Below are 144,179 nucleotides of genomic sequence, written 5' to 3'. Positions count from 1 at the left end.
ACATATTCAGATTAACTTTAATTTTAATGGTGCGATTACATGGCAATGGATCCAAGACATATACGGTTTTTGAGCGTATGCAAATCACCAAAAGTAACCAATGATATCTACATTTACAAAACACATATACATATTAAAAGTTTAATATCTAATACTTCAAATAATGTTATTAAGTTATATTAGTAAACTAAGAACAATTTTCTTACTCTTGATGATATGGTGCTAAAATAAATTGTTTATCTTTGTGTCGCGTCATGACGTGAATGAAATATGACGTAACAGCGGGAGCATTCTGTATAACCATATCTTTTGAAATCTGAGTCGGACAGACAAACCCGATTGACGTGACTTGAATATGATTGCACAACCAATTAAGATATCTAAAAATTAACAAATAATAAGAAATTTCAAAAAACATAAAAACACAAATACATATAAAACACAAGAATACTTTTTTTTTAAAAAAAAAAAACTTACAATATAAACACTTGTATGATTGAGACGTCAAGGCAATTCATCGTCATCAAATCCATTATATCATCTATCATCACAAAAATAGAACGCGTGTTTGTATGATGAAAGATTGTCTGATCTATCTCCAACTCAATGTAGTCTTTAACAAGTGTAAATGATGTCAACAAACTGACTAAGTACTTGCACTCGTCCCCCAAGTGTTGTAAGACATCATCGGCAACAATTGGAGATCGTGTACCAGTATGAGATAGTTCATCACTTTGATCTTTTGTTTTCTTATTTTGTTTTTGTGAACTCTACAAATATAAAATTGTAATTATACTAACATTTTAAATATAAACAACAAAAATTAACTTAATAACTAAATATAAGAATGTATACCTCATCCAGAATCACTAAATGCATAGGCGGTTGTGCAAAATTGCCAATGGTTGATGGTTGATGATGCACCACAGTTTCGTCTGTACTTGGGTGAGCGATACCCTTTGCAACAACAGTCGGTGTGCCACCAGGACATACTGCTAGTGTACACTTTTTTGGACTCTATATTAAAAAATTGTGTTAATCTTAATCTAACAAGAAATGATATTTTGATTATGAAATAACTTTTAATATTACCTTAATTGTTATAACTGGATATGTGTCAACTGAATGATAGCTGCTATGGGTAGGAGGTGGATCATAAAGCGGCGGATCAAAAGGGGTATAGACACTTAGAGGAGTTCCAGCCGAGACCTCTTGTGGAAATAGTTGTGTCGCCGACATGTTCTTCATCTGAAACTGGAGTTGTTGGTTGAAGCTATCAATCTTGGATTGCATCTTTGCTTCCATCTCTGTTATTGTATCTTGCCTGCATTTGTCCATCATTTCTTTGACAGCATCAATTGTGAAAACCCTACTCGATGTGCTCCGTTTCTGATCTGTTCTACTTAACATTCCTTGGATGGTAGAGTATGAACCAACTCCTCTTACAGAATCCATATGATCATTCTTTCCAAGAACCGCTGACAATGTGTCATGATGTTTCTTCGGTTCAAATGTCCCTTGATTAATTTCTTCACATTTTTCTTCCTATTCCAACAAATAAGATAAGCCAAGTATTAATGTTTTTATAAATATTATGTATTATTATGATATTTTTAAAAATATATATATAGTTGTTACAATTTTATTATCAACTAGTCAAACCCACTAACAAAATCAGCTAACAGCTACTCCAACTTCCTCATCTTGATAGAAAAAATTTATAGTAATAATTTGAACTTTGTTTCCAATTGCTCCTCCAAATATTTGATTGTTTAGGAGGATGAGAGCGAAAACCTCATGGTATCATTTTTATAGGTTACCTTGACAAACATTGTGCTGTTACATTGGTTTGTATTTGTGGCTTGTAGAGGAGGCATAGCAGGAGATGATTGAATTCCTTTATGTTTCTTAACAGCTTGTACATGTTGTTTTTGGTTGAGAGGGCAATTGGACATTTTTCCCTTGTGATTTGGCCATCTAGTGATGCCAAAGTCCCGACATGCTCGCTTGAATGTAGATATGCTAACTGCACAATATAATATAATGGGAGATTAAAGAAAATCAAATGTGTCTATGAGAATATATGATAAAACTGTAGTGTTAGCTCACTTTTAAGAGTTTCAGCAGCAGCATCGCGACGTTTACCAAACTGTTGTTGAAGAACTTGGCGGGTAATTCCATGATCTTTCTCCCACCTGCTGATAGTGTTGGTTTTCTCCGAACTATTGTTTCCACCTTTGGCATCAATTGTATTATTTGTTCCCTCATTTGTTGCACTGGATTTGGGAATATGGCTTTCACATTGTAAGTCCAGTTGCATCACCCTGCATGCTGCTTCAAGTAGTGTTGGCAAAATGCAAACATTATTACTCTTTTCTAACTCTGCAGCAAGCCCCTCATTGTTGTCACCCTTTTCTAACTTTGTAGCAAGCCTTGCAAGGTTGTCTAGCAACTGCCTTTTCAAACTATTCCGATGTTGAAGTTCTAGGGACGCCACTTGGAAGTGTGCTATAATTGGTTGCACACTGTTGGAAGTATCCCCAAACTCCCTTTTCAAAAATTCAAGCACCGCGCTACTGTACATACCACATTGACCACTTCTTGGTGGATGAGTAACTGATTTTTGTTCAATCAACGCTCCCCTCATCCCTACTTCAATTTCTATTAAACTGAAGGTAGTATAATTAAATTTCCAGAAAAGATTAACATCTGAATGTGCCACCGGCAATCCTTTTTCCATTGCCTGTACACTAATATTCAACCAAAACTCCTTGTGGGAGAGAAGTTCAAATTCCACAGCATTCCGTGAAACCGTAATCGTCATTATTCTTTCCCTATTAAGAAACTCATGACCCACAGGATACGCTCCATCATCCCAAAATCTATATGGGTCAAAACTTCCTCCTAGGCCTAGGGGAAGGGAATCATTGGACGGCAATGAATAGTTCATCATCATTGGCGAACTTGGCATCATTCCTCCCGCCAATTGGAACCACTCACCTACATTATTAACAGAGTGATCATCAGTTCTTTGTGGTTGCACCGTCCCTCCCATGTTTTCTGCTTCAAGTGCTGCGGCCCAAATGCCAAGGCTTTGATTCTTCTGTCCCAAGCCACTGATACTGGCGCTGCCAGCATCAACTTCTTCTACACACGGCTGCTGCTTCCAAGTTGGCTGCATCATCATTCCCTCCCTATTCTCTAACTCTTCAACCTCACTATGATCTGCAAAATTCAACAATCTAAATGGATAGAAATTTGAGATGGAATCACCGGACGGCAGGGAAAAGTAGTTTATCCTTGGGGGACTCATGCTCATCATCGTTCCTCCCCCCATCCCCATGTAGACGTGGAAATTGGGGCTTTGGAACAACGCTTCTTCACCAGAAAAGTTCATCCTTGGCCTTGGGGGGCTCATCATCATTCCTCCCGCCATGTCGCCCAGAAAATCCGGCGTAAGGAACAATGCTTCTTCACCAGAAAAGTTCATCCCTGGCCTTGGGGGACTCATCATCATTCCTCCCGCCATATCCAACAGCAAATCGCAGTCTGTATTAACAGAGTGATTATCACAATCTGTTTGTAGATGATGGACAACACTAGTCGTCTCAGCTTCTTCACTTATTTCCGACTCCGTAACAGGGTTGCAGGTGAGAGCGCCATGGTTGAACAACGACCTCGTGGGAGAGGGAGATGCAGCATTTGGTGGCGGTTGAGCCAGTCCCGGAGATGGCAAATATTCAGCAGAGGGGTCAATGAATGATGATGCATCAACAAGTCTCATTGCTGAATTTGAGTAGCTGTAGGTGCTGCGAGAGATTGATTGCTGGAAAATGTAATAATGTTCAATTTCGGCTTTGCTTGGGATCTTTGTTGACTTGTAGTTGTGGATTAGATTAGCGTCGGGTCGGCCATCTATATATAATAAGGAATTATTAACGATGGCGTCATTGCCGGAATGCCGGCTGCCCCTTTGAACCTATTTGTGTGTGTTTTTTTTTTTTTTTTTTTGACAAACCCCTTTGAACCTTTTGAAAACCTTTGGGTCCTTGGCTCCTTGCATACCAACAAGGCAACAACTCAACCTCAATTACCATCATCCACCATAATATTAACTGTATTTTTCCACTCTTTCCAACACCACCCAAACTTCTGTCCAGAATTGCATAGTTAAATGGTAGTCACCTTAATACAACACTATTTCAGGGCGGTCCACGATATAATGCTTGCTTATATGTTGTTCCAAAGTTAGGACAATCATTTCAAAACTTCTACACTTTTTCCCCTTTTTTAACTTGATAGCCTTCATAATATTTCTTGAAAAAAAAGTTAAATAAGTCGTCGAAAATATATATATATATATGATCGCGTTCACGTGCGAATTGCTCGTCCAGGAAAGAACTGAGAACCATTCAACGTCGTCCACGTGTCTACATGGGCGGATCCACAGTGGGGGTAGCTGCCCCCACCCCCTCATCCAATATATATAGTATATATATTAAATATAGGGAAAACGGCGCTTTTGGCCCTTCAATTGTTTTACTTTTTGAAATTTAGCCCTTGTCAATTGATTTGAACAAATCTAGTCATTTAATTGTTAATAATGTGTCACATTTGGTCACTCATATTATATAATTAGATACTATTGTTTTATAAGTATTTTCATGAGGTTATAATTGCCTATTCTTCAAGTATTTTCTTCTCTTTCTTCTCCTCATCCTAAATGTATGCCTTTACAATTCAATAGATGAGATTGCATTATACTAAAATTGGAGATTTCATAGAAATAATAAAAAAAATAAAATAAAAAGCACAAATCTATATATATATATATAAATAAAATCCTCCTAATCAAATATATAATCTAATAATAATAGTAATAATAATAATAATAATAATAATAATAATTTATATAATGTTATTACCTTAATTAAATATTTTATTAGTTAAATAATTGATAAATCTTATTTGGTAAGTAAATGTTTAATGGAAATTAATTTTTATTACGTGATTATGGTATTGTTATGTATGGTATTTTATTGATGATAAAATTATCACCAACCGGTCATTCTCTCCTCTGTCCGATCAGTCTCACCATGGTTTTGTCGAAGACAGCTTCCGAGTCTGATGTCTCCATTTGCTCAACATTTGCTTCCAGATACGTTTGAGCTCCCCTTCCTCGGTAAATATATACTCCTTACTCTATTTATTCCGTTCCATTTTATGTTCTTCGATTAGGTTACTTCAAAAAAAAGTGAGAAAATGAACGCTGGCGAATGATCGCATGTTTAAAATGCCAGAGAACTCGATCCCCAAGGAAACCGCGTTCCAGATCATAAATGATGAGCTGATGATTCTGGACAGGAATCCGAGGTTGAACTTGGCGTCGTTTGTGACCACTTGGATGGAGCCTGAGTGCGAAAAGCTTATCATGGCCGCCATTAACAAGAACTACGGACATGGATGAGTATCCTGTCACCACTGAGCTTCAGGCAAGTCTTGGCCAAAGTTTTTTGTGAAATTACGTCGAAGGCGGAAGAAAAACGCAGCTTTTGTATTGTTAATGATAAACATTTTAATGTCGTATCTTTAGAAATCTTAGTTTTCTCGGGATTTTCTTTACAAATTTTTGAGTTGGGTTCGTTGAAAATTTCTGTGCAGTGGGTGTTTCTTGGAATTGGTTAATGCCCAAAAACATATCACATTTGATTTTTAGGTTGTAGTGTGCGTGTCAAATGAAATTATATGGGCATGGCAATGCTGCGCTCCGTCGTGATTTCTGTAGTTTTTCTTACAGTTTTGGCAGACATTGATTCAGATTGGAAGCTTCCGAGCAGCCATTTGGGCAATGGTGGTCTTTTCTATCTTCAAAAGACCGACAAACATAACGTATGTGATTTATTTTTTTTAAAAAATTTTTGAAAGCATAAGGTATGTGATGATATCTGATTTTTGAGGACTAGCTCTACATTACTACAAATGAAAACATGTCTGGTAGTAGAAGCTTAGCTAAATCTCTTTGTTGTGAACTCCAGATTGTGTTTACAATTTTGTTAAAAAAACACAATCTTTTTCTTTACATCTTTTTTTTTTTTTTTTTTTTTTTTTGATGAGAAACTCATAATTCTATATATGAGTTCAATGTATTAAAAAAAATATTGACAGAGAATAAAAATTGATCTCAAATTGACTTAAATGAAAAATAAAATGGTCAGACTGCCCAAACAATAGTATAGGTAAATTAACTAATTAATGTATCAAAAAGAATCATTGACCGAGGATAAAAATTACATGAAAAGTAGGTAAATTTGAATAGAAAATGATAATTAATACTTGATTAAAAATGGCACAGAATATATTACTGGAAATATATATAAAAAATATGTTATTAATAAATAATTAATTGATATGTATTAAAAAATCATTGACTGTGAATAAAAATGACATGCAAATTAGGCGAATTGGAAAATGAAATGATAATTAATATTTGATTAAAAATGACAAGGAATATATAGAATTTGTATTTTCAATCAATTAATTGAGTAACTCAAATGGCAATGAAAAATGCTTCCAAACTGACTCAGTATATAGAAAGAATATTAATCTGGGGTATATATTTTATAAAATATAAAGTTACTAGAAATATATATAAAAAAATTGTATATATACGTTGCTGAAATATGGTTATGTAAAGATATATATTTAAAAATGAAAAATGGAATAGAATCGTTTAGTATCCACAATTTATAAGGGAAATTTTGTAATTAAAGATGGAAAGAATATTAATCGAGATGGAAATTAATAATTTTTACATCAAATGTTATTTTGTACTAAGAATATAAGGATTATGTAATTATAAGGTTTAGCCGAGTATGTCAAAAAAAAAAAAAAAAAGGTTTAGCCGGGATGAAAAGAATATTAATCTCAGTTATATATTTTATAAAATAAAATGTAAAATTACTAGAAATATTTAAAAAAAAAAATCCGTATATATATATATATATATATATATATATATATATATATATATTACTAGAAATATAGTTATGTAAAGATATATATTTACAAATGAAAAATTGAATAGAACCGTTTAGTATCCACAATTTATAAGGAAAATTGTGTAATTAAAGATGGACATGTTCTTGCAATACGTATGAATGATTCAAAAGAAATTAGTTATGATTGATTTTGTAGTACATCTTTATCAAAAATTATGGAACCTAGCTCATTACAATGCGTATATATAAAGATGTGTAATTATGTATAGAATGTGTAAGGAAGATCATCTTTGCTTAAAGATAGAAAACAAATTTGACCAATTGGAAAAGGTAATGAATATTAATAATTTACTCAAAATTAAATATGAACCGCAGATATAATTCATTGAACATTGATATTTAAAAATCTCTAAAGTTTCAGTACCAGATGCGTACATCTACACATTGACTATTAATTGGACAATTATTTGATCGAATTCAAACAATGATAACATCAAAAAAATACAATTGATCCAACTCAATTCTTTAATTGTATTATATAATATTTGATGTAATAATTTATTTATATAATTATATATCGATCCAAATATTCTTAAAATATTTTAACAAATCTATTCCGTGTATCGCAAGGGCGAAAATATATATAAAAAAAAATCCTCCTATTTCATTTTTCCGCCCAAACTTTTTTACCAAATTAATTAAATATTTTATTTGTCAAATAATTAATAAATCTTATTTGGTAAGCAAATGTATAATGGGAATTAATTAAAACCTATTAATTGATAATATTTCATAATATGGTATTTCTATTGATTACCTATATTTATTTATATTGAGTAATGAGTAATATGGTATTTTGACAATCCTCATATGGTTACCCTATTTTAGTCTCCAACAAATATTTACCGTGATGTCATTACCTTAATAATAATAATAATAATAATAATAATAATAATAATAATAATAATAATAATAATAATAATAATAATAATAATGTTTTCATTACTTTACTTTATATCCAACCCATTTTATTACTATTGGATACAAATATTATTTACAATTAATATTTAATATGTATATAATAATAATAATAATAATAATAATAATAATAATAATAATGTTAATACTAATTATTTATGTAATTTATAATTAAAATTTAAATCTATCTATACTATTAATAAATAAATAAAATCCTATTTTGTAAAATTCCCGCTCAAACAATAGTAAATATAAATTGAAAAAGAAAACTTATATTATTAATTAATTGAAAATATAAAAGGGTCTTAATTGAAAAGGAAACCCATGAAAATTAGACAAATTGAAAAAGAAAACGGATATTATTTATTAATTAAATAAAAATTATAAACATTTCTAATTGACTTAAAATAGAAAAGGAGATTGTTGGATCAAGGCGAAATAATATTTGATTAAGAATGTAAATTGGAAAAAGAAATTGATATTATTAATTTATAATTCTCTACCTATAAATACAATGGATTGGTGACTAAAAAAATTGTAATTCTTCATTTTGCACTGCCTCCATCCCCTTCTCGTGTTGGTCACTCTCTCATTACCTTCTATATACCACAGCCCAGTAAGAAATCATATTACAATTTTATAAATTAACATGTAATATGCATTATTATATAATAGTTGACACTATATTTACGGAAATTAAAAATGAAACAAAAATATTTCAATAATAATATTCTACATCATCAAGTAAAGGAAAATTAAAAATCGAAAGGAAATATTTCAATAATAATATTCTACATCATCAATAGTAAAAACATATCTTTAAAAATAGTAAAGGTAAATTAAAAATGGAAAGAAAATTAAAAATAAAACGAAAATATTTGAACAATAATATTCTACATCATCAAATAAAAATAGAACGAAAATTGAGTAAAAATATCACTACATCTATATTCTAATTGACTAATTGACTGAAAATATAAAAGGAAATTGATATTAATGATCCATAATTGACTAAAATAAAAAAATAAATGACCAGATCATTGCATTATAATTAAAAATGAAACAAAAATTAAAAATTAGACGAAAATATTTTAATAATAGTATTCTACATCATCAATAGTAAATGTAAATTAAAAATTGGACGAAAATTAGGTAAAGATATCACTGGATTTGATATTCTAATTGACTGAAAATAAAAAAGAATAATTAGCTGAAAATGAATCTGATATTCTAATTGACTGAAAATAAAAAAGAATAATGGGTTGAAAATGAATATGATATTACTAATTGACTAAAAATATAAAAGGATCACTAATTGAGTGATATTCTACCATTATATATTTTCACCTGAGTAACCTGTCCTGATGGACGGAAGGTGTTAGCTCTAGACGAGGATAAACAAAATTGTGTTGGCACTACTAATGTCGTCTTCAAAGAGGTTTCGATAATGTGTGAATACAATCGATGATATTATGTTTTTTTAAATGACAAAATTGCTATATATCTAGCAAAAAATATATATTTTTCATATATACAAATGAATTAAAATAGCAATTCATTGCTATAATTGAGTTGCTAGAGAAAAAGCACATTTGCCTAATTTATAAAAAAAAAATATTAAATAATGATAAATAAAATCTCCAAAATTACAGCACCGGATGCGTACATCTACATATTAGCTATTAATTTGAGCAATTATTTGCTCAAATCCAAGCAATGATAACATCAAAATTCAAATGATTCAAATCACATCTTCAATTGCATTATATAATATTTGATATTCTAATTTAAATAATTATATATCAATCCAAATATTCTTAATATATTACAACAAATCTATTCCGTGCATCGCACGGGCGCAAATACTAGTAAGTTGTAAAAATAAGTTGCTAAGCATCTTGTGCTCAGATGACATATAGTGATTTCTCTCATGTGAGAGGTTATGAGATCGAACCTCAGTGTGGGCATTGTTGACTCTTTGTGCTTTATTAGGTTGAGAAAGTATGTTTGCATAGATACTGCAATGTAATAGAGTTATTAGCATTCAAAAAATAATAAACAAATAAGCTACTAAGATTGCGATGGGCAAATTTTGCAATTCATAGCTTATTTGTGCTTTTTATTTTATTTTCAATTGTTTTTATGAAATCTCCGATCTTAGTATAATGCAATCTCATCTATTGAATAGCAAAGGCATACATTTAGAAGAAGGAGAAGAAAATGAGTTAATACCCAAAATTGTCCTCGACTATAGTGATTTTTCTTAATTTCGTCCTAAACGACTTTGGTGACCTAATATCGTCCCAGACTTTTGAGTTTCGCTCAATTTAGTCCTTCATTTGTTATTTCGTCAAATTGGCGTTAAATAAAGGGACAATTCAGTAATGTTAATATTGATCTCTCTTTACTTTCAACTTGTGAAGTGCGAAATTCCTCTTTCTTGTACGAATTACACCCAGAATTACTCCCGGACCTGCAAATCAAATTTTATATTCGCAGTTTTATGAGTAATTCTGGGAGTAATTCGTAAAAAAAAAAGGATTTCGCAGTTCACATGTCTATGAGTAAAGAGATGTCAATATTAAAATTACTGAATTGTCTATTTATTTAACACCAAATGGACAGAATTACAAATGTGGAACTAAATTGAGCAAAATCACAAAAGTCTGGGACTAAATTGAGCGAAACACAAAAGTCTGGGACGATATTAGGTCACCAAAGTCGTTTAGGACGAAATTGAGAAAAACCACTATAGTCGAGGACGATTTTGGGTATTAACTCAGAAGAAAATAGTTGAAAGGAATGGACAATTATAACCTCATGAAAACAATTATAAAATAAAAATGTCTAATTATATAACATCAGGGACCAAATGTGGTACATTATTAACAATTAAAGGACTAGATTTATTCAAATCAATTAAGAGGGACTAAATTTCTAAAAGTAAAATAATTGAGGGGCTAAAAGTGTCGTTTTCCCTTTTTTGAAGGTCAACCAATGTGGTTGTACTTATAGATAAACTGAAATAGAATCTGGTGGGACATCGTCCTAGTACATAGCTGTAGCCGAATGTAAAGCTAAAGTAGCTAAAGTATGTGCTAATAAATTCTGTAGCCTAGGAATAAAATTGACTGAGCAAAAACTTAAAGTAGACATAAAATTCCTACAACTATCGATAGCATATCCAACATATGACCTGGACGGGGTATTCGGTGCGCACAGGTAGCGTTGTAGCGTTTGGCAGTCAGTATGTAGCCGTATTGAATCTTCGCCACGTCCTCTTAACCATGATAAAGCCTCTTTACATGTGTATGCCTCAGCCATGAATGGGGAAAAACAATTTAGTAGTGGGACGCTGAAAGCCGAAACGTAGTGATTGTCGGCATCTAGTAGTACCGCCCCCACCGCTGCTGAGCTGGTATCCTGGTGATAGCTTGCATCCATGAAGCATCTCCTGGGTCTTGGTGTTCCTGCGGGGTGGCCGGATCGTGGCAGCGGTGGTTGATGCATGCTTTCGGCCACAACGGAGACCCGGCTGGAAGCCAAACTGCTGTGCGGCGTAACCGGCTCCATCGGTCGTGTGGTGGCCCCTTGCGGATGATGTGGACGTTCGGTGGTGGAGCGTGTTCCACGCTTGCATAGTGGCCAAAGCTGTCACAAGCACCTTCTTTGGCAATGGTAGGCAAGCATCCCAAACAGCTCTGTTTCTTGCTCTCCATATATGATATAAAATAAAAGCTGCATACAATATCCCATTAGTGTCTAGAACATTTAAGAGTGCACTAAACCATTCATAGAAAACATTTGTCACAATGTTGGGGAGTGGGAGGCTAGATTGGCTCCAAATGGATCTTGCATAATCACACGATACTAATAAATGCAAAATATTTTCATGAGCAATCCCACACATGGCACACATCGGGTCCACCTCTACTCTCTTTATAATCAAATTGCTCTTAGTGGGGAGGATATCACTTAGAACTCTCCATAGAAATGTTTTCCATTTGGGAGATGCTTTGATTTTCCATAAGACTAACCATCCATCAAAAACCCCATTGTTAGCGTTAGGATAGTCTCCAACTATGCGTCTATACCCGTTTTTGACTGAGTAACAACCATTAGGATCCCCGTGCCAATACCATACATCATCATAATCTGGGGATACTGGAATCTTGAGGATTTTTGGGATATCATCTGGTTGGAAAATATCAGTGAGCAGGTGTTGGTCCCATGAACCAGTACTTGGATCCAGGAGACCCACGACTCTAGTTCCAGCTAACTGTGGTGGCATTTCAGTTTGAATCATTGGGTCTAAATCATCTTGTAACCAGGGGTGCTCCCATACTAAGGTAGTTTTTCCATTCCCAATTCGTCGTCTTACCCCACCACAAACTAGCTCCTTTGCTGCCATAATACTGCGCCAACAATAGCTAGGATTATTCCCCATGCCTGCCTCGTAAAAAGACTCCTTAGGATAATACCTGGCTTTATAAACACGAGCCACTAATGAGTCAGGTTCAGTAAGTAACCTCCATGCCTGTTTACCCAACATTGCCAAATTAAATGCTCTCAGATCCTTAAAACCCAGACCTCCATATTTCTTGGGGATGCATAACTTATCACATGCTTTCCAGTGTATTCCCCTGTCTGTGCCTGAACCCCACCAGTAGTGATTCATTGTTCTCTCAATAGCTGTACAGGTAGAACTGGGTAATAGAAAGACACCCATAGAAAAGGTAGGCATTGCCTGAGCCACACTTTTCAATAGTACCTCCTTTCCAGCCGGTGACAGTAGCTTCTTGCTCCATGATCCAATCCTTTGCCTGATTTTATCCTCAATATAGGCAAAGGCCACCCTTTTATTCCTTCCCACAAACGGTGGTAAACCCAGATATTTCCCAAAATTAGGTGCCTAGAGAACTCCCAAAATCTGCGCCACATCATCTCTGTCCCCATCACCCGTATTCCTGCTATAGCAAATATTGGACTTATGATAATTTACCATTTGTCCGGATAAACTCTCATATACAGAATAATACAGATAAACAATTCTTAATCTGAGTTGCCTCCTGTTGGTTTTCCCTAAAGAAAAGCAAGCTATCATCAGTAAAAAATAAATGCGATATTGGTGGGGCACCCCGTGCTATTCTACAACCATGAATCAAACCATTAGTTTGCGCTTGTTGCAGCACCAAGGACCGACCTTCAGCACAAATAATAAACAGATATGGGGATAAAGGATTTCCTTGTCTGAGACCCCGGGTGAGTATGATTGGCTGGGTACTCATACCATTTATCAAAAATTTATATGACACCGTGGTCACACACATCATAATAAGATTCACCCACTTGTCATTAAAACCCAGAGCCTTAAGCATTCCTTCTAGGAAAGGCCATTCCATACTATCATAGGCTTTTGCCATATCCAACTTGAGAACCCCCAACCAACAGCCCCACACTGCTTCCTGTTCAGATAATGTCCCACTTCTGCTGCTATCAAAATATTATCAGTAAGAAGCCTATTTGGAATAAACTCACATTGTGAATCTGAAATGATACCCTCCATCAGGGGTTTCATTCTTAGTGTCATCATCTTCGCCATCACTCTATAAATGACATTGCTTAGGGATATGGGTCTCAGATCTGTTACCTTCTCAGGCGTATTTTTCTTTGGTATTAACACCACATTTGTCTCATTCAATGCAGGTGGCACTATTCTTGTATCAAGACATTCAATAACAAAACTCGAGAAATTTTGACCTACCACATCCCAGAAATGGTGATAAAAGCCCGAGTTCATACCATCGGGCCCAGGTGCCTTATCAAGGAACATTGAGAAAAGGGCCTGTTTGACTTCCTCCACAGTAAAGGGTTGAAGGAGCAAATCATTCTGTGCTTGTGAGACTTTTGGTATAACATTTCAAAAAATACTATGACCATCAGGGGGATTACTAGAGCAGAAAATATCAGCAAAATATTCCAGGATAACATTTTTCATTGCCTCTCCCTCCACCCAGTCCCTATTATCATTGGAAATTCTTAAAGAGAGTTTTCTTTTTACGATGAGAGGCATACCTGTGGTAGTACTTTGTATCTTTGTATTGGCATCCGCACCTTGCAGCCAGTGCTGCTTAGCTCTCTGTCTCCAGTATGCATCCTCCTGGTTCTCAATGCATTGTAACTCTTCCTCTAAACGCTGAAATTCAGCCAAAGATGCTGAATCCGTACGGCCTCTTAACCGCAATTGATCATTCTTTAATTGCAGTATTCGCTCACCAAACTTATGGTACTGGTCACCCCCCCCCCCAACGAGATAATCTTTCTCCACATCGCATAATACGTTCCTGTAAATCACCACCCATGCCTTCGTTCCATGAATTTTCCACAATAGACCTGTACCCCTGATCATATAACCAGGCCATCTCAAACCGAAAACGTTTCTTATATAGTCCCCTTGTACCCATTGGATCATGAATACCAAGGAACAAAGCTGAATTATCCGATTTTCGCGTTAAAATATTAGTGACTCTTGCTCCTGGAACAATACTACTCCAGGTGCTCGTGGTCAACACCTTATCCAGCCTCTCCTCTATCCACCGAGCCGTGCCCTTCCCCTTCTCCCATGTATACTGATATCCATCCATTGGCAATTGGGACAGCCCACAGTGCTCAATAGCTTCCCCAAATCCCTGCAACAGCCTATTCAGGTGTGGATTTCCCCATTTCTTCTCATGCAGATATAAAAGATAATTGAAATCACCAAGCATTACCCATGGTAGAACAGACTTGGGCGCAAGAGACTTAATGAAATCCCACGCTTCAGTGCGTCGGTGACGCTCGGGGTAGCCATAATAACAGGTGAGCCTCCACTTTGGAAAGCCTGTCATACTAACTTCTATGTTAATGTGATTAGCGGAATAACATTTATGTCTTGCCGTATTATTCCTTCTCCATAACAATGCCAGTCCACCACTCAAGCCATCATTATCAACAAAAAAACAAGCCTTCGAAACCAATCATAACACATACACGTTCTGCATGATCTCGACCTATCTTAGTTTCCATGAGGTAGACAAAATCGGGCTGTAACACCCCGAAATTTTGAAACTTTTAAAGCTTACATAATAAAGGTGAATTCTCATTAAATCCCAAAATCAACATAAGAGTGCGGGGTGCTATGCCACATCTGAGCCGGAAAACTCAGATGCACAGGCTAAACTAACTAAACAACCTCAAAGCAATGTCAATACATAATCATGGAACGCATGCCGAAAGGGAAACTAACTAATCTACGCTCCGGATCTCTAGCGCGCTCCGGTGTCTACTCATCTGTGCCTGAAAGCCAAATATATCTGTTCAGCGAATGATGCTGGTAACCCACTCCAACGCGTTGAAATACAATATAGGTATATATATATATATATATATATATATATATATATATATACGAAAACCATTTTGAAGCAGAAAGAGATATACTTAGGGGACTCTAGCTTTAAAATCAGGGATAGACTCGGCAAGTAGGGATAAGCGTATTCAACCATGATAGATAGTTATATAGACACAACATCATAAAGAACATGTATCTACGGTCACAGTTTACTTTCAAATCATCCACATCATCATTCAAATCACACAAGCACACCTTGGTGGCGCCACGGGACCAATCACATGCCCCGAACATGAGGGTTAGTGCATATAGCACTAACATGGCCCCGCAGCACCCTACCTCATACCGCAGCATGAAGGGGTTGATCGCAATTAACAGTACAAACCGCCGATAGCTCGACGGCGGATCACAGCCTTACACACCGCTGACGCGCTCAGTCGGTGGACTGCGATCCTCTTTTGGGGACTACGACCCTACACACCGTTGATGAGCACAGTCGGTGGATCGTAGCGAATCAAGCCCTACACACCGCTGAGGGACTCAGTCGGTGAGCGAAGATCCTCGGAGACTACGACCCTACACACCGCTGGCCCTTCCCTTGGTGGATCGTAGCCGACCATAGCCCTACACACTGCCTGATCACTCATTCGGTGGGCTATGGCCTTCCTCAGGCTGGTGGCTCTACACACCGCTGGCGCGTCCAGTCGGTGGACCATCCGCACACGAGACCCGCGGGCTGTAGCCCAAGAAGTGAATCACTGACCGCAGCCAGGAAAATGAACCGCAGCTCATAAACATCCAATTTGACCGCAGCCAACTTCTGAACCGCAGCTCAGGAATAACAAATTTGACCGCAGCCAACTTCTGAACCGCAGCTCAGGAACAATCAATTTGATCGCAACCAAATTGGGGAATCATGCATCACGTAACACATTGTAGCACATAATAGCACATTGCGAAGGGGGAGACGTATAAATAAAATTACCTGTGATCATTCACATACTAGGAGTAGTCCTAAGGGGTTCATGCATTCTTCTCCTAGGGCGACGGGTTACCAATTCACTAGCATGCAATTCCTAAGACTCTTTTATCCTACGAATGGCACCCGAAACATCAAACTAGACTCAAGCACGATAAACGGGGTCCGTTGGGACACCATGGGGAATGGGGAACATCAAACGGGGAAGCCAAGGACCCAGGGTGGGAAACAGACCAGCGGGTAGCTGGTGGGTGGGGGTCACCCACCGGCTGCCCGCCGGCGATGATCTTCCGGGCAGCGGGTGGCCGGCGGTCAGGCGTCTACCCGTCGACTGCCCGCTGCCTGGCGGAGATTCTCGGGCAGCAGGTAGGTGGTGGGTACCCCTATCCCTACCTACCCCCCACTGACTCTTTCATCAAATATGCGTCCCGGGATCCTTTGTGGAACCCGAAACCATGCTTAGACACTTTTAAACGTAAATAACGACACCACGTAGGCAATTAATGGATCAAAAGAAAGAGTTATATCGAACACATCCTAACATGACTTCTAAACATAACTAACGCCCGAACATGCGAATTCCCGCCCAAGTATAAATCAAGAACATCATAATACAATTTCCAAACCCAACCTAGGGCTCTAATCCCATCCAAATCATCAAAATCATATTTTACCTTTATCATCAAGAATTATCAAGATTCATCAAGGATCATCACACAAATATCAAGAACCTCCTTTTAATATCAAGATCATCAAGATCACACATAAAATCATAACATCAATCACAAGATCATATCACGATTATAATAAAAAATTCATCAAGGCACAAGCATATAGAGGGAGCCAAAGAAGGAGAATATAGCAAGGAAAATAGGTTTTGTTGAGACATGGGTTACCTCTTAGCCTTAATTAAATTCCTTGGCTATGAAGAGTCTTTCTTTAAGATCTCTTCTTTCTTGATTTCTCCTATGGGAATTCTTGGGAATTCTTGTGTGGTGAAAGTTATTGTGGTGTGAGTTCTAGGTGCCTCCCATGTCCCTATTTATATATCTAAGAGTCCCAATTAGGGTCTAAATGGTATGGGCTTGCTAATTCTATTCCTTATAGGACTAAGGGGTTGGTTTTAGGGATAAGGGTCCATGGACTATGGTGGACCCTTCTTAGTTAATTAATGGACTTTAATTCCCTTTTTAGGGTGAGTAATTAATTAATTAATTTGGTTTTAGGGGTCGTAACACGGGGTGTTCCACTCTCCCCCCCTTACAAGAGGCTTCGTCCCCGAAGCCGGTGCGTGGATCCATTCTTTCACCCTTGGACGTCACGTATTTTGGCCTCCTAATTAGGAACATGGCCCCATGCGTTGTCTTTGCTGGGATAGATTGGATTTCGGGTGAAGTGGTGATTGGAAAGTTCGGGTCTACCTTGGTTTCCTGCTCCTGAACTGGATGCCCCGCGAGTGCCCAATATGGTCTCGATTGCTGTCACCCTCTGATCTAAAGCGCGTGTTGCGTGGATTAGGGATGAAAACCCTTCGTCCATGATTTGGTTCTGCCGGGTGAGCTGTGCGAGGATGCGCTTGTTGATGGATTCTTCATTTTGGTTCCTTGAGTTTCCCCTTGCTTGTGAGGGCGCCGGTGGGTTAGGTTCGCTATCCTCCTCTTGTTCCTCCTTTCCCTCCAGTCCCCCACATTCTTGCATTGCCCGTTTAAACTTTTTGTTGGAGATATCCAGTTGATCAACCAATTCCCTTCGTTCCTCCTCGGGTTTAAGGCAAATCTCCTCGAGGGTGATGTACCATCCCCCTTTGGTGTAGTAGATGCCGTTGCGGCGGAGGTTCTGGGCATTGAAAATCATGCCGCTTACGGGTTTGATTTCTGTGTGGCTTAGGTCTACTCCCTTTTTCTTCATGATCCAACTTAGGATCATTCCGTAAGGTAGACTAAGCCGGTTGCTAGTCTTGCAAAACTCCATGTGTTTCAACATAAGGGCCGGTAGATTGAACTTGATCTTGTGCTTTAGGAAGTAGGCAAAAGTGCACTCCAAACTTCCCACATCCTTGCTTTTGTTGTTTGTGAGCAACAAGCTATCGGTCACAATCATGACTAGTATCTTTTGTTCGGCGGTTAGCCATTTCCTGTTTGGCCGGGTGGCCGAGGTGAAGCCTTCTTCCTTTCCTAGTAGGTACCCGAGGTAATCCATATACCCCGTGTCTTGAGTACCAATCCATCCCTTTCGGTCGTAATCCGACACACCTGTGGTGGTCAGTTTTAGGAGTTTGGCCAAGCGGCCATCGGAGAGTACTATCTCCTTGCCTCGGACTTTAGCGGTGATTTCCACTTTATCACCCCGCTTGACGGCCACTATGTGGTGATAGAACTCTTTCACCAATTCGGGGTATGTGTCCCCTTTAATGGTGAGATACGTATCCAAGAGTCCTTGAAACTTAAGCATATCGACCAACTCCGGAGAGAATTGGTCGGGTTCGAGGGCTTTACCTCCGATTATCGTGTAATCGGCGTCGTTCCGTTCCGGGGTTCGGGTACCAACGGACTTTTTCGGCATTGTGCGGATTTTTCCAAGGTGGCATCTTTTCCGATGTTGTTTTTTCGGCAGGACTCCGACGAGGATTTTTCGGCGATGAGGCGGCGACCTGCTTGGTTTCGGACAGCGAGGATGCGGCTGACCTGGGCGGTGTAGGTGGCTGCGTCGTTGGTGGGGATCTTGGCCGGTGTGAGCTACGGTGTTGCGTGGCAGTGGGTGGTCGACGGGCGTCCTCCGGGCGGTGGTGGCAGCGGGTCCGTCGCAGGCAGCTTCTGGGCGGTGGCGGCGGGTTGTGCGGGTGGTCGCCGTTGGTGTTGCTGGGCGGTGGCTGTTGGCGGGGCGGTTGGGGTGTGTTTGGGTGGTGCCGGCGGCGTGTTCTGGAGGTGAGGAGAGAGAGAGAGAGTTTGTTTGTTTGGAGGAAGAAGAAGGGTTTTTGATTTGGGGGTTTCGTGGGTTTTAGGGATTTTAGGTGGGTTTAAGAAGGGAGTGTTCCCTTAAGGTTTTAAGAGACACTCATAGTTTAGTTGTTAAGGACTTGGTTTTATAAGTAGAAGGTCAAGGGTTCAATTCCCATTGGTAACATTAGCTTCTTTTGTTGTATCCCCTTTTGGGATTCCTTTGTCTTTTCCCTTCTTTCGTCTTTTAGTGGTAGAAGGTGGGTTTCCTTTGTCTTTTCCCTTCTTTCGTCTTTTAGTGGTAGAAGGTTTGACCGGTCTACTTTGTTGGACTTTGGTGGCGTGTGAGTTCCTGGGGTAGTCTAGTCCCTCTCTTTATGCTGAATTATTTTGATTTTATTCATAACAATTCCGAAGTAGCTAAACTAAACAAGTAACTTTACTATGAGGGTGGTTACAAGGGGTTCATTAGTCTATCCTAAACAGAACTCGCCTTCTTGGTTTTGTTCTGTTTGGTTAGTGGGATTTTCGTCTCCTGGGGCTGTGTTTTCTTCATCGAGGATGTCCTCGTTTTCGAGTTCGGCTTGGGTGCGGCTCATGACAAATACTTTTCCGGGGGCACCGTAATTTCCCTGATTGTTCGTGCCTCCGCGTTGGCCCATGGCTGTAGGGCGTGGGTTTGAGGGTTGAGTGCAGTGGAAGGACTTGTGTCCTTCTTTTCCACAGTTGAAGCATCGCAAGGGATGTCCCATGCAGTCCTTGCCTCTGTGGTCCTTGTTGCACCTTGGGCATGAGAAGCCCCTTGTACTGGTTTCGTTGTTTCCCTGGGGCGGCCTTTGGCTGGCCGGATTGCTTGGTTTGGTGTTAGCGTCGTTCCTTAGTCTTTTCATAGGAGGTGCCCCACCTCCTGTGTTCCTTTTTCGAATCTGCTCCTGAACCCCTCGTTGTAGTAGTTGGATTCGGTAGAGGTTGGCGGCACTGGAGTAAGCCTCGTTGAGGGTCCGGGGTCCGCTTATCACCAGTGCTTTTCGGGCTTCGAAGTTGAGGCCCGATATGAATCGTTCTATCTTGGTTGCCTCTGTGGGGACCAATGTAACACCCCAGATTTTCAAGACTTTTAGAACTTATGAAATAAAGGTGAAATCTCATTAAATCCCAAAACATAATACAAGAGTACGGGGTGCTATGCCACACTTGAGCTAGAGAACTCAGGTGCACAGGCTGACTAACTAATCTCCTCAATAATGTAAATGCATAAACATGGCACGCAGGCCGAAAGGGAAACTATCTACTTCTACGTTCCAAGTTCTAGCGCGCTCCGGTGACTTATTTTTCTGTGCCTGAAAGCCAAATATATCTGTTCAGCGAGAGATGCTGGTAACCCACTCCAACGCGTTGAAATACAATACATATACATATATACATAGATATACGAAAAGTCATTTCGAAGCATGAAGATATATCCTACGAGACTCTAGCTTTGAAATCAGGGAACCGACTCGACAAATAGGGGTACACACCGTCTATAGTCATAACCAAGCATATGCAATTCTCACACAGGAAACAGTCATAGATAAGCACAACCAATAATCACAATTAAGCATTACTAGCAAGAGTCCTATAACAGTCACAACGTCAACCCTTCTTATCTCATCATATAGCACACTTTGTTGGCGCCACAGGACCAATCGCATGCCCATACATGAGGGTCAGCGCATATAGCTCTGACACGGCCCCGCAGCACCCTGCCCCGTCTCACACTACGGAGGGGTCGATAGCAACCGACCGATGAGCCGCAGCTCTATGTAATATTTATATACCTGACCGGTCTTTACCAGCCTGGTTAACAGTTGGGATGGTTCTCAACCCATTCAACTGCCCGTATAGTGGACCTTTGTCCTATATAATATTTATATACCTGACCGGTCTCTACCAGCCTGGTTAACAGTTGGGATGGTTCTCAACCCATTCAACTGCCCGTATAGTGGACCTTAGTCCTATATAATATTTATATACCTGACCGGTCTCTACCAGCCTGGTTAACAGCCGGTATGGTTCTCAGCCCACCCGACTGCCCGTATAGCCCGATTGATCTCAACCAAATCGGGGTAACATGCACACATAACACATAGCAAGTACATGCAACCCACATCAACACATTGGGAAGGGGGAGAAAACGTATAACAAAACCTATGCGTGATCCTTCACATTCTAAGGATAGTCCTAAGGGGTTCATACTTCTTTCACCTAGGTCAACGGGATACCAATTCAACTAGCATGCAATATATAAGACTCATACGACCTACGAACGATACCCGAAAATCAAACTAGACATAGGCACGATAGACGGAGTCCGTTGGGACACCACGGGGATCGGGGGAACATCAAACGGGGAAGCCGGGATCCCGATGTGGGGTACAAACCAGCGGGTAGCCGGTGGGTGGGGGTCACCCGTCGGCGTTCTACTGTTCCGGGCAGCGGGTGCCCGGCGGGCAGCTGCCCGCCCGCCGGCTGCCCGCTGCCGGCGTTGCCCAACTTGGCCGCGGGTAGGTGGCGGGTCCCCTACCCCCACCTACCCCCCACTGACTCTTTTTCATCAAAAACGCCCCGGGAACCTTTGTGGAACCCGAAACCATGCTTAGACACTTTCAAACGCAATTGATAACACACGTAGACAATTAACGGATCAAAATCAGGAATCAAACGGCACATAACCTATCATGCTTTTCTAAACATAATAAACACCCAATCATGTGAATTCCCACCCAATATACCAAGAAAAATTCCATACGATACAACCTAGGGTTCTAATCATTTTTAAATCAACAAGGACACAATTCATCTTCTAATATCAAGATTCGGTAAGAATATCACATAAACATCAAGAACATCCTACAATCATCAAGAACATCATATAATCATCAAGAACGTTATATAATCATCAAGAACACCATAATTATCAAGAACCTTTCATCATCAAGATCACCCATGGAATCATCCCACCAATCATCAATAATAATATCACGAATCATCAATACACAATAATATGGGGAAATCCTAAGAGGGGAATCATAGCTATGAAAATAGGTTTTGTTGAGACATGAGTTACCTCTTAGCCTTAATTAATTCCTTGGCTATGAAGGGTCTTTCTTTAAGCTTTCTTGCTTTCTTGATTTCTTCTAAGGGAATTCTTGGAGTTCTTTGGGTGGTGAGACGTTTATTGTGGTGGGGGGTTCTAGGTGCCTCTTAAGTCCCCTATTTATATATTTAGGAGTCCTAGTTAGGAACTAATATTATAGGCTTGCTAATTCTATTCCTTTTGGGACTAAGGATTGGGTTTAGGGATAAGGGCCCGTGGACTATGGTGGGCCTTTCCTAATTAATTATTGTGATTTAATTCTTTCTTTTGGGTAATTGATTAAATGATTTAATTGATTTTAGGGATCGTAACACAGGGTGTTACACTCTCCACCCCTTACGCGGGGCTTCGTCCCCGAAGCCCGGTGTGTTAATCCATTCTTTCACCCCTAGGCATCCCGCATCTTGGCCTCCCGGTTAGGAATGTGGCCCCACGTTTTGCCTTAGCTGGGGTAGACTGGATTTCTGGTGGTGTTGTGACAGAAGGGTTTTAGGTCTACCTCGGTCTCCTGCTCCTGAGCTGGACGCCCCGCGAGTGCCCAAGGTGGCCTCGATTGCTGCCACCCTCTGCGCGTGTCGTACAAATCAAGGATGAGAATCCTTCCTCCATGATTTGGTTTTGCCGGTTGAGCGGTGCGAGTATGCGTTCATTGATTGAGCCCTCGTTTTGCTCCCTTGGGTTCCCTCCTGATTGTGGTTGCACCGACGGGTTGGGTTCGTCATCCTCCTCCCGGTCCTCATTTCCCTCCAGAATTCCGCAATCTTGCATTGCCCGTTTGAGTTTCTGGTTGGAGATGTCTAATTGGTCGACCAATTCTCTTTGTTTATCCTCGGGTTTTTGGCAAATTTCTTCGAGGGTGAGGTAATGTCCTCCCTCGGTGTAGTAGATGTCATTGCGGCGTAGGTTCTGGGCGTTAAAGACCATGCCATTTGTGGTCTTGACCTTGGTGTGGCTTAGGTCCACCCCCTTTTTCTCCATGATCCAACTTAGGATCATCCCTTAGGGTAGGCTAAGTCGGTTGTTTGTCTTGCAAAACTCCATGTGTTTTAGCATGAGTGCCAGCAGGTTGAACTTGATTTTATGTTTCAGGAGATAGGCAAAGGTGCACTCTAAGCTCCCTACGTCCTTGCTCTTATTATTGGTGGGCAAGAGGCTATCGGTCACAATCATAACCAATATCTTATGCTCCGCCGATAGCCACTTTCGGTTCGGTCGCGTGGCCGAGGTGAACCCGTCCTCTCTCCCGAGTAGGTACCCGAGATAGTCCTTGTACCCCGTGTTTTGGGTATCTATCCATTCCTTTCGGTCGTAGTGAGACACACCCGTGGTGGTCAATTTCAAGAGCTTGGCCAGTCGGCCTTCGGAAAGCACAATTTCCTTGCCGCAGACCTTGGTGGTGATTTCTAGTTTGTCACCCCATTTGGTGGCTACAAGATGTTGATAGAATTCTTTCACCAATTCGGGGTACGTTTCCCCCTTGATGGTGAGATATGTATCCAGGAGACCTTGGTGTTTAAGCATATCAACCAATTCTGGAGAAAATTGGTCGGGTTCAAGGGCTTTACCTCCGATTACGGTGTAATCGGCGTTGCTCCATTCCGAGGTGCGGGTTCCGAGGGGCTTTTTCCGCATTTTCTTTTTTCTTTCAAGTGGCGTTTTTCGGCGAGTGCTCCGGTGGTGTGACTTTTACGGCGGCTTTTCCTGCGGGGCTCTGACGTATTTTCCGGCGGCGCGTTTTTCCTTGCGAGCAAGGTGGGCGGCGGTGAGCTGCACTCCGACGGTGGCCTGGCGAGGGGGGGTGGTGGCTCGGCGAGGGGCGGTGATGGGTGTTGGGCGATGCGTGCCAGCGGGCGGCGGCTGGGCGTTCGCCGGGCGAAGGTGGCGGGGTGCTGGTGTGGCGGCGTGGGACCGGCGGGAAGTGGTTGGGGGGTTTCTTCGGTTGGGTGCGGCGAGGAGCATGAGGGAGAGTAGGGAAGGGAGTGGGGAAGAAGAAGGAGAAAGGGAAGAAGAAGAAGGGTTTTTGATTTGGGGATTTTGTGGGTTTTAAGGATTTGTAGGAGCTTTAACAAGGGAGTGTTTCCTTGAAGTTTCAAGAAACACTCATGGGTTAGTGGTTAGAATTTTGGTCACTTAAGTGGAAGGCCAAGAGTTCAATTCTTATTGGTAACACTAGGCCCTATGATGATGGGGCCCTTGTCTTTTTCCTTCTTTTGTCTTCTAGTGGTGAGACTTGACTAGTTTGTACAGTTCTAGTTCTACCCCTGTAAATAGGACCGAATTTTGAACCGATCTTTTATTTATAATATCTCCGAAGTAATTAAGCTAAATAAGTAGTTCTACCACGAAGGTGATTACAAGAAATTGCCAACCTAACCTAGACAGAATTCGTCTTCTTGGTTTTCTCCCACAGGGTTTGCGTGGTCCTCGTCTTCTGGGCTTAGGTTTCCTTCCTCGAGATTGCTCTCGTTCCCGAGGTCGGCTTGAGTGCGGCTCATGACGAATATTTTTCCGGGAGCGTCGTAGTTTCCTCGATGAGCGGTGCCCCTATGTTGTCCCATGGTGGTAGTGCGTGGTCTTTGGGGTTGGGTGCAAAGGAAGGCCGTGTGTCCTTCCTCTCCGCAGTTGAAGCATCGCAAGGGATTGCCCATGCAATCCTTGCCTCTATGGTTCTTGTTGCATTTCGGGCAAGGAAAGCTTCTGGCGCTAGCGTCGTTGTTCCCCAGAGGTGGCCTTTGGTTGGTCAAGTTACTTGGTCTTGTGTTGGCGTCGCTCCTTGTCCTCTTCACTGGTGGTGCCCCTCCTCCGGGCCTCTTTCGTATTTGCTCCTGAACCCCGCGTTGGAGTAGTTGGATTCGGTAGAGATTAGCGGCACTGGAGTAAGCCTCGTTGAGAGTCCGAGGTCTGCTTACCACTAGTGCTTTTCAGGCTTCAAAGTTGAGGCCCGACACGAATCTCTCTATTTTAGTTACCTCGGTGGGGACTAGTTCTGGTGCGAAGCGTGCTAGTTCAAGGAATCATTTGTGGTATTCCATGACGGTAGCTGTCCCTTGTTTCAGATGGAGAAACTCTTCGTACATGGATGCTCTTACGTGTATTGGATAGAATCGCTCTCGTAGTCGTGTTTTGAGTTGTTCCCAGTTGAACCCCGGTTCTTGTTGGTGAGTGGGACCCTCGTGGATCCACCAAAGATCGGCCTCGTGTCCGAAGTAGAATGAGGCTATCTCCACGCGGCGTTCTTCTGGGCATTCTACCAACCCGAGAATTTTGTCGAGGGTCCGGATCCATTCCTCCAGGATTACGGGATCCTCTTCTCCTGAGAACGTGGGTGGTCGATGGTTAGAGACTTGTCGGGCGAAGTCTGCGTTTGCGTTGGATGGAGGTGGTGGGGGCCTGTCGTTGCGGAGAGCCACGTCGCTTAGTGTTTGGGCGACTTGTGTTAGTTGTTGTAGTGTTTGGGTTAGGGCGTCATGTGCGGCGGGTTCTGGAGTCCTTGATTGTCTTCTGTTGGGTGCCATGCTGCCGTCTTCCTGGGTCAATGTTTATAAGAATGTTAAATTGGGGCTTTGGTGTCCTTCTTTGACGTGATAAGCGGGGGAAAGTTTCCTTTAGGTAAGGGAGGAGAGGTTATGTGTAGGTTTCACAACCTCACCGCGCGTCCTAAGATTCTTGGGTCCTATGTTCCTAAATATCTAGAGTTCAAGCTTAATGTCTTAAAGTCCGGTCTTAAGAGTCTTATCCTAGGGTCAACTTAGGCTCTGATACCAACTGTAACACCCCAGATTTTCAAGACTTTTAGAACTTATGAAATAAAGGTGAAATCTCATTAAATCCCAAAACACAATACAAGAGTACGGGGTGCTATGCCACACCTGAGCTAGAGAACTCAGGTGCACAGGCTGACTAACTAATCTCCTCAATAATGTAAATGCATAAACATGGCACGCAGGCCGAAAGGGAAACTATCTACTTCTACGTTCCAAGTTCTAGCGCGCTCCGGTGACTTATTCTTCTGTGCCTGAAAGCCAAATATATCTGTTCAGCGAGAGATGCTAGTAACCCACTCCAACGCGTTGAAATACAATACATATACATATATACATAGATATACGGAAAGTCATTTCGAAGCATGAAGATATATCCTACGAGACTCTAGCTTTGAAATCAGGGAACCGACTCGACAAATAGGGGTACACACCGTCTATAGTCATAACCAAGCATATGCAATTCTCACACAGGAAACAGTCATAGATAAGCACAACCAATAATCACAATTAAGCATTACTAGCAAGAGTCCTATAATAGTCACAACGTCAACCCTTCTTATCTCATCATATAGCACACTTTGTTGGCGCCACAGGACCAATCGCATGCCCATACATGAGGGTCAGCGCATATAGCTCTGACACGGCCCGCAGCACCCTGCCCCGTCTCACACTACGGAGGGGTCGATAGCAACCGACCGATGAGCCGCAGCTCTATGTAATATTTATATACCTGACCGGTCTTTACCAGCCTGGTTAACAGTTGGGATGGTTCTCAACCCATTCAACTGCCCGTATAGTGGACCTTTGTCCTATATAATATTTATATACCTGACCGGTCTCTACCAGCCTGGTTAACAGTTGGGATGGTTCTCAACCCATTCAACTGCCCGTATAGTGGACCTTAGTCCTATATAATATTTATATACCTGACCGGTCTCTACCAGCCTGGTTAACAGCCGGTATGGTTCTCAGCCCACCCGACTACCCGTATAGCCCGATTGATCTCAACCAAATCGGGGTAACATGCACACATAACACATAGCAAGTACATGCAACCCACATTAACACATTGGGAAGGGGGAGAAAACGTATAACAAAACCTATGCGTGATCCTTCACATTCTAAGGATAGTCCTAAGGGTTCATACTTCTTTCACCTAGGTCAACGGGATACCAATTCAACTAGCATGCAATATATAAGACTCATACGACCTACGAACGATACCCGAAAATGAAACTAGACATAGGCACGATAGACGGAGTCCGTTGGGACACCACGGGGATCGGGGGAACATCACACGGGGAAGCCGGGATCTCGATGTGGGGTACAAACCAGCGGGTAGCCGGTGGGTGGGGGTCACCCGCCGGCTGCCCGCTGCCGGCGTTGCCCAACTTGGTCGCGGGTAGGTGGCGGGTCCCCTACCCCCACCTACCCCCCACTGACTCTTTTTCATCAAAAACGCCCCGGGAACCTTTGTGGAACCCGAAACCATGCTTAGACACTTTCAAACGCAATTGATAACACACGTAGACAATTAACGGATCAAAATCAGGAATCAAACGGCACATAACCTATCATGTTTTTCTAAACATAATAAACACCCAATCATGCGAATTCCCACCCAATATACCAAGAATAATTCCATACGATACAACCTAGGGTTCTAATCATTTTTAAATCAACAAGGACACAATTCATCTTCTAATATCAAGATTCGGTAAGAATATCACATAAACATCAAGAACATCCTACAATCATCAAGAACATCATATAATCATCAAGAACGTTATATAATCATCAAGAACACCATAATTATCAAGAACCTTTCATCATCAAGATCACCCATGGAATCATCCCACCAATCATCAATAATAATATCACGAATCATCAATACACAATAATATGGGGAAATCCTAAGAGGGGAATCATAGCTATGAAAATAGGTTTTGTTGAGACATGGTTTACCTCTTAGCCTTAATTAATTCCATGGCTATGAAGGGTCCTTCTTTAAGCTTTCTTGCTTTCTTGATTTCTTCTAAGGGAATTCTTGGAACTCTTTGGGTGGTGAGACGTTTATTGTGGTGGGGGGGTTCTAGGTGCCTCTTAAGTCCCCTATTTATATATTTAGGAGTCCTAGTTAGGAACTAATATTATAGGCTTGCTAATTCTATTCCTTTTGGGACTAAGGATTGGGTTTAGGGATAAGGGCCCGTGGACTATGGTGGGCCTTTCCTAATTAATTATTGTGATTTAATTCTTTCTTTTGGGTAATTGATTAAATGATTTAATTGATTTTAGGGATCGTAACACGGGGTGTTACAACCAATTCTGGTGCGAAGCGTGCTAGTTCGAGGAACCGTTTATGGTATTCCATAACGGTAGTTGTTCCTTGCTTTAGGTGAAGGAACTCTTCGTGCATGGATGCCCTTATGTGTGCTGGGTAGAATCTTTCTCGTAGTCGTGTTTTTAAGTTTTCCCAGTTGAATCCTGGTTCCTGTCTGTAAGTGGGTCCCTCGTGGATCTAACAGAGGTCCGCCTCGTGTCCGAAGTAGAATGAGGCTATCTCTACCCGACGCACTTCTGGGCATTCTACCAACCCCAGGATTTTGTCGAAGGTCCGGATCCATTCCTCAAGGATGGCGGGGTCTTCTTTTCCCGAGAAAGTGGGTGGTCGATGATTTGAAACTTGTCGGGCGACTTCTGAGTTTGTGTTTGGTGGAGGTGGTGGTGGTCGGTTGTTGCGGAGAGCTACGTTGCTCAGTGTTTGGGCGACTTGGGTTAGTTGCTGTAGGGTTTGAGTCAGGGGGTCGTGTGTGGCGGGTTCCGGAGTCCTTGATTGTCTTCTGTTTGGTGCCATAATGCTGATCTATAGAGCCAATGTTTACAGTAAGTGTCGAGTTAGAGTGTTGTACCATTATCTTGATGTGATAAGCGAAGGGGAGTTCTTTAAATTAGGTGTGGATTAGTTTAGAAGTCTCACAATCTCACCGCGCGTCCTATGATTCCTAAATCTTATGTTCCTGAACTCCTAGAGTTTAAGCCTAATGTCCTAAAATCTAGTCTTAAGAGTCTTATCTTAGGGTCAAACTTAGGCTCTGATACCAACTGTAACACCCCGAAATTTTGAAACTTTTAAAGCTTACATAATAAAGGTGAATTCTCATTAAATCCCAAAATCAATATAAGAGTGCGGGGAGCTATGCCACATCTGAGCTGTAAAACTCAGATGCACAGGCTAAACTAACTAAACAACCTCAAAGCAATGTTAATACATAATCATGGCACGCAAGCCGAAAGGGAAACTAACTAATCTACGCTCCGGATCTCTAGCGCGCTCCCGTGTCTACTCATCTGTGCCTGAAAGCCAAATATATCTGTTCAGCGAATGATGCTGGTAACCCACTCCAACGCGTTAAAATACAATATAGGTATATATATATATATATATATATATATATATATATATATATATATATATATATGTATGTATATATAGATATACGAAAACCATTTTGAAGCAGGAAGAGATATACTTAGGGGACTCTAGCTTTAAAATCAGGGATAGATTCGGCAAGTAGGGATAAGCATATTCAACCATGATAGACAGTTATATAGAGACAACATCATAAAGAACATGTATCTACGGTCACAGTTTACTTTCAAATCATCCACATCATCCTTCAATCATCATTCAAATCACACAAGCACACCTTGGTGGCGCCACGGGACCAATCACATGCCCCGAACATGACGATTAGTGCATATAGCACTAACATGGCCCCGCAACACCCTACCTCATACTGCAGCATGAAGGGGTTGATCGCAACCAACCGTACAGACCGCCGATAGCTCGACGGCGGATCACAGCCCTACACACCGCTGACGCGCTCAGTCGGTGGACTGCGATCCTCTTTTGGGGACTACGACCCTACACACCGTTGATGAGCACAGTCGGTGGATCGTAGCGAATCAAGCCCTACACACCGCTGAGGGACTCAGTCGGTGGGCGAAGATCCGCGGAGACTACGACCCTACACACCGCTGGCCCTTCACTCGGTGGATCGTAGCCGACCATAGCCCTACACACCGCCTGATCACTCATTCGGTGGGCTATGGCTTTCCTCAGGCTGGTGGCCCTACACACCGCTGGCGCGTCCAGTCGGTGGACCATCTGCACATGAGGCCCGCGGGCTGTAGCCCAAGAAGTGAATCACTGACCGCAGCCAAGAAAATGAACCGCAGCTCATAAACAACCAATTTGACCGCAGCCAACTTCTGAACCGCAGCTCAAGAACAACCAATTTGACCGCAGCCAACTTCTGAACCGCAGCTCAAGAACAACCAATTTGATCGCAACCAAATTGGGGAATCATGCATCACATAACACATTGTAGAACATAATAGCACATTGGGAAGGTGGAGACGTATAAATAAACTTACGTGTGATCATTCACATACTAGGAGTAGTCTTAAGGGGTTCATGCGTTCTTCTCCTAAGCCGACGGGTTACCGATTCACTAGCATGCAATTCCTAAGACTCTTTTATCCTACGATTGGCACCCGAAACATCAAACTAGACTCAAGCACGATAAACGGGGTCCGTTGGGACACCACGGGGAATGGGGAACATCAAGCGGGGAAACCGAGGACCCGGGGTGAGTAACAGACCAGCGGGTAGCCGGTGGGTGGGGGTCACCCGCCGGCGATGATCTTCCGGGCAGCGGGTGGCCGGCGGTCAAGCGTCTGCCCGCTGCCTGGCGGTGATTCTCGGGCAGCGGGTAGGTGGCGGGTACCCCTACCCCCCATTGACTCTTTCATCAAATATGCGTCCCGGGATCCTTTGTGGAACCCGAAACCATGCTTAGACACTTTTAAACGTAAATAACGACACCACGTAGGCAATTAATGGATCAAAAGCAAGAGTTATATCGAACACATCCTAACATGACTTCTAAACATAACTAACGCCCGAACATGCGAATTCCCGCCCAAGTATAAATCAAGAACATCATAATACAATTTCCCAACCCAACCTAGGGCTCTAATCTCATCCAAATCATCAAAATCATATTTTATCTTTATCATCAAGAATTATCAAGATTGATCAAGGATCATCACACAAATATCAAGAACCTCCTTTTAACATCAAGATCATCAAGATTACACATAAAATCATCACATCAATCACAAGATCATATCACGATTATCATAAAGAAATTCATCAAGGCACAAGCATATAGAGGGTGCCAAAGAAGGAGAATATAGCAAGGAAAATAGGTTTTGTTGAGACATGGGTTACCTCTTAGCCTTAATTAAATTCCTTGGCTATGAAGGGTCTTTCTTTAAGATCTCTTCTTTCTTGATTTCTCCTATGGGAATTCTTGGGAATTCTTGTGTGGTGAAAGTTATTGTGGTGTGAGTTCTAGGTGCCTCCCATGTCCCTATTTATATATCTAAGAGTCCCAATTAGGGTCTAAATGGTATGGGCTTGCTAATTCTATTCCTTATAGGACTAAGGGGTTGGTTTTAGGGATAAGGGTCCATGGACTATGGTGGACTCTTCTTAGTTAATTAATGGATTTTAATTCCCTTTTTAGGGTGAGTAATTAATTAATTAATTTGGTTTTAGGGGTTGTAACACGGGGTGTTACACGGGCTTTTTCCGGGACACCATGTCCACCAACTCACAAACTGTGCGTGGGTTGCCCAAACCACGACAGTTCCAGCTAAGGGTACTCATTGGGACGGGCGGGTCTGGGAACCAAGACCCGCCATGTACAAGTTTTTTGAACTGTTGTTGCCCTCCACTCCACCATCCATCGTCGGGGCCGACTCACTCATCCCCCCAACTACCGCCCTTCGTCTCTTAGATGAGGCCGTGATACCTATCTCCGCCCCCTCCCTTATAGATGCCATAACTAGGTCTGCGCCATCGTCATTATCTGGTGCCGGACCCGGGGTCCTATTCTGCCGTAAGGCTTCATTAGCGGCCCCCAACGATGGAAGCAACCAAGACTCCCCCACCGATCTCGGACCCCTAGTCTGTCCCGCTCTCATCCATGCCCCGTACGGGTATGACTCCGGTTTGATATTAGAAACCCGTACCTTTGCACAGAAACTGTCAAGATGTCCTAGCAAGCCACAACAAAAACAGAAGTTATGTAACCGTTCATACTTCAGATTCACCGAACCCCAAGACTTATCCCGACGTATTAGTTTCATTCGGCGTTTTAGCGGTTTGTCCACCGGTACCAAAACACGCACTATGTAGAACGTCTTCCATGGGCCACCCACATGTCGATCATCACACCAGATAAACAACCCTACAAAATTCCCAACCTGCTCAAGAACCGCATTAGAAGTATAACCCATAGGTAGGTCATAGACTTGTATCTACATATCAACAGTATCAAGTTTGACCTCCCCCGGCAGGTATCCATCACATACTCGCCTACATACCAGTGTATGGTTCTCAAAGGACCACGGACCCTCCTCCAACACTCGCACCATATCTGTTTCATGATAGAAAGCAAAAAGAAACAATCTATTATGCAACTCCGTCACACGCATCCCGAATACAGGCTGCCATGCAGAAGCCATTACCTGACGCATATATTCAACCTTGATTAGCTTCTGCGTCAAGAAACGCCCAACAACACAATACATAGGCGCCTCCATATCGTCCGGAGCATGCTCTGGTACGTCGGCCTCCACGCCACCTTCTTCATCCTCCAACACCATATCTCCCCATCGTTCGGTCAGGTCATCCATCCTTCCTTCGCCGTGCTGCTGTGCTTCCATCGCCATATTCGTAGCCGGTGAAAAAGTGCACCGTCCGTCGTCCGTAACAAAGTAAACCCTAGCGGGAGGAAGAAAAGAAAAACCCTAGAGAGGGAGAGAAAAGTTATGATAGGGTTCTAAAGATGGTTGATTTTGGTCCTACAGTGCCGTTTTCCCTTAAATATACTAAAATGTAAACAAAGGTAGATTTGGCTTAATGGTAAGTGCATTATTATCATATTGAAATGGCTTGTTTTTCAAACCCTACAACTTTAATTTTGTTGGTTTTTTTTTTTTTTTTTTTTTTTTTTTTTTTGCCATTTCTTAGTATTAATTGTTAGATTAGTGAAATTTTGTTTTTGGCATTTTTTATTTAATATTAATAGTAAGAAATCTAATTAGATTATTTATTTGTAACATTATTTTACTTCTTTCTCTTTTTTATTTTTTTTTCTTTTTAATATTAATAGTGAGATGAGTGATTTATAATGTGTTTTCATTCAAACTATTTTATATAATTAATTATGTTTTATATTATGTTTTAAATATTTTTTATTTTGGTATATTTTGATTATAAGTGTTTTTTTTTTCAAAATATCTTTGTTAGTTCTTTCGCCCCCACTGAGAAAAATTTCTAGATCCGTCACTACGTGTCCAGATCTAAGGGATGAGAAGCACTGATTTTTAAAAAAAAAATACGGTGACATTTTCGTAAATAATTGAACATCGAAGTGCAAGTAAAATATATTACAAGTGCATGTAAAATTTATTATAGGTGCAAATAAAATTTATACTGAGCATCAAAACTAAGTGCACCTGACGTTATAACTAGGTGCACCTATAGTTATAAGTAGTTGCACCTAGGTGCATGAATGTTTGCGGGTGGTTTTCACGGGTACTAACTACCCGTTGAACTCCCCCGCAAGAACAAAAGCGATGCCAAATAGAACAAACTCAGATCAATGAATGTTAACAAGACAAAATTACATGTACTTGTAGGTTAAAAGGTGCACCAACTACTTGCACATATAACACATTTACATGTACTAAAGTTTGAGTTATTTACAAAAATACCATCGCGTCGTTTTTTTAAAATTACATCTTATGCGTTGATCTGGACACGTGGCGCGCGCTGAATGGTTCTCAGTTCTCTCATTGACGACCGTTCGCATGAGAGTGAGCCCCCCCCCCCCCCCCGCCCCCCCCACACACACACACACACACACACACACACACACATATATATATATATATATATATATATATATATATATATATATATATATATATATATTACATCCTGAGAAAGTCAATAGCAAAGCTTGCAAATCCTTTCTCTACAGACTGCATGAGCCTGCATTATATAAATTCTGGTGAAGCATTTGCAGTTATCAATGACAAATCCTGGGAGGCTTGGCAAGACTGCTATCCTGCATTGTACTAGTTTCCATAAAAAAGAAGAGTTGTAATATATGGCATGTCAATGAGATTTTCATTCGTTGATGAAAGACCATTAATCTTTAATTTGGTGGATTTTTTACCTTCAATCATAGTAGATATTGGCGGATGAGAATCCCACAGTCGTGTCATCCCATATTTTTCAAAAAGAGTCATGTAATAAGCGCAAAGTAATCTAGTAAAATTAGTAATCAGTGACAAGAGTATGTTGTATTGTACATAAAACATTACAATTAAGGGGAAGAAAACACATGAAACCAGTTACTAAACAAACCTAGAATGGTTCCAACACCATAAGGAAGAAATACAAGTATGTAGTGTAAGATTTTCCCTAATAATATATATTATATATTATATATTAGGGCCTTAATTAAGTGGTGCAAGTTGACTAGGCTTATTAAGTGGTCTGGTTGGACTTAATAACTAGTAGTTGTTAGTCAACAAAACTCTGTGCCTAATATAATCTTGGATTGATGGGATACAGGATGATTGATGTTAGCACATTCAGTTACGGTACTTAGACTGCTCAGTAGATACCAATACACCATCTAGGGTTCTGAGTCAGGTCTGAGGCAAAACATGGCTAACGGTTTACCGTTAAGAGGCAACACAACAGGAACATCAACTATGGCTGGAGATCAACACGGCTACGCTTCCGCTATCATACGAGGTCAGGTTTCTCGTATACTATGTTTTATTATAGTTAGACTATTGTATATCTAACATTTGGTATCAGAGCCAGGTTACGATTATGTATCGGAATGTAGTTTAGTAGTTTTATCAGTGACGATAGAAATAAATAATTTTCAATTCTATCATAAAGTTTAATTTTATGATGTAAACTTTAGATCATATTTCTTAATTTGCCCACAGGGATTAAGAAATGGAACATGATTTCTTAAGTTTTATGATAATGGTTGTAATGAATCTTATTGAATAAAGCTTTAGCCTACAGGCAAGTTTTATGTCGCTTGATTATTCAACTCATTTGATAATTGTTTCATCATAAATACAATTTCAGTTGGGTCTAATTGAGTAAAACTTTAGCCTACAGGCAAGTTTTATGTCACTAGATTCTTCTGGCTCTTTAGCAATTGTGAAAAATTTTGTCATAAGGGTTTCTTAATTGGATTTAATAGAATTAAAACTTTAGCCCATAGGCAAGTTTTATGTCAATAAATCCCTTAACCCATTAGTTAATAATTTTATCACAATTTCTTAGAATTTATAAATTTAGTTCAATTATAATTCTAAGGTTCATGGTTTGCATTGGCAAAACATTTTTTTTTCAGTCACTTTCCAAAATTTAGCCACTTTTATTAATTAATTAATCCACGAATCTTGCTCGGTTCTTCGGACTAACTGTAGTAAGTTACGTGCTTTGACATACATCTTTTGGATTCCATTAATAATAAAATGTATCTTTTGAGCCAAATTTTAACTTGGTTTTGAAAGATGTATTTTGTTTCTTTTAGTATGTCCAACTATGGTGGGGAAATATATCTTCATTATTTAGTTGGACTTTAATTGGAACCAAAAATTGATTATTTAGTATGTCCAACTAATGGTGGGGAATTATGTCTTCATTTGTTAGTTGGTCAATAAATCAATTACGAGTATGTATATTATTAAGTTCATTTTATTAATTTCGCTGAAGAATGTTTTAATCAGTGGGAGTGATCATTTAGAAAAAGATCATTACGATACTTCACTAAAGTTTTTGGATTTAATTATTGTATTCATACATTCCAAATTGGGTTGTATGTTACACAATAAGTCCAAAATATTCCACAAGTATTAATCTTGTATTTGTTCATATAAATTCATAAGTTCAAATTATTGAACATTTGGTTGTGCAACATATTTATGAAAATGTTGTAACAATATTAAGGAATTTATTAGAACAAAAGCATTTAACTTGTGGTGCATTGTAATTTAATAAATTCTTCTGGTAGGGGAGAAGGAAAGGAGCAAAATGAAGTCCTACATCCACAGATCAATTAAATTTGGGAGTGACCATCATTCTGATTACAGTCTTGCCACATGATCTCAACACTTCCATACCGTGCATCAATTCCGAATCACAGGTCAAGGTAATCCACTCATCTTCCTCATCTTGATACTTGATAGACATATTTTCTAGTGATATTTTCAACTTTGTTTCCAATTGCTCCTCCAAATATATGATAGTTGAGGAGGATGAGAGTGGAAACCTTATGGTATCATTTTGATAGGTTACCTTGACAGACATTGAGCTGTTACATTGGCTTGTATTTGTGGCTTGTAGAGGAGGGGGAGATGATTGAATTCCTTTATGTTTCTTAAGAGCTTGTACATGTTGTTTTTGGTTGAGAGAGCAATTGGGCATTTTTCCCCTGTGATTTGGCCATCTATTGATGCCAAAGTCCCGACATGCTCGCTTCAATGTAGATGTGCTAACTGCATAATATAATACAGTGGGAGATTAAAGAAAAGCAAATGTGTCAATGAGAAAGTATATATTGAAGCAATAACCACATATCTATCTATACAGTAAGGAAATATTGAATACTACCACATCAAATATATGATAGAAGTGACGAAATGTAGTGTTAGCCCACCTTTAAGAGTTTTAGCTGCATCATCGCGACTCATACCAAACCGTTGTTGAAGAAGCTGGCGGGTAATTCCATAATCTTTCTCCCACCTGCTGATAGTGTGGGTTTTGGGAATATGGGGTTCACATGGTGAGTCCAGTTGCATCACCCCGCATTCTGCTTCTTCAAGTAGTGGTGGCAAAATGCGAACCTTTTTTGAGTCTGCAGCAAGCCTCTGAAGCTTGACAATCTTTTTTAACTCTGCACCAAGCCACTCAATGTTGTCTAGCAACTGCCTTTCCAAATTATTCCCATGCTGTTGTAGGGACACCATTTCCAAGCATTTTATGATTGGTTGCAAACTGTTGGAAGTATCCCCAAACTCCTTTTCCAGAAATTCAACCACGGCGCCACCCTGAAAACCACATTGACCATTTCTTGGTGGATGAGTAACTGATTTTTCTTCAATCCAAGCTCGCTTGATCCCAACTTCAACTTCTATTAAACTCAAGGTACTATGCTTACATTTCCAGAAAAGATTAACATCTGAATGCGGCAATCTATTTTCCATTAGCTGTGCATCAATACTGAACCAAAGCTCCTTGTAGCGGAAAAGTTTAGAATCCACAGCATTCCATGAAGCCTTCATCTTCATTATTAATTTCCTTTTAAGAAACACAGGAGCCACACTATTACAGGCTCCATCATCCAAAAATCTATATGGGTCATCAACTTCTTCAACCTTACTATGATCTGCAAAATTGCACAATGTAAATGGATGGGAATTTCCGATGGAATCATCGGACGGCGGGGAAAAGTAGTTCATCCTTGAGGGACTCGTGCTCATCATCCTTCCACCCACCATGTCGGGCGTAAGGTACACCGGTTCTTCACCAGAAAAGCCCATCCATTGGGGGCTGCTCACCATTCCTCCGGTCATATCGAACAGCAAATCGCAGTCTGTATTAACAGAATCTGTTTGTAGATGATGGACAACAATAGTGGTCTCAGCTTCTTCACTCATCTCCGACTCCGTAACAGGGTGGCAGGTGAGAGCGCCATGGTTGAACAACGACCTCACGGGAGAGGGAGAGGCAGCATATGGTGGCGGTTGAGCTTGTTCTGGAGTAGGTGTCATTGCTGAATTTGATGCATCAACAAGTCTCATTGCTGAATTTGAGTAGGTGTCGGTGGAAAATGTAACCATGTTTAATTTCGGCTTTGATGGGGGAGGGGGGGTGATCTTTGTTGAATTGTGGATAGATTAGCGTCGGGTCAGCCATCCATATATAAGTCAATAAATTTTTATTTTTATTTTGACAAACCCCTTTGAACCTTTTGAAACTTAAACCTTTTGGAAAGTATTTTCCCCTTTTTGAACTTAATAGCCTTCATAATATTTTTTGAAAAAAGACAAAAAAAAAAAGTTAAATAAGTCAAAAATCGAGAGCTACGATGCTCGGTGGAAACGTGAAGGGAGGAAAAAGCGCAATAAGACCGAGAGCACAGATTACACGGCAATTTATATACTACACCACGGCGCGCGTTACCAATTTATATCATACAATTGGTAAATATGATATAACTCAAAGATCAAAATGCTAAAGAAAGTGTTTCGTTATTCAACAGTTTGAAATAATAATTTGTTCCAAACCACTGAAAATACAAACATTGCAATTTATAATATTAATTGTTCCAAACCACTGAAAATACAAACATTGTAATTTACAATATTTTTACTTAACGTTTTTGAGAATGATTTTCCCAAAACACCTCTATATTTTTAAAAAAAAAAAAAAATTAAATTAACTGTACAACCATTTCGACTCCTTGAATAACAATAGCCAGTTTCACTGGGTCACTGCTTGCCCATCAACGGATGGACAAGCTTAATTTTTAAATTGGAGCCTTAAACTCCTTTTATAGGAGTCTCAAGACTCCCATGCCGTACTTTTTCCGCATCCAAAACTAAAAAGAGCCGAACGTTCGGCTGCCCATATGTTTTATTTTTTTATTTTATTTCTTTTATTAAATTATTTTTATTTTTATTTTTTAAAACAATTATTATTATTATTATTATTATTATTATTATTATTATTATTATTATTATTATTATTATTATTATTATTATTATACCCTTAGGTAATTTTACATGTTAATCTAAACAGTTAATTGTTTCAAATATCTTTTTACCAACCGTTGATATAATTCGTTGGTCAAATCTACTAACGCTAATCGATGCTGATTGTCAAATAAGGACATTGCGAGATAGTTTCCAATTTCAATTTGTTGTGTGTTTTGAATACTCTCTTTGTCAACAAATTATTCAAGTAGTTAATATGATTGGCTTTATTAATTATATTTTTTTAAATTTTTTCATGCTATCAATAAAATACTTGGTAATAAATATATAACATTATTTTGTATTATAACTTTGATATTTAATTAAAAAATAGTGCACAAAAAAGATAATAGACGTAGTGAATATAATCAATTGATGAATTTGAATGTAAAGAATTTTTACATTAGAGAAAAATAAAGACAATATAACTAATGAAATTATTTCTCTTAATTAATTTATTGATAATCATATAATTAAGGATAAATTAGAAAATCTCAAGGAAAAATTAATTGACCGTTTACTAACTGAAAATTTTCAGAAACTGAAAAATATAAAACAGAGCTGAAAATAATTTCTGGAAAACTGGAACACACTTAAAAACTGTTTTCAAAATGGAAAACAGAATTATCTATCATCTATTTAGTTATATGTCATTATAACCACATTACTATGATTACATTCATTATCATATTATTTTACTTATCATTATCTTCTATCTTTTCTACTTACTTTATTTATTTAAACATAATTTATTTGCTTACACTTTAAAGTTAGACATTATTTACATTATTAAAATTAATTAAACTCTATATAATGTTTTAGATTTTGATTGAACTCAATAGATTATTAGTTTGAATATTTTTAATTATGTTATATCATAATACAAGTTCGGTCCAGATATCGAATATTGAAATCTCACATATATTAGAATTCAAAGTAAAAGTTATATATTCATATACATATCATTCAAATGAATATATCAAAAAAAAATTAAATATTAGCTCAAAAAATATTAATATTATCTAAACTAAATTTTAGGTGAAAACTAAAAAATTAGAAAACAAGAAATCAGTTTTCAGTTAGTAAACAAGTTTTCTAAACAGAAAACAGAGAATGAAAAGTGAAAAATTAGAAAATAGAAAACAGAGAACAGTTTTCTGTTGGTAAACGGACCCTAAATTTGATCAATCTGAGCCATTCATTTTATTAAAAAATTTGACCGTCATTTTTTCTACCAAATATATGCCTAACTCTCTTTGGCTGTTATTAGTATTTATATATATATAGTAGATATATATATATATATATATAGATATATATATATATATATATATATATATATATATATATATATATATATATATATATATATATATATATATATATATACACACACACACAACTTTTAACAATTTCAATATCCATGTCAAACCTTATTTCTTCCATGTAAACAAGATTGATCTCTAGTTCAACAATTTTCTTGCTTCTTTCACAAATTACTAAAAAAATCAAATTAAAATTTAATGAAAAAAATGTTATCATTTCATAGCTTATTCGTCTTCTTTTATCTTTGTTTCGAATTTGGGATTGGTTGATGGCAATAAGAAGCAATTTTTTTAACTAATGACAATGGTAGCAAGGGTTGTCAACGATGACAAGGACTATTGGTTAATCACAGTACTAAATTAGAAAAATACTACATCAACTTCAAAAACATATTCCTAACTTTTACTCCCACTTGTATTCAAATTTTATTAAAAGAAGAAAAAAATAAATAAAAATTATGACCTCTTTTAAATTAAGCAATCAAAGCGTATTATTATATCGTATATAGTAGAAAATGAAAATATGAATTGAGAATACATATAAAATTACTCATTAAATTATTATGAAGAGTACGTTGATCAGTTGATGTAGCTAGCTAGCATTTTTCGTTTTCAGAAACAAATTAAAGTTATGAGTGCAAGGTAGTCTAGGTAAAATAAGTAATTAGTGCCAAAAATAATATATAAAAAGAACAAGGTGTAACACTAGCTGCTAAACAAACCTACAATAATTTCAACACCAGATCAGAAGAAATGCAAGTAGCTTTGGTAGGAGAGAATGAAAGGAGCAAATTATAGCTAGCTAGTGTTTTATTTTCATCTTCAGCTTCGGCTTTGCTAGAAATAGTTAGGATCTCAGTATAATCTTGTTGATAACACCTTAGTGGATGCTAAACCGTTTCAATAGGCAAATTTTCATGTGGACCATAGCTCACAAAGCGCTGCATAAACCATAAAAAATGTATTTTGTATTCAGAGAAAATCCATTATTTGTGTGTTGAATGTACATTATTTAAAATAATATAAATTCAGTACTCAAATAATATATTTTCAATACTCAAATAATGTATTTTCAAATTATGTACTTTATATACACAAAATAATGTACTTTTTATTTGTAGTCTAGACAATTGTGTGCATCATGGTTGTTAGGAATAAATTGTAATAGATTTTGATATGCCATATTGTAATTCGTAGATCCCCAATTTTATTTTATTAGACTAGTCGAGTCATAGACCAAGAAAGGGAAAAATAAATTCATTAGTTGAGGAAATGGATGAAGAAGATATAAAGCCTAAAATCAAGAATTTGCCTAGAGAAAATGGCAAAGGAAGATGTATGCGTATGATATTCAAGAAGAAATCCCTCAAGAAATCCCGAAGAAGAAAGAACGTGACTTGGAGTTTGCATGAAGCTATCTTGAAGATCAAGCATCTATGGAAAGAAAGGAGTACACCAAGTGAAACAAGAAAATAACCAAAAGGTTGTATAGATGAGATGGTAGAAGCTTGAAATATTATGTGCAAGTTCACAGGTTCAAATCTCACATCTCACATATTTTAAAGAAGCCAAGTTTAATTCCATCAGTTAAAGTATGAGGCAATGGTTTGGCCGAAGGGAAGCAATTTGCAAAGTCAAAGAGGTGTTTAAGGGATGAGATTTGACAAATCTAGCAAAGGATAGAGATTTCATTTCTAGCAGTCAAAGAGGTGTTTAAGGGATGAGATTTGACAAATCTAGCAAGGATAGAGATTTCACTTCTAGCAAGGGATAGATGAAGTCTGGAAGATGAGATTTGACAAATCTAGCAAGGATAGAGATTTCATTGGGATAGATGAAGTCTGGAAGCAGTATACAGACCCACGTGAAGTTTCAATTGACAAATCTAGCAAGGGATAGAGATTTCATTTCCCAATCTAGCAAGGGATAGAGATTTCATTTCCCAAAATAGCAAGGGATGAAGTTTCACAAGGGAAGAGATTTCCCAAGTCAATTGAAGAGATGGGGATAGAGATATCTAGCAAGGGATAGAGATTTCATTTCCCAAAATAGCAAGGGATGAAGTTTCACAAGGGAAGAGATTTCCCAAGTCAATTGAAGAGATGGGGATAGAGATTTCATTTCCCAAAATAGCAAGGGATGAAGTTTCACAACGGAAGAGATTTCCCAAGTCAATTGAAGAGATGAAGTATGAAGTCTGGAAGCAGTATACAGACCCAGACGTGAAGTACAGAGGAAAATATAAGAAGAAGTTGCAAGGGATTATATTGGAGATTATATTTTGAAGATAAAAGCACCAGATGGAGATTCATGGGACTCCATTTTTGCGAAAACCTCAAGCTCAACTTGCAGAGAAATCTCTGACATATCTGCAACGTTATCTTATCCTCTGACAAAAGGCTATACAGCTGGATGAAATTCAAAAATGAGAACGTTTCTCTCCAACGGAAATATTCTCATTACTAGCTATAAAAGGATGAAGATTGAAGCTTTGGAAAGCAGGGGAAAAGAAGTATAGAAGTAGAAGCAAGAACGCAATAGAGCAAAAACAGAGCTAAACAGAGCATACAAAACTCAAAGAAAGCTTTCCATCTCAGGAGCTTAAATTGATATATTCTTTGTGAGATAAACACTCAGAGAGATACAGAGCTTAGAAAAGAAATATCCAAGAGTGTTAAAATCTTCATCAACTTCAAGAGACTCAGCGCACCATCGAAGATCATCTACAGAGTCTCAAAGTTGGAATCAAGGCAAAACTTGTTTTGGAGAAAAACAAGGGAAAGGAGGAAAGTAACACGGAGTTGTGAAATCCTGGATTGTCACACGGAGCTGTGAGATCCGAAGCAGCAGTGTCAGAGGACATTGGGCGTGATTAGTGCGGGCTTTGTGATCAAAGCACTAGATCACGGAAGATACGTTTCTACCGGATCGTAGAAGACGGGGGAAAGTAACGCGGAGTCGTGAAATCCTGGGAAAGTAACGCGGCGACGTGAAACCCGAAGCAGCAGTGTTGGTGTCACTGGGCGTGATTAGTGTGGGCTTGGTGATCAAAGCACTAGATCACGGAATTCATTGTATCTTGGAACCAAGAAGTGGTGGATATAGTGAATTAGCTCTTGGAGAAAAGAGCAAGTGGAGTAGGAGGATTACACCACCTCGCGAACCACTATAAATTGCCTTGTGTTCTTTACTGCTTTCTTTACTTACTGCTCTTGCTTGCTTCTCACGAGAATAATCTTGACACGATCTACACACACACCGTATCGTTTTTTAATTTCCGCTGCGCACCATACTCTAACAATCTAGTTAAGAGTTTTGGTTTATCTCTGGCTTAGCAATTGTGGTACTATGCTAAAAAGTTTGAAAGTCTATTCACCCCCCCCCCCCCTCTAGACTTTCACCTTACCTCTTTTGGGACCAACAATTGGTATCAGAGCTGGTGCCTATCCGAGTCAGAATTTGTCTCTAATCGATACTAACAATTGGTATCAAGGCCTGTAGCCTATTTGAGTCAATTAGTATCAAGAGCAGGTTATCTATTTGGGTTAACCTTGTTTCTGACTGCTAGGCAGATCCATCTTACCCAGTGTGTGTAAATTGGATTATTTGTCTCTCGTATCAACCGAGAAGATGAATAAAGATTTAGCTCAAAATCTATTATTCTCGCTTGATAAATTTGATGATTGGAAAGTTCGTATGCAGGTTCATCTATCAGCTTTACACGATGAAATGTGGAAAGTTATTTCCACTGGCCCGATCGAAATATTGAAAGTAAATACGGATTTTCTTCTATCACCGGATGCTCAACAATTCGTACCAAAGCCAAAACCTGAATGGACATCGGATGATAGAAAGAGGAACAATCTTGACAACATTGCCAAAGATATTCTGTTCAAAGCCATTGATGATACAATATTCCCAAAAGTGCGAAAATGTACAAGTGCAAAAGAAATTTGGGATACTCTCATCAAGATCGGAGAAGGAGATGAACAAGAAAAAGATAACAAGCTCACTATTGCTATGAAGAAGTTCGAGGACTTCAAAATGCTCTCAAATGAATCCATTGTTGATATGGAAGCTCGAATGATCAAAATCCTTGGAGAAATTAATGACCTTGGCAAAAATATTAGCCAAAAGGAAATTAATCTCAAAGTTCTACGAGGCTTACCATCTACATGGGATATGAAGGTTACGGCTATGCGAGATCACCGAGATATAAGAATATTGTCAACCGACAAATTATTTAGTGATCTTAAAGCATATGAGTTCGAAATGAAGGCCAAAGATGATGATGCTCATGAAATTCGAAATCCAGCTCTAATGGTCGAACAACCATCAACCTCCAGGTCAGTAGATAATATTGATTTTATAACTGACGAACAATTTGCTCTTTTTGTTAGAAAATTCAAAAGGTTTATGCGAAAAGGAGACAACAAAAATTCTGCTCATGGAAAATATGTCTCTCGCATGACACAAGAAGAGAAAGTCGAAGAAAACAACAATTTATGCTACAATTGCCGCAAACTCGGACATTTCAAAATAAATTGTCCGTATCCGATCGTTAGCAAGTATCAAGGCATAAATGTTGAATCTACACCGAATAAATCCGAAAGCAAAGATCGAAGGTTCAAGCGCGACAAAAGAAAAGCTCTCGTTAGCAACGAACCAAATGAAAATGATGAGTCGAATGGATTGTCATCAAGTGATGAAAGCTCAAGTTCGGAAGATGACATGGCTCTAATATGCAAATCAATTGAGTTGAGTTCAAGTGAAGAGTGCTTTATGGCTCTTGGAGCAGAGGAAGAAGAGGTAACATCTAATTCTTTCAATTCTGTTAATTCCTCTTTTTCTCGTGAATCTATTGGCAGTCTAATGCGAGATTGTCAAGAGATTATGCTCACTCATCCTCAACTCAAGGAGCGCAATAATATTCTAATTCTTGAAAAAGAAGAGATGAATAAAAAATTGCAAGATGCTTTACTTGAAGTGAGTAACTTGAAGAGTGAAAATATTCAACTTCAAGAAGAGTGCAAAGCAAGAGAGGTTAGAGAACATAACCTTCGGGCTACCATTGCTACATTTACTAATTCGTCCAAAATTATGGATAAAATGGTAAACATGCAAAAGCCATCAGGAGATAGAACCGGAATCGGTTATGACTCCACATGTTCTCAAACCCCTCCGAAACTGACTAATCTTACTACTCCTTTAACTAATAAAGTGCAAGTGGTAAAATTTGTTAAAAGTCAGTATAGCACAATGAGACAAGGACTTGGCTATCATGAGAAAGCAAAGTTGAATGTTGAAAGGCCGAAACAGTTCAATACTACGGCAAAGCAACAAAAATTCTTCAAACAAAGATATGCCAAAGAGTCAAGTGCAAAAAGAATTTTTAGAAAAGAGGGAAGCTTTTCTAGAAATAGAGATGGAAGATTTTATTCCACTCAAAAGGATTGGCTGTGTAAATCTTGTTTTAATGCTTCTTATAGACCAAAGCAACAATCCTCTTCCCAGGTGCCTAGATATAAAAATGTTTTTCAAAACCCGGCACCAAAAATGTTTTCAAAAGTTAATTATGATTATCGTGTTTCAAATGGTTACAAACCGCCTTATCTTAGTTCAATAGGATCAAGGTGGGTTTGGTTACCAAAAATTACTAACAGCAAAGGACCCAAGCAAGTATGGGTACCTAAAACCAACTAATCTTTTTTGTAGGATGTTTGGTACATTGACAGTGGTTGCTCACGCCACATGACTAGAAATAAATCTTGTCTAGTGAATTTCAAGAAAATCGATGGACCAAAAGTTATATTTGGAGGAAATCAAAATTATGGAACTACAAAAGGAGTTGGTACAATTGAAAGAAATGGTTTAAAGATCGAAGATGTTTCATTTGTTGAAGGCCTAAAATTCAATTTGTTGAGCACTAGTCAATTTTGTGATAAAGGCTATCTTGTGGAATTTTCCAAAGATAATTGCCTAATAAAAATGAGCTCTCAAATGAAGTTGTGCTCACTGGAAAAAAGCGAAAGAATATGTATGTTGTTGATTGGAGCACAAGCAAAGATTCCGTATGCTTAATGGCCAGAAATTCGAATGAAGCAAATTGGGAATGGCACAAAAAGCTCAACCATTTAAACTTCAAGACTATCAATGAGCTTGCAAAGAAAAATCTAGTTGAAGGGTTACCAAGTATTATCTTCAAGAAGGACCAAGTGTGTGATGCATGCCAACGCGGAAAGCAAATCAAATCATCATTCAAGTCTAAGACGCACGAATCAACATCAAGACCGTTAAGCTTGTTACACATGGACTTATTTGGACCGGTTGATCCAATAAGTGTAAGTGGTAAGAAATATACTCTTGTTGTTGTTGATGATTTTTCCAGGTACAGTTGGACCATGTTTCTCAAGAAGAAAAATGAAGTTGAACAAGTGTTGCCGAAGCTGTTGAAGCAACTACAAAATGAGAAAGAATTGCAAATATCAAAAATCCGAACCGATCACGGAACCGAGTTCGTGAATGGAGTTATGCAAGCTTTTTGCAATTCACATGGAATTTCTCATCAATTATCTATCGCTAGAACACCACAACAAAACAGCGTTGCCGAAAGAAGAAACCGGACGATTAAAAAAGCAGCACGAGTGATGATTAGTGCAGCCGGTCTCCCGAAAAGATATTGGGCGGAAGCTATCAACACAGCTTGCTATACGCAAAATCGAAGCATGATCCACAAGCAGTATAGCAAGACGCCATATGAGCTTTATAAAGGGAGAAAACCAAATATTGGTTATTTTCATATTTTTGGATGCAAGTGCTTTATTCATATTAATGATAAATTGCATCTAAAAGCTTTTGATGAGCGTGCAGATGAAGGAATTTTTCTAGGATATTCGACTACCAGCAAAGCATTCAGAGTATTGAACAAAAGAACAATGGTGGTTGAAGAATCCATACACGTGGTATTTGATGAAAAATCACACGTCAATATTGATGCTCTGGACGAAAATGGCGAAAATATTGAGCAAAATGGTAACAAGTGTCATATTGATTTTTGTGATACTGATGATACGTGTGAAGAAAATATTTTGCAGGGAATGGATGAGTTGAAAATTAATTCTCTAGAAAATCCCATCTCTCATCCAATAAGAAATGAAGTGCGGGATGCAATTGGTATTGAAATTGCAAATCAACCCAGGGATGCAGTTGAAGTGGAAATTGCAAATCAGCCCTTGGATGCAATTACTGGAGAAGTTGGAAATTTACAAAATGAAGCAGAAATTCGAACCAGTGCTACCTCTTCTCAACCAGTAAATCCACCCAGCACCATGCACCCTTTTGAACCAGACTTAAGATGGCTCAAAAATCACCCACCAGAATTAGTGATCGGAAATGTTCGAGATGGCGTGAAAACAAGATCATCTACCATGGAAGCATTGTTCACATGTTATCTATCTCAAATTGAACCAAAAGAAGTGGACGAAGCTCTAAATGATCCAAGTTGGATTGACGCCATGCAAGAGGAACTCGATCAATTCAAAAGAAATGACGTTTGGGAACTTGTTCCAAGACCATTGAACCACAATGTTGTAGGAACTAAATGGGTCTTCCGAAACAAAGCAAACGAAGAAGGCGTGATTGTTAGGAATAAAGCAAGGCTCGTTGCAAAAGGATACTCTCAAGAAGAAGGAATAGATTTTGATGAAACCTTTGCACCGGTAGCCAGACTCGAAGCTATAAGGATTTTCCTAGCCTACGCCGCACACAAAGATTTCACCGTTTATCAAATGGACGTGAAAAGCGCATTCTTGAATGGACTACTCGAAGAAGAAGTTTATGTTGAACAACCCCCAGGTTTTGAGGTAAAAGGCGAAGGTGATAAAGTCTACAAACTTAAAAAGGCATTGTATGGGTTGAAACAAGCACCTAGAGCTTGGTATGATACCTTGTCAATGTTCTTGATAAGTTGTGGATTCACCAAAGGCCTTGTTGACAAAACTCTCTTTAGAATTCAAGATGGTGATCATATTTTATTAGTGCAAATATATGTTGATGATATTATTTTTGAAGCACTAACAATTCTTTGTGTGAGAAATTTTCGAAGCTTATGCAGAATAAATTCGAAATGAGCCTGATGGGTGAATTGAATTATTTGTTGGGCTTACAAGTCAAACAATTGAAGGAAGGAATATTCATCAATCAAGCAAAGTACACCCGCGACTTGATAAAGAAGTTTAGCCTTGATGGAAAATCATCGATCAAAATTCCAATGAGTACATCAATAAGGCTAGACAAAGACGAAGATGGAAAAGATGTCGAACAAACGAAGTATAGAGGAATGATTGGTTCACTACTATACATGACTGCAAGCAGGCCGGACATTTCTTATGCTGTGGGAGTGTGTGCAAGATTTCAAGCAAATCCAAAAGAAAGCCACCTCACCGCAACAAAGAAAATCATAAGATACTTGAAGGGCACAATCAATGTTGGATTGTGGTATCCTAAAGGTACAGATTTTACGCTAATTGGTTTTTCAGATGCGGATTTTGCAGGTTGTAAAATAGACAGAAAAAGCACCTCCGGAACGTGTCAATTCTTGGGAGGAAGGCTTGTTTCTTGGTTTAGCAAAAAGCAAAATTCCATCGCAACTAGTACCGCCGAGGCCGAATATATTGCTGCAGGAAGTTGTTGTGCTCAAATTTTGTGGATGAAGCAACAATTAAAGGATTATGGAGTGAATTGCGACGATGTTAGCATATTTTGTGACAATACAAGTGCAATCGCTATCACCCACAATCCAGTGCTTCACTCAAGAACCAAACATATCGACATACGACATCATTTCATAAGGGATCATGTTGAAAAGAAAGATCTAAAAATCGAGTATATCCCTACGGAGAACCAAGTTGCAGATATTCTCACAAAGCCTTTATGCGAAACGAGATTTTCTACTTTAAGGCATGAATTGAGAATGTTGGAAATGAGCTAAGTATCACTGAACTTAATCTCTTGATCTAAAATGATACATATGCTCATATTATGTGTTCTACGTGTTTATATGCTAGTATGTGTTTTACGTGTCTATTTTTTTTTTGTTTTACGTGTTTGCATAGTTCTATGTGCTTAATTTCTACGTAATCTAACTTGCTAAATGTGTTAAGTTTTCAATTATGAATTTGCATGTAGTGTTTAACGTGATTTTATATGCCATGCAAATTAATGTGACTAAATGTGCAATTTTTATCTGATCTTTTTTTTAATTGCATGTTTTGATCGTTACTTGGACCGCAAGTTATGTTCATGTTTGTGTTTGTGATATATGATCTATAATTTGGTTTATACTTATGTGCTAATTGTTTTTAATTAGTTTATTTTAATTGGTATCTAAAATAATTGGTTAGTTTCTAAATATTTGAGTATTTATTTGATTGTGTTTACAATTGTGTGTTTTAGAAACTACCGTATATGTGTATGTATATTTTTGGTGATTAATTGAAATTTGACTAATTTTTCTAAATCTGAGTTTATCTTAATTAGGAGATTACCGTGCTTATACATGTTTATACATGGATGTGATTTAATTGTTTTTTTAAATGTCCATATATGTGTCGAAATTATATATGATTTGCGAAATTATGTGTAAGAGTTAATACCATTCGAGGTCCTCCGAGTATAGTGGTTTTGCCATATTTAGTCCTAAACTTTCAAATTGACCATATATGGTCCTTCGACTTTCAAATTTAACCATTTGTGGTCCAAGTTAACCACTCATGGTCCTTCAATTATTAAATTTTAACCAACCATGGTCCTTTCAAGAGGATCACAACTGGTTAAGTTTTGAAACTCGAAGGACCAAGAGTGGTTAACTTGGACCACAAATGGTTAAATTTGAAAATCGAAGGACCACAGATGGTCAATTTGAAAGTTTAGGACTAAACGTGGCAAAACCACTATACTCGGAGGACCTCAAACGGTATTAACTCTTATGTGTAATTTGTGTGATTATATTTATGTGTTTTTATATGATATATCTAACGTGAAAGTGTTTTTGAGATGAAAAAGGAAGAGATCAGATTGGATTGAAAACCTCCACCTTTTAAACCTCTACCCCATAAAACCCAATCCCATTAAAACTCTTCACCTTTCAAACCTATACCTCTTAAACTTCCACCCATAAATTAAATCCCACAAAAATCTCACCCTCTCTCACAAAATCAGATCCTCTCTCTCGTAAACCTCCTCCCAAATCCAACCTCTCTCTCAAATCTTCAAAAATAATCAGAGGTGTCCATTCATAATCATCTTACTCTATACACCTTACGTATATAGAGTACCTAAGAGACTGTGAGGCATTTAATGCCCTTGTCTGCTAATGATAACCTTTTTCTCTCTCCTAGTAACACCTTAACCAAAAGACACCTCCACCCCTACAAGTGCCTTGTCACCACACCTGTTCTAAAGGTCTCAATTGAGAATTAGACCCCCTCGTAAATCTTCTTAAACCATACGAAACCCTTCGTATTCTTCTCAGACAAAACTACCAGTTCTATCAATATCAGAAATCTCTCTCTCAAGCTCTCAATCTCACCGGCGAACACCCATGTCTGGAACCAAAACCATGCAACCCAAAAATCTGCTTACTCTACAACAACAATTGATCGATGGGATGACACTCAATCCGGAGTTCTTTATGATTGGAGCAGCCGACAAGGAAATAGCAAAGAAGATTCTCAATGCTTTGAAGGATTATGGACTATACGATTTCTTCACCTACAAATACGTTGGAATTTTTGAAACAGATGTGACCGAGTTCTATTTGCATGCCACTGTGAAGAACAACGTGATTTACTCTAAAGTTGGAAGAACAGATGTTCAAATTTGTGAAAAAGATATCAAGGAGTGCTTCAAATTTCCTGATTCGGAGCTAATGCCAGAAGCTCACCATTATGATGCTCAATCCTTCTGGAACGAAATTCGTGGTCCAAAAGCACATGTGATTCATGACTCAACCAAGCCAAAGAACGTGCTGAAACCAGAATATGATATGTTCATAGAGATGATGTACAAAATTCTAGACAATAAGCTTGGAAGTGTGGATGATTTATCTGGAACATCCGTGAGTCTGATGAATAGAATCATGCAAGGAATAAAATTTAACTGGGCAAAATACATCTTCAATCGCCTATTATTCTTTGTGAACAGTGCAAAGCTCATGGCAGACCACTTGAAGGAAATCACTTTTTGCATAAAGTTGGGTATGGACTTATTGTTGGAGAAATTCTGAGAAAGAAGAATGTGCCTCTTAGAAGACACAAAAATGTTGGAATCTACAGAACACTCTTCAGAAAATTTGGACCTGACTATGGCAAGAAAACAAATCGAAGAAAAGGATCAGAAGGAGGTGGTTCTACAAGCACACCTCAAAGCTCTCGAAAAAGAAACAGTAAAACTCAATCTGCAGCAAGTGCACACATGGGTTCTAGCAACACAAGCAACAGAGATCAAGAAGCCGTAAGCTCGGCTATAGCACTTATTCCATTTCAGGAAGTGGCAGAGTCTGAAGCTCATGAAGTTGAGATACCCGAGATGCCAATGGAAGAAGATACCACTCGAATGGAGTTTGCAGGAGTTGAAGTGCAAGTTTCCAATGACTTGCAAAGGAGAATCTCGAATCAATCTGCAGTTGAAGCTAGTGTTGAACCCATTGTGTTCGACAAAACACAAACTTGAGATGATCCGGAACTGATGAAGGAATTAAACCGAGTTCAAGCATGGAAGGAATGGAGACTTGAAAGATATCACTCTTTTATCTCCAAAGTTGATTCAGAGTTGATACAAAGTGAAGAATTGGCCTTTGAATGGCTAGGAACTAACTCAATGCTTGAAGCACTAAACATGGATGCAAATCAGGTGTATAGGCTGAAGCTTCAAGAAAAGAACAGTAAGGGAAAACGAGTGGCTGCAGCAACTCAAGAAGATGCCAATCAAGTCTCTCCAAATGATATTGAAAAAGAGAATGAAGTGAGACTACAGATTGCTCTACACAGATCGTTGACTGACACTCATGGACATTCAGGTGATACTTCAATTAATATAGCCAATGATTTTCTTGAAAATTTTGGAGAAAGGGCGAATGAAGGAAGTACACTTGTTGAGGTACCAATTTCAGCTTCTGAAACGCATGAGTCTATTCCTGTCAGAGTTCACTATGCTGAACTTTTGATATCAAATGTGACCCCCACCAACATTGATATAAATGCAATGGACCCTACAAGGGATGAATTAAGAGACCAAATTGATGGTGAAATCAGACCATCAATTGGGGATGAATACTTATATGAAGCGCCAGTGCACAATAACACCTCTGTGATGTCTCTTCAAAATAACTCTCTGGAAGAAGTCAATTTAAATACAGAGATTATTTCAAGAACAGAGGTTATTGAAGAAGAAATTGAAAAACATCTTGAAGAAGCCGAATTACCAGAAGAAAATTTGCAGCTTGTTGAAAATCCAATTCTTGGTGATTCACGAAGGAATTTGTTCAAAAGTCTACACTCTCTGAACATGACTAGAAGCCGAACCCGAGACGAAGATGAAGATGATTTGTTAACATAACTTTTTGCAAAAGTCACAGAATCAAGTGATGTTGTGTGTCAAAAGATTGGAACAACTCTTACCGAGCAAGGACATCTCTCGTTACAACACTTTGAGGACACACGAACAAATTTGAAGGAGCTATTGGAACATCAAAATGCTCTGCAAACAAAGATAGACAGAGCCGAAAGACATCTAAAAGGAGATCTCACCGAAGGATTATTGGAGATAATCCAACTGATGAAGAAGGAACGAGAAGCTACCGAGAAGATCAACAATGAAAGACACATGAGACAAATAAAGGCCATACAAGACCAAGAGACAAGGATAAATCACCTTGAGGTAGAATTATCCTCTATGGCTAACAAAATATCTGATTTGCAAGATGTTTCTCTCAAAACACATGATGGAATTATGATTGTTAAAGCCAATCAAGAACAAGATTCCAAATCCCTTGGCTTTTTGATTGATAATGCCATAAGGGGGGAAGAAATTCTCAATCATCTGGCTTTACAACAACATGAATTCATCATTGGAAGTCAACCGCAACAGCCAGTTTTGACCGCCGCACCAACAAAAGGCCGAGGCCGAGGACGTGGTCAACAATCCCAAGTTGGTTTCGCTCAATTTGCAAATCCGAGTCTTGGATCAAGCTCATCGAAAGTGGCCGAAACTCGAGGATGGTTCGAATGCTCAAAGAGAACCGCAACACCGCAGAAAATTTGGACATCCGAGAATGTGCCAAGTATGGTGAAAAGATGGCACAAAGCTGATCAAGCTCAATGGATTTCTGAGAAGAATAAGGAAGAAGAAGCAAAAAGGAAGCAAACCGAGATGTGGTATGAGCTCAGAGACTATACTAACAATAATGGTGAAAGTTTGGGACTCCAAAGAAGCTTTGAAGAATGCATAATTTGGTGGGAAGCCGGAGCTCTTCCGGGCACCAATATTAAAGAGGCATTTGGACATTACATGGCTGGAAATGTGACTAAAAGATTTGAATGTGAGAAGTTCAAAAATGATATATTCAAGATGAGAGAACATATCAAGGATATATTGAAAGCTGACATGGGAGTCAAGAAACTCATAAGGTAATCAGATATGAACTCCTCAAAAATATGATGTTTTTGAATATCTGTATTTTGGAATGATTTTGGCTACAATAATATTTCCTCTAATCGACTAATATGAATAAATATTTCCCATAGTCTGATCTAAGTCTGTTTTGATTTATTTTGGCTATCATGTATTAGTTCGTGAATTAAAAGACAAGAATTGTTAAACGCATGCAAAAATTTGAAAAGATAAAAATTGATTAAAAAAATTAATCAAGGATGCGTATAGGATTTGTCTGAATTAATTCACAAGTTTTCCTTTTCCGTAGAATTATTTTTGTCAAACTCATCTTGGCTTTGTCAAATAAAATTAAGCAAAAATGAAAATATTTTTCAAAGACTTAAAGCCAATGTTTGAGTATAGGTTATGGCATTATCAAAAGGGGGGAAATTGTTAGGAATAAATTGTAATAGATTTTGATATGCCATATTGTAATTCGTAGATCCCCAATTTTATTTTATTAGACTAGTCGAGTCATAGACCAAGAAAGGGAAAAATAAATTCATTAGTTGAGGAAATGGATGAAGAAGATATAAAGCCTAAAATCAAGAATTTGCCTAGAGAAAATGGCAAAGGAAGATGTATGCGTATGATATTCAAGAAGAAATCCCGAAGAAGAAAGAACGTGACTTGAAGTTTGCATGAAGCTATCTTGAAGATCAAGCATCTATGGAAAGAAAGGAGTACACCAAGTGAAACAAGAAGATAACTAAAAGGTTTTACGGACGAGATGGTAGAAGCTTGAAATACTATGTGCAAGGTCACAAGTTTGAATCTCACATCCCACATATTAAAGTATGAGGCGATGGTTTGGCCGAAGGGAAGCAATTTGCAAAGTCAAAGAGGATGAGATTTCCAAATTGACTAAGGGATGAGGTATCCCAAAATAGGATGAGATTTCCAAATTGACTAAGGGATGAAGTTTACAAGTGAAGGGATGAGGTATCCCAAAATTGAAATAGGGATACAATTTCATCTGCGATGGTTTGGCCGAAGGGAAGCAATTTGCAAAGTCAAAGAGGATGAGATTTCCAAATTGACTAAGGGATGAGGTATCCCAAAATAGGATGAGATTTCCAAATTGACTAAGGGATGAAGTTTACAAGTGAAGGGATGAGGTATCCCAAAATTATCCCAAAATAGGATGAGATTTCCAAATTGACTAAGGGATGAAGTTTACAAGTGAAGGGATGAGGTATCCCAAAATTGAAATAGGGAAAATATAACAAGAAATAACAAGAAGCCCAGACGTGAAGTACAGAGGAAAATAGGAAAATATAAGAACAAAGCAAAAACCCAGACGTGAAGTACAGAGGAAAATATATAAGAACAAAGCAAAAATACTAGTCTCAAGGACGCCATTTTTGCGAAAACCTCAAGCTCAACTTGCAGAGAAATCTCTGACATATCTGCAACGTTATCTTATCCTTTGACAAAAGGCTATACAGCTGGATGAAATTCAAAAATGAGAACGTTTCTCTCCAACGGGAATATTCTCATTACTAGCTATAAAAGGATGAAGATTGAAGCTTTGGAAAGCAGGGGAAAAGAAGTATAGAAGTAGAAGCAAGAACGCAATAGAGCAAAAACAGAGCTAAACAGAGCATACAAAACTCAAAGAAAGCTTTCCATCTCAGGAGCTTAAATTGATATATTCTTTGTGAGATAAACACTCAGAGAGATACAGAGCTTAGAAAAGAAATATCCAAGAGTGTTAAAATCTTCATCAACTTCAAGAGACTCAGCGCACCATCGAAGATCATCTACAGAGTCTCAAAGTTGGAATCAAGGCAAAACTTATTTTGGAGAAAAACAAGGGAAAGGAGGAAAGTAACACGGAGTTGTGAAATCTTGGATTGTCACACGGAGCTGTGAGATCCGAAGCAGCAGTGTCGGAGGACATTGGGCGTGATTAGTGCGGGCTTTGTGATCAAAGCACTAGATCACGGAAGATACGTTTCTACCGGATCGTAGAAGACGGGGGAAAGTAACGCGGAGTCGTGAAATCCTGGGAAAGTAACGCGGCGACGTGAAACCCGAAGCAGCAGTGTTGGTGTCACTGGGCGTGATTAGTGTGGGCTTGGTGATCAAAGCACTAGATCACGGAATTCATTGTATCTTGGAACCAAGAAGTGGTGGATATAGTGAATTAACTCTTGGAGAAAAGAGCAAGTGGAGTAGGAGGATTACACCACCTCGCGAACCACTATAAATTGCCTTGTGTTCTTTACTGCTTTCTTTACTTACTGCTCTTGCTTGCTTCTCACGAGAATAATCTTGACACGATCTACACACACACCGTATCGTTTTTTAATTTCCGCTGCGCACCATACTCTAACAATCTAGTTAAGAGTTTTGGTTTATCTCTGGCTTAGCAATTGTGGTACTGTGCTAAAAAGTTTGAAAGTCTATTCACCCCCCCCTCTAGACTTTCACCTTACCTCTTTTGGGACCAACAATGATCCATCCAATTGAATGTTAGTTTTAAAGTCATCTTTAATTTGGCACAAACGATAGATTTTAAGTCTCTCTTGTTTAATTGCCATTGTCAAATTTTTTACTTTAGAGACTTTTTGTCTTCTTCTCTCTCCAAGCAAGATTTTTTTTTTTTTTTTCACGACGTCAAAATCACAAAATTAGAATGTGGCATAAAGAAGCGATTACAATGCAAAGTCCAAAATAAATAGCTAAAATCTGTAAGCTCTTCAGCACTTGGTCTGCAAAAATAAAGTATCCTCAAGAAATAGGGTGGAGAAAATTTTGGGGTGAAGCTAAGCCCCATCAAAAATGAGTTATTCAGAATGGGTAGGTAGTATTTCAATTAACTTTAATGATGAGCAAAATTATCAAAACAGCAGGATAGCCTTAACCCAAGAAATTCGATCTGAGACATATATAATTCTGCATAAAGAAGTAAACATAGTTGTATATACAAGTAGGACATACGAAATAACCATTATTGAGTACTTTAAGTTGGTATTATTATTACTATTATTACTCCAATAAAGGGGATTGACCAAGTGTAATGCAAATAAATTGTATTCCACAGAGACATCAGATGCCAAATGTAGAACATTCGTTGGAAAAGTGAAGGAACCAGCCTAAAATATTAAATTAGATCAGAGAAGAACAAACCTCTAAACTTCCATTCAGGACAAGAGTATGTTATATTGTACATAAAACATTACAAAGGGAAGAAAACACATGAAACCAATTACTAAACAAACCTAGAATGGTTTCAACACCAGAAGGAAGAAATACAAGTAGGTAGGGGAGAAGGAAAGGAGCAAAATGAAGTCCTGCATCCACAGATCAGTTAAATTTTGGGGTGACCATCATTCTGATTACCATCTTGCCACATGATCTCAACACATCCAGACCGTGCAACAATTCCGAATCACAGGTCAAGGTAATCCACTCATCTTCCTCATCTTGATATTTGATACAAAAATTTTCTAGTGATATTTTCAACTTTGTTTCCAATTGCTCCTCCAAATATTTCATAGTTGAGGCGGAGGATGAGAGTGGAAACCTTATGGTATCATTTTTATAGGTTACCTTGACAGACATTATGTTGTTACATTGGCTTGTATTTGTGGCTTGTAGAGGAGGCAGAGCAAGACATGGTTGAATTCCTTTATGTTTCTTAACAGCTTGTACATGTTGTTTTTGGTTGAGAGAGCAATTGGGCATTTTTCCCTTACTGTGATTTGGCCATCTAGTGATGCCAAAGTGCCGACATGCTCGCTTCAATGTAGAAGTGCTAACTGCACAATATAATATAATGGGAGATTAAAGAAAAGCAAATGAGTCTATGAGAAAGTATATATTGAAGCAATAACCACCTATCTATACACTAAGAAAATACTGAATGCTACCACATCAAATATATAATAAAACTGTAGTGTTAGCTCACCTTTAAGAGTTTTAGCAGCAGCATCGCGACTCTTACCAAACAGTTGTTGAAGAACCTGGCGGTTAATTCCATGATCTTTCTCCCACCTGCACCTGCTGATAGTTTTGTGTGAACTACTGTTTCCACCTTTGGCATCAATGTTATTATTTGTTTCAGTACTGGATTTGGGAATATGGGGTTCACATGGTGAGTCCAGTTGCATCATCCCGCATTCTGCTTCAAATACTGCTGCCAAATTGCAAACAGTATAACTCTTTTTTAACTCTGCAGCAAGCATCTCAAGGTTGACGACAATCTCTTCTAACTCGTCAGCAAGCCTCTCAAGGTTGACGAAAATCTTTTCTAACTCTGCAACAAGCCTCTCAAGGTTGACAATCCCTTCTAACTCGTCAACAAGCCTCTCAAGGTTGATGAAAATCTTTTCTAACTCGTCAACAAGCCTCTCAAGGTTGACAATCCCTTCTAACTCGTCAACAAGCCTCTCAATCTTTTCTAACTCTGCAACAAGCCTCTTAAGGTTGACAATCTCTTCTAACACGTGAAGAAGCCTCTCAATCTTTTCTGACTCTGCAACAAGCCTTTCAAGGTTGACAATCTTTTTTAACTCTGCGACAAGCCTCTCAAGGTTGACAATCTCTTTTAACTCGTGAAGAAGCCTCTCAATTTTGACGACAATCTTATCTAACTCTGCAAGACCCCTCTTAAGGTTGAAAATCTTTTTTAACTCTGCAACAAGGCTCTCAAGGTTGTCTAGAAACTGCCTTTTCAAACTACTCTGATGCTCAAGTTCTAGGGAAGCCATTTTGGAAGTATCCACAAACTCCTTTTTCAAAAATTCAAGCGCGGCTATACTGTACACACCCCATTGATCACATCTTAGTGATTCTGAAAATGATTTTTGTTCAATCAACATTCCCCTCATCCCTATTTCAACTTGTATTAAACTGAGGGTAGTACACTTAAATTTACAGAAAAGATTAACATCTGTATCCGCCACCGGCAATCCTTTTTCCATTGCCTGTACACCAATATTCAACCAAAACTCCTTGTGGGAGAGAAGTTCAGAATCCACAGCGATCCATGAAATCGTCGCCCTCATCGAACTTAGCCTATCATGACTATCATCCAAAAATCTATATGGCTCAAAACTTCCTCCTAGGCCTAGGGGAAGGGAATCATCAACGGACGCCAATGAATAATTCATTCCTCCCGCCAATTGGAACCACTCATCTACATTATTAACAGAGTGATCATCGCTTCTTTGTGTTTGCACCATCCCTCCCATGTTTTCTGCTGCCCAAATGCCAAGGCTTTGATTCTGTCCAGCATCAACTTCTTCTATACACGGCTGCTTCCAATTTGGCATCATCATCATTCCGTTCCTATTCTCTAACTCTTGAACCTCGCTATGATCTGCAAAATTCCATAATGTAAATGGATCGGAATTTCCGATGGAATCACCGGACATCATCCTTGGGGGGCTCATGCTCATGCTCATGCTCATCATCATTCCTCCCCCCATCCCCATATCGGTGTGGAAATCGGGCGTATGGAACAACGCTTCTTCACCACAAAAGTTCATCCCTGGCCTTGGCCTTGGGGGGCTCTTCATCATTCCTCCCGCCATATCCAACAGTAAATCGCAGTCTGTATTAACGGAGTGATTATCAGAATCTGTTTGTAGATGATGGAAAACACTAGTCGTCTCACCTTCTTCACTCATTTCCGACTCCGTCAACGCCGCCGCCGCCGCCGCCGCAGCAGCATCATTCTCGGCGGTCGTAACAGGGTTCCAGGTGAGATCGCCATGGTTGAACAACCACCTCGTGGGAGAGGGAGAGGCAGCATATGGTGGCGGTTCCGCCAGTCCCGGCAAATTTTCAGCAGGGGGGTCAATGAGCAATGCATCATCAGTCTCAACAAGTCTCATTGATGCTGTGAGAGATTGATTTGGTGGAAAATGTAATAATGTTTAATTTCGGCTTTGCTTTGCTTGTTGACTTGTGGATTAGATTAGCGTCGAGTCGTCCATCTATATATAATAAGGAATTATTAACGATGAATATATTATATAATAAGGAATAAGGAATTATTAATGATGAACCTTTTGTTTATTTGGCAATTAGCAAACCCCTTTGAACCTTAAACCTTTCGGTCCTTCTGTACCAACAAGTCAACAACTCAACCTCAATTACCATCACAGGGCATCCTTTAATAGTGAGATTTTTGGAGGGATTTGTGAGGTGCCAATGCCAACTGCCAAGTAAGAGAGATGCGGGAAAAAGACGAAAAAAAAAAAAAAAAAAAATCTACCACAAGGAAAAAAATAGAGGTAATGATGCGCCATGCCACCAGCCGCGTGTACTGTACGTGTCCGGTTGGGTGTTATTGTGCCCGAAACACGCAGATGTGCAATTGCACCTTCTCTTTTTGTGCTGCGGACCATAAAAAAAACTCATTTCTTACCGGAGGATCTCATATTTTCTCTTTCCTCCTCTTCTCTCCTCCACATTTACTATGTTTTTCTCAAAAATTATTCAAAATGTACTAATAGGGATTCTCCATCATAATATTAATTGTATTTTCCCACTATTAATTATATTTACTCCATCATTATAAGCAAATTATATCATGCACCGAGCGTCTTTTTTTTTTTAAATGAAAATAAACAGTGTTTGTTTTCCGCCGTTTCGCATCCTTTTGCAAAAAGTAACCCTGTTCTTCAGTGTCATTTTGTACATATTGCAGTTTAAGTTCAACACAACTACAGTTTCATTTTCGATATAACTATAGTTTCATTCGATATTTATAGACTCAAATATGTAAAAATGTTATTTAATTTTATTTTATATACACTATAGTTTCATTAAAACACAACTACATGATCATTTTGATATAATTACAGCTTCATTGTACAATATACACTCAAATATGTGAAATGTTATTCAGTTTCATTTTATATAAACTGTAGTTTCATTTCACTATAACTACAGTATCATTTTGATATAACTGCAGTGTCGGTTTAGATATACTGTAGTGTCAATTGGTATTTAATACACCAAACAAGCGGACTCTGTTAACTATAACGACGGACCGTTTCTTTACTTAAAGAAACGGCGTCGTTTTTGACGTGCACCGCGGTCTATGATATAACGACTGATCATTATACTTACTCCACCATAATATTAACTATATTTTCCCACTCGTTCCAACACCACCCAAAGTTCTATCCCGAATGAGGTATTTCAGAAATCTCTAAATAATACTACATGCAATTTCATAAATCTCTAAATAATACTACAAGCAATTTCATTGTGTTTTTAGTACTTTATAGATTTCAACATTATGCAATGAATAATTGCTTGATTTCATCATTTTAATTTATTTTTTGAAGTAGTTTTACCATTGTACCCTTCTAATTTCATTTATTAATAGAAGAAAAAAAAAATGGGTCAAATAAGCACTGTTGCAAAAATCAGTCTAGGCCCCGCCTAGGTGCTAGGCAGTGCCGGTTTTTTGATTTTGGTGGCCCCGTTCTTGTAAAGAAATGAGGCCCTACAACCCTTTTACCCCTATCAAAAGTATAAAGGCAATATTTACAACCAATACCGTAAAATATATAATTTTTCAATACAAAGAATAAAAATTCAAACAATTTGTTTATAGCCAGATTCATATTTTCTAATGCTTGGAGCCATAATATGAAAATATATATGCTACTTTAACAAAGAGGCAAGGAGCAAACATATTACACAATTTACATTTATATAAAATTAAAAATTTAAAGTGAAAAAGGATTTAAACAACCTGATCGAAAAGCCTTAATTTTTTGTTTATGTTCTTCATCTAATATTGCCTACTGCCTTCATATTGAAACAATGAAACACTGTGAGTCTAAGTCTATACTCTACATGCCTGTAAAAACGCAAAATAAATTTGATTAAAAAAACACTGAATAAATTATTAAAAAAAAACGCAAAAAAAAAAAAAAACAAAACAAAACAAAAAACAAAAACAAAACAAAAAAACAAAAACAAAACAAAACAAAAACAAAAAAAAAAAAAAGCACAAAACAAAAAAAGATTAAAAAAACGGTGGGTCTGACCTGCTGACCAGAAGGCTCAAGGCAATGAAGGCAGAAAGCCAGAAACGCAGCAGGGCCAATTGTTCAAGGTAGATTGCCGAATGCTGATTTGCCGGAAATGCAACCGTTTGCTAATCACCAAAATGATTAAATCCTAAACTTTGCTACAATGCTATGGAGAAACGCAGAAGGTTCAAAGTATTGAAGTAGCGGACGATTCCATATTTCCGTAATTCCATTCGTGAGGTTCGTTAGTGTCATTTCGTGGAGTGTGGAGTTGTGGACGTAGCGATTCACTGACTGAGAGACTGAGATGGATTGCAGACGTCGACTCACTGAAGAAGACTAAGATGAATTGAACTCTTCTGAATTTCTGATTCCTTATTTCCTCTCAATCCTCCATATATTCCTTTGCCAATTGCCAAAGGAGACGAAGAATTGGAACAAACAACGGAAACTGGGGTATTGTAAATCTTTTTTTACGAAGAAACATTGGGAAACATTGCCAAATACGAATTGAACTCTTCTGCTTCCTCTCAATCTTTTTACGTTTAATTGAATTTTTTTTTTAATTTCTGAGGTATATTAGGTATACTGGGTCCTAAAAAATTGGGGGCCCTGTGCGGTAGCCCAGCTTGCACAGCCTCAAATCCGGCCCTGGTGCTAGGCGCCCCTAGAATGTGGCAATTTCCCCCCTAGGCGCCCGCCTAGGCGTCCGCCTAGCGCCTAACTCGGCCGACTTGGCCGCCTAGCGTCTAACTTAGCCGAAATAACTCGTCCATTTCGGTCGAGTTAACCCGATCAGCTTGGCCTTGCTAAATTTTTTTCTATATATATATATATATATATATATATATATATATATATATATATATGGATGCACTCAGGTGCAAATAAGTGCTCAGGAGGGAAATGCGAACGAATCAGCGCGCGACACGTGTCCAGATCTAATAACTTAAAAAAAAACGCGGTGGCATTTTCGTAAATAATTGAACATCGAAGTGCAAGTAAAATCACTTACAAGTGCATCTACTTTCACCTATAAGTGCATGTAATTTTGCCTTGTTAGCATTCACTTTCTGCAAACATTCATGCACCTGGGTGTGCTTATAACTATATGTGCAACTATTTATAACTATAGGTGCAACTACTTATAACTATAGGTGCACCTACTTTCACCTATAAGTGCATGTAATTTTGCCTTGTTAGCATTCACTTTCCGCAAACATTCATGCACCTGGGTGTGCTTATAACTATATGTGCAACTATTTATAACTATAGGTGCAACTACTTATAACTATAAGTGCATGTAATTTCACCTATAAGTGCATGTAATTTTGCTTTGTTAACATTCATTGATCTGAGTTCAGCGGGTAGTAATACCCCTGAAAACCACTCGCAAACATTCATACACCTAGGTGCAACTACTTATAACTATGTGTGTAACTACTTAGAACTATAGGTGCAACTACTTATAACTATAGGTGCAACTAAGTATTGATGTTCAGTGTAAATTTTTACTTGCAAAGATAATACATTTTACATGCACTTGTAATACATTTTACTTGCACTTCGATGTTCAATTATTTACGAAAATACCACCGCGTTTTTTTTTAAAAATCAGTGTTTCTCATCCATTAGATCTGGACACGTGGACGGACAGAATCTATTCCTATTTCGCGCATGGGCGAAGCATTCGCACCTGAGTGCAATTATATATATATATATATATATATATATATATTTATTTATTTATTTATTTATATATTTATTTATTTATATATATGTGTGTGTGTACATATATATACTATGACATATATACACCCGTAGACTAGTTTGATACTTTGAATCTTTGGATAATTGAAGTATTTGAGTATTTTAAATTTTTTATATTGTTTTGAAGTTATGACTTATGAATTATAATTATTTCATTTATTTGGATGTGATATTTGATTGAATGTTGAACACAACCTCATTAAAATTGTCAAACTGCAAGTCTGCCACTGTTTTTTTTGGCACCCGCCTAAAGGCGCCTAGATTCCGCCGAGGCCGCTTAGGCGCTGCCCGGGCGCCCGACTAGCGCCTAGCGCCTACTGCAACCTTGCAAATAAGCCATCGAACTATTAGTGTTTGTGTAATTGGGTTATCAAATTAAAAAAAAATGTATAATTAAACTATTTAACTCTATAAATCTGTGCAGATAGAATTTTTAGCAGGTTACTTTCAAGTTAAGTATGTAAAATAAATGATATGACATCTTATATGGTAATTTTTAATATTTAAATCAATTTATTATGAGTTTAATATTTAACTCCTTATTTTGCTCCATTATTTCTCACAGAAAATTTTTTCAACCTCTACTCACACTATCCTTAGTTTCACAATCAATCACTTCTAAATGCTACTGTTTTTCCACATTCATCATACCAAAAGAAACAAACCACTATCATACATCCAAATCGCGTGCTTAAAAATTCAACAGGAAATAATAATATAATATGGAGACACAATATAATGCTTGCAGAACATATGTGATGTTTGTGTGTGGACTGAGTTTTATTATGTGTAGTTGAGCATCGATCATCCTTGCATGTATAGAGCCAATACCTTTGATGGCCTCTCGAGTTGCAGGCATCACTAGTCCATCGAATCAAAGTCCAAGGCTATTGGGGAGTACAAAATCACATGTGTATGTTCTGTTGAACCTTGAATGTGAGAGGAGAAGAGACGGGCAATTTTGCGGAATGCAATAAAATGAGAGAGAGGGGAGTGGAGCCCATTCGTCCATGTGAGTGCACGATTGCAAGTTGCCTTGATTGTACTGTACAGAGGTTATCCCCGAGCGTTCGAGGAGAACCTAGTCATTTTTTCAACCATGAAATTTATAAAGTTAAATGATTTAATTGCACACTTTTTTGTTTAATGATCCAATTACACAAACACTAATAATTCGATGGTCTATTTGACGCTTAAAAAAAAAAAAAAAAAAAAAAAAAAAAACGCAAGAAGGGTTATCTTCTTTCTACTATTTGGCCACACTCCCAATACTCTCTCACACTGTCCAAAAAATTGTTGGTGATAATGAACCAAAATCGATTTAATATCCGTAAAATAATATTTATATATATACACACGAAATATATATATAATATTATTGGATATATATTCGAAATATATATATATACACACAAATATATATATAAAATGGACCCAACGGTTATATATACATGTATATCTACGAAAAAGATATACCAATATATATCAACCAAAAGAAAATATAATCCTTAGATTATAATTTCAAAACGACAAGAAAGAACGGATTTTTGCTTAAAAGCATAATCCAAACGAGAAAGAAGGAGAAGGAAGAAAGAAATGTACAAGTTAGGCAAAGTGCCTGTCTTTCCTTAAAACCTTATTTGCCACCTCCCAAAAGTGCTAGGAGCGTTGTGGCCTAGGTTTCCCAGGATAAAACGTACAACGGTTCGACGTTTGAGCACCCAAACGAACGAACCCGGCGAACAAGAGCACGGGCAAAACACAGCTTCAAGAATGGAGTAGGAGCAGAATTTTGAGAGGAAAAGAGAATTTCTTTGTGTGTGTTCTTGTGTTGTTTCTCACTTTCTTTCTAACATTGTGTTCAAAAAGGTTGCTCCCACCACATCTTTATATAGGAGATTGGTACTAAATAGCATCATCATGACACATTAACCAACATAAATTCAATTTAAAAATTGAATTATAACGTTTGAAACGGTCGTTCTTATTATCGAAATAATATCAACGGTCACGAACTTAATATCCGATTAATTCGTACCGACCATAACGACCAGTTTCAAAAATATCTGAGTGACCGAGAAGTCCGTACAAACCCGAAAGTTTGACAAATTGGGACCGGAAACCACACCCGAGTGGTTCGCAAGCACCGAAATGGTGCAGCACGAAATGAGCTCACGAAAGGAGCTCATTTCTCCCAAACACGAAACTGTGATCAAAAGCACGAAATTTGTGCTTTAAATCCCAAATTCCACTTTAAGCTTTTCCCAAAGCTTAATCTCTCGTGCTTAGTTGATTAAGCATTTCAAAGCTTAATTAATCCATTTAATCTTACATAACTAAATGAACTTTCGTGCTACACCTTTCGTCAATGCATCATTAAGCCAGAAAGGTGCATCCCAAATCCAAAACTTTATATTTACGCTTTCAAAGCTTAATCCCCTTAAGCTTACACCACCAACTTTCGTGCAGTGCAACGAAAGTTATTAGAATGCTAATTTTAATTAGCATCTAAACATAAGTTTTTTGACTTCTCTCAAATAGGTTCACTTTGAGAATCAATTTCTCATTCACCTATTACTCATTTTGAGCGTACATTATATCAAATTCTTCGTCTCACTACGAAGAACCCGAATCCACATTGACCCGACCCAAATCGGAAGTGGATCCCACATATATTTGTACCACAAAATAAGCACTCAAAATATCATTTTAATGCTATTTTTCCAACAAAAATAACCCCCTCCCTCTCTTTGGCTATGGACCTTTGTCAATGACTTCCAATCAAAGCCTAATCATAATTTTACATGTACTTTTATAAAAAATAATCGAGTGAATTCCATTTTTGGTCCTATTGTTATAGAGGCTTTTCCAATTTTAGTTCACCATAATTATTTTTGCCACATTGCGTCCACTATTATTAAAAATGTTCCAATTTTAGTCCACTTTAAGAAGTTTTGTGGATTAAAATTGGAACACTTTTAATAATAGTGGACGCAATGTGGAAAAAATAATTATGGTAGACTAAAATTGGAATGACCCCTATAACAGTATGACCAAAAATGAAATTCACTCAAAATAATTTTACATGTACTATTGCATGAAATAGTGAATCGTTGGTTTGGCTTATAATAAGTGTTTATTTGTGCTATTTTGTTATGCATATTTTAGTGCATGAATAGATCAATTATGTGCTTTAAATGTAGATATTATGCTTAAAAGGGAAAGGATATTCATATGCTCTATTTGTTCAATGAGATACAATTTCTCTTATTTAAGCAAGAAAGATCGAATTGCATATGTTTTGGATGGGAGCTCAATTGGATGTTAGTTCTAAAATCATCTTTAATTTGACACAAATGATGGATTTTAATTTTTAGGTCTCTCTCGTTTAATTGCCGTTTTCAAATTTTAACTTTGAGACTTTCTGTCTTCTCTCTCCAAGCCAAATTTATTGTTTTTCACGAGGTCACAATCACAAAATTAGAATGTAGCATAAAGAAGCCATTACAATGCAAGTAAAAAATAAATAGCTAAAATCTGTAAGCTCTTCAGGGGATTGACCAAGTGTAATGCAAATACATTCTATTCCACGGAAACATGAGATGCCAAAAGTAGAACATTCGTTGGAAAAGAGAAAAAACATTCCTAAAACTATGACAAAGTAACCATATGCTAAACCAAGTCCAGCTCATAATCTGTATGGACATTAATAGGGCAAAGTTGTCTTTTCCTTTGTTTGTCTGTTATTACTGTGGACCGTTATTACTGTGGACCATGGTCTTCTTTAAGTAGCAGCCATCACCTTCTGTTTCCTTCTTGATACTTCTTCTTCAATCAATAATGAGAGTGTTCTGCTTCATTCTTAGCTCAACATAGCATGCACTTTACTTTCCATCATGGTATCAGAGCGACGCCATAGCTACGCCACCGCAGTGATTGGAAGTAATGGAGCCGGCGGAGAAGCTTCAACCGGACCAATTCCGAATCCAGCGAATCAAATTCCAGTTTGCCAAACTCCAGTTAGCCAAAATCCAGCTCAACGGAGTGATGAATTTGACGATCCGTTGTATGTGCACATCACCGAGAATCCGAACCTGATTCTCGTGTCTCCTCCCTTGTCCGAGCACAATTATGCTTCATGGAGTAGGTCTATGAAGATAGCCCTAGAAGTTAAGAACAAATTAGGATTTGCAACAGGATCAATTCCGGATCCAGGTGAAGCTGATCCGAGACATCTCGTCTGGAGAAGATGCAATACCATTGTCTGCTCATGGTTACTGAAGTCTATTAGTTCAAATATTGCTGAAACAGTGATGTATTATGAAGTGGCTGCTGATATTTGGAAAGCACTCAAGAGGAGATACTCGCAAGCTGATCCTCATAGGATTGCAGAACTACAGAATCAAATTTATAGAAATACACAAGGTAATTTGACTGTCAATGAGTACTTTACAAAGTGTAGTGCATTATGGGAAAAATTGAATGCTATGAGACCTTTGTTGGTGTGTGAATGCTCCCTTAGATGCACTTGTAACCTCCTGAGCAAGATGCAGAAAGAGAGAGCAGATAACCAGGTCATCAGGTTCTTAGATGGACTCAGTGATGACTTTGAGACTATAAAGTCAGGGGTACTAGTTATGGATCCCATTCCTGATATGGAGAAGGTCCTTAACATGGCTTTGAAACTTGAGAGGAAGCTAAATGGATCCATTGTGCAGAGGAACAGTGACTTGGTCCAGTCTAATGCTGTTCAGAATATTGGGACTCAAATCTCAGATGAACAGGCTTTTGTAGCAGCTACAGAAGCAAATAATAAGAGGAAGTTTAACAGTAGTGGAGGAAGAAATGTACCTAAGTGCACATATTGTGGTATGAATGGGCATACTGTTGAGAAATGCTACAAAAAACATGGATATCCCCCTGGATGGATACCTGGTTATAAAGCTAGAAATAGACAAAGTCAAGAAGCTCAGCAGTCTGCAAACTCTTTGGCTCAGCAGTCTGCAAACTCTTTCACAAGCCAAAGTGCTGATCTAGGCTTGACAACTGATCAATTTCAAAGGTTGATGAATTTTATGCAAAATCAAAATCAGGGAATCCAGGCTTCAACTAGCTCTGCTGTAAGAGTGAGCAGCTCAGGGATGAAGTCTGCTCCTAAAAACCCTCCTGATGATTCATGTGAAGGTAGCTTTATTCTCAACTCTTTTGTTAATAATGCTATCTCTCCTAGAATTTGGATTGTTGACTCAGGGGCCACAGATCATATCATCTGTTCCCTAGAGTACTTTGAGAAATGCGAACCAGTGCATGCTGTTTTTGTGAAGTTGCCCAATGGGGAAACTGTAAATGTCAGTTATATTGGGGAAATCAGATTGCATCAGGGTATATTGTTGACAAAGGTTCTGTGTATTCCCTCATTTACTTTCAACATTATTTCTGCTAGTAAACTGACAAAAGAAACACCATGTACAATCATTATGGATGTTAATTCATGCACTATTCAGGGTCTCCATGGGACAGTGTGTGGTTTTGCTAGAGAAAGGGATGGATTATACCTGCTGACTCACCCTCCAATCAGAAGAAAGCTCCATTGTGAGAATAAAAAAGTTGACATTCACTGTAATGGTATATCTTTACAATTGTGGCATGATAGATTAGGTCATTATCCTATAAATAAAGTACATCTTTTAGATGGAATAAAGCATGACCAATCTTCTAAGCCATGTAATCTTGCTTGTGATGCTTGTCATTTTGCCAAACACAAGAGATCAGTTTTTCCTATTAGTCATTCTAGGGCTGATAGATTGGTGAGCTGTCGTAGGCTCCCAAATTAAAACCTTACAAACGTAGTAGCGGGAGTAAGGATCGATCCCACGAGGAGTAACTAGTTTAACTTTTGTGCTCAAGGAAATAATGGGGGGTTTGGAATATATCGAGAATAAATATTAAATAAAAGAGAAATTAAATAAACGAGAAATTTAATCGAACGAATAAACAGTGAAAATAATATATCGAAAACACTTATAATAAGAAACCTTGGTTAGTAAAGATCCACCACCGGAATTTAACACTGATCATTGATTAATAAAGTAATTAATATGCAATTGAATATTTGTCGTGAAATTATTTCATTTCTGTTTTCCCTTAGTTGTAGGTAAATAAAGCACACGCGGTTTAATTACCCCTAACTACTAAATAACCTAAGACAAGCGCTATAGATTTAATTTAATAGCAGCAATAGGAACTAGGAAAACCGACAAACTAAATAACACAAGCACAAGCGGTTGCATTTAATTTAGGAAAATATTCTACCCGAGTCCAATTATCACTAAGCCGTCAATAATTAACCCAGTTGCTACTGAATATTAGAGTAATTTGTAGCACAACATTATCTAATATAGCAAATAATTATATCAAATAAATAACTAGTAGGCCTCCCTAGCAATTAAATGACACAATTATTTCAAATAACTTAGAAGAATATTTAATACTCAAATGCATAGAAACATATATAATAAAAATAAATAAATAACCTTACAGCGTAATGAACTCCGGGGCTTCAATTCACTAAACCAAACAAGAAATTAGCCGCGAATGGACATTGATAACAACCTTAAAGAATATTCGAGAGGGGAAGGATGAATATTTTAAAATAGAAATCTTCCACTATTTATACACTTTCCAAAACGAACCTAAGTTATTTTCTACCACTGATTCCCTATTTTTGTGCCATATGTTGAAACTTTCTACTGCTGCCTCGCCATAATCTGCGGACCTATTGATGAAGCTTTCTTTTGGCACACAACTGTACAAAGCTTATTATAATATATATAATACATAGTACGTAGTACGTATTTATATATTATATATTATATATATTATATATTATATATTATATAAGAACATATTATATATATTATATATATAAAAAAAACTAATTATTAGATAATATTAAATAATTAATGAAAAATTATTATAAATATGTACCTAAAATATGAGTGTAAAATGTGCATATCAAATTCCCCCACACTAAGACATTTGCTTGTCCCCAAGCAAAAAATGTTATTTGCGAAGTAAAAAGAAATGAAATTCCCAAAACTCATAACATATCATGAACAACAATCTGAAGCACCCTGTAATTAATAAGTTAGCACCCTGTTTGAAAATGGAGAAAACTAAATAAGTAAGCCCTCACAGGAATATCACTCATCACTCAAGTGTTTGATGGGTATAAATTTCACTCAAGTTCATTCCTATAAAATTGATCTACCATAGGCTTGCATATCTTCTCAATCACCACTACAAGAGTCATGCATGACACAAATCATAAGGACTTTTCACAGGTTGTAATGGGGCTAGGGTTAAGGTAGGGAATTTTTAGGAAATTAGCTTAAACAAAAGCTTCAAACTAGAGGAACAAATAAATACAAGTAATCCAACACCCTCAATTTCCAATCAAAAAAACACATCCCATTGAGGTACAGAATGCTTCCTCAGTATTACCAGAATTTCCCCTTACTTCATTTATTTAGAAGTAACTTCAACTCAAAATCAATTGCTGATTCTTTTTCATTTTCTCATAAATTTTCAGCAATATTCTTCTTTTTCAAACGTATATTCTTCATTTTTCCATTTCATTTTTTTTTCAATTTTTCATGCTTTTTTTTTTTTTTTTTTTTGAATCGCTCGTGAACTGCTTCCTCTTTTCTTTTTTCATAGAAGACCAACGACATATTGGCAACGAAGATACAACTCTCCTCACTCTCAATCATATTAATAAGAGTAAGTGATCTCCCCCACACTTATCCTTCCCAACCTCACGTAGATTACAAAAATAATCCAAAATTTGCTCCACTAGTTATTTAGCTGGGTGAAGGCATTATTTTAGATATAAAAGGCTTGTAATGTGGTCCAAAATAAAGAAAGGAATGGCCATAAAGCTCAAAGTGGTTAACAAAGGGAAATAAATCATAGGACAAACCGGTTATTTGGCTAGTGAGGCTCAAAGTCAAATAATGGCCTTAATCACATTTGAATTATGCATGGTCTAATTAGCTTTAAAAGAGAATCAAGGCAAGTTCTAGAGAAACAAAATTATGGAAGAAATCACACAAAAGAAAGAAAATAAGACCGAAGTGTCAGTCAGTGGCTCAAAACACTCACAGGTTTATTGCTTACTCAATATAGCCACTACATATCAAACAAGAGATGCTAACAAACTAATCACAACTTGCCAAACTATTTATTCAATCATGTTATGCATTCCAAGAAAGAAAAAAATATTATTTTTCAAAATAATACTTATTTTGCATAAAATAATAGTAAAATATTTTTTGAAAATTATGAAATAAGAAAAATAAATAATAAATTTTTTTTTTTGACATAAGCAAACAAACAATAAAACTAAATTAATCAAACAAACAATAAAACTAAATTAAGCAGAGAAATAATAAAACTAAAACTAAATCTCCTCCTCCCACACTTATTACCAACATTGTCCCCAATGTTGAATAAAAACATGCAGAAAAGGATTATTAAATGAAAAATAACGATTAAGAAAAAGAGAATAGAACAAACTCCCCTTCTAGTTGTGCATATTATTCAAAGTAGCTGGGATCTTCAAGAAGTATATCGACAATATAATCAACTTGAGCCCCTTCATGGTAGGGTTTAAGCTGATGACCATTCACCTTGAATATCTTAGAAGTCTGTAAACTTTGAATCTCTATCGCACCATGAGGAAAAATGTTAGTGATAATAAATGGACCAACCCATCGAGAACGTAACTTACCTGGGAATAGCCGAAGACGTGACTGGAAGAGTAGGACTTTTTGTCCAATTGAAAATTCCTTTCTCAAAAGCATCTTGTCATGAAATGCTTTTGTCTTTTCTTTATAGATTCTTGAATTCTCGTAGGCCTCATTGCGAATCTCCTCCAACTCAGAAAGTTGCAACTTCCGGTGTAGGCCACTTTCATCAATGTTCATATTAAAGCTCTTGACAGCCCAATAAGCTTTGTGTTCCAACTCGACGGGGAGGTGACAAGCTTTCCCAAACACAATGCGATAAGGGGACATACCAATAGGTGTTTTGTATGCGGTTCTGTACGCCCATAATGCATCATCTAATCGCAAACTCCAATCCTTCCTGTTTGGGTTGACTGTTTTCTCAAGGATTGACTTTACTTCTCGGTTGGATACCTCTGCTTGCCCGTTAGTCTGCGGGTGGTAGGCAGTTGACACCTTATGGGTGACATGATACTTTTTAAGCAAAGCTTCGATGGTGCGATTACAAAAGTGAGTACCCTGATCACTTATTATAGCCCTTGGAATGCCAAACCTGGAAAAGATGTTAGATTTGATAAAATCTGCAACAACTTTAGAATCATCAGTCCTGGTGGCTTTAGCTTCCACCCACTTTGAAACATAATCAACAGCAAGTAAAATATAAACAAAACCAAAAGATACAGGAAATGGGCCCATAAAATCAATGCCCCAAACATCAAAGACCTCACAAAATAGGACCGGAGTTTGTGGCATTTCATTTCTCCGGGATAAATTACCTGACTTTTGGCAAGCATCACAACACTTGACAAATGAGTATGAATCTTTAAACAAAGTTGGCCAATAAAATCCAGACTCCAATACCTTCCTTGCTGTTCTCTTAGCACCAAAGTGGCCTCCACAAGCATAATAATGACAAAAGGTAAGGATTGAAGCAATTTCATCATCAGGTACACACCGCCTTACCACTTGGTCAGCACAATGTTTCCAGAGGTACGGTTCATCCCATACATAGTACTTGGCATTACTCCTGATTTTATCTTTTTGTGCCTTAGAGGAATCAAAAGGAAACTTGTTAGCAACCAAAAAGTTGACTATGTTAGCATACCAAGGTAAAACCACAGTTGCAGCCAATAGGTGCTCATCAGGGAATGCTTCTCGCAGTGGAGGTTCAGTTCAATGTGTACCAACCGACTCAAATGATCGGCCACAAGATTTTCTGACCCCTTCTTATCTTTGATCTCCACATCAAACTCACTTAAGAGGAGTATCCATCTTATTAATCGTGGTTTGGCTTCCTTCTTTTGCATCAAGTAGCGAAGAGCTGCATGGTCAGAATAAACAATAACTTTTGTGCCCAGCAAATAAGACCTAAATTTTTCTAAAGAAAAAACAATGGCTAAAAGTTCTTTTTCTATAGTAGAATAGTTTTTCTGAGCATCATTTAAAGTCCTAGAAGCATAATAAATAACATGGGATGATTTCCCGATCTTTTGGCCCAACACAGCCCCTACTGCGTGATCACTTGCATCACACATAATCTCAAATGGGTAGTTCCAGTTAGGTGGCTGAATGATCGGCGCAGACGTCAACAACTCCTTCAATTCGTCAAATGCTCCCTTACACTTTTTGTCAAACTCAAAGGATGTCTCTTTCTGCAACAATTTGCATAAAGGTAGTGCTATTTTCGAGAAGTCTTTGATAAACCTTCGGTAAAAACCTGAATGTCCAAGAAAAGAGCGGACTTCCCGCACAGTAGTAGGATAAGGCAGAGACTCTATAATATCAACTTTGGCTTTATCAACCTCAATCCCACTAGATGAAATAACATGCCCCAAAACATTACCTTGATTAACCATAAAATGACATTTTTCAGAATTTAACACAAGATTACTCTCTATGCATCTTTTCAAAATAAGTGAAAGGTTATGTAAGCAGGAGTCAAAAGAGTCGCCATAAACTGTAAAATCATCCATGAAAACTTCAATCATATGCCCAACATAATCAGAAAATATGCTAACCATACACCTCTGAAAGGTACCCGGGGCATTACAGAGGCCAAACGGCATGCGTCGATATGCAAAAGTGCCGAAGGGACATGTAAAAGTCGTCTTTTCCTGGTCTTCCGGAGCGATTGGAATCTGGAAATAACCTGAATAACCATCAAGAAAACAAAAATAAGAGCGACCGGCCAACCTTTCTAGCATTTGGTCAATAAACGGTAAAGGGAAGTGATCTTTTCTTGTAACAGCATTCAACTTCCTATAGTCTATACAAACTCGCCACCCATTTTGAATACGAGTGGGGACAAGTTCATTATTTTGATTTCTGACAACTGTAATCCCTGTTTTCTTAGGAACCACTTGAGTTGGGCTAACCCATTTGCTATCTGAAATAGGATAGATTATCCCAGCTCCAAGGAGTTTGAGGACCTCTTCCTTGACTACTTCCATCATGGGCGGGTTTAGCCTTCTTTGTGGTTGACGAGATGGTTTTGCTCCTTCCTCTAGAAGAATTCGGTGCATGCAAGTGGATGGACTTATCCCTTTGATATCTGCAATTGTCCACCCAATGGCAGTTTTGTGTTCTTTTAGCACTTGGACAAGTTTTTCCTCTTCTATTGCAGAGAGTTTAGTTGAAATTATGACTGGCAATGTTTTATTTTCTCCTAAGAAAGCATATTTAAGATGGTTGGGAAGAGGCTTCAACTCAGGGATAGGTGCCTGCACGACAGATGGTAACAATTTTTTGATAGAGACAGGTAAAGCCATATAAGAAACATTATTTTGTTGGTGCAATTTGGGACAATGATTCAATGATGCAATAACTTCATGTAAATTGGCACTCAGAGAAAACTCATTATTTCCTTTTTCAAGGTGTTCACAAATAACAACTTCTAATTTATCTTCACCATGAAATTCAAAAACTTCTTCAACCAATGAATCAATAATATCAACAGAATAAGCAGAGTTATCACCCCCAGGGTATTTCATAGCATCATAAATATTGAATGTAACAACATTACCATCAAATTCCATAGTAAGTGTACCACTGTGAATATCAATTTTTGTTTTTGCAGTTTTTAAAAATGGTCTTCCTAACAGAATAGGTGCAGAATGATCATTATTTTCCATATCTAGCACATAGAAATCAGTAGGGAAGATTAAATTATTAACTTGCAACAATACATCTTCAATTACACCCTTGGGGTATGCATTAGACCTATCAGCCAACTGGATAACTACACTAGTTTCATTCAAAGGTCCAAGTTTTAAAGAGGCATACACAGAATATGGCATAACATTAATAGATGCTCCTAAGTCTAGCATGGCTTTCTCAAGTTTAGTATCGCCTATCATACAAGGAATAGTAAACATACCTGGATCCTTGCATTTTTCAGGAAGCTTGCTTTGAATCACAGCAGAAACATTCTTACCCATTAGCACTTTCTCACCCTTTTTTTTTACTTTTGTGTCCTTTTTGTTGTACACAACTCCTTTAAGAATTTAGCATATCTAGGAACTTGTTTTATTGCATCAAGTAATGGAATATTCACTTCACAATTTTTGAAAGTTTCATATAACTCTTCATCTTTCGTTCCTTTTATAGATTCTGACAAAGCTTGGGGGAATGGGGGAACTGGTTCATAATCAGTAGGGTTGCGAGACTTACCTTGAGATTTTTCATTGTTGTTAGTTCCCTCTTTTTCTTGGTTCACTGATGGGGTAGCAACCGCAGGCCCTTCAATTTCCTTACCACTTCTCAACACAATTGCACTTGCATTTTCTCTTGGATTAACCACCGTTTGCGAGGGTAGTTTGCCAGAACTCTGTGATTCCAACCGACTTACCGTAGTCGCTAGTTGACCCATCTGCCTTTCCAAGTTCTGAATACTAGCCTTCGTTTCTTGAATACTAGCTCTTGTTTCTTGTTGAAATTGTTGTGTTTCCTGCTGAAACTGTAAAGTGTTAGTAGCAAGGGTTTAAACAATTTCTTCTAAATTCATACCTGCGCTAGAGCTTTGGACTGGTTGTTGTTTGGAAGGAAATGGTTGTCTATACTGCTGAAAATTGGGGCGATTCTGAACAAACTGGTTTCCTTGTGAGTTCCCATAACTAAGGTTTGGGTGATCCCTCCATCCAGGATTATATTTGTTAGAAAATGGATCATACTTACCTTGAGGTTGCCCAGGAAAACCTCCAGCCATGTTAACTTGTTCAGTAGGTTCTTCTTGAAGAGTTGGGCAGGCATCAGTTTGGTGCCCAACTACCGAGCAAATTCCACATGCTTTTACAGTTTGCATATTGCCTACTGCTAATTGACGAACAAGAGTAGTTAAACCAGTAATTTGTTGTTCAAGAGCAGAAATATTTACCTCATTCACTTGCTTAGACGGTTGGACAAGTCTATTGCCAAACTGTTGAGAATTTGCAGCTATGTTTGCAATTAGAGTTCTTGCAGCGTCCGGTGTCTTGTCAACTAAAGCACCACCGCTCGCGGCATCAATCATGCTCCTATCAGTCGGAAAAAGTCCTTCATAAAAGTATTGAATGAGTAATTGATCACTGATTTGATGGTGTGGGCAGCTTGCACATAACTTTTTGAAATGCTCCCAATATTCATACAATGACTCTCCATTGTTTTGCCGTATACCACATATTTCCTTTCTAATGTTGGCCGCCCTTGAAGCTGGGAAATATTTTTCAAGGAACATTGTCTTCAAGTTATTCCATGTGGTGATGCTCCCAGAAGGTAGATAGTATAGCCAATCCTTCGCTGAATCTTTCAACGAAAAGGGAAAGGCTCTCAACTTGATGTGTTCCTCAGTAACCCCTGTGGGTTTCATACTTGAACACACCACATGAAATTCCTTTAAGTGTTTGTGCGGATCTTCACCTGCAAGTCCATGAAAAGAAGGCAAAAGATGAATTAACCCAGATTTTAGTTCAAATTGTATATTAGCGTCCAGAGCGGGAAAAGTAATGCATAAAGGTTGCTGATCCAAATTTGGAGCTCCAAGCTCTTTTAAAGTCCGATTTTGAGCCATGGGTTCCTCTTCTAAATCAGAATTGGTAGAATTGGTAGCCAGATCACTAAACTCCAATTTGCTCAAAGCTTGTTTCCTCCACCTGTGTATAGTTCTTTCAATTTCCGGATAGTACGACAAGATTTTTTTATTAGCAGATCGAGTTATAGGCATAAAAAAAGAAAAGAAAATATATTGCAGCATTTATGCAAAAGTAACGAAAGAGAAGATTTTTTTTTTTAAATTCTTTTTTTTTTAATTTTCGTTTGGGACAAATTAACGAGAAAAAACAACTAAACAAATAAATAATTAAATAAACACAAAATAAACAAGAAAATCTCCCCGGTAACGGCGCCAAAATTTGGTGAGCTGTCGTAGGCTCCCAAATTAAAACCTTACAAACGTAGTAGCGGGAGTAAGGATCGATCCCCCGAGGAGTAACTAGTTTAACTTTTGTGCTCAAGGAAATAATGGGAGGTTTGGAATATATCGAGAATAAATATTAAATAAAAGAGAAATTAAATAAACGAGAAATTTAATCGAACGAATAAACAGTGAAAATAATATATCGAAAACACTTATAATAAGAAACCTTGGTTAGTAAAGATTCACCACCGAAATTTAACACTGATCATTGATTAATAAAGTAATTAATATGCAATTGAATATTTGTCGTGAAATTATTTCATTTCTGTTTTCCCTTAGTTGTAGGTAAATAAAGCACACGCGGTTTAATTACCCCTAACTACTAAATAACCTAAGACAAGCGCTATAGATTTAATTTAATAGCAGCAATAGGAACTAGGAAAACCGACAAACTAAATAACACAAGCACAAGCGGTTGCATTTAATTTAGGAAAATATTCTACCCGAGTCCAATTATCACTAAGCCGTCAATAATTAACCCAGTTGCTACTGAATATTAGAGTAATTTGTAGCACAACATTATCTAATATAGCAAATAATTATATCAAATAAATAACTAGTAGGCCTCCCTAGCAATTAAATGACACAATTATTTCAAATAACTTAGAAGAATATTTAATACTCAAATGCATAGAAACATATATAATAAAAATAAATAAATAACCTTACAGCGTAATGAACCCCGGGGCTTCAATTCACTAAACCAAACAAGAAATTAGCCGCGAATGGACATTGATAACAACCTTAAAGAATATTCGAGAGGGGAAGAATGAATATTTTAAAATAGAAATCTTCCACTATTTATACACTTTCCAAAACGAACCTAAGTTATTTTCTACCACTGATTCCCTATTTTTGTGCCATATGTTGAAACTTTCTACTGCTGCCTCGCCATAATCTGCGGACCTATTAATGAAGCTTTCTTTTGGCACACACCTGTACAAAGCTTATTATAATATATATAATACATAGTACGTAGTACGTATTTATATATTATATATTATATATATTATATATTATATATTATATAAGAACATATTATATATATTATATATAAAAAAAACTAATTATTAGATAATATTAAATAATTAATGAAAAATTATTATAAATATGTACCTAAAATATGAGTGTAAAATGTGCATATCATAGATGCTTTGACCTTGTTCACATGGATGTTTGGGGACCATTTGCAGTAGCTTCTCCAAAAGGAGAAAAGTATTTTTTAACAATTGTTGATGATTGTAGTAGATTTACATGGTTGCATTTGATGAGGAATAATTCAGAAGTTGGAATATTGTTTCAGAACTTTTATCATTATGTTTCCACTCAATTTTCTGCAAACATTAAAGTTTTGAGGACAGATAATGGGAGAGAATTCTTCATGGAAGCTTTTTGTAATGAAAAGGGAATCATCCACCAAAAGTCATGTGCTTATACACCCCAACAAAATGGAATTGTAGAAAGAAAGCACTAGCATATCCTGAATGTGGCTAGAGCCATTAGGTTTCATTCAGGGCTTCCTATGGATTTTTGGGGACATTGTGTCCTCCATGCTTGTTATCTAATCAACAGACTGCCAAGCCCTGTAATCAGTGGACAAACCCCTTTTGGAATATTGTTTGGGAAAAGTGTACAGTATGATCATCTAAAGGTGTTTGGTTGTTTGTGCTATGCTGCCACTACATCTCAAGGGAGGAATAAGATGCAGACAAGAGCTAGAAAGTGTGTCTTTCTAGGGATTCCTGCTAATGTTAAAGGATATCTGTTATATGATGTTTCTAATCAAGATGTGTTTGTCTCCAGGGATGTCCATTTTTATGAGAATATATATCCTTTTCAGGAAGGGAAAGCTAGCTCAGAAACAGATGAAGGCATGCAAGCAACTGAGGAGACAGAATTTCCACTGATTCCTTCATCAGTTAACACAAGACACACACCTGCTGCAAACACAGAAGGAGGTAATGTCAATGGTAGCAATGAAGAGACCATTTTTGATGAGGGAAGCAATGCAACAAACAATGATGCCACTGTTGAGGACCATGCACCTGAAATAAGCACTGATACAATTGACAATCAAGTGCAGTGTAGAAGATCAGGAAGAGTAAGGCAGATTCCCACTAAGTTACATGATTATTACTGCCATACCATGACAAAGAATACAAATTCTGCTAGAACTTCTCCATATCCTATAAACAAGTACATATCTTATGAAGGCCTCACTTACAATGACAGATTTTGTGCATCTTCTATCCTTTCCACTCTTGAGCCTCAGTCCTACAGTGAGGCAGTTAAACATGATGCTTGGAGAAAGGCCATACAGACTGAGATAGATGCTTTGATTGAGAATAAAACATGGACTTTAACTGAATTGCCTCCAGGGAAGATTCCAATTGGTTGTAGGTGGGGTTTTAAAGTCAAACACAAGGCAGATGGATCTATTGAGAGATATAAAGCCAGATTGGTTGCTAAAGGTTATACACAGCAGTTGGAAGTGGATTATGTTGAAACATTCTCCCCAGTGGCTAGGATGACTACTATTAGAACCTTTTTAGCTGTGGCCATTGCAATGGGATGGGATATCCAGCAACTAGATATCAACAATGCATTCTTGCATGGAGATCTAGATGAAGAAGTCTATATGGCTTTGCCTCCTGGCCTTCAAACCAACAATTCTAGAATAGTATGCAGGTTGCTCAGATCATTATATGGTTTAAAGCAAGCAAGCAGGCAATGGAATTCTAAGCTCACTAAGGCTTTGATAGACAGTGATTTTCAGCAGTCCATGGCAGACCCTTCCCTGTTTACTAAGGGTTCAAACACCTCCTTTGTTGCATTACTCATTTATGTTGATGATATAGTAGTTGCAGGTCCAAATTCAAAGCTGATTGATGATTTAAAGCAGTTTCTGGATTCAGCTTTCAGAATAAAAGATCTTGGACAATTAAACTTCTTTTTGGGGATAGAGGCTATCAGAACTTCAGATGGTCTGAATCTATCTCAAAGGAAATACACATTGGAGATTTTGAAAGAAAATGGATTTCTAGACTCCAAGCCAGCACAAACACCCATCACTGCAGGGCAGAAGTTAACAGCCTTGGAAGGCAAATTACTTGATAACCCTGAAATATACAGAAGATTGGTGGGCAAACTCCTTTACTTAACCAGTACCAGGCCTGATATTGTTTATGCTACTCAACAGTTGAGTCAGTTTGTTGATAAGCCCAGGGACTCTCATCTTGTAGCAGCTCATAGGGTGTTGAGGTATCTCAAAGGTTCTCCTGGTAAAGGGCTATTTTATTCTGCACAATCTCCTCTTAAACTACAAGGTTTTTCAGATTTAGATTGGGCCACTTGTGCAGAATCAAGGAAGTCTATCACTGGATATTGTGTTTACCTAGGGCAGTCCCTAATCTCCTGGAAAACTAAGAAACAACCTACTGTTTCCAGGTCTTCTTCTGAGGCTGAGTACAGAGCCTTAGCCTCTTCTGTTTGTGAGGTGCAGTGGTTGCTATATTTGCTTGCAGATTGAATGTGCACTGTGATGGTCCTTGTGTGTTATTTTGTGACAATCAATCTGCTATTGCAATTGGAGAGAATCATGTTTTCCATGAGCGCACTAAGCATATAGAAATTGATTGCTATGTAGTGAAACAAAAGGTATGTGAAGGGGTGGTTAAGCTTATGCCTATTGCCTCACATAGACAAATTGCAAATGGTTTTACTAAAGGGTTGCCAAAGCTGAGTTTTGATGCTTTCCATGCTAAGCTGGGCCTTCAAGATGTTCATGCTCCAGCTTACGGGGGTGTGACAAAGTAACCATATGCTAAACCAAGTCCAGCTCATAATCTATATGGACATTAATAGGGCAAAGTTGTCTTTTCCTTTGTTTGTCTGTTATTACTGTGGACCGTTATTACTGTGGACCATGGTCTTCTTTAAGTAGCAGCCATCACCTTCTGTTTCCTTCTTGATACTTCTTCTTCAATCAATAATGAGAGTGTTCTGCTTCATTCTTAGCTCAACATAGCATGCACTTTACTTTCCATCAAAATATGAAATTAGAGAACAAACCTCTACACTTCCAGTCAAGACAAGAGTATGTTATATTGTACATAAAACATTACAAAGGGTACAGAGGGAAGAAAACACAAGAAACCTGTCACTAAACAAACCTAGAATGGTTTCAACACCAAGAAGGAAGAAATGAAGGCGTTCATCCACATATCAATCAGATTTGGGGGTGACCATCATTCTGATTACAGTCTTGCCACATGATCTCAACACATCCAAACCGTGCAACAATTCCGAATCACAGGTCAGGGTAATCCACTCGTCTTCGTCATCTTGATATTTGATAGAAAAATTTTCTAGTGATATTTTGAACTTTGTTTCCAATTGCTCCTCCAAATATTTGATATTGAGGATGATGAGAGTGGAAATCTTATGGTATCATTTTTATAGGTTACCTTGACAGATATTGTGCTGTTACATTGCCTTGAATTTTTCGGTTGTAGAGGAGGCAGAGCAGGACATGGTTGAATTCCTTTGTGTTTCTTAACAGCTTGTAAATGTTGTTTTTGATTGAGAGAGCAACTGAGCCTTTTTCCCTTGTGATTTGGCCATCTATTGATGCCAAAGTTCCGACATGCTCGCTTCAATGTAGATGTGCTAACTGCACAATATAATATAATGGGAGATTAAAGAAAAGCAAATGTATCTATGAGAAAGTATATACTCAAGCAATAACCACCTATGTATACACTAAGAAAATATAGAATACTCCCACATCGAATATATGATAAAACTGTAGTGTTAGCTCACCTTCAAGAGTTTTAGCAGCAGTATCGCGACTCTTACCAAACAGTTGTTGAAGAAGGTGGAGGGTAATTCCATGATCTTTCTCCCACCTGCTGATAGTGTGGGTTTTGTGTGAACTAGTGTTTCCATCTTTGGCATCAATGCTATTATTTAACTCAACAACATTATTTCTTCCTTCATTTGTTTCACTAGATTTGGGAATATGGCCTTCACATAGTGAGTTCAGTTGCATCATCCTGCATTTTGCTTCAAGTAGTACTGGCAAAATGTAAACAGTATGACTCTTTGCTAACTTTGCAGCAAGCCTCTCAAGGTTGACACTCTTTTCTAACTCTACAACAAGACTCCCAATGTTTCCTATCGACGCCAATTTGAAGAGTGGTATAATTAGTTGGACACTATTGGAAGTATCCCCGAACTCCTTTTTAAAAAAATGAAGCGCGGCGCCACTGTATACACGATATTGAGCACTTGTTGGTGGATGAGTAACTGATTTTTGTTCAATCCCTACTTCAACTTCTATTGAACTGAAGGTAGTATACTTACATTTCCAGAAAAGATTAACATCTGTATGCACCACCGGCAATACTTTTTCCATTTCCTGTACACCAATATTCAACCAAAGCAGTATTCTCGGCGGTCCCCATCTCCGTAACACTAATAGGGTTCCAGGTGAGACCGCCATGGTTGAACAACCACCTCGTGGGAGAGGGAGAGGCAGTATATGGTGGCCGTTGAGCTTGTTCCGCCAGTCCCGGAGATGGAAAATTTTCAGCAGAGGGGTCAATGAACGATGATGCATCAACAAGTCTCATTGCTGAATTTGAGTGCTGTGAGAGATTGATTTGGTGGAAAATGTAACCATGTTTAATTTCGGCTTCTTCTTCTTGGGATCTTTGTTGACTTGGGGATTAGATTAGCTTCGGGTGATCGGGTCGGCCATCTATATATAATAAGGAATTATTAACGATGGACCTTTTGTTTTTTTGACAAACCCCTTTGAAGAGTTAATACCATCCGAGGTCTTTCGAGTATAGTGGTTTTGTCACATATAGTCCTAAATTTTCAAATTGACTATTTGTGGTCCTTCGATTTTCAAATTTAACCATCAGTAGTCCAAGTTAACCACCCATGGTCCTTCAACTATTAAATTTTAACCAACCATGGTCCTTTTAAGAGGACCACAATTGGTTAAATTTCGAAACTTGAAGAACCATGAGTGATTAACTTGGACCATTAATAGTTAAATTTGAAAGTTAAAGGACCACAAATGGTCAATTTGAAAGTTTAGAACTAAACGTGACAAAATCACTATATTCGGAGGACCTTAGATGGTATTAACTCCCTCTTTGAACCTTAAACCTTTTGGCCCTTCTATACCAACAAGACTCAACCTCAATCACCATTACCTTATATTTACTCCACCATGAAAAATACTACATTTCCTCACACTTCTTACTTCCAACTTCTACTTCCTCTCATAAATCTATTTTTCCACTCTTTTCAATGTCACCCAAAGTTCTGTCCCCAATGAGATATTTCAAAAATCTCTAAATAATACATGTTGTCTTAGTGTGTTTTGACTACTTCGGCATTATGCCATGAATAATCATTCCTGTTTTGATTTCATCATTTTAATTTATTTTTTTGAAATCCTATCAACAATAAAATTATTTAAATATTATGTGGTCAATTGCATAGTAAAATGGTAATTAATTACCTTAATACAACACTAGAGTTAATTCCAACCATGGTCCTCCGACTATTACGATTTTCCAAAATTGGTCCTTGACTTTTAATTTGGACGAAAAAGACACTTGACTTTTAGATTTGTTCCAGTAGTAATCCTTCTGTTAATTTGTTGTTAGTTTGACGTTAAAAAGAGGGGTAAAAGTGTCCATTTATGATGGGTGTCTTCTTCCCATTTGCTCCAATGGCCTGGATGGCGTTCAAAGCAAGATTTTGAGTTCTAAGTATTTGAAGGCAGTACAATGCAATAGATCCTTCAAATACTCAATCGGCCAAAGGTGCATCTCGTTCGAAATTGCCGGGCTAAATCAACACTAAATCAGCCAAAGGTGTTAATACTCAAGCTAAAGTATTGATGGAGACTCCTCCAAAGTTCGAAACTGTCGGCGAGGGACTAAACGAAGTTGAGAGTAGCAGCAGTAACCGCAGACATTGCGGGGCATCTCGTCCAATCGTCCCTCAGCTTGTCCTCCTCTCTGATCTCGCCCTCTTTCACCTTAACTCCAATCGCTTTTGCGGTGCAGTCCCCCGGAGCTTCAAAAACATGATTATCCTTAGGGAGCTGGATCTCAGTAACAACCGCTTTGCAGGAGAATTCCCTAAGGCTGTGCTTTCAATGCCTACTATCAAGTTTTTAGACCTTCGTTTCAATGAGTTTGAGGGCCCCGTGTCATCCAAGCTCTTCGACAAGGACTTGGACGCTTTACTCCTCAACGACAACCAATTCCGTTTCGGCATCCCAACGAATCTTGGAGTATGAAGGAAGAGTAGCTCAAGGTCCACTTAGAGGTACACCAGTTATTTTTAAGGTCTAATTCTTGGCCATCCTCTTCATGGGAAATTCTATTTATCCAGCATGCTCTGTTTGGTAATCTATCAACAATATTTCTCATTCAGTTATGTCCAGGTAAACAAGTTGGCGGTTTGATTGCAGCAAATGAGCTGAATGCTCATGCTTCCCTTCAAGTAATTCGATAATTCTTTGGTTTCAGTTGCAAGCACTCAAGCAGGTTAAAATTTGAGTATGATTAAGTATTCTGCTGAGATATTTGAAATGCCCACATTTTAGTAGTTCTAGAGACATCTGTGAGAATATTCAAATACTTATTGGAGGATTTGAGATGAAGACAGGAGATCAGGTTTGTTGTCTTCTATTTTAGCTGTATGCACATTTTTTCTTGGGTGTAGGTGTCACGCCCCACTTCTAGGACATGACCCGGCCGTATCGCTACATGAAAACCTGTAACAATACAAAGCCTAGCCACACATACCTCTCAGAACCTTCATAACAACACTTGAATACATAATAATTCCTCGACCCAATATGACAAAATATAAACAACTAGTTCTTCTCAAAAACTCATCAAAATCACCACTATTAAATATTTACAATCAAGAGTAGTATGTCCAAAATGTAGCAGAAGCACCAAACCAAACACAATGTGTTACCAAAGATACAAAGGGTCAAAGGAATATCCAAAATAAACAAAATCCGTGATACGCTCCAAAATTAGGACTAAGTCTCCTAGTTTCAAAAGTCACCTTTGAGACCCCACCACTTGTGCTCATGCTATTCACATGTCCTTACTACTCTGAAACATGAGAAAATAAAATACTAATAATGAGCTATTGCCCAGTAAGTGATACTCCTCTCAACCCCGGATCAAGTAACCCCAAAATAATACAAAAAGCTTTAGAGTAATAACTCGATGCAAAACTCGATCTTTAAACTATATCAAAGTCATAATATACTTTCATCATACTATACACAAGTTCACAAAGCAAGAAACTTTAGCTACATGGGCATCAACAATATTTCATAATACAATACTTTCAAAAGCACAAATCATTCCTTAACATATGACTCATTGGCAACCTACAACCACTATTATATTCTGTAGCACATGCCATTATCGGTATAATGGTCCAAAAGGACTCGACGATTCGGAATGAGTCAGGCTCAACGATTCAGAATGAGCCGGATGGAACGTTCCAACAAATAATTCAAAAGACTCGCCGATTCGGGATGAGTCAAGTTCGACGATTCGAAATGAGCAATTAGGAACGTTCCAAGCCAAACAAAACAAACAACAAAATGTAGGTTGCCTCATGAGTTTGATCAAATGATCAAAATAGTTCTTATAATCAAATAGCCCGATGTAGCAAAAATCATTTCCTTAAAATCACATAACAAAGTACCTATTTCCAAAATAGATAATAAGTTTATCAAACTAAGAAATATGCGATGTATAAACCATTCTCAAAATAATAATTTTCTTAGTACATAACTCTTTAAAAATCATAGAATGGTTTATTAAACCAAAGTAATTTCAAAGGGATTGAAATGGCTTAGTTGGAAAGAATTTAAATTAATAAGCATGAGGTTAAGAGTTCAAGTCTCACTTTAAACAAATAATTCATTTTATAAGCATATATAAAACAAACATAAGTCGTATATTACGTATATAAAACAAACATAAGGCCATATTAGCAAAGCAAAATCAAACTCTAGACCAACTGCTACCAGCAAAGCAACCATAAACCATTCAACCATCACTACACATAGTGTTAATTTCAGTCAGCAATTTAGCTAAACCTTTATTTCGAAAACACAGTTCGCAACACAATTTAGTCCAAACTCCAAAATACATAATAATTCCAGTTTCCAGACTTCAGCTTACCGTTTCAAACCCAAAAAAATATCATAGTCTAAAATATTTTTAACTCATACTAACCCTAAAATGGGTATCCAAAGTAGTAGAGATTTCAAAATAGGTTATATAAATGGGTTGCAAAATAAGGAGAGAAGAGTTAACCACTTACTTGAAACACCCAAATCCTAGCTATTTAGCTCACCCAAATACTCCTTGTCAAATTTCCTAATATTTTCAAACATCAATCTTAGGGCTCAAATGTTAAACCCAACTAAAAAAAGAGTGAAATATGGAGGTCAAAATTACCTAGAATACTCCAATAACTTGAGACCTAAGCTTGAAGAAGATGGAGATCAAAGCTTCAAGATTTTTCTTTTCCTCTATCTCTCTAGTCTACTCCTCTTATCTTCTTTCAAAAGAGATTTTTATCCAAAGACCAAAGTGTTTTCTTAACCTTTAAGGGTAAGGAAGGGCAATTTAGTAATTTCATCCAATATTAAATTTGGATAAACTTTGACTTGTTGACCACATTTAATAAACATAGATATAATTTTATTTCTAAGATAGTGGGTATTACAATCTCCCCACCTTAAATTAAGTTTCGACGAAACTTACATACCATCAAACTTGAAGAGTTTACGATATCTATCCTTCATATCATCATCCTTTTCCCATGTTGCTTCTCTTGGAGTATGATGTGAACATTGCACTTTAACAAATGGGATTACTCGGAACCTCAACACTTGTTCCTTCTGATCAATGATGTGAAGAGGTACTTCGTCATAAGTTAGGTCATCCCTAACTTGTAGTGGTTGATACTCCACCTACTCTTGAAATCCAAGACACAAGCTCGAAGCATATCCTCCAAGGTCAGAATAGTCCTCTCGGTTTTCCCATCTGTTTGTGGATGAAATGCAGTGCTTAATTTTAATTCAGTCCCCATGACTCGTTATAAGCTTCTCCAAAATTTTGACACAAATCTAGAGTTCCGGTCAGATACTATATTAACAGGTACACCATGCAACCTTACAACTTCATTCACATACAACTCAGCTAGGTCTTCTTAATAGGTAGAAAATGTGTAACCTTAGTGAGTCGATCCACAATAACCCAAATTGTATTTTTCCCATGCTGACTATTCGGTAATTCACTCACAAAATCCATAGATATATGTTCCCAATTCCAATGAGGTATCTCTAAGGATTTCAATAATCCTGCAGGTGTTTGGTGTTCAACTTAAATATAGGGATCCATCATCTTAAATAACGAACTCTTTTGGGTTACCCGCTTGATTTTTTTTTTCCCATGAATCTTAATCAACTTGGGCAAATTTAATGCGATATAATAATACCGGTTTTGTAATCATAGTTGCCAATATCCCTCCTTGCTTATTTTGCAAAAAAAACTCAACTTCTAAATCTTGAAAATCTTTCAACAATTGGGTTTGAGTAGTCACCACTATCACATTAGCCATGGAAAACTTACGACTTAAAGCATCAGCTACCATGTTAGCTTTACCTGGATGATAATTAATAGTGAGGTCATATTCTTTTATTAGCTTCAATCATCGTCGTTGTCTCATGTTTAATTCCTTTTGGATAAAGAGGTACTTCAAACTCTTATGATCCGTAAATATTTGACAAGATTCTCCATACAGGTAGTGCCTCCAAATTTTTAGAGCAAAAACCACAACTGCTAGTTCTAAGTCATGAGTGGGGTAGTTAACTTCATGGGACTTCAATTGTGAAGAGGCATAGGCTACCACCTTACCATTTTGCATCAAGAAACATCCTAATCCTCTACTTGATGCATCACTATAAATAACAAATCCCTCTTCCCCAGATGGTAGGACTAAGATAGGTGCACTAACCAATCTTTCCTCTAATTCTTGAAAGTTCTTCTCACACTCCTCATCCCAATTAAACTTTATACCATTCCGAGTTAATCGAATCAATGGCATAGTTAACCTGCTAAACCCATAAAACTCCTTACTTCTGTAACATTAGTGGGTCTTGGCCATTGTGTTATTGCTTCAACCTTAGTTCGGTCTACAGAAATCTCGTCTCCAGAAATTACATGACCAAGAAAAGATACCTCCTTACGCCAAAATTCACATTTACTTAGCTTGGCATACAATTCATTTTCCTTCAAGGTATGCAAGATGGTCCTTAGATATTGAGCATGCTCTTCCTCACTCTTTGAATATAGCAGAATGTCATCAATAAATACCACAACAAATTTGTCCAGAAATGACTTGAGGACCCTATTTATTAAATCCATAAAGAAAGCAGGAGAATTAGTTAGCCCAAACGGCATCACCAAAAATTCATAATGGCCATACCAGGTCTTAAAAGTAGTCTTGGATACATCACTAGCTTTAACCTTCAATTGACGGTACCCTAATCTCAAATCAATTTTTGAAAGGTATTCAGCACCTTGAATTGGTCAAATAAATCATCTATGTGAAGTAGAGGATACTTGTTCATGATAATAACTTTATTCAATTTCCAATAGTCAATACACAATCGCAAGCTACCATCCTTTTTCTTCAGAAATAACGCTAGTGCACCCCAAAAAGATACACTAGGTCTAATAAATCCCATATCAGGCAATTCTTGTAATTGCACCTTTAACTCACTTAGCTTAGATGGTGACATGCGATAAGGGGCTTTGAGATTGGAGTAGTTCCGGGAACCTCTATTTCAAACTCAATTTCTCTATTTGGAGATAATCCAAGTAAATGCTCTAGGAACACATCCGAAAATTCCTTAACAATTGGGATATCATCTAACTTAACTTCTTTCTGGTGGGTATCCATTACATAAGTCAAGAAACCGCTACACCCTTTTGGCCTTTTCTCAATTTTTTCTTAGCCTTCAATGCAGAAATTACTTTCAATGGCACTTCCGAAACCAACACTCCACTCATAGGAAAGTGTCCCAATAGTAAAGATAGATTGTCTAGGAATTTAAAATACCACATTCTAACGAGCGCAATCAATGTAGGCATAGTTTCTGGATAGCCAATCCATTCCTAATATCACATCTAAATCCTGCATATCTAGCTTAATTAAATCAATTGACACATCACTCTCATTAATTTGTAGATGACAATCTTGAAACCAAGTATCTGTCGCCACCATCTGCCCTATACGGTTATTAATATACAAATGATCACTCAACTTCTTAGCTTGCAAATTTAAATCATTTGCAACTTCTCATAAATAAAATAATGCGAAGAACCTGAATCACACAGCACGTAAACATCAAAAACTATATTCCGAATAGGCGACACATTTAACAACATCCCAACTCGACGAGTTCGACCACATTTAGGAACACCCCTCCTGATCCTCGTAAAGCAATACTCCTTAAATTCAAAACAGAGAAAGTATGACCACATTAGCGAAATGTTTAGCAAACCACATCCAAAATTTGCCCAAAGCCTAAATTTATCTTCCGCTAGGTTAAAGCCTAATCTTGCAAAAATTCAAACTTAACTTCTTGACCAACTAAGGATTTAAACCTAGGCTCTAATACCACTCTGTCACGCCCCACTTCTAGGACATGACCCGGCCGTATCGCTACATGAAAACCTATAACAATACGAAGCCTAGCCATACATACCTCTCGGAACCTTCATAACAACACTTGAATACATAATAATTCCTCGACCCAATATGACAAAATATAAACAACTAGTTCTTCTCAAAAACTCATCAAAATCACCACTATTAAATATTTACAATCAAGAGTAGTACGTCCAAAATGTAGCAGAAACACCAAACCAAGCACAATGTGTTACCAAAGATACAAAGGGTCAAAGGAATATCCAAAATAAACAAAATCCGTGATACGCTCCAAAATTAGGACTAAGTCTCCTAGTTTCAAAAGTCACCTCCGAGACCCCACCACTTGTGCTCATGCTATTCACATGTCCTTACTACTCTGAAACATGAGAAAATAAAATACTAATAATGAGCTATTGCCCAGTAAGTGATACTCCTCTCAACCCCGGATCAAGTAACCCCAAAATAATACAAAAAGCTTTAGAGTAATAACTCGATGCAAAACTCGATCTTTAAACTATATCAAAGTCATAATATACTTTCATCATACTATACACAAGTTCACAAAGCAAGAAACTTTAGCTACATGGGCATCAACAATATTTCATAATACAATACTTTCAAAAGCACAAATCATTCCTTAACATATGACTCATTGGCAACCTACAACCACTATTATATTCTGTAGCACATGCCATTATCGGTATAATGGTCCAAAAAGACTCGACGATTCGGAATGAGTCAGGCTCAACGATTCAGAATGAGCCGGATGGAACGTTCCAACAAATAATTCAAAAGACTCGACGATTCGGAATGAGTCAAGCTCGACAATTCGGAATGAGCAATTAGGAACGTTCCAAGCCAAACAAAACAAACAACAAAATGTAGGTTGCCTCATGAGTTTGATCAAATGATCAAAATAGTTCTTATAATCAAATAGCCCGATGTAGCAAAAATCATTTCCTTAAAATCACATACCAAAGTACCTATTTCCAAAATAGGAAATATGTTTATCAAACTAAGAAATATGCAAGGTATAAACCATTCTCAAAATAATAATTTTCTTAGTACATAACTCTTTAAAAATCATAGAATGGTTTATTAATAAGCATGAGGTTAAGAGTTCAAGTCTCACTTTAAACAAATAATTCATTTTATAAGCATATATAAAACAAACATAAGTCATATATTACGTATATTGATGAATGTCTAAAACTAATGTTTTTTCCTTGCACATTTTGGTATTTTTACTTGTTAATCATTATATTATTGAGCCAATTTGGTAACTTATGGAATGATTGTTTGTGCTTAGGGGGACTTGACAAGAAAATGATGTTTTGAGCCAAACATTGAGTTATTTGATCAAGATTTCAAGTCATCATAGTATGAGGATATTTTTGTGAGGCAAAATGAAGAAAAGAAGATTTAAAAACACTCTTTCATGTGCCAAATATTTGTGCCTTAGTGGTCTTGATGATATAGGCAATTCAATGCAAAGGCAAAGCAAAAGATAGTAAGGTGGCATTTCTCGCCCAAATTGGCGCTGTCTCCGTATTTTGACCATATCTCGGTCTCGGAGTGTCCAAATCGAGTGATTTTTATATCATTGGAAAGCTAACTTCAAGGGCTACAACTTTGATGAAGACAACAAATGCTAATTCAAAGGTTTTGAGGGTGAAAACTGTCCTAGAAGACGACCTTAGTGCACAGGCAGTGCACACTGCCTGTGGCCACGGGTCTGGCCACGGCCGTGGCCACACCCGTGGCCACTGGGCAGTGTGCCCTGCATTTCTGGCCACGGGTGAAGCCACGCCCGTGGCCACACCCGTGGCCAGCCCTCTGCAACTTTTTGCAGCCCGTTTTTTACCCTTTTAAAGAGATTTTTTCACCCCAAAACATATCTTTCATTCCATCTTTCATTTCCCTTTCATTTCTCTAGTTAGGGTTAGTTTAGAATAGCTTAGATTAGTGTAGATTTGTGTTTCCTTTCCATTTCCAAGCTCAAGAACATTGCAAATCTTGGATTTCAAGACTTCAATAGAGAAGTTTTCTTATTCATCTCTTCTCTTTACTTTTCATCTATGCTTTCAATTTCTCTTTTAATATTGTGTATCTATTGTTATATTATGAGTAGCTAAGTGTTTTGGGACTAGGATTTGGTTTGATTTCTTGCTTTGATGCCTATTTGAGTTGTATTGCATAAAGGGGATTATTTGGGTGATCTAGGGTTGTTGTGTGAAATGGGTTTGTTGAGAAATTTGTGTATGATTTTTGGATCCCAATTATATGCTTGATTTGGAGTGTGTTTGTTGCTACGAGAGTAGAGATTGTACATTAGCCACACATTCACACACTTAATACCCAATACGAGAGTATTTTGGGTGTTAAGGGGAATCTTTGCCTTGTGTTCTTGTTTGGGCATCCTTGGGTTGAATTGTCACGAGAGTGGAGTTCAATATGAGGTTGCAAGTCCAAATAGCTACGAGAGTGGTATTTGGACACTTTTGTGCATCTCACTTACCCTATGCCTTGATTTAATTTCCTAATCCTTAGTACAATATTTGGCATCTTAGCTTGAATCAATCAAATCCCGGTCCTTTGTTTTACTTGTTATATTTGTTATTAGTATAATCATATCAAACCAACTCCTTACCAATAGGTCTAGCTTCTAAAAGAATAGTTCTAGCTTGTGCTTAACTCCGCTTTGCAATAAATTCCTAACATTACAAGAGCCATCTCCAGTGGAACGATATCTAAACTCTATACTGTAATTTGATACTTGATGGATGCGTGAAAAACGTCCTCATCAAATTTGGCGCCGTTGCCGGGGATGGCTTGGTTTTGATTGTTTTGTGGTAGTTAACATTTGTGAATGACTATTCTAGGAGACTAAACCATTTTTTTTCTTTTGTTATTTATTTTTACTTTTGTGATTGTGTTACATAACTTGGTGTATTGCTAGCCTTGCATATATAGCATGTACTGTCAATATCAACAGGGGGAGCAATATGAAAGCCAAGGAAGCTACATGTCTGATGGAGGATATTGCAATTCTCAATCCCATGGGTGCTATGGAGACTACATGCCACAACAAGGATACTATGAAGCTCCATCCATTAATCCTTGTACAACTCAAGCCCCACCTCCTGAAAATTACTTTGATGCTCAATCCCAAAATTCTTATCCACCACAATCCTACTCCCAAAACTCATGCTCTCAATACACTCCAAACTACCAAAATGCTTACCCACCACAACTTTACCAAGATTCATCTTTCCATTCCCAAGATTCTTACTACAATTCATATCCTCAACACCACCAAGATCCCCAATATGCTTCATATGATCAATACCCCCATACCCAACAAACACCTCCATACTCTACGTACCCTTCTTACCACCCTCAAAACCACATTCCACCCCAACATACATACCATCAAAGCCCACCTCCATATGAACACCACAACCATTCACCAAATGTCGAGATGTATGAATTGGATGAGGAGACTTTACCGTTGGCTAGGCATTGGGAAGGCACAATTGTAACCAATGGTGGCATTGAGGATGAGGGTTATCCCATGAGACCAAGTGATGAAGCAAATGCTATTAATCAATGGGAACCTCAAGGATATCTACATCAAGAGTCTCAACAAGAATGCCAACCCCTTGATCAAGAGCCTGAGATGATATCCAAGTTGATGAGTGTCATAATGCAAGTCTCTTCACAAGTGGATGAGTTACAAACTCAATCGGAAAATATAATGGCTCAAGTACAAAATTGGGCAACTCAAGAGCCGATCCAAGATTCATTTCCAATGAAGAGATTCAAAAAGAGTTTTCCTTCTCTAATGAAGAGCACGGGGTTGATGGAGATGAGAAAAGGTGGAAAAATCTTGAAAATGAAGTCCTTGAGGAGTGCAATGAGATGAAAGATTTGAATGAAGAAGATGATTGCAATCTTGAGACACAAGTTGAATTGGAAGAAAATGGTGGCAAGGAACACTTGCAAAATGGTTTGTTGGAGGAAAGAGTAAAGGAGAATGACGTGAATGAGGAAACTCCTTCATTGGATGAAACTCGCTTTGATGAGAATTTTAGAAGAATTTGGGAAACGGGAGGTGTCAATGTTCTTGAAAGTGGAGGCCTACATTGGCCAATTTTCATGTCTAAGGATTCTTCCTTTTTATTGCTCCATGAAGAGGACACAAGATTCTCCCTACTTGCCAAAGATCAAGAAACTCAAGAAGTGGGAAAAGGTGGAGATCAAGAGAATGATCAAGCTCATGGCTACTATCTTGATCCAAAGTTTAGGAAAAAATCATTATTTGATTTATGGATCAAAAATGGATTTGAGGAAGGGATATTCTTGGAGTTTGATTTGGATGAACTTAGTGTCTTAAACTTTCAAGTGGTGAAGATGAGCTTAAAGGAATTTATTGATGGCCACCACTTGAAGAAATACCTAGAAGCAAAGGTTGATATAAATATGGGAATTTTTCTCCTCCAATCCATTGATGGTTGAACACTTGAGAGGTTGAGTCGAGCTAACGACGTTAAACTTAGCGCTTCATGGGAGGCACCCCATGTTATCTTTTACTTTATTGCATTTTATCTTTTTTTTTCTTATATTTTGAATTTTGATTTATTATGCTTTCACTTGTGCTTTCATGTGTATATTCCCTTGACTCTAGGAGTGACACTAAGGAGTATGCTCAAATCCAAGAAGGCTTCATGATGATTCTTTGGCACAAGAAGATTCATTAGGGGAGTCTCATCTACCTTCTCTACTTTCTTTAAATGTGTTTAGTGCTTTACTTAATGTAGATAGTAGAGATTGTGCTCCTTATGCTTATTGTGCCACAATTTTCTCCCCTCGTGCTTTATTTTCTTTCACATCGAGGACGATGTAGCCTTTAAGTGTGGGGGAGGGGATAATTTAGGTGTTTTCTAAAAAAAAATTGAACTAAAAAAATTGAACTTTTTGAAACCTTGCTTGGATGACTCATTGTGCTTTGCGTTGAATAAATTGCCTTTATATACTTGAATTTGTGATTACTCCCCTTTGTTGGTTTGTGGTTTGCTTGGTGGAACTTGTTACAATGCAACTTGTGATTGATGAGTCAAGGTGTAACACATGATTGATCTATTCCCTTGCCAATGACTTTGTTAACCACCTAATAATTGAATAAATTCTTGATCTTGTGTGTTGTGCATTGCTAGTGAAGGCTTATGTGAGATTCCGGTAATGGTTGTTTTGCTAGAACTTGCCTCATTACTCTCTAAGTGAAATCTAAGATTTGCATGTTTTGAAATGATTTAGGCCATTTTTGTTTAGCCCAAGCCTTTAAGCCTACCCTTGTACACATATGTTTACCCCTAGTTGTCCCCGTTGAGCCTTTTCTATTTGTTCAATAAGTGCTAAGCACATAATCCCCTTTGTGTTTGTTCTTCTTGTGTTAACCCTTGTCATTTAACCCTTAAACCTTAAGCCAAAAGATTTCCCTCCACCCTTGAGAGAATAGTGCACTTGTTCTTTTTGTTGGAAGTGATTCTTTTTTCTTTTTGGAGCTTGTTTTGTTAGCAACACTCTCTATAATGTTATCTAAGTGTGATGGTCTAGATTTATTGATAAAGTATCTTTGTTGATTTGAAAAAAAAAAAAAAAAGAGAGAGAGAAAAAAATGACGAGAAAATTGAAAAAAAAAAAAAAAAAAAAGTCACGAAAATGTTGAAAAGAGATGAAGAAATGAAAAAGAAGAAGTTCAATAAAAGTTTGATAGTTTGCTTTGAAAATTATTCTCAACATCCACTACTTTAGAGTGTTGTTTTGTGTTTAGTTGTTAGTTGCTCCTTAGTTCTTTGATGTCATATCTCTTCCAATCTCAATTGTGAATAAGTGCAAAGTTCTCTCTTTTGTTTGATTTCCTTACCCCTTCTTTGTCAACCATTCACCCTTAGCCTCATTACAAGCCTAATAAAAGTCCTACTTGATCTTAGCATGCAATCTTAGAGTTGAACTAGTGGGAGTATGAAGGGCAAGCCTATGGAATCTCATTCAAAAAGCCAAGTTTTGCATAATCTCAACTTAGTATTTGTGCACACTTGATCCTCACGCTCTATGATAATCTTGGTGCTTGGTTATTGGCTTGAGAATGGAACTTGTGTGGAATGCTAAGATGATTCTTGAAACAAGTTGTGTTGTGTAAAGTTGGATTGTGGTTCGTTAAGTTGTGCAAAGTGGGAGTATGATCAACTTCGGTGCTATATTGGTGAATTAGTTCTTGTTTTTGCTTGAGGACAAGCAAAAGTCTAAGTGTGGGGGAGTTGATGAATGTCTAAAACTAATGCTTTTTCCTTGCACATTTTGGTATTTTTACTTCTTAATCATTATATTATTGAGCCAATTTGGTAACTTATGGAATGATTGTTTGTGCTTAGGTGACTTGACAAGAAAATGATGTTTTGAGCCAAACATTGAGTTATTTGATCAAGATTTCAAGTCATCATAGCATGAGGATATTTTTGTGAGGCAAAATGAAGAAAAGAAGATTTAACAACACTCTTTCATGTGCCAAATATTTGTGCCTTAGTGGTCTTGATGATATAGGCAATTCAATGCAAAGGCAAAGCAAAAGATAGTAAGGTGGCATTTCTCGCCCAAATTGGCGTTGTCTCCGTATTTTGACCATATCTCGGTCTAGGAGTGTCCAAATCGAGTGATTTTTATATCATTAGAAAGCTAACTTCAAGGGCTACAACTTTGATGAAGACAACAAACGCTAATTCAAAGGTTTTGAGGGTGAAAACTGGCCTAGAAGACGACCTTAGTGCACAGGCAGTGCACACTGCCTGTGGCCACGGGTCTGGCCACGGCCGTGGCCACTGGGCAGTGTGCCCTGCATTTCTGGCCACGGGTGAAGCCACGCCCGTGGCCACACCCGTGGCCAGCCCTCTGCAACTTTTTGCAGCCCATTTTTTACCCTTTTAAAGGGATTTTTTCACCCCAAAACATATCTTTCATTCCATCTTTCATTTCCCTTTCATTTCTCTAGTTAGGGTTAGTTTAGAATAGCTTAGATTAGTGTAGATTTGTGTTTCCTTTCCATTTCCAAGCTCAAGAACATTGCAAATCTTGGATTTCAAGACTTCAATAGAGAAGTTTTCTTATTCATCTCTTCTCTTTACTTTTCATCTATGCTTTCAATTTCTCTTTTAATATTGTGTATCTATTGTTATATTATGAGTAGCTAAGTGTTTTGGGACTAGGATTTGGTTTGATTTCTTGCTTTGATGCCTATTTGAGTTGTATTGCATAAAGGGGATTATTTGGGTGATCTAGGGTTGTTGTGTGAAATGGGTTTGTTGAGAAATTTGTGTATGATTTTTGGATCCCAATTATATGCTTGATTTGGAGTGTGTTTGTTGCTACGAGAGTAGAGATTGTACACTAGCCACACATTCACACACTTAATACCCAATACGAGAGTATTTTGGGTGTTAAGGGGAATCTTTGCCTTGTGTTCTTGTTTGGGCATCCTTTGGTTGAATTGTCACGAGAGTGGAGTTCAATATGAGGTTGCAAGTCCAAATAGCTACGAGAGTGGTATTTGGACACTTTCCAAATAGCTACGAGAGTGGTATTTGGACACTTTTGTGCATCTCATTTACCCTATACCTTGATTTAATTTCCTAATCCTTAGTACAATATTTGGCATCTTAGCTTGAATCAATCAAATCCCGGTCCTTTGTTTTACTTGTTCTATTTGTTATTAGTATAATCATATCAAACCAACTCCTTACCAAATAGTTCATATCAAACCAACTCCTTACCAAATAGTTCTAGCTTGTGCTTAACTCCGCTTTGCAATAAATTCCTAACATTACAAGAGCCATCTCCAGTGGAACGATATCTAAACTCTATACTGTAATTTGATACTTGATGGATGCGTGAAAAACGTCCTCACATATATAAAACAAACATAAGGCCATATTAGCAAAGCAAAATTGAACTCTGGACCAACCATTACCAACACAGCAACCATAAACCATTCAACCATCACTACACATGGTGTTAATTTTAGTCAGCAATTTAGCTAAACCTTTATTCCGAAAACACAGTTCCAAACACAATTTTAGTCCAAACTCCAAAATACATAAGAATTCCAGTCCAGACTTCAACTTACCGTTTCAAACCCAAAAAAATATCATATTCTAAAATATTTTTAACTCATACTAACCCTAAAATGGGTATCCAAAGTAGTAGAGATTTCAACATAGGTTATATAAATGGGTTGCAAAATAAGGAGAGAAGAGTTAACCACTTACTTGAAACACCCAAATCCTAGCTATTTAGCTCACCCAAATACTCCTTGTCAAATTTCCTAATATTTTCAAACATCAATCTTAGGGCTCAAATGTTAAACCCAACTAAAAAGAGTGATATATGGAGGTCAAACTTACCTAGAACACTCCAATGACTTGAGACCTAAGCTTGAAGAAGATGGAGATCAAAGCTTCAAATTCTTTTCCTCCATCTCTCTAGTCCACTCCTCTTATCTTCTTTCAAAAGAGATTTTTATCCAAAGACCAAAGTGGTTTCTTAACCTTCAAGGGTAAGGAAGGGCAATTTAGTAATTTCATCCAATATTAAATTTGGATAAGCTTTGACTTGTTGACCACATTTAATAAACATAGATATAATTTTATTTCTAAGATAGTGGGTATTACAGTAGGTCCAATCACAATACTCACAAGTTTATATGCCTTATGTTTCATGCAGTGCCTTGCTTTTAGGAATTATAGGAAATATACTACTGCACCAAAGTCTTGGCCCTGCCTCTATTGTTCTTAAGTATTCTGTCCACCTTCTGTTTTAATCTCTCTTCTTCATTTCCTTTTTGTTTTGGATTGTGACTGTAAATCATGCACCTCCTCACTTCATTTTAACAATATGATCCAATCTCCTTGGATGACAGCACAATGATTGAGAAAGATGTTGCTTATCTTGTTCCATCTCAACTTCACTGGAGAGGCTCCGGAATGTGTCGCCAACATCTCCCAAACATAAGCTCATATAAACCAAACAAATGAATGGACACATTTACCCTTGCTTTTAACGTCAAACTAACAGCAAATTCACAGAAGGACTGCTACTCGAATAAATCTAAAAGTCAAGTGTCTTTTTCGTCCAAATTAAAAGTCGAGGACTAAATTTGGAAAATCGCAATAGTCGGAGGACCATTGCTGTAATTAACTCTGCAACACTATTTCGGGATGGTCAATGGTATAATGCTTGCTCCACAGTTAGGACAATCATTTCAAAGTTGAGTAAATACCAGCCAAGGTCCCTCGAGTTTGGTGGTTTCACCACCTATAGTCCCTAACTTCTGTAATTACTATATGTGGTCCTCCGAGTTGCAAAAACTGACCTACTACCATCCTTCCGTTAGTTCCTACTGTCTAAACCGTCAAAAGTAGGGATAGAAATGTCATTTCGCAAAGCCAACGCAGAGTCCACCCTCCCTAGCCCATCTGCAGCATGTCCTCCTCCAAACTCACATCACTGATCTCAACACATTTCTTTTCCTTGAACTCATCCAGAAATTTACCAAACTCTTCTTTAGACACCCAATTCTTGGTTTCCATTTCGGTCACCAGCTTCTTCAAATTCTCACTCCTCCCATCCAATTCCTTAAATTTTGCATCCAATTCTGCACATTTTCCTCAAGCTTCTCACTAAATTCATTTCTCAAGATTTTAATTTCACTCTCGATCTTTTTGTCGATGACCTCTACTTGGACTTGCATCATCGTAGTAGTTTTCTTCAAAAAATTCTCCAAACCATCTGAATTAAACCTACTATGATTAACAGAAGGCATAAATTCTTAGTGGATATACTAACAACCGTGAGCCAGCGCGGTTTCTCGGGCTTTGAAGATTTATTCATGGTCCTCTCATGGCGAGACGAAGGCGCTGCACCGTTTGAGTTGGGCAAGACTTCCTGACAGCTTGAATTGGATCTCTAGTTTCTATTCGGATTGAATGTTGACTTAGATCTTTGATAGTAGCGTTGCCTGCGGCATGTTTATCATTGCTTGTGGATGGAGACGCGACGGCGGCTGCAGCGGCCGTTGAGTTGGATTCGGCAATGTCCAAAGCGGCGGGCTGCCTTTTCTCGACGACGGTTCAGTGGCAGGTGGCGACGGAGGACGGATTGGCGGTGACGGACACCGTGGAAGCAGACATTGATTAAATACTTTCTAAAGAAACTTTTTCTTGAAAAAGTTCCTAAAATTAACTTCGCAATAATTATTGAGAAATTTAAAAAAAAAAAACAAAAAAAAAAAACCCTAAGCTATGACAAGAAGAAGAAGAATGAGAAGGTAAAATCAAATTGGGAAGGAGCAACGACGAACGTCGACCTTTGTTTCTTTCCGGCAAACAGTTGACGCGAGGCAAGAAGATCCGACGACGGTTGAGAACATCACCTACGATAGCGGGCATTGTTTGAATGTCTTAAATTGATGAGAAAGAGCTCCACGGACTTGCTTGAGTTATTGTTCCTTGACCGGCCTACTGGGACCTGCAGCGAGCCCTCGGCGATTGAGAGGAAGCCGTAGCAATCTAAAGAATTCTCCTTTAAAACCCTTCGAGGGAAGCTAACTCCGGGCGGAGGAAGCTTTCCGATCTCTCCTTAAGGCTCGTTGAAGAGGAATAAGTCCTAAAAGCAGTAGCAGTCTTAAGAGTTGAGTTCCTTTCTTGACTGTGGCTAGGGATCGTATTTAATAGCCCGAAGGGATTCCTACGGGGAAATAAGCTCTTCCCTCTGCCCATAGTCCAAAAACGGAAGGCAGGAGGGAAGGGCCTTAGTTCCCCTAAAGAGAGCGGGAGGATCCACCGAGGGGAAAGCGAAGCAAGGGGGTAACGATTAAGGCTTCCGTAGGAAGTTCGAATAATGAATTCCTCGCCCCGCAATTCCTAAAGGGAATTGAGTAAGGGGCAGACTGCTCCTACTTAAATGTAAGAAAGGTAACTTAAATGTAGGGAAGCAGAACCCCCCCTGGGGTCTGCTTTCCTACATTTATGCTAATACAAATACAGGATTCCGCTCCTAAGATTCCCCCGAGGTTGACGGTGATCGTGGCTGAGCAGTGGCTGCCGGCGTGGTGGTGGGTGTTTCCGACGAGATTCTCGGGGTGGCAGCAGTGAGTTGGCTTTGAGCGATAGTAAAAAAGAATTATATATACCAAATGATATTTTTACCCTCACTTTTGACGGCTTAGATGGAAGAAACTAACGGAAGGATGGTAGTAGGTCAGTTTTTGCAACTCGGAGGACCACGGATGGTAATTACAGAAGTTAGGGACTATAGGTGGTGGAACCACCAAACTCGAGGGACCTTGGCTGGTATTTACTCTTTCAAAGTTTCTACACTTTTTTTCCCTTTTTTTTTTACTTAACTAGTATTTTCACTCGTGCGATACACAGAATGGAATTGTTGTAATATATTAAGAATATTTAAATCGATATATAATTATTTAAGAGTTAATTTCACCAGAGATCGTTTATCTTTCCTGACAATTCCAAATTTAATCCTAGACTATAGTTATTAATTATTATGATTTATTCTATGTTATAATTCTTACGTTAATATTCTTACTATTATTATTAACACTTAATTAATAATAAGTGTTAATATATTTGCGTTTTACAAATATAATATTGTACAAAAAGTAGAAATCAATATATTTTATTAGGAAGAGAGATTTTTTTAGAATTGGGCGGGAAGTTAAAAGTTTAGGATTTTATTTTTATATATATATAGATTACAATAGGAATTGTATTACACTATTTTATAATATTATTATAGAATTTTAACCCAGAATTATTGTACGAATGGGAAAGTAGAAATCAATATATTTTATTAGGAAGAGAGATTTTTTAATAATTGGGCGGGAATTTAAAAATTCAGGATTTTGTTTTTATATATAATATAGTATAGATTACAATAGGAATTGTATTACACATACACACACATACGCACAAAATTATGCTTTTTGAACTTTTTTTAAAAAAGTACAATCTATGTAGTATTTAAAAAAAAATTAATTTAACAAATTCAATATCCATGTCAAAACTTATTTCTTCCTGGTAAACAACATTGATCTCTAGGTCAACAATTTTCTAGCTTCTTTCACAAAATACACCAAAAAATCTAATAAAAATTTAATAAAAGAAAAAAAAATTGTTATCATTTCATAGCTTGTTTGTCTTCTCTATCAATGTTTCGAATTTGGGATTGGTTGATGGCAATAATAAGCATTTTTTTTTTAAACTAATGATAATGGCTGCAAGGGTTGTCAACGATGACAAGGACTATGGGTTAATCACACTATTAAATTAAAAAAATACTACATGGACTTCAAAAACTTATTTCTAATTTTTATTTCCACTTGTGTTCAAATTTGATTAGAGGAAAAAAAAATAAAGAATGAATAAACACCATAACCCTTATTAAATTAAGCAATCAGCATGTCACGTCATATAAAGTAGAAAATGAGAGTATAAGTTGAGATTACATGTAAAATTACTCATTAAATTATTACGAAGAACTTGCAAATGGCCTCTTTTTAAAAATTTTGTGACCTATTTATTTTTATTATTATTATTTAATTCAATACTTTAATTAACCCTTTCGTCAATTTTTTTTTTTGTCGAGACAACAAATTATATTGTAAACTATGAATAATATGCTAAATAATAAATACTCATTACACAAATAATGTGAATCTAAGCCCCCTAAAAAATGAGTTATTCAGAATGGGTAGGTAGTATTTGAGTTAACTTTAATGATGAGCAAAATTATCAAAACAGCAGGATAGTCTTAACCCAAGAAATTGGATCTGAGCCATATATAGTTCTGATTATACTGATTCTGTAATAAGGCCATTAGAAACAAGTAAACATAGCCCTATATACAAGTAGGACATATGAAATAACCATTATTGAGTATTGTAAGTTGGTATTATTATTACTCCAATAAAGGGGATTGACCAAGTGTAATGCAAATAAGTTGTATTCCACAGAAACATCAGATGCCAAAAGTAGAACATTGGTTGGAAAAGAGAAGGAAGCAGCCTAAAATATGAAATTAGATCAGAGAAGAACAAACCTCTAAACTTCCAGCCAGGACAAGAGGATGTTATATTGTACATTAAACATTACAAAGGGTACAAAGGGAAGAAAACACATGAAACCAGTTACTAAACAAACCTAGAATGGTTTCAACACCAGAAGGAAGAAATACAAGTAGGTAGGGGAGAACGAAAGGAGCAAAATGAAGTCCTCCATCCACAGATCGATCAGTCAAATTTGGGGGTGACCATCATTCTGATTATGATCTTGCCACATGATCTCAACACTTCCATACCGTGCTTCAATTCCGAATCACAGGTCAGGGTAATCCAATCATCTTCCTCATCTTGATACTTGATAGACATATTTTCTAGTGACATTTTCAACTTTGTTTCCAATTGCTCTTCCAAATATTTCATATATATAGTTGAGGATGACGAGAGTGGAAACCTTAAGGTATCATTTTTATAGGTTACCTTGACAGACTTTGTGCTGTTACATTGGCTTGTATTTGTAGCTTGTAGAGGAGGCAGAGCAGGAGATGGTTGAATTCCTTTATGCTTCTTAACAGCTTGTACATGTTGGTTTTGGTTGAGAGAGCAATTGGGCATTTTTCCCTTACTGTGATTTGGCCATCTATTGATGCCAAAGTCCCGACATGCTCGCTTGAATGTAGATGTGCTAACTGCAAAATATAATATAATGGGAGATTAGAGAAAAGCAAATGTATCAATGAGAAAGTGTATATTGAAGCAATAACCACCTATCTATCTATACACTAAGAAAATATTGAATACTAGCACATCAAATATATGATAAAACTGTAGTGTTAGCTCACCTTTAAGAGTTTTAGCAGCAGCACCGAGACTCTTACCAAACAGTTGTTGAAGAACCTGGCCGTTAATTCCATGATCTTTCTCCCACCTGCACCTGCTGATAGATTTGTGTGAACTACTGTTTCCACCTTTGGCATCAGTGGTATTATTTGTTGCAGTACTGGATTTGGGAATATGGGGTTCACATGGTGAGTCCAATTGCATCATCCTGCATTCTGCTTCAAGTGGTGCTGGCAAAATGCGAACAGTACGTCTCTTTGCTAACTCTGCAGCAAGCTTCTCAAGATTGAAACTCTTTTCTAACTCTGCAGCAAGCATCTCAAGACTGAAATTCTGTTCGAACTCTGCAGCAAGCTTCTCAAGATTGAAACTCTTTTCTAACTCTGCAGCAAGCATCTCAAGACTGAAATTCTGTTCGAACTCTGCAGCAAGCATATCAAGATTGAAATTCTTTTCTAACTCTGCAGTAAGCCTCTCAAGATTGAAACTCTTTTCTAACTCTGTAGAAAGCCTCTCAAGGTTGTCTTGCATCTGCCTTTCCAAACTATTCCAATGCTGAGCTTCTAGGGACGCTATTTCCAAGCGTGCTATCATTGGTTGCAAACTGTTGGAAGTATCCCCAAACTGCTTTTCCAAAAATTCAACCACGCTACTGTCCATACAACATTGACCACTTCTTGGTGGATGAGTAACTGATTTTTGTTCAAACAATGCTCCCCCGATTCCTACTTCAATTCCTATTAAACTGAAGCTAGTATACGTACATTTCAAGAAAAGATAAACATTTAAATGCGGCACCGGCAATCCTTTTTCCATTGCCTGTAACTCAATATTCAACCAAAGCTCCTTGTGGGGGGAAACTTCAGAATCCACAGCATTCCATGAAACCATCATCTTCATTATTAGTTCCTTATTAAGAAACACATGACCCATATTATACGCTAGATCATGATAGGATGAAGGGATGAAGTATTGCATTTGAGTAGAAAAGAGATGAAGATTACAGAAGGAAAAACTAGCACTCTACACTACTTCTCTCTTCTGTATATATAGACGAAGAGGAAGCGGTTATAACAGAATTATTTAAGCTCCAATTACATTGTTGCCCCTTATTATCTTCTTTTATATTTACAGTATTAGTATGTTGCTTCATCACCCCCCCCCCCCCGTAAGATGGCGCGTACATGTCTTGTATGCCCAGCTTAGAGTTGAATTCTTGGAACAAGATGGTTGGAAGAGGTTTAGTGAGACCGTCTGCTATCTGCCGTGTGGATGGGATAGATAAGAGTTTGATCAAGCCTTGAGACACCTTCTCCCTAACAATGTGACAATCAATTTCGATGTGCTTGGTGCGCTCATGGAAGACGTGATTTTCGCCAATGGCCACAGCCGACTTGTTATCACAAAATAGCACAGCAGGCTTCATCATATCAACCTGCAAATCTTTGAGCAAGAAAACAATCCATTGTGTCTCACATGTAGCAGAGGCCAACGCTCGGTATTCTGCCTCGGAAGATGACCGGGAGATGGTTGCTTGCTTTTTAGACTTCCACGAAATGATTGCAGCGCCAAGAAATACGCAGAAACCAGTAGTAGATTTCCGTGTTTCAGGGCAGGTTGCCCAGTCCGAGTCACAGAACACGCTTAGCTGCAAATTCCCATTTCTAGGATAGAATAAACCTTGTCCAGGGGCGGATTTGATGTAACGCAAAACCCTGTGAGCAGCGCTGAGATGTTTGTCAGTAGGTGCATTAACAAACTGACTCAGTTTGTGAACCGCATAAGTGATATCTGGCCGAGTTGTTGTGAGATATAACAACCGGCCAACCAAGCGTCTATAAGCCCCAACATCAGGTAATGGTTCTCCATCACCATGCTGCAAATTCTGCCCGGGAACCATAGGAGTAGTAACAGGTTTGCAATCAATGAAACCAGCTTCGGTAAGGATGACTAGAGTATATTTGCGCTGGCATAGGTTCAAACCATGTTCACTGATATGTGCCTCAATGCCCAGAAAATACCCCAACTGTCCCAAGTCTTTTATCTTGAAGGCATCATCGAGAAACCTTTTAAGATCATTGATCAACTGCAAGTTAGGACTAGTCACGATGATATCATCTACGTAGACTAGAACAGCAAGAAAAACAGCCTTATCACCCATAGTAAATAAGGAAGGATCTGACTTGGATTGGACAAAACCTCTAGTTATCAAAGCCGAGCTCAGCTTAGTGTTCCATTGGCGACTTGCCTGTTTAAGACCATAGAGAGAACGAAGTAATCTGCACACTTGATTCGGCTTGTTTGAATGGAAACCAGGTGGCAAACTCATATAAACTTCTTCTGTTAAGTCGCCATGAAGAAAGGCGTTATTTATATCCAACTGGTGGATGTGCCAGTTGCGAGAAGATGCCACAGCTAAAACTGTTCGTATGGTGGTTAGCCTTGCAACGGGAGAAAAAGTCTCAAGATAATCAACTCCCAATTGCTGTGTGTACCCCTTAGCAACGAGACGTGCTTTATACCGCTCAATGGTACCATCTGCCCGTAGTTTGATCTTATAAATCCATCGACAACCTATGGGAATTTTTCCAGGTGGTAAATCAGTTAATTCCCATGTATGGTTGTCTTGCAAGGCCTGAATCTCTGTATTCATAGCCTCCTTCCAACAATCGTAGCGGATTGCCTGTTTATAAGACTTTGGTTCACTAGTAGAACTGACTGCCATGGAGAAGGCTCTGTGAGGTGGGGATAGATCATCAAATGAAATGACCTTAGACAAGAGATGCGGAGAAGACCTTCTGGAGGTTAGAGACTCACAATAATAATCTTGAAGTTTATTAGGAGCACGACGAAATCTGCTTGATCTTCTGGGCTGATCAGAGGCATAATTCTGTTCTGGAGGCTCAGAATTGTGAGTGGATGAGTTGTTGGTTTCATCAGGGATGATATGATGAGAGGACTCGGACTGTATAGCTTGAGTGTTAAAAGAAGAGCCATCATGGGAAGAATTGGCTGCTTCATCAATACGGGATATCCATTCTGCATTATGAGACGAGTTTGTTTCCGGAACATTGCTTGGAACTTCTGCTTGTGGAATGTCAATGGGAATAATAGGTAACGGGACTTCTGATGATGAGGAGTCTTGTGGCTTCTTTTCAAAGAAAGGAAAAGAATGCTCATAGAAGTCGACATCTCTTGATATAAACACAAGCTTTTCTTGAAGATCAAATAGGAGAAAACCTTTGACATGAGCAGGAATTCCAAGAAAAACACACTTCCTTCCCCTTTGAGCCATCTTGTGCCTAGAAGGAGCTAAATTAGAAGCATAGCATAAGCATCCAAAAACCTTCATCTTTGAGAGATCAGGTTCTCTCTTATGCAACCGAAAATAAGGACTATCCTAATCAATCACCGGAGAAGGCAATCTATTTATGATGAAAACGGCATGCATGACGCAATGCCCCCAAAACTCAAGGGGAAGGGAAGCCTGAAAGCGAATGGCCCTGGCAACACCAAGAATATGTTGGTGTTTTCGTTCTACAACAGCATTCTGTTATGGAGTGTAGACACACGATCTTTGATGCACCATTCCATTCTCTTCAAAAAAATCAGTCAAATTGAATTCAAGACCATTGTCAGTTCTAATGGTTTTAATCAACACCCCAAATTGTGTGTGAACAAAAGCATGAAAGCATTTTATGAGCTGCTTAGTTTCTGATTTATGCTTCATTAAACGGAGCCATGTAAATCGGGAAAAATCATCAACCAAGGTTAGAAAGTAGCGTTCCCCATTCAAAGATTTAACATGGAAGGGACCCCAAATGTCTGCATGAATAAGATCAAAAGGAGCATTTGTAATAGTAGTACTTAAAGGGAAATGGGACCTTTTGTGTTTAGCCAATTGGCAAATATCACATGGTTCTTGTTTGGTACCAGAAACAGTAATAGTCTTCAAACAATGAAATCTACTCATAGGAAAATGTCCTAGTCTTTGGTGCCATGTTCTACTGTCAACACTTTGAGCAGCAAAAATCTGGTGCTCTGGCACTGTTTTCTGAGGGGGTTCCAGCAGCATATACAAGCCTTTCTCTTGTCTAGCTAAACCAAGAATCTTCCCACGAGGTCCCTGAATAATGCATTTTCCAGATAGAAAAGTTAGATCACAACATCCAGTTTGCAACAATTTACTCACGGATATGATGTTGAACTTGAAAGAGGGTATATGAAGGGCATCCTTCAACCATAGTCCTTCTTTGAGTTGAACATCCCCTATGTGCTTGACAGTGATTCCTTCTCCAGTAGGTAAGCTCACTTCAAGGCCATTCACAACATGATAATACTTGAAAAATTCAAGAGCACATACTATGTGATCGGTAGCCCCCGAGTCTATAATCCAAGTAGTATCACATAAGAGTAAAGAATTAATATGAATTTGAGAATACCTGCCTTCATCATTATAAGAGGATTCCTTAAAATTTGGAGTAAGAGTCACTGCCGACGCTGTCGAATTGACTGGTGACTGTCCAGGCTGTTTTTGGAGAAGACTAAGCAATCCTTGCAGCTGATCGGGAGTTATTCCCAAATCTGTTACACTGCTTGGTACAGCTGCAACATTCATGGTTTGCTTTCCCTTTGATTTGAATCCCGGTATCCACCCCGGTGGATAGCCGTGTTTTTTGTAGCATTTATCTACGGTATGTCCACTCATCCCGCAGAAAGTACATTTGGCTCCCTTATTCCCATTGTTGTTGCGTTTGAAGTTATTGTAAGAATTTTGAGAGTTCATGGCTGCTATCTCACCAGTATAGGAGGCAACACCTTCACCAGTAACTTGTGTTTGAGCAGCATGAGCTTGAACGTTTTCCAGATTAGTTGTTTTCCAGTTCATCAAACTGATCTGTCTCTCAATTTTCTCTGCCATAACAAAAACCTTGTATACCTCTGGTAGAGGATCAAGGATCAAGACATTGGACTTCAAACCAGCATAATCATCATTAAGACCTTGTAGAAATCGGATAACACAATCTATATCCCGTTCTTTTCTAATTTGTTCAACAAGGTTGCAGGAGCACCTCGGAACACAAACAGGCAGAGGACGCAGCACATTCATTTCTTCCCACATAGCTTTGCATTTAGTGTAATATTCATTAACAGTAAGATTGTTCTGTTTGAGACTATAGATCTCATTTTGCAGAGTGGATATCCTTTGAGCATCACACTGGGAGAATCTCTTCCTGAGATCGTCCCAAACCTCTCTCGCACTATCCAGATGCATAATACTGCTAGCTATGGAAGGACTTACTGACCTGAAAATCCAGGAGCAGATGATCAAGTTACATCGCCTCCAAGCTCCGTAATTGACATCATCATGAGTCGCCGTCGGAACTCCTCCTACGATAAAACACCACTTGTTTTTGACTTCCAATGCGATCCGCATTGATATACTCCAAGCTCCATAGTTAGAGCTTCCTGTTAAGGGAGGATTGACGAGCATTGTGCTCGGATTGTCCGTCGAGCTGAGAAATAGAGGATTCTCCATTTCCTCCAAGCTGGAGCTTCTGTGACCTACGATCCTCTGCGGAACGTGAGACGAGCCTTCTGCCTGGACTGGAGAAGCAGGAATTGCTGTTGCCGGCTGCTCTTGCTGATTCATCTCGCCGGAAACCACCGCTGCGTATGAGCCCTTACGCAGCTCTGATACCATGATAGGATGAAGGGATGAAGTATTGCATTTGAGTAGAAAAGAGATGAAGATTACAGAAGGAAAAACTAGCACTCTACACTGCTTCTCTCTTCTGTATATATAGACGAAGAGGAAGCAGTTATAACAGAATTATTTAAGCTCTAATTACATTGTTGCCCCTTATTATCTTCTTTTATATTTACAGTATTAGTATGTTGCTTCATCAGATCATCCCAAAATGTATATGGGTCAAGACTTCCTCCGAGGGAATGGGAAGCATCGGACGGCAATGAACAGTTCATCATCGTTGACGAACTCGGCATCATTCCTCCCGCCAATTGGAACCACTCACCTACATTATTAACAGAGTGATCATCGGTTCTTTGTGGTTGCACCGTCCCTCCCATGTTTTCTGTTGCCCAAATGCCCAAGGCACTGCCACTGCCAGCATCAACTTCTTCTATACACGGAGCCTCACTATGATCTGCAAAATTGCACAATGTTGATGTATCGGAATTTCCGATGGAATCACCCGACGGCGGGGAAAAGTAGTTCATCCTTGGGGGACTCGTGCTCATCATCATTTCTCCCCCCATGTCGGGCGCAAGGTACACCGGTTCATCACCAGAAAACCCCATCCATTGGGGGCTTCTCACCATTCCTCCCGTCATATCGAACAGCGAATCCCACTGTGTATTAACAAAGTGATTATCAAAATCTGTTTGTAGATGATGGACAACAATAGTCGTCTCAGCTTCTTCACTCATTTCCGACTCTGTAACAGGGTTGCAGGTGAGAGCGCCATGGTTGAACAACGACCTCGTGGGAGAGGGGGAGGCAGCATATGGTGGCGGTTGAGCTTCTTCCGCCAGTCCCGGAGATGGCAAATTTTCAGCAGAAGGGTTAACGACTGTCATTGCTGAATTTGAGTAGGTGTGAGAGGAGATTGATTTGGTGTAAAATGTAACCATCTTTAATTTCGGCTTTGCTGGGGGATCTTTGTTGTTGTGGGTTAGATTAGTCGGTCGACCATCTATATATAATAAACGATGACGCCATTACCGGCTGCCCCATTGAACCTTTTTTTTTTACAAACCCCTTTGAACCTTTTCAACCTTAAACCTTTCGGTCCTTCTATACCAGGGTTCTTAGCGGATCGCTTTAGATAAACTACTTGTGTTTATGTTTGTTTGATTATTCTCGAACACTGTATGGTGCATTTATGCATACCTAATGGTGTATGTCGGATTAATCGCACCGAGAAGACCTATATATATATATAGAGAGAGAGAGAGAGAGAGAGGGAGAGAGAGTAGAAAATTACAGAATATTAGTAAACCGAGTTTGAAATGTTCGGGATGTCTAATGGCAACTAAAAAATTTAGTTGAGATTGATTGTTAGGCTGAACTTATCTCTGCAAATGTACCCATTTGCAAGATGATTTGGCATGCCACATGGATTTATTTTTTATTTTTAGTTATTTTTGTTATATGATGTGTAATGCAAACTTGCTAATGTTGCAAGTTTGTAATGGCAGCCTTCTTTGTACTTTAGTATTGCAAGGCAGCATGGCTGCCTGCAAATTTGTACTTTTCTTTATTTTTTTATTATTTTATTATTATATATATAATATAAAATTAAAGTGGGACCTATTTTTGAGAGAGAGATATTTGTAGGGATGTAGTGTGAATAATAGATGATTTACAAATGGGATGATGTGGAAGTAGGACCCATTTTTTAGAGTGGGAGATGTTTGCTGGGATAAGGACAGCCTTAAACATGCTTAATAAGGATACTTTTTCACCCAAATGATAAAAATTTTCTTGTCTTTCCAGCAACTTTATACAATATCCATAACCTTCTTTCTTCTGTCACAAATAATGGGATATCCTAAGTCTGTAAAAGGAATTTTTGTAGATTCAAAACAGGGTTTTTGTGCTCAATTAAAGCAAATTAAAGCATAAGAAGTTGAATAAACTATTAGACTGCAAAAAGATTGTATTAGCATGCATTGAGCAGCAACAGATAAAAAACAGCAATAACCCAACCCAAATGAATTGGTAAAATCTGTAAGCTCTTCAGCACTAAGAATGTTTGAATAAAAATAGGGTGGAGAAAATTTTGGGCTTAAGCCCCCTCAAAGATGAGTTATTCAAATTATCCAATATAATGTACTTAGCTTGGTCAAGGGTGCCTTTCAAAAAAAAAAAAAAAAGCTTGGTCAAGGGTGACCGCCGCATGCGCCTTTTTTATTCCATAAACTCATAAAGTGTGTTCCAATCACTCTTAGGCGGTGTGAATGTGTGATAGTGCGCCTTTAATTTTATTTTCATCTTTAATTTGTTGAAGTTGTCTGTTGCGGATTCTCCATGGGAGAAAAAAAAAACAATAGAAATATAAAAGATGTAATCATACAGTCATATGGTAACATATAAAACTGTAGGAGACAATACAATAAAACGAATATAAAAAAATATCCTTTTAAAAGAGTTTCACATGTTGTTGTCGACCTTTATATCTGAATCTAAATAATAAAATATAATAAGTGAATGAAAATTATACATTTCATTTATGTTTGTTTTTTTCGTTAAGTTTTTTTATACATTATGCTATAAATGTTATACATTAAAATATTTTGGACAAACATACCACTACCATCATAACTTTCGTTATCTTTTCCACTATTGTTACCATGCACATGCATCCACCATATATTTTCTTATCTTATTTATTAATAATAATATATACACATTATATATTTGAGTTATATATTAATTACATTTGAAATTGTGGATCGGATTAGATTAGCGTCGGTAGGCCATATATATATAATAAGGAATTATAAACGAGGAACCTTTTTTTTCTTTGTTTTGACAAACCTCTTTGAACCCATTGAACCTTAAACCTTTGGGTCCTTCTATACCAACAACTCAACCTCAATTTCCATCACCGTACATTTACTCCATAAGGCTATCCTTATCCTGTTATCCTCTAACTATTAAAAATGAATCTCACATTCACATAACTCAATTTTTAATTCATTTACTATTCACACTACATTTCTGTAAATTCACTCAACTTTTAAAATATACCCAATTTCACATAACTTTACAAAATTAATATCGTTTTTCAATAAATATTATTTTCTCATCAACATTATTAATTTATATCAATATATAAATTACATTAAATATTAAAAATAACAAAAATGAAAATTCAAAAACACAATTTTTTATATAAATTACTTTTAAATATTAAAAACAACAATATTGAAAATCTAAAAATGTAATTTTTTAAAAAACAATTTAAAAAGTTATTCGTATTACGTATATAACCGAAGGCAAATTATAGTACAAAATTTTGTTTATCTAAAATAATTTGTGTTATTAATTTGAATTACGATTTGAATTGCAAAACTAAACCCCAAATGAACCTTACAAATTCGAAGTAATTGGAATCATTAAAATTAACTCAAGTACGAAATTGAAGACATTGAAATAACTAAAGTTAAAGAAATTGCAAATTCGAAGACATTGAAATAATTAAAAATTAAGATTGATGGATTTAATTAATCCGGGGCGGACCCAAATCAATAAATCCGGATAAGAACGTAATACGAATAATAAATAAATAATATAAAACGATGTCGTAAAAGTCGTGAGACCGTATATTATATTAAATGCCGTAGAATTGGCTATTACAAAGATTTAGTAAGACAAAAGTGTGTAGAATAGGAATCAAGTTGTCCTAACAAGGTGAGGTGGGGGGTTTTTATATGCAACAAACCCCCCAACCACTCCCCCTAAAGAGGGGGGCGGTTAGATCGCTCTTTGACCGGGGACCCGGGTGGACCGGGTCGGGTCGAGTCCCCGGGCTCGAGTAGTGCCGAGCTCGCTATGGCCCGAGCTCGAGTAGAGTCGTGCTACCCGAACCGAGCCCGACGTCACTCGGCTCGGGTCGGGGCACCTCCAAGGTGCCGTGGGCCGGGGTGCTTTTGGGCTCCAACGTGGTGCTCCGGGTCTGCGTTGCTACCCCGGGTCGGGTCGTGAGTATAATATATCCGTCATGAGTCCCCCACTCTCTTCGTTGCGAGTGGAAGTCGACAACGAAAGAGAGTAGATATCCTGACCCGACCTCCATGCGCGAATGTAGCCGAGCTCACCATGGTCGAGGTGCCTTGTGCCGAGGCGTCTTGAGCCGGGGCGTCTTATGCCGAGGCGTCTTGGGCCGAGGTATTCTGAGCCGAAGTGCCTTGGGCCGAGGTGTCCTGAACCAAGGTGCCTTGTGTCGAGGTGCCTTGGGCCGAGGTGTCCTGAACCGAGGCGTCATCACTTGCTTCAAATTCACCTGTGACCTGTCCCACCACGAGTCTAGAGTCACATCGGATTTTGAGCTTCTCCACCTTCATATTTTGCGCGAGGTGAAGGCCCCCCAGGAGCGCCTCATACTCGGCTTCGTTGTTGGATAATTTGAATGCGAAGCGGAAGGGCGTAGTAGGCCCGGAACCCTTCCGGGGTTATGAGGGCGACTCCTCCCCCGCAGCTTTTGGTGCTGGAGGACCCGTCCGTTGAAAGGGTCCACCACTCCTCGTCTTCGTCCCGGACCCGCTCTGTGGCCTCCCGGGCAGTACACTCGACTATAAAGTCAGCCAGTGCCTGCCCCTTGATGGCGGGTCTGGGCTTGAACTGGATGTCAAACTGGCCCAGCCGCATGGCCCACCTGACCAACCTGCTGGCCGACCCCGAGGCCGTCAGTACTGCGTCTAGTGGCTGGTTGGTGAGGACCTGTACGGGGTGGGCCTATAAGTAGTGGTTCAGCTTCTTTGCCGTCACATCTACTGCGAAGATGGCCTTTTCCACGGGTGTGTACCTGATCTCCGCCCCCCGTAGAGCTCGGCTCGTATAATATACGGGCCGTTGGACCCCCTCGTCGTCCCGGACCAGCACGGAGCTGACCGCGGCCTGCAAGATGCCCAGGTACAGATATAGGACCTCTCCCTTAACGGGTTTGGCCAGGGGGGATCGACATCAGGTACGTCTTGAGGTCTTCGAAGACCTTCGGACCACTCGAAGCCCTTGGTCATTTTGAGGACCCCAAAGAACGGCAATGATTTCTCGGCCGACCTCGAAAGGAAACGACCCAGGGCTGTCAACTGCCCGTTGAGGCGCTGGACCTCCTGGAGGGACCTCGGAGGTTCCATGTCCAGGATGGCCTTGACCTTGTCGGGGTTGGACTCAATGCCCCTCTTCGAGACCATGTACCACAAAAATTTCCCCCCATGCACCCCAAAAGTGGGGGGAAATTTTCTTGCTTCTTTCACAAATTACCAAAAAAATCAAATGAAAATTTAATGAAAAAAAATGTTATCATTTCATAGCTTCTTCGTCTTCTTTTATCTTTGTTTCGAATTTGGGATTGGTTGATGGCAATAAGAAGCAATTTTTTTAACTAATGACAATGGTAGCAAGTTTTAACTAATGACAATGGTAGTAAGGGTTGTCAACGATGACAAGGACTATTGGTTAATCACACTATTAAATTAGAAAAATATTACATCAACTTCAAAAACATATTTCTAACTTTTACTCTCACTTGTGTTCAAATTTTATTAGAAGAAGAAAAAAATAGATAAAAGTTATGATCTCTATTAAATTAAGCAATCAAAACGTATTACTCATTAAATTATTATGAAGAGTACGTTGATGTAGCTAGCTAGCATTTTTCGGTTTCAGAAACAAATTAAAGTTATGAGTGCAAGGTAGTCTAGGTAAAATAAGTAATTAGTGCCAACAATAATATATAAAAAGAACAAGGTGTAACACTAGCTGCTAAACAAACCTACAATAATTTTCAACACAAGATCAGAAGAAATGCAAGTACCTTTGGTAGAAGAGAATGAAAGGAGCAAATTATAGCTAGCTAGTGTTTTATTTTCATCTTTAGCTTCGGCTTTGCTAGAAATAGTTAGGATCTCTGTATAATCTTGTTGATAACACCTTAGTCGATGCTAAACCGTTTCAATAGGCAAATTTTCATGTGGACCATAGTTCACAAAACGCTGCATAAACTATAAAAAATGTATTTTGTATTTAGAGAAAATTCATTATTTATATATTGAATGTATATTATTCAAAATAATATAAATTAAGTACTCAAATAATGTACTTTCTCTGAATACAGAGTACATTTTTAATATGTTAAAAGTACATTATTTATGTACTGACTATACATTATTTAATAGTATACAAAATAATATACTTTCAATACTCAAATAATGTATTTTCAAATTATGTACTCTATATACACAAAATCATGTACATTTTATTTGTAGTCTACACAATTGTGTGCATCATGGTCCATCCAATTGAATGTTAGTTCTAAAGTCATCTTTAATTTGACACAAAAGGATGGATTTTAAGTCTCTCTTGTTTAATTGCCATTTTCAAATTATTTACTTTGAGACTTTTTGTCTTCTTCTCTTTCCAAGCAAGAATTTTTTTTTTTTTTTTTTCACGACGTCACAATCACAAAATTAGAATGTGGCATAAAGAAGCCATTACAATGCAAGTCCAAAATAAATAGGTAAAATCTGTAAGCTCTTCAGCACTTGGTCTGCAAAAATAAAAGTATCCTCAAGAAATAGGGTGGAGAAAATTTTGGGGTGAAGCTAAGCCCCATTAAAAATGAGTTATTCAGAATGGGTAGGTAAGTATTTCAATTAACTTTAATGATGAGCAAAATTATTAAAATAGCAGGATAGCCTTAACCCAAGAAATTCGATCTGAGCCAAATATAGTTCTGTAGAAAGAAGTAAACATAGCTGTATATACAAGTAGGACATATGAAATAACCATTATTGAGTACTGTAAGTTGGATTTATTATTACTATTATTACTCCAATAAAGGGGATTGACCAAGTGTAATGCAAATAAATTGTATTCCACAGAAACATCAGATGCCAAACGTAGAACATTGGTTGGAAAAGAGAAGGAACAATGTTATATTAGATCAGAGAAGAACAAACCTCTAAACTTCCAGTCAGCACAAGAGTATGTTATATTGTACGTATAACATTACAACGAGTACAAAGGGAAGAAAACACATAAAACTAGTTACTAAACAAACGTAGAATAGTTCCAACACCAGAAGGAAGAAATGGAAGTAAGTAGGGGAGAGAAGAGGAGCAAAATGAAGTCCTTCATCCACATTTGGGGGTGACCATCATTCTGATTACAGTCTTGCCACATGATCTCAACACATCCAGACCGTGCAACAATCCCGAATCACACATCAGGGTAATCCACTCATCTTCCTCATCTTGATACGTGATAGACATATTTTGTAGTGATATTTTGAACTTTGTTTCCAATTGCTCCTCCAAATATTTGATAGTTGAGGAGGATGAGAGCGGAAGCCTTATGGTATCATTTTTATAGGTTACCTTGACAGACATTGTGGTGTTACATTCGCTTGTATTTGTGGGTTGTAGAGGAGGCAGAGCAGGACATGCAGGTTGAATTCCTTTATGTTTCTTAACAGCTTGTACATGTTGATTTTGGTTGAGAGAGCAATTGGGCTTTTTTCCCTTGTGATTTGGCCATCTATTGATGCCAAAGTCCCGACATGCTCGCTTCAATGTAGATATGCTAACTGCACAATATAATATAATGGGAGATTAAAGAAAAGCAAATGTGTCTATGAGAAAGTATATTTTGAAGCAATAACCACCTATCTATCTATACACTGAACAAATATTGAATACTATTACCACATTAAATATATGATAAAATGTAGTGTTAGCTGACCTTTAAGAGTTTTAGCAGCATCATCGCGATTCTTACCAAACAGTTGTTCAAGAAGCTGGCGGGTAATTCCATAATCTTTCTCCCACCTGCTGATATTGTCTGTTTTCTCTGAACTACTGTTTCCACCATTGGCATCAATGCTATTATTTAACTCAACAACAACATTATTTCTTTCTTCATTTGTTGCACTGGATTCGGGAATGTGGGCTTCAGAAGATGAGTCCTCCTGTTGCAGCAGCAGCATCCCTTCCCTCCCTGCAGCATCATATTGTGCTTCAACTGCAGGACAAATGTCAGCAGTATGATTCTCATCCGAGGCAGTACCAACTTCTTCTAAAGAGTGTCTAGTGATGCCAAAGTCCCGACGTGCTCGCTTGAATGTAGATGAGCTAACTGCACAACGGAAGGATCGGAGATTCAAGAAAAACAAAGGTGTCTGTGAGAAACTATTCAAGCAAGCAAAAACCAAACCACCTCTGATCTGTATACTAAGAAACTACTACCCCATAAAATATATGATAAAACTGATAGCTCACCTTTAAGAGCATCACGACTCCTCTTACCAAACAGTGGTTCAAGAACCTTGCCGGAAATCCCATGATCTTTCTGCCACCGTACCAGATGAAGTCGATCTTTTTTCTTCCAGCTGTTTCTTCCTATGGCATCAGTTCTTTTTAATCCAACAACAACAACGTTCCTTCCTTCATTTGTTGCATTGGATTTGGGATTATGGGCTTCACATGGTGAGTCCAGTTGCATCATCCTGCTTTCTGCTCCAAGTAGCGCTGGCAAAATGCTAACACTGTGATTCTTTTGGGAGGCAGTACCAACTTCTTCTTGCAAATACCGCAGCTTGATTTCTTCCCCACTCAGTAACTCTAAAACCCCTGTTTGAACAAGCCTCTCAAAGTGGTCTACAAACTGCCTTTCCAAACTATTCTGGTGCTGCATTTCTAGGCACGTCCTTTCAAAGTAGAGCAACGAGTGCATCTTTGAATTAACGGAGGATGAGGAGAAGGAGCAATCATCATTTACCGAAATCCCAAAGGAATAATTGTTTGTCCCTAAACACAACAGCAGGCTTACTACAACATCCAGTACCTCTAAAACCATATTCCAAGGTTGCGTTTTTGAGCAGAATGCATACCGCCATCGGTGACTAACTGAGATCCGTTCCATTATCATCCCTCCCCAGCTTTCTAGCTCAAGTGCTCGTGAACTGCACACGGCATAATTGTTTTCGGAGGAAAAATCAAGTTGTAAATATGCGGCTGCCTGCTTGACATTTATTATTTGTTCTCCATTCCCTAACTCTATAACCATATTCTGACACAGCCATTCCAAGCTGAGCAGACATGGTGTCACACCCAGTGCGCCTGGCAGCCCTGGCTTACAATAACTACTGGGAGAGGTGAGACTATTGAGCGAGGGTGAGGGTCTCACATCCCGTAGGCATTTACAAGAACTGAGATCGAGAATGAAGAGATGAGGGAGACAAACGCGTTCAACGAGACCAGCGAGAGTGGCACTGGCTCTGGCAGCACCAACTTCTTCTATACACGGCGGCTGCTGCTGCTTCCAAGTTGGCCGCGTCATCATTCCCTTCCTATTCTCAAACTCTTGAGCATCATTATGATCTGCAAAATTCCACAATATAAATGGATCGGAATCACCGGACGGCGGGGAAAAGTAGTTCATCCTTGGGGGACTCGTGCTCATCATCATTCCTCCCCTCATCCCCATGTCGGGCGTAAGGTACAACGGTTCTTCGCCAGAAAAGCCCATCCATTGGGGGCTCATCACCATTCCTCCCGTCATATCGAACAGCAAATCGCAGTCTGTATTAACACAATCTGTTTGTAGATGATGGACAACAATAGTGGTCTCAGCTTCTTCACTCATCTCCGACTCCGTAACAGGGTGGCAGGTGAGACCGCCATGGTTGAACAACGAGCTCACGGGAGAGGGAGAGGCAGCATATAGTGGCGGTTGAGCTTGTTCCCCCAGTCCCTGAGATGGCAAATCTTCAGCAGAGGGGTCAATGAACGATGATGCATCAACAAGTGTCATTGCTGAATTTGAGTGCTGTGAGCTGAGAGATTGATTTGGTGGAAAATGTAATAATGTATTTCGGCTTTGCTTAGGAATTGGGATCTTTGTTGACTTGTGGACTAGCCTCGGTCGCCTATATAGTATATATAATAAGCCCCATTGCCAGCTGCCCCTTTGAACCTTTTTTTCTTTTTGACAAACCCCTTTGAACCTTTTGAACCTTAACCCTTTGGGTCCTTGTATACCAACAAGGCAACAACTCAACCACAATTACCATCACCCTATATTTACTCCACCATAATATTAACTGTATTTTTCCACTCTTTCCAACACCACCCAAACTTTTATCCCCAATGAGGTATTTCAGAAATCTCTAATAGCACGTTTGGTTCACGGAATGAATTTGGAAGGAATAAGAATACTATTCCACAAGAAATAGAATAGGTAAGATAGGAATTGTATTCTATTGTTTGATTCGCTGAAGGAATAGACTTTAGTAATTGTATTCCAGAGTTTGATCGGTTAAAAAGAATAGAAATAGAATAGACTTTAAAGACATAATAATAATAATAATAATAATAATAATTATTATTATTATTATTATTATTATTATTATTCTCTCTCTCTCACACACACATATAAATATATATATATATATATATATATATATATATATATATATATATATATATATAAAATGTCAAGGGTGTTTTGAGAAAATACTTTCTTTCCTCAAAATGTCAATTAAATATATATTTATTGATAGATAAAAATTATAATTAATTAAATATATACATTTATATAATACATTATATTTATTAAATAAATAAAAATATTAAATAATTTGCAAAGGATATTTTTGGTATTTGTGATATAAAAGCTATTTCCAATGGCATGGGAATAGCTAATACCAAGGCCCCCCTAGGAACTAGGAATGGTTATTCCCCTTGCAAAGGTAATAACTCATTCCTAGGGACACTATTCCTTGCCAAAATGATCCAACCAAACAGGCAAACAATGGAATAGGTCTATTCCAAGGAATGTTATTCCATTCCTGACCTATTCCATGAACCAAACATGCCATAAATAATACATGAAATTTCATTGTGGTTTTACTACTTTATAAATTTCGACATTAAATTATGCAATGAATTTCGTGGATAATTGCTTGATTTCATCATTTTAATTATACTAGTAATTGTCTCGTGCGATGCATGAATTATTATTAATTTAACAAATTTACTAATTAAATTTTTTACATCCTATAAATTATATTCTAAGTTTACAAATGCATGATAATACAGTCAAGATTGATTATAATTGTCAATAAAATAATTGTATAGGTATGGTTGACACCAAATACGGGACATAAGGAGGAGCAAATAAAAATTAGGGCATAAAATATTAAATATATACTAATATTGAAGAGCTAACCGCTGATTGCCAAACAAGGACATTGCGAGATAGTTTCCCACTTTAATTTGTTGTGTGATTTGAATACTCTTTTTGTCAATAAATTCCAAGTAGTTAATATAATTGGCTTAATTATATTTTTTATATTTTTAAACAATTATTATTATTATTATTATTATTATTATTATTATTATTATTATTATTATTATTATTATTATTATTAAATATATGTATACACTTAGGTCATTTTACATGTTAATCTAAACAACAAAATTTTCCAAATATCTTTTACCAACCGTTGATATAATCCGCTGACGCTAACCGCTAACTGCTGATTGTCAAACAAGGACATTGCGAGGTAGTTCTCACTTCAATTTGTTGTGTGATTTGAATACTCTCTTTGTCAACAAATCGCTCAAGTCATTAATATGATTGGCGTTATTAATTATATTTTTTTTAATTTTTTCATGGTATTAATAAAATACTTGGTAAATAAATATATAGCATTATTTTGTATTATAACTTTGATATTTAATTAAAAAATAGTGCACAAAAAAGATAATAGACAATGTAGTGAATATAATCAAGTGATGAATTTGAATGTAAAGAATTTTTACATTGGAGAAATATAAAGACAATATAACTAATAAAATTATTTCTCTTAATTAATTTATTGATAAGAAATAATTTTTTTTAATAAAGACATTGTGGGGACAATGTAGCGAATATAATGAATTTGAATGTAAAGAATTTTTATATCGGAGAAAAATAAAGAAAATAGAATTAATGAAATTATTTCTCTTATTTAATTTATTGATAATGAATATTTTTTTTGAATAAAGACACTGTAGACACATAATTCAAAACTAAAGAAATGCATATGTATTATTTTTTGTTGTAATTACTAAATTATTATTTTTAATTTAGTAAGAGTAAAATAGAGTACTAATTATTACAATTTTGATCGGAATGAGGTTCGAACCTAAGACCTTTCTTATTGAAATCAATGAATAAGTTAACGGTGAACTAACAAAAATTAGATGCAACCTTAAATAGTTATTATTTCATGTATAAATAAATTTTGAAATCTATTTGCAATCAAAAAAGAATAAATTTGAAATCTATTTAATATAACAACAAATTTAATATTGCAAAAGAAAAATACATTTCAAAATAAATTTTCATGATTCAAGTTTGATTTTATCATATCATTTTTAAAAACATTATCAACAATAAAGTTACTTAAATTTTAGGACGTGCATCGCATCGGTAATTCTTCGTTTTAAAGGGTTGAGCCGCTTTGTATTGCAAATGTGGATTGAAATTTCCCAGATTCTTACTGTTGTTGTTATGATAGGTGTGGTTTTATTGACAATGTTACTGTGCTTTGATACAGAAAAGGGTAATAGTCTTAATTAGCCTATTTTGTAATATTGTAGTAAAAAAATTTAATGTTGTAAAGGAAAAGATGTGATGTTTGATTTTATATATATATATATATATATATATATATAGTATAGATAGATAGTAGATTTGAATTTGAATTTGAAATAACTACTTTAATTATATAACTAACGTATTTAAATAAAAATTGCAAATAAAATAACAGGTGATATTTGTCGAAAATCCCCACACAAAAAACTTATTCATTTGAAAAAGATTACTTATGTAAGAACTATATTTATTTTATATCTAATTTCTCTTCTTTATATATGTGGAGTCAAATTAATTATAATTGAGGTTTAAATGAATATATACACAAATTATAATAAATATAAAATTTTACCAATAAATTTGAACACAATAAACTTTTTTCTATATATACTTCATTATGCTTTAATATATATAGAGATAGAGATAGAGATAGAGCTATAATAATAAAATAGAATTTATAAACTATAAATGCACATAATAACTTCAAAAAATTATGTATAAATACATCTACCCACAATTAATACATTCATACTTGATATCTTGTTTCTGTTAAAATGCATTTACACTTTGGAGGAAAAATTTTGTAACTAGATTCTGCTTTATTATATATATATATATATATATATATATATATATATATATATATATATATATAAGATAAAGATTTATTTTTGAAGTCCTATCAATAATAAAATTATTTAAATATTATGACATGCATTACATAGTTAAATGCTAGTCACCTTAATACAATACTATTTCAAGGCGATCCACGGTATAATGCTTGCTTATATGTTGCTCCAAAGTTAGGACAATTATTTCAAAGTTTCTACACTTCATCTTCTTTTTTTAATTTTTTTAAAAAAATTACAATCTATTTAGTTTTTTTTTTAAATCATTTTTTTAACAAATTCAATATCCATGTCAAAACTTATTTCTGTAAGCAAATATAAACTTTAAACTAACCTCCGGCCATAGTTGTTCTTTGTAAAGCTTTGAAATTGCTATAGTTTGCTTGATGTTTCTGCTGCAGAATGTCTCCCACTTGGTCTCAGGTTCAATATAGATGGTGTATATGTGTCAAAAACAGTAACCTGAGCAGTGGGGAACCCTTTGCTTATATAGCCTGTATGCCATCAATACAGGCTTTGTAATTGTTACCATTACAACTCCTTATTATGGCACCACTTATTGACCATTAAAAGCCATATTGACTTGCACCATTTAAGTTTTCCTAAATGGAAAACGTTACATTCTCCACTCGGTGCAAGTACAAACTAAAAGAAACGAAACATGAACTATAGAGATATGTCCTCTTAATACGAGTAGTATCTACTATAATCACAATCTATCTTGTCCCCTAAGTTCTTTATATGGTGACCAAAACTTAATGGATAAACCTCATGTTTATTCCAGGGCCAAAAGATATATATTTTCTCAACAAAATGTGCACAATACAATAACGAGAAAATTTCTGAATACTTTAAGAATTTCATGAAATAACTGTATGTACACAAATTTTACAAAGTGGGCGCAAGTCCCATTTTCTCAACAAAATTCCTAAACTTGAATGGTGGCATGCCTTTAGTTAAAGGATCAACAATCATCAACTCAGTACTTATATGCTCAATGACCACTTTCTTATCTTTAACACGCTCCCTGATGGCTAAGTACTTGGTGTCGATATGCTTACTTCGACTCCAACTCTTATTGTTCTTAGCCAGGAAGACTGCAACTAAGTTATCACAATAAACCTTTAATGGTTTAGAAATAGAGTCCATAACTCTAAGCCCCGAAATGAAATTCTTAAGCCATACACCTTGAGATGTAGCCTCAAAACATGAAACGAACTCGGCTTCCATGGTTGAAGTGGTGACAAGAGTTTGTTTAACACTTCTCCATGAAACAGCTCTACCGGCCATGATAAAAATGTTCCTCGAAGTTGATTTCCGAGAATCAACACAACCGGCAAAGTTTGAATCAGAATATCCAACAATGTCCAAAACGTCCATCTGTTTGAAAACAAGCTTATAATCCTTAGTACCCTTGAGATAACTTAAAACCTTCTTTGCAGCTCTCCAGTGGTCTAAACCCGAATCACTTTGATATCGTCTCAGCATTCCAACAGAAAGGCGATGTCTGGCCTAGACAGGCTTGAACATATCCGAGGCACCCAACAACTAAAGCATAAGGAATATTCTTCATGGATTCTCTTTCAAAATTATTCTTTGGACATTGGTCCAAACTAAATTTATCTCCTCTCACTATAGGAGCTGGACTCGGTGAACAATCATTCATTCGAAATCTTTCTAAGACTTTGTTGACATAGGTTTCATGTGATAGTCTCAAAATACCCCGGGATTTATCCCTATGGGTCTTTATGCTAATGACATAAGATGCCTCGCTTATATCTTTCATATCAAAGTTCTTAAAAAGGAATTGCCTAACCTCGTGCAGCATTCCCTTATCATTTGTTGCAAGTAGAATATCATCTACATATAAAACAAGAAAGCAAATTTTACTCCCACTTGTCTTTTGGTATATGCAATGATCTAAGGGACTTTCAACAAATCCATATGAAGAAATGACCCCATCAAACTTGATATACCATTGGCGGGAAGTTTGTTTTAAACCATAGATGGACTTTTTTAGCTTGCAAACCAAATGCTCACCTTCACTAGAAGAGAATCCTTCAAATTGTTTCATATAAACCTCCTCTTCTAGATCACCATTAAGGAATGCCATTTTCACATCCATTTGTTGCAATTCAAGATTGAAATGTGCAACCAAAGCCAAAATTATACGAAGTGAATCTTTCTTTGATACATGAGAAAATGTCTCCGTGTAGTCGATTCCTTCTTTTTGAGTAAACCCTTTAGCAACGAGCCTAGCATTGTATCGTTCAATGTTGCCTAATGAGTTCTTTTTAGTCTTATAAACCCATTTACAACCAATGGCCTTGGCCCCATTAGGCAACTCAACAAGGTCACAAACCCTATTGCTCCGCATGGAACTCATTTCTTCCTTCATGACTTCATACCATAAATCTGATTCTTTATAGTTTATGGCTTGTGAAAACGTTTCTGGATCATTTTCGGCTCCAACATCATACTCTTGCAGATACACTATATAATCACTAGGAATTGCCGGTCTTTTTTCGTGGGTAGATCGCCTTAAAGTTGAACTACCATCTTCTTGAGAAGTTAGCGGTTCAACTACCGCTTCAGGAATTTCCTGAATTGGTTGATGTATTGGAATAATATCAGCATTTTGTGGAACTTCTTCAATAGGTTGTTTAATACCCGTTTGAACCTGAGGGATGTTTGAAACTATTATCAACCTATCTGATGATGTAGAAGGATATGATTCAGTATGATCATGATTAGAAATCAAATCATTGAACCGATCCCTCCCACTAATCATGTCATCTTCAAGAAACTTAGCATTTCTTGATTCGACAATCCTTGTTGAATTAGATGGACAATAAAATCTGTATCCCTTGGAGGACTGTGTGTATCCAATAAAGAAACCACTAATAGTCCTCGGGTCCAACTTCTTTTCTTATGGGTTATATAGCCGCACTTCAGACGGGCATCCCCAAACACGCATATGTTGCAGACTCGGTTTCCAACCTTTAAATAACTCAAACGGCGTCTTTGGGACAGCCTTGGTTGGAACACGGTTTGATATATACGTAGCCGTCTTAAGTGCTTCGGCCCACAAAAACTTAGGAAGTTTTGAGTTGATAAGCATAATCCGCACCATATCAATAAGCGTGCGGTTTCTTCTTTCAGCAACACCATTTTGGTCCGGAGAACTAGGCATTGTGTATTGGACAACAATCCCATGTTCTTGAAGAAACTTAGCAAACGGACCAGGTGCTTGTCCACTTTCAGTGTACCTACCATAGTATTCACCACCTCTGTCGGATTTTACTATCTGTATTTGTTTCCCACATTGGTTCTCAACTTCAGCCTTAAAAGACTTGAAGGCATCCAACGCTTCATTCTTATTATGGATCAAATACACATAAGTAAATCACGAGTAATCATCAATGAAGGTGATGAAATACTTTTGACCCGGCATATCCATATTTGGACAGCAAATGTCAGTATGTATGATTTCCAATATGCTTGAACTTAGGGGTGTAAACGAGTCGAGCAGAGCTCGAACCTGGGTAGGCTCGAGCTCGAGCTCAAGAACTTATGCTCGAGCTCGAGCTCGGCAATTTTCGAGCAGCTCGATTGTTCAAGCTCGAACTCGAACTCGATCTTGAGCTTGAGTTCGAGCTTGATCTTCAATTTTTTAATTGTTATTTTTATATATTATAATTATATTATGTTATATTATATATTATAAATATTATATATTATACAGCTCGTGAGCGGCTCGACGAGCCACGAGCCTTGAATATCTAGGCTTGGCTCGAGCTCGATTATCAAACGAGCTGCTCGAGCTCGAGCCGAGTTTTGACCGAGCCGCTCACGAGTGGCTCACGAGCGGCTCGGCTCATTTACACCCCTACTTGAACTCCTTTTGGCACCTTTCTTAGACTTGTTCGTCTACTTTCCCTTAATGCAGTCTATACAAGTCTCGAAATCATTATAATCAAGAGTACTAAGTACCCCATCATTTACTAATCTCTTTATATGTTCAAGGGAGATATGGCCTAATCTCCCATACCATAACATGGAGGAGTTCTCACTAACACTCGATCTTTTGGAACTGGAGTGAACATGCAATGAGCTATAAGTGGCATTGTTTTGTAAATGTAAACGATAAAGACCATCAGACAATGTACAGTATCCAACATGAGTTGATTTATTGAAAATATCAAAATGCTTGTCTTGGAAATTAAAAGAGAAACCCAACGGCACAAGTCTAGAAATGGAAATCAAGTTTCGGGAGAAACTTGGTAAATAAAATGTCTTTTCTAAAATCAAAAAAACTTGGTAAATAAAATGTCTTTTCTAAAATCAAAACAAAGCCACTACTTAAACTAAGCTTGCATGTTCCAATGACTTCCACTTGTGACCCCATCTTATTTCCTGATAAGATGGTTCGTTCACTTCCCACCGGCTTCCTTAGATCCTGCATTCCCTGTAAAGAGTTTGCAATGTGGATTGTTGAACCAGAATCAATCCACCAAGTATTAGTGTTAACTTCAGACATATTAGATTCATAACAAACGAATGAGGATAGAATACCTTTCTTCTCGATCCACTTTTTGTACTTGATGCAATCTTTCTTCATGTGCCCCTTCTTTTTACAGAAGAAGTACTTATTGTAACATCCCGTGTTACGGCCATCGAGCCTGGATTAATTAATTAAATTAATCCCGCTATCAATAATTAAAAAGGATTTAATCTAATTAAAATTTCCTTAATTAATTAATGTGGTCCATAACGGATCATGGAGCCTTGCCTGAAACCCGGTAGGAATAAAGAAAGCAGGCTTTGCCATTCATCAGATCCCAAATAGGATTTATGAATAAATATATATAGAGGATTAGAAAGCATTTAGAACCCTCTTTCCCCTCATAACACTAAATACGCGATTTGCCCAAGGAGCTTAGCAGAAGGAATTCCCCACCACCAAGCCTAGGGAAACCAATCGGAGGAGAATCTTGGTAAAGAACGTTAATAGCGAAGGGAGGATTAATTAAGGCTAAGAGGTAACTCATGTCTTACAAAACTTATTTTCCTTGCTATATCTTGATTATTGGCTCATTTGATAATTGTATGTGTGATTCTGTGATTGAGTCTTGATCAGGGTTGTAAAAATCGGTCTAGGCGCTTCTAGACCGTGGCGATTTCTCCCCTAGGCGCCCGCCTAAGCGTCCGCCTAGCGCCTAACTCGGCCGATTTGGCCGCCTAGCATTTAAGTTAGTCGAGTTAACTCGTCAATTTCGGTCGAGTTAACTCGATCGGCTCGACCTATTTTTTTATTATATATGTGTCTGTGTGAGTGCGTGTGTGCGCGTGCGCATACATATACATAATATGACATATATACACTCGTAAACTAGTTTGATACTTTGAATCTTTAGATGATTGAAGTATTTGAGTATTTCATATTTGAGTATTTTTAATTTTTAATATTGTTTTAATATTTTTTTTTTTTTTTGAAAATCATTGTTTTGATGTTATGACTTATGAATTATCATTAATTCATTTATTTGGATGTGTTATTTGATTAAATGTTGAAAACAACCTCATTAAAATTGTCAAACTGCAAGTCTACCACTGTTTTTTTGGCGCCCGCCTAGATTCCGCCTAGGTGCCGCCTAGACCGCTTAGGCGCTAGGCATTGTCCAGGCGCCCGACTAGCGCCTAGCGCCTACTGCAACCATGGTCTTGATAGAGCCTTGCCTAGGGTTTATATTGTGTTTATTTGATAATCTTGATGTTGTGCTTGATTATATGTGTGATCTTGCGTTTGGGCATGTCTAGAGCTTGTCATTAGGGTTTATTTGATGGAATCTTGGTGTTCCTGCGATTCTTGTCGTTCTTGCATGATTAGGAATTGGTTCTTGAATCTTGATGTTTAGGAGCATGTATTTAGGATTTAATTGTGTTTGTTTCTTGGCCTAATTCTTGTGGTTCAAGTTTGTATTGTTGTTGTTGTGTATTGGGATGTAATCGGACTTGGTTTTGGGTTTAACGGATGAATTCGGTGGGAAAAGTGCCAAGATACCATCGTACCAACCAGGGGGGGGGGGGGACGAACCCCCACCTGACCTCCCACCTAGGGGTGCTAGCGAACAGAGCTTTCGACAAACTACTCGTGTTCGTGTTCGGTAAGCGTTCGTTTATGTTCGTTTGTTAAGGTAAACGAACATTAACAAACAAAATTTAGAGCTCGGTTAATAAACGAATAAAGCTTGAACAGTTCTAAGCTCGTTTCCTAAGAGATCGTGAACAAGCTCGTTTGTGTTAGTTTACCAATGTTCGTGAATAAGCTCGTTTATGTTCGTTTAATAATGTTCGTGAACAACCTCGTTTGTGTTCGTTTAATAATGTTTGCGAACATGTTCACAAACATATATATTATATTATATTATATTAGTTATGTAGTTGTGTTGTTTGTTTGATTATTGTTCGTGAACGTAGATTATTTATTGTTCACGAACGAATTGTGATCATGAACATGTGCAGGTGTTTGTTTATTAAGTGTTCATGAACGTAATTACGTAAATAAATATGTTCGTGAACGTTCTTGTTAATTAACATGTTTGTGAACGTGTTTGTTAATGTTAACGAACACGTTTGCGAACGTGTTCACGAACATTAACAAACACGTTCGTGAACATGTTCGTTAACATTAATGAACACGTTCGTGAACATGTTCGCAAACGTTAACGAACACTAACGAACGCTTAACAAATGATTTTCAAAAACCTTAACAAACGAACACGAACACTCCAAATTCCTTAACAAACAAACACGAACAACCTCCGTTTGTTTATGTTCGGTTCGTTAACAGCCCTACTGACCCGCCAAGTACACACCACAGTACTAGCGGGCGGCTGGCGGGTGGACGACCACCCGCTGATACATGGTACCGCTCACCGGCGGGTGGTTGACCACCCGCCGTACACCCGCTGGTACGGGTGGGGTGGTGCATTGTTTTGTCTCGTTTCATGTTTCCCCGTGTCCCGTTGTGCCCCGTTTGATGTTTATGTGTCTCGTTTGATATTCCGGGTACCGTTTTAGGAGTTGTGAGTCGTGATTATTGCATGTGGGTTAAGTTAGTATCCCGTTGACCTAGGACGAGATTTGTATGATCCCGTGTGTGTCTTGTGGTTGTCTCGTTATCTTGGGAAGTAGAGTTTAGACTGTATCTTGTGGGATTCGTGTTTATGTTGATGTCATTTGTTGGTGTGATTGTTGTGTCTTCCCTTGACTGTCCCTTGCTACGTGTTGACGTGTATTGATTGTTGTTGTTATTGAGCGGTGGCCACTGCGTTGTTGTGCATGTTGACTGATTGATTGTATCTGATGTGAACGGGATGTGATTGGTGGAAAAGAATTGTTGGAGTTTGGCACAATGAGTGCCCGGTTATTGTGCTAAAGGCACAGACCATTCTGTTATCGTGCTGAAGGCATGGACCAACCTTGATTAGTTTGCTAAAGGCATAGATCAAGTTATAAGCACTGCGGTGCCATGTCAGAGCTATATGCGCTGACCCCTTGGTAGTGGTCAACCACCCGCCGGTAGCTATGATGAGGGCAAAACAATCATATATATATATATAGGGTTGAGTTCAAATGATGACAACAATATATAGAGGACTGTGAGGACAAATAATGGGCACACAACAAATTAATACCAGTCTCACAACTTAATACATAATGGCACACGAGAATAAATGTAAACATCAAGTTTCGAACCCAGACTTTATAAATTAACAAATCTAGCACGCGACATACAAACTGTGGCACACGACTACATTCGGCCATGCACACGACATACCGGCTAATGACACACACTACATATGTCCTCACAGTCCTCTATAATATACTTGTCCCCATTTGAATACACATCTATCTATCTATCTATATATATATATATATATATATATATATATATATATATATATATATATATATATATATATATATATATATATATATATTGTCTACAAGGCTTAATGAGTGCTATTCACAAAATGATTTTATCAAAAATATCAAATAATTAAAATGTTGAAGTATACAATTCTTACCACTTTCCTACTCATTTTCTGAAAATTGAAGCAAACACACGAGGACAGTTTTTCGTTGTGTAGCCAAACATCGAAAATTAAAATGTTTTCTGGAAAATGATTCATTTTCCGGAAAATATTTTCCAGAAGTCATTTTCCGGGTTTTGCAAACGGAGCCTAAATTAGAAAAATACTACATAAACTTCAAAATCTACTTCTAACTTTGTTGTTTCGCTTCAAAATCTACTTCTAACTTTGTGGTTTCTTAAATAACAGGTCTCAGGTTTGAATGCTAATGTGGGGGCATTGATTTTTTTCCCGATAAACATCATGACACCCTATTAAATTAAGCAATTAATGCATGTCACATTATAGAATTGAAAATGAAAGTAAATTAGAAGTGCGTGTAAAATTACTCATTAAAATATTACGAAGAATTGACAAATGGGCGACCTATTTACATTTTTATTTTTTTATTTAATTCAATAATTTAATTAATCAGTTTTCCGCTTTCCATTTTTCATTTTTTTTTCAAGACAACAAATTATATAGTAGACTATTAATGATATACTAAATAATAAATAATCATTACACAAATAATGTATTGTGTAACTTCAAAAAATAAGAATCCAATATATTATATTAAAGATTGACCTTCAATTTATTAAAAGTATAACTTAATGTATTAAAAATTAAACTTCAAATTAATTTAAATCCAATATATTATATTAAAGATTAGCCTTCAATTTATTAAAAGTATAACTTAACGTATTAAAAATTTACCTTCAATTTATTTAAAATGTAACTTATGGTATAATAATTTGCCAACAATTTGACACATTCCATATCAATAACTAGCAGATTCAAATTTTTAAACTTGGGAATAACATAACTACGTAAGCAAAGAACTAGAAGTTGAAAATATAGACTGAAAGATTGGATAACAGATACTTTGAAGTAGGGGTGTAAACGAGCCGAGCCGAGCTCGAGCATGGGTATGCTCGAGCTCGAGCTCGGTAAATGAAGCTATGCTCGAGCTCGAGCTCGTGCTCGATCGAGCTCGTGACTGGATGCTCGAGCTCGAGCTCGGCAATTATCGAGCTGCTCGAGCTCGGCTCGAGCAGCTCGATTGTTCGAGCTCGAGCTCGAACTCGATCTTGAGCTCGAGTTCGAGCGTGATTTTGAGCTCGAATTCGAGCTCGAGATCAGGCTCGAACTCGAGCTCGAGTTTGAGTTCAAATGCGTGCTCGATTTTAACCTTGAATTTGACGGTTTGACCTGTTTGATTTAAAATTTAAACTACTCTGTTTTATCCATACATAAATAATCCAAACTTCAAATCAAAACAATCAAAATAATTTTGCAACGAAGTAAAAGATAGTGAAGACACAAGTCAATAACATTTTTCAAACTTCAAAACATTCAAAATAAGTTTGCAAATCACAACAAAACACAAGTCAACAGTGTAGTAGTCCTTGATTCCTTGTACATATATATTTCGTCCCGGATATGTTCAAAACAGGAAATATCTGTTCAACTTGCAAAAAAAAATGAATAATATTAGATAATAAATGAAATTAATTAAAAATAGTTAAACAAAGATGTTACTTTGTAACTTACTTTCATGAGTTGGATGCCGGAAGAAATATTTCTTGGAATGATTTCTCTTTCTACAAAAAAAATAAAATAAAAATAAGTATACAATTAAACAAATATTTTTTAAAAAAATAATGTATCTTTTAGCATAAAAGTTAACTTACTTTGTTTTTGGTAACTCCATGTATATGTCTTAGCCAATCACCCCCACAAAGTAAAGCTTGGGCTGTTTCAGGCAACAATGATGCACGATACGAATCAATTACCCTTGTCCGCACTAAATGTTGCTTCTGAAGCCACACTGCTAACAGGTATAGCTAAAATATCTGCTGCCATTCGAGACAATATTGGATACTGCAGTCTATGCATCTTCCACCAATCTAAAGAACAAAAGTTGCTTGGAACCTCAGTAGTCTTAAGACGCGCTTTTTCTAGATAGTCTACTAACTCAGAGTTTTTAGGCCCTGAAGTTTCAACTTGGGCACAAAATCCCTCAAAATCTTCCCAAGCATATGTAGACTTTTGGCGGCTGACTTGGCTTCTAAAAGTGTTAGAAGAACTTAGATTTTCAGGATTATCTTTGTTCATTGATTCAGCAACATACTCTTCATAAAGAGTATTGATGATCTCCTTCACTTTTGCTATATTCTCCTTAGCTTCCTTATCAGAATAAAGTCTAGGGAAACAGAATTCAACTGCAAGCATTTTCTTTGTTGGATCAAAAACAGCACCTATAGCCATCAACAAATTGCACTCACCCCAATATTTATCAAACTTTTTCTTCATTCTTTTAACCAAATCCTTAATAAAGTCATCTTCATCATCTACATGACTATCCAATGTTGATTTGATTTTTTGAACTTCTTGAAGAAACAAATTTGAAGTAGGATACTCAGAACCTGAAATAAATTTGAATTCAGATAATCACAATTCACAAGTCACAACCTTAACTAAATTAAAAAATATATATATTAAAAGAAACAAACCTGAAATAATGTGAGTAGCTGTCCAGAAAGTCTCTAAAATTGAGCAAACTTTGACAACCTTGTCCCAATCATCTTCCAATGGACAACTCTCATAGAAAGGATCACGATCTTTTAGCATCTTGAAAGCTTCTTTGAACTTGAGTGCACAACTTAACATCTCAAAAGTTGAGTTCCATCTAGTTTTACAATCACGAATCAATTTCCTATCTTTCAATTGCAATTGTTGCACACAGTTAGCAAATTGTATACGCCTTGATTCCGACCGGTTCACATATTCCACACTATTTCTAACATCACTAATGATGTTCTAAATCTCATCTAATCCATCTTGAACACACAAGTTCAAGATGTGTGCACAACAACGAACATGAAACAAACGTCCCCCACATACCAAACTTCTTGACCTTTGGAGTGTATCCTTCATGTACCTAATAGCAGAATCGTTACTTGAAGCATTATCAACTGTAATTGTAAACACTTTCTTTTCAATTCCCCACTCTTTCATGCATCCAAATATAGCATCAGAAAGCTGAAGACCTCCCCTCGGTGGTGGAATGTTAATGAAGTTTAAAACTCTCTTTTGCAACCTCCAAGAAGAATCAATCCAGTGTCCAGTGACAACCATATACTCAATCTTCTAATTTTTTGACTTCCAACAATCTGTTGTCAAACTTACTTTACTAACACTTTCAAGATTGTTCTTCAACTTCTTCTTTTCAATCTCATAAACCTGCAAACAATCTGCTTTGCATGTATTTCTACTAATTTTTTTCCACTCCGGCCATCCTTCTTTCATTAATAGGTTAAATCCTGCTTCCTCCAAAATAGTAAACGAATGTTCATGCATCATGATCCAATTAGCAGCACACTCCCTCATTCTTTCCATATTAAAATTTCCACGATGTAATGGAGGAAGGGAGGATGGAACTCCATCACTAGGCATAAAATTTAACTTTGTTTGTTGATCGGTGACCTACAAAGTACAAAGTACAAAACCAATACCATAACTATTAATAATGAATAGAATAATTTAGCTATATAAAAATTTATTTTCAAATTTAAGTACTTACCTTCAAATGTGCCTTTCTCTTAACGCATTTGTCTTGATGCCTCTTGTAGCTAGTTGTTGTGCCCGATTTAGTTAATGCGAAATGATGATGACAATGATTACATTGTACCTTCTGCACTCCATCTATGTCGACCATATGAAAATCAATCCACACACCTGAAGTCTTTTTTCTCTTGTTTGTTTGAAATTCTTGCTCGTGTGTTTCTTCATTTTGTTGTGTGTCATGATCATCTGAATGTAATTCTACTCTTTCAACTCCTTCAGATTGTTCATGTGATTGATTAATAGTTTCATTGCTTTCACCAACCACACTATTTAGAGTGTGTGGATTTTGCGGGACAGATGAATTATCGGTAGACATGCTCACATGCCTAATGGAAAACAGTTACGACATCAAGTTATCATACCTCAATTCAACAACAACTAATCCAATATTCTAGTACCTTACTTTCATATATTTAACAAATTAAGAAACTAATATAATAACCATAATGAACTGGATTATATATTTAACAAATTAAGAAACTGGATTATAAAATTATATTGCTGCAAGTAAATGGATTATATCTTCAATAAGAAATAAATAATGAACTAATATATTCAAGGTTCCATGACAAACTAAACTAATATATTTAACAATAATGAACTAATATATTCAAGGTTCCATAACAAACTAAACTAATATATTTAACAAATTAAGAAACTGGAATACTGGATTATATCTTCAATAGTTAATCAATATAGTTAATCCCAAGAAACTAAACTGGAATATAGCTAAATTGAATCAATACCATAATGAACTAATATATTCAAAGTTTCAATAACGCAAACGTATGAAATATGAATACCTAGAATTATATCTTCTTTTTATATCAAGGTTCCAATAACGCAAACGTATGAATACCTAGAATTATAGCTTCCTCGCGACGGAAACCCTGGGGGTGGACAGAGTCGACGATGTCGTGGATCCAAAGTCTGGTCGTGAATCACCGGCGGCAACTGTCGAAGTTTCTCTACCGTGGAGGCGTGGAGTCGTGGACGAATACTCGAATAGAAACTGCCAAAGTCTCTCTCGACAGTCGAAACTCGAAATATAAAATATCAAATTCTGAAGGCGCTAGAATTCTAGGGCTTTTGAGTTTTGAGCTTTGACTTTTAAATTTTAAATATTAATTATTATTTTTATATATTTTAATTATATTATACCATATATTATACGGCTCGACGAGCCACGAGCCTAGAGTATCTAGGCTCGGCTCGTGCTCGTTTATTTGACGAGCCGCTCGAGCTCGGCTCGAGCTCAATTTTGACCGAGCTCGAGCCGAGCGTTGACCGAGCCGCTCGTGAGCGGCTCGGCTCATTTACACCCCTACTTTGAAGGAATTGCAGTAGCTATGATCAGATACAGATTAACAACAGCATCTTGTAAACGGAAAATGAAAGGGGACAAAAAATCCAAAACCAAATGCATAAATATAATATTATAATGTAATAATGTAATAAATATAAGATTATAATGTAATAAATATAAAATTATAATGTAACATAAAGCAGCATTACACTGCAAGACCAAAATAAATTGCTAAAATCTGTAATCTCTACAGCACTACGTCTGCAAAAATGAAGTATCCCCAATAATAGGCTGGAGAAAATTTTGGGCTCAAGCCCCCTCAAAAAATGAGTTATTCAAAAATGGGTAGGTAGTAATATTTTCATCACCATCTCAAGATGCCACACTTCAACTTATGCACCACCAGAACCGTACTTCTTTCCAAAAACTATGACCTGAAGCTTATCGTATCCTGCTAACACACCAGCACCGGCAACAGCACGGAGGATGTTTGCACCAGCACCCTTGAAGAGGGATTTGGCACCCTCATTCTTGAGGATCTGAGAAAAGGCATGTAGAGAGCTCTTATACTTGACAGCTTCACCAGATGTCATCATCATTCGTCTACGAATTGTATCAATTGGGTAAGAAGCAAGGCCAGCACCATTTGTAATGACCCAGCCAAGAGCAAAGCTAGCAAAGAAACTATCCTGTAAAAGAATACAAGTACTAGTAAGTATTAGAATTGGTATATGAAGTTTCTTACTTCAGTTTGTAAGGTAGGAACCACAAACTAGGAATTAGAAAACATTTATGAGTTCCAAAGCAACTCACAGTTCAACAATCTGAATTGGGGATTGTGTTTTACAAAAATAAAAAATAATAAGATGAGCAGATAACCTAACCCTTTAACGAGGCCATGAAAGAGAAGCAAACAGCTATGTGTTTATGGTATTTCCTATCTCATGGAGTACTGAAAGTTTGCATGATTATTACTCCAACTAAGGGGATTGACCACGCATAATGCAAAATAAGTTCTATTTGACAAAAATATCAGATGCCAAAAATAGAACATACTGTGGAATAGAGAACCAGCCTAAAATATGGAATTAGAGAAGAACAAACCTCCAAACTTCCCGTCAGGATAACTGGCTTAATGGAGTCATACAATCCAAAATACAGCCCCCGATACACAATGATACCAACACATGAAATGTTGAAACCACGGTAGAGTCCAGCAATACCATCAGAAGCAAGTGTCTTCCTATAGACATCAACCAAACCATTGAACTGCCTATCACCTCCCCCCTTTGCAGCCTTGGCATCATTAGCCAAACGAGTACGAGCATAATCCAAAGAGTACACAAAGAGTAAAGAGGAAGCACCAGCAGCACCACCAGAGGCAAGGTTTCCAGCAAACCATTTCCAGTAGCCATCGCGGTCCTTCTTGAAGTTGAAGAGCCTCTTGAAGTAGTCCTTGAAAGCAAAGTTCAATGCCTACACATAGATATTAGAAAAATATTATTAGGTAATACACCATCACTAAATTCAATGCATATTACAGCCTAGAATAAAATTGCTGACCTGGGTAGGGAAGTAACGGATAACATTAGCAGTGTTTCCTCTCCACAATGAAACAATTCCTTCATCCTTAATAGTTCGACCAAAACAATCTCCAATTCCCTTGTAAGGTTCAGAGAGTCTTCCAGCCTTAATCATCTCATCTTGATTTTGAATCAGAAGTTTTACACGCTCAATAGGGGCAGCTGCAGTCTTTGAAACGGCAGCAGAAACTCCACCCATGAGAAAGTCAATAGCAAAGCTTGCAAATCCTTTCTCTGCAGGAGCCTGCACAAAAACTGGTGAAGCATTTGCAGTTATCAGTGACAGATCCTGGGAGGCTTGGCAAGACTTGAGTCCTGCATTGTAGTAGTTTCCATAAGCAAAATGCCTATGATACACAGGTCTTTGCAATCCGCCATAGGATGCTTGAGCATCTTGAGAAAGACTAGAACTTAGATTGAACTTCTGACCAATAGTGAGGTGCTGGTGAATATCAGCCATTTTGTTCTATATCAAACTCCTGAAAAAATCAAAGTTCATTCACAGAACATGTTATTATTCAAAGTACTAATAATTGAGACTAGTAGACTACTGCAATTACAACCAATAGAAGTGTAACTTCAAAGACTCAGTATAGCACATCATAAAGGAGTAGTGGCACAGCATTCCACTCTGTCAAAATCATTTTTTTAAAAAAGGAGCAAATGATAAATTGAACTTTCTTATTGCATCAAGGTGTGCATAGTAGTTAAGATTTCAAATTTATTCAATTCAATGCCCAAGTTTAGCAATGATTTAATTCAAATTTACTTCTTTACTTTCTTCTCTATTGATGCACAATTCTATCATGAATTCATGATCTCGCAAAAGTACCATTTGAGTTTTAGAAAAGTGTTGAAATAAAGCATAAATAAGTGCGTATGAAAAGAACGATCATAACACGCACGTAATCGTATAAATAATTACACACACATACATATTCCCATTTATAAACAGAAAATGCAGAAAACCGTTGCATATGTGTTTCAAAGTATACGAAAGAAATTTGAACAGCGAGAACTTGAAAAATAAATAGTCAATATGAATTCAATCATTAACGTCATTTATTAACAGATCAATAAGCAAACCAAACAAAAAGTTTGATTCATATACAGAAATAAGCATTCATCTTAAGATGCAAAAAAATAAAATAAAAAAAACGCGATTCATCAAATCTGATTCAAAAAAAATACAGTAATTCAAGATGTGTAGCATAAATACAGACCGCTATGAAGTTAAAATCATCAAACAAAGAAACGAAACTAAAAAACTAATATCAATTCAAGTTATCGCCAATCAAATCTTATTTATGGAGCAGTGGTGGATGGAGAGAGGGAGTTATTACCTTCGCTCAACTCGCGGAGAGAAAGAACAGTGGAGGAGAGAATACCGAGGAGCTCTGTTGTAAACGGGCGGTGTTCTGAACTGTTTAGAGATATTTTATAGTGATGTGACTAGGTTTGATTGAGTGCACCTCGGTGTACGCTTAGAATCTACACCTCCTAAATGATTGATTTTAATCGCCGTTAATTGAGATTAAAGAATTTTAATTTGAGTGAATGAATCGGAATGGTGAATGCCTGAAGGGGGTTGTAACGTGTTTGGATACACAGAGGAATCTGATTGCTTTCACATATTATTGGAAAGGAATAAGGGTCAAATAGGCCATCCAACTGCACACAATAATGCAATTAGGCCACTGAACCTAAAAAAACAACAATTAGATCCCTAAACTAACAATTTTCTTGCAATTAGTCTAATTTATAAGTTTTCTAGGTTGCTAGCAGGTCACCTTTTAATTTAAAATATTTTTTTTAAAATTTAAAGTATTTTTTAAAATTTTATTATTCAAAGTAATTATTTAAAATTTAAAATTAAAAAAAAAAAAAAAAAATCGTCTCCGGCCATGGATTCGTCTCCATGGCCGGAGACCTCTTCGTCTCTGGCCATGGATTCGTCTCCATGGCCGGAGACCTCTTCGTCTCTGGCCGGCCGGAGACGAAGAAGTTATCTTCGTCTCCATGGCCGGAGACGAAGAGACTCTTCGTCTCCGGCCATGGAGACGGAGATAACTTCATCGTCTCCGGCAGTGGAGACAAAGAGACTCTTCGTCTCCATGGCCGGAGACGAAGATGTCTCCGGCCATGGAGACGAATCCATGGCCGGAGACGATCTGTTTCCTTTTTTTTTTTTTTTTTTTAAGTTTTAAATAATTATTTTAAATAATAAATATTTTAAAAAATATTTTAAATTTAAAAAAATATTTTAAATCTAAGGTGACCTGCTAACAACCTAGAAAACTTACAAATTAGACTAATTGTAAAAAAAATGATTAGTTTAGGGATCTAATTGTTGCTTTTTTAGGTTCAGTGGCCTAATTGAATTATTATGTGCAGTTGGATGGCCTATTTGACCCTTATTCCTATTGGAAAAGTAGTCCGTATGTTTTTCGGTGTGAAAATCGCAAATTTTTAGCCACGAGTTTGGGGTTGGTGGAAATGTGGGCAACTCTTTTCTAGATGTAATTTATAATGGTTGGTTAAGTTTGGCATTTGACAGTAAACAATAATAATCAAATTAAAATTAGAATTCATTATCTGTATTCGAACAATTAATTTAAAGAATAGTTTTAAATGTCCTGCAAAAATTACTATTTTTTGTACCGTTCCTAAAGTTATTGCAGAGGTAAAATTACAAATTGCGCTATAACATATCAAACCCTAGTTTTCATAAAATAAAATCTTGGGAAAATGGTACTTTTTCCCTCTTTGTTATATACTTATAGTATTTTTTTCTCCTAAATTATTTAAGTGGCAGTTTTTCCCCCTGATATATTAAATGGACATATTTACCCTTAAAATAAATATTTTATTTATTTTTCTTCTCCAACAAATTATAACCACGATTTGAAAAAATAAAATACATTAAGTGTTGAATTTAGAATATTTTAAAAATAAAAAAATAAAATTTTAAAAGAAAGTTTGAACCAACCGTTCAAATTGGATCCAAAATCGTGAACCGACGGTTCAAAATAAAACTCAAACCGCGATTATATATACTTATATGTGGGAGTCATTATAAATGCGGAAAAAACATACACTATTTGTAAATATTATAATTCTAATTTAAGCTATTGCTAGTAGTTGTTCCGATTTGAACCTCCAGTTCACGGTTCAGGATCCATTTTTTTCCAGTTCACGATTTTAATAAACGGAAATCCAAATATTGGGTTATGTTATGAATCATAACCGAAATTTTTTAATTTGATTGCTATAGTGTTTGGTTTAGTTCGAACCGAACCGTGGTCATCCCTACGTATAAGCAATAATTTGTTGAAGAAGATAAATAAATAAAATATTTGTTTTAAGGGTAGAAATGTCCATTTAATATTATTAGGGGGAAAAACCGCCACTTCTATAATAATTGAGGGGGCAAATGTGAATGCATGAATAACTCAGGGGAAAAAAGTGCTATAAGCATATAACACAGGGGGAAAAAGTGTCATTTTTCCTAAAATCTTTCTCTATCTCTATCTCAATCTCAATCTCTATCTCTATCTCTATCTCTATTAAAGCAAAATGATAGCCAAAAAAAACATTTATTGTATTCACAAAATTAATCTATATCTCTATCTCTATCCCTATCTCTATCTCTATCTCTATCTCTATCTCTATACATATTAAAGCAAAATGATTATGGAAAATTTTTCAAAGTAAAATCATTAGGAAAAAATATTTATTTCTATCTCTATATATATTAAAGCAAAATGATTAAAGAAAATTTTTTCATAATCATAATCATAATCATCATAAATAATTAAATAAATATGAAAAGAAAATCAAAGTGAATAATAAGCAAAAAGATTTTAGTGGATAGGAGAGTAATTCACAAAATTAATTTGACTAATAATTGTTAATCCATAATTGAGAATTAACATTGTAATAATTCTGTTATGTTTCTAACATTAATTGATTAGAGATAAATTTAAAAAGACTATTTTGCCCTCATGAATAAATTTTTTTTAAATGTTTAAGTTTTTTCGGCCAATTTTCACGGGTGATTTGGCCGAAAGGACCAAATCTCCTAAAAAACATAGTTAAAGGACTAAATTGTTAGTTTTAAAAGTTATGGAGCGAAATTAACACGCCCCCGATAATTATAGGAACAAAAGTGTAATTTGCTCATTTGTTAAATTAATAATAGTCTGTGCATCGCACGGGACACTTACTAGTAACAAATATAAAGGGAGATGAAGGAGTGCTCACAAATCAAAAAAAGAAAAGAAGAGAGAGAGGAAAGAAAATACCATAAGAACAACATTAACAGGGCGTTTGGTTGGAGATGAGGAATTACGATTAAATTGTAATTTCAGGGGAGATGAATAAAGTGATAATTTACCAGGACTATGTGGTCTAATGGTATCCGGGTTGGACTTCCATTTGGAAGATTATGAGTTCGAGCCTCAGTGGAGGCGTTATTGGTTCTTTGTGTTTCAGTAGGTTGAGAAAGTATATGAACAGATACTACAATGTAATAGAACCAGTAGCTTTCAACAAAAAAAGAATAAAGTGATAATTTAAATTTCAATGTTTGGTTTACAGGAATAGAATTATTGGGAATTTCAATTCCAATGTTTGGTATACATGGTATACATGGGAATTGAAAGGGAATAAGTAATATAAAGTAAAAAATGTCCATTGTTGTTGTTAGGCATTAATTTTATGTTAAAAAAGGAATGGGTAATTTTGACTTATCAGTATCTTTTTTTCTTTCTAAAATCTCAGGGCGACATGGGATTTTAATTCCATGTAAATGGGGGAATTGCAATTCCTTTTAACCAAACAAGGAAATTTTGTGACCTTTGGAATTAGGTGAGAATTAAGTGGGAAGGGAATTTAAATTCTTTTCAACCAAACGCCCTGTAATAGTTGTAGTTTTTGTTGAATTTTTTAGGATGTGACAATGAAAGAGAAAACTGGAGAGAGAGAAAAAGGGAGGAAAAAATCCACAAAAAAAAAAAAAAAAAAAAAAAGGAAATGAGCCCCACAAAAATACATATCTTGCAGGCAATGTTGCAAAAAACGTTAGGCGCCCCCTAGGCGCCAAGGGGGCGCCTAGGCGCCGATTGCCGATTAATCGGCGACTAGGCGCCGATTTTTTATTATTTTTATTATTATTTTTTATTTTTTTAATTAAAAAAATTATAAATTAAAAATTTTCAAAATTTAGTACTAAAACATAAGGTTTTCATAGTTATTTCTTAGAAACTATTTACAAAAGTGGTTGTAAGATTGTTCAAAAGATTGTTTAAACCATCTAAATACATAAAAAAAAAACTAAAAATTAAGAGCTAAAGAAGCATTTTTTGAGAAATTAGTGGACCAAACCGCCTTTGGTTGTTTGCGGTGTATAGATCTCGAAAAAATACGCGATTTGAAAAAAAAAATTTGTCCAAATCGGACAACCGAGTCAAAAGTTATGCCTTCCGAATCTTTTCCGACATTTAAAAAAAAAAAATTCATCGAACCGCCGAACCGGCCGGCCGCGTAGGAGGCCACCGAGGCCATTCCTCGCGGCGGCCTC

General features: G+C 37.4%; 7 protein-coding genes and 1 pseudogene across 11 annotated transcripts in view; 1 reads left to right on the top strand and 7 right to left on the bottom strand.

Moving 5' to 3' along the window:
- Positions 1–655, bottom strand: part of LOC109154502 — a 1,279-nt gene extending 624 nt beyond the window's left edge. Inside the window, exons 1-3 of the mRNA XM_019302258.1 lie at positions 478–655; positions 207–380; positions 3–107 (exon numbers count right to left, since the gene is read on the bottom strand). Coding sequence (XP_019157803.1) covers positions 3–107; positions 207–380; positions 478–548 — 350 coding nt within the window. The 5' untranslated portion in view covers positions 549–655. The remainder of the gene's footprint in view (positions 1–2; positions 108–206; positions 381–477) is intronic.
- A 35,724-nt stretch (positions 656–36,379) lies between these two features.
- LOC109154499 (protein NLP6-like) lies at positions 36,380–37,607 on the bottom strand. Its single transcript, XM_019302255.1, has 2 exons — positions 37,023–37,607; positions 36,380–36,861 (listed from the first exon to the last, which is right to left on the bottom strand). Exons 1-2 carry the CDS (start codon positions 37,567–37,569, stop codon positions 36,419–36,421), a joined length of 990 nt encoding a protein of 329 aa, XP_019157800.1. The 5' UTR covers positions 37,570–37,607; the 3' UTR covers positions 36,380–36,418.
- Positions 37,608–56,915: 19,308 nt separating this feature from the next.
- On the bottom strand, positions 56,916–140,036 carry LOC109154497 (ADP,ATP carrier protein, mitochondrial-like). Of its 4 annotated transcripts, none has more exons than XR_002049725.1 (7): positions 139,822–139,838; positions 138,579–139,077; positions 138,120–138,491; positions 137,370–137,704; positions 134,054–134,060; positions 74,317–74,329; positions 56,916–56,987 (listed from the first exon to the last, which is right to left on the bottom strand). XR_002049725.1 is itself a non-coding variant. In XM_019302254.1 (6 exons), the coding sequence occupies exons 2-4, from the start codon at positions 139,056–139,058 to the stop codon at positions 137,408–137,410; spliced, it is 1,149 nt and encodes a 382-aa protein (XP_019157799.1). In that variant the 5' UTR covers positions 139,059–139,077; positions 139,942–140,036; the 3' UTR covers positions 103,744–103,814; positions 105,744–105,754; positions 137,371–137,407. The 4 variants fall into 4 exon arrangements, 2 of the variants coding, with proteins under 2 accessions (XP_019157799.1, XP_019157798.1); XR_002049724.1 differs by lacking the exon at positions 139,822–139,838 and adding an exon at positions 139,942–140,036 and having other exon boundaries at positions 56,917–56,987; XM_019302254.1 differs by lacking the exons at positions 56,916–56,987; positions 74,317–74,329; positions 134,054–134,060; positions 139,822–139,838 and adding exons at positions 103,744–103,814; positions 105,744–105,754; positions 139,942–140,036 and having other exon boundaries at positions 137,371–137,704.
- On the top strand, positions 67,828–69,589 carry LOC109154377. Its single transcript, XM_019302182.1, has 3 exons — positions 67,828–69,330; positions 69,436–69,523; positions 69,585–69,589. Exons 1-3 carry the CDS (start codon positions 67,828–67,830, stop codon positions 69,587–69,589), a joined length of 1,596 nt encoding a protein of 531 aa, XP_019157727.1.
- On the bottom strand, positions 72,529–76,585 carry LOC109154375 (annotated as a pseudogene).
- LOC109154374 lies at positions 82,391–83,906 on the bottom strand. The gene is made up of 3 exons (XM_019302181.1): positions 82,988–83,906; positions 82,656–82,838; positions 82,391–82,509 (listed from the first exon to the last, which is right to left on the bottom strand). The coding sequence occupies exons 1-3, from the start codon at positions 83,784–83,786 to the stop codon at positions 82,391–82,393; spliced, it is 1,101 nt and encodes a 366-aa protein (XP_019157726.1). The 5' UTR covers positions 83,787–83,906.
- LOC109154494 lies at positions 104,199–120,371 on the bottom strand. 2 transcript variants are annotated; one of them, XM_019302249.1, is made up of 4 exons: positions 119,070–120,371; positions 118,414–118,806; positions 117,994–118,258; positions 104,199–104,502 (listed from the first exon to the last, which is right to left on the bottom strand). In XM_019302249.1, the coding sequence occupies exons 1-4, from the start codon at positions 120,313–120,315 to the stop codon at positions 104,316–104,318; spliced, it is 2,091 nt and encodes a 696-aa protein (XP_019157794.1). In that variant the 5' UTR covers positions 120,316–120,371; the 3' UTR covers positions 104,199–104,315. The 2 variants fall into 2 exon arrangements, with proteins under 2 accessions (XP_019157794.1, XP_019157793.1); XM_019302248.1 differs by lacking the exon at positions 104,199–104,502 and having other exon boundaries at positions 117,652–118,258.
- On the bottom strand, positions 133,868–134,865 carry LOC109154373 (zinc finger BED domain-containing protein RICESLEEPER 2-like). Its single transcript, XM_019302180.1, has 2 exons — positions 134,596–134,865; positions 133,868–134,508 (listed from the first exon to the last, which is right to left on the bottom strand). The coding sequence occupies exons 1-2, from the start codon at positions 134,750–134,752 to the stop codon at positions 133,868–133,870; spliced, it is 798 nt and encodes a 265-aa protein (XP_019157725.1). The 5' UTR covers positions 134,753–134,865.
- Positions 140,037–144,179: the final 4,143 nt, after the last annotated feature.

The sequence above is a fragment of the Ipomoea nil genome, unplaced genomic scaffold, assembly GCF_001879475.1.
Source record: "Ipomoea nil cultivar Tokyo-kokei standard unplaced genomic scaffold, Asagao_1.1 scaffold2647, whole genome shotgun sequence".
Taxonomy (NCBI): Eukaryota; Viridiplantae; Streptophyta; class Magnoliopsida; order Solanales; family Convolvulaceae; genus Ipomoea; species Ipomoea nil.
The sequence above is the reverse complement of the archived record's forward strand: the minus strand, read 5'-3'. Positions and strand labels throughout refer to the sequence as shown.

What these genes read in the sequence shown, in the direction of transcription:
- LOC109154494 (XM_019302249.1), bottom strand. Translation starts at nt 120,315, where the DNA reads ATGAGTGAAGAAGCTGAGACCACTATTGTTGTCCATCATCTACAAACA. An exon ending in TGCTGCTAAAACTCTTAAAG is followed by an intron (nt 118,259 to 118,413) that starts GTCAGCTAACAC and finishes TATATTGTGCAG; the next exon opens with TTAGCATATCTACATTGAAG. An exon ending in TCATCCTCCTCAACTATCAA is followed by an intron (nt 104,503 to 117,993) that starts ATATTTGGAGGA and finishes TATATATATGAA; the next exon opens with ATATTTGGAAGAGCAATTGG.
- LOC109154373 (XM_019302180.1), bottom strand. Translation starts at nt 134,752, where the DNA reads ATGTTAAGTTGTGCACTCAAGTTCAAAGAAGCTTTCAAGATGCTAAAA. An exon ending in AGCTACTCACATTATTTCAG is followed by an intron (nt 134,509 to 134,595) that starts GTTTGTTTCTTT and finishes AATTTATTTCAG; the next exon opens with GTTCTGAGTATCCTACTTCA.
- LOC109154377 (XM_019302182.1), top strand. Translation starts at nt 67,828, where the DNA reads ATGGTATCAGAGCGACGCCATAGCTACGCCACCGCAGTGATTGGAAGT. An exon ending in AGGGTATATTGTTGACAAAG is followed by an intron (nt 69,331 to 69,435) that starts GTTCTGTGTATT and finishes TGCACTATTCAG; the next exon opens with GGTCTCCATGGGACAGTGTG.
- LOC109154374 (XM_019302181.1), bottom strand. Translation starts at nt 83,786, where the DNA reads ATGCATCATCGTTCATTGACCCCTCTGCTGAAAATTTTCCATCTCCGG. An exon ending in TGCTGCTAAAACTCTTGAAG is followed by an intron (nt 82,839 to 82,987) that starts GTGAGCTAACAC and finishes TATATTGTGCAG; the next exon opens with TTAGCACATCTACATTGAAG. An exon ending in ACCGAAAAATTCAAGGCAAT is followed by an intron (nt 82,510 to 82,655) that starts GTAACAGCACAA and finishes TCAAATATCAAG; the next exon opens with ATGACGAAGACGAGTGGATT.
- LOC109154499 (XM_019302255.1), bottom strand. Translation starts at nt 37,569, where the DNA reads ATGGAAAATAGATTGCCGCATTCAGATGTTAATCTTTTCTGGAAATGT. An exon ending in TGCAGCTAAAACTCTTAAAG is followed by an intron (nt 36,862 to 37,022) that starts GTGGGCTAACAC and finishes TATATTATGCAG; the next exon opens with TTAGCACATCTACATTGAAG.
- LOC109154497 (XM_019302254.1), bottom strand. Translation starts at nt 139,058, where the DNA reads ATGGCTGATATTCACCAGCACCTCACTATTGGTCAGAAGTTCAATCTA. An exon ending in TCCGTTACTTCCCTACCCAG is followed by an intron (nt 138,492 to 138,578) that starts GTCAGCAATTTT and finishes ATCTATGTGTAG; the next exon opens with GCATTGAACTTTGCTTTCAA. An exon ending in TCCTGACGGGAAGTTTGGAG is followed by an intron (nt 137,705 to 138,119) that starts GTTTGTTCTTCT and finishes ATTCTTTTACAG; the next exon opens with GATAGTTTCTTTGCTAGCTT.